General features: G+C 40.0%; 2 protein-coding genes across 2 annotated transcripts; one reads left to right on the top strand and one right to left on the bottom strand.

Annotated features, from left to right (window-relative positions):
• Positions 1–52,233: 52,233 nt before the first annotated feature.
• On the top strand, positions 52,234–53,637 carry S1PR3 (sphingosine-1-phosphate receptor 3). The gene has a single exon (XM_010227956.2). The coding sequence runs from the start codon at positions 52,409–52,411 to the stop codon at positions 53,552–53,554; it is 1,146 nt and encodes a 381-aa protein (XP_010226258.1). The 5' UTR covers positions 52,234–52,408; the 3' UTR covers positions 53,555–53,637.
• Positions 53,638–63,956: 10,319 nt separating this feature from the next.
• Positions 63,957–118,236, bottom strand: SHC3 (SHC adaptor protein 3). The gene is made up of 12 exons (XM_010227957.2): positions 117,571–118,236; positions 98,350–98,420; positions 87,071–87,134; positions 84,015–84,134; positions 80,927–80,980; positions 77,881–77,932; positions 74,001–74,127; positions 72,700–72,853; positions 71,666–71,762; positions 70,567–70,761; positions 68,051–68,346; positions 63,957–64,724 (listed from the first exon to the last, which is right to left on the bottom strand). Exons 1-12 carry the CDS (start codon positions 118,108–118,110, stop codon positions 64,596–64,598), a joined length of 1,899 nt encoding a protein of 632 aa, XP_010226259.2. The 5' UTR covers positions 118,111–118,236; the 3' UTR covers positions 63,957–64,595.
• Between the last annotated feature and the right edge of the window lie 25,943 nt (positions 118,237–144,179).

The following is a 144,179-nucleotide window of genomic DNA, read 5'->3' as shown; positions in this document are numbered from 1 at the left end:
TGTGTGCCTGGTGGCAAGCAGCATGGATGGAGGTCACTGCTGTGAAGAATTACGTTTGGAGCTCTGGGCAGGCTGCAGTAGAAGCTGGGTGTCGGGATTGGGGCACCATGCTGTGTCATTTCTTGCCTCCCTCCTAGACGGCTAGTCCCACTCTCATGAGTACCTACTTTACTGACATTTACCTGCCTACCTAACCATTTCTTATCTGCACGCCCAACAGCTGCCCAAAGTGATGTCCAAAGTGAGGTCTGGCAGGGCACACATGCCAGGGACAAGGGGGACAGGGCCAGGAGGGGAGCCATAGCAATCTGGCTGTGTCTGGCTGCTCTTGACATTCTGCCTTAACTTGGGTTGACGCTTTTTTCTTTGAGAAGAAGAAGCAAGTGTTTCTTTGTTTGAGAAACACAGCCGAGCGTGCTCGCCGGGGGATGTGTTGCAGAGCAGGGCGAGTTCAGCGCTCTCGGAGGGGCCAAGTGCGTCATCCCCATGACGCACACTTCCTGCGGAGCCCGCGCTTCCGCCAAGCATCCTTCCAGGGAGCCTGTGTGAACTCCACCAACACAGGCAGGGGGCTGCCAAAAAAAGCCACTTACTTCTCACTTTGGGACAGAAACAGCATCTGCTGAGTGTTTCCCTGAGTCTGAGCACTGCAGCGTCTGCAGTTTTTCAACAACTGTTTTATTAGAGGAGGGGAAAAGTCGCAAAATCTTTTGGGAAATCTCCGGACAACTATTTCCATTAATATTTTTTGAGGAAGTCTTGAATCCCTCATTGACTAGGATAACATTCCCATAACATGTTCCAACTTCTGCAAAAGCCATTAATAAAGACTTCTTTGAGCTACACAGCTCTCTTGGCTAGAGTACAACATATGCCTTGCAGGGCATCTAATTGGCTCCATACAGTTTGAATAATTATACTACAGAAGATTTGGAAGATTTAGAAGAGAACTGAGATCTCTTACCATACCCTGCTTTAGCTTTAGACATGAGATTGATGTGGGATCTGTCTGAAATATAAAAGACTGCTATTCTATACATACCTCAGGTGCTATAGACCAAGCCAAATTAAAACTGAGAAGAAAATTTTATGTATTCCTCACATCACAACAGCAAGTGGATCCTATGCCATTCGAGCTTGGTTACAAAGCTGTCAAGTACACAGGGTTGTAGACAGACAATACACAGGTTTTCAAATGCTCTGAGCAAGTTTTCCAAGAGGAGCTGTAAGCTGGTGGTACATATTCTCAGCTTTCCATGGATCTCTCCTAAAAAGCATTCAGACACCGAGGTGCCCAACATCCGCGGAACAAAAATTGAGGGGGTTGGTCTGTATTTGAAGTTATCATGGTATTAGCTGAAGAGAGAAAGGGATGATGGGATGTCTCTGACCACCTCCACACGCTCGTGTGTGGACAGGAAAGGCAGCGGAATAACACACAAGGGAGCCATGAGAATATATGAGCAACTGCTATTCTCAACGGGCCCTGTCAAAGGGAAGCAAACACAAATATACATGCTTCTATTTATAGGCACACTATAAATGTTGCAATTGTTAAGAACTTTCCCTTATGACAATTAAGCATTGCCTTTGAAAATACTTTATGCTACCTTAGTTACATTGGTTGTTTCTGAAATTCAGTGAGATTTTTTGGATTCCTGCCAAAGCAGCATACAGCTTGCTGAGCAGCATATAGACTTGCTGAGAGAATCTATAAAAAGTGCTGGTCTAGAGTTTCCTCATGTCTATGCCCCTCACCTGAAATTACCATCCCTACAGCAAAAGAAACCTTATGCTGCAACATGCAATATAACAATAGCAAACTACAAAAAGGAGTCACTTAATGATGAGAATTACAATAGAAGCTGCTCGTTAGGTCTTCAATAAGACCTTGTCAATCAAATATATATTGTAGAATGGTGGTGCACACTTCCATTTATGGATGATGGCATTTACCTGTTATCTACATATGGAGACTGAGTACCTCAAAACTCATTCTTGATGATGGAAAATTAACAGTGTTCTTATATCTGTTCTTAAATTCATCACACTGAAACCGAATGTGCTGTTGCATGCATAACTTCATTCATTCCACTTGTGTAATACCTCTATTCACATGCATTTTTTAAAAACCAATTAACTCAAAGAAACTCAATGAAAAGAGCAGATAAATGAAACTCAATGAAAAGAGCACTGAAGTGTTATCTGCTACCCCGGTTGCTTTTCTAATACAAGTGTACTATTAAGAAAGAAAATTCAAATCAGAAACAGCTGCTGAGGACATTTCTGGATTCATTTAAGAGCAATAGAAAATAAAAATATAACCAATAGTGGCACAAATTATACTTGTTTTTTCCTGTTTCTTAATGACAAGTTGAAAGGTGCATTAAAGGGAATGAATAAGTCTGAGCTTCACGTGTAAATCCAGGAAAGTTTTACTAAAGTCAAAGAATAAATTGCATTTAAAGTTCTTTCACCATTATGCTTTAGAATTGAACTGACTCCTTACTTACTTACAAAATAAGCTTGCTTGTCATCTACTAAAGTAAGTTCTTTCTTTCACACCAATTTGGATAATTTGTGGAGTTTTTCTTAGAGGACATATTAAGCTCTCACAGAAATTCATTTAGTCATGAAACAATGAACTGGATGTCCAGTATTCTCCACCAGACTGCAAGCGGATTGCATTTTCATTATGGGACTGTATGTGGTGATTAAACTTTCCACAAGTTATACTTTCAGGAGTAGTAATTTTCTAATTTTAGGGTAATGTAATATGCGATCAGCATTATACCCACTTTAATTAGCCCTACTTCAGCCTATTGCTCATCTCTGCTTATTTTCTGCCCAAACTGCTGGCAGTATAATGATATATGCCCCTCTGCACTGCCATGGGTTTTCCACTTGTAAAGTTTCTTACGTTGTCGCAGGACGGGGAGGTACAAGCAGTGAATCAGTATATCACTCAGGATCGCTTCACAGCACGTCTCCTAAAAGATTGTAATTGCAGAAAAGACTCAGTTTATATGAAAAAATCTATTGAAACCTCATTTGATTATTCTGTCTCAGTTTTAATTAAATCCTTTTGCCTCAGCTCTGAACTGTTTCCTCATAGGTGGTCTTGGTCTTTGTTCTTCTCAGCTTCAGCAGCTCGCTTGGTGGGTGGTACAGCAGGCATGAGTAGACAGGAGAGATGGTCAAGTGAGCCGACCAGCTGAGCAAAAGAACAAATCACCCAGAAAGGGCCAAGTTGAACCAGGAGATTTTGGAAGCTATTTGCATGGCTGCTTTCCCCACAGTCACTGGAAAAAGAGGCAGGAGCACCTACTCAAGGCACCTTCCCTTCACTGCCTTCAGGGAGAATCGCTCTCTCCACACATTAGGCTCCCAAGATAATTTAAAAGGATTAATCTCCTATTTTCAGCATCCAAATTAGATAGAGACTTGAGCAGAGAAGGTAATGTTTTCCCGAAAGAGCGGAAGAAAGAAAGCAGGGCTTCAGAAGGAGATCAGGCATGTGATCCAATTAATGTTATGTTTAATCTGATAGCTGAGTATCAAGGAAGATATGTCAGATAGAGAGACTGAAATGGAGGGATAAGACCAAGGGGTACAAAAAAAGGGGTACAAAAGAAAAGAAAAAAAAGGGAAAGACTTGTGAGTCACTGATACATGCTCAGTGGTTAATTATTTGAGGAAAGCAAGTGGTTCAGTGGAAAGAGGAAGAGGCAATGCATGGATGTTAATAGGAAAAAAATGTTAAAGAGAGGCCAGATTATAAAATAGAGGTATTTTTTAGTTATTGTCTAACAGAAGTAGGGAAACTCTAGAGAAGATACCTGCTTAGAGTCAAAAGTGTTTTTCATAGAATTTGAGGACCATCTATCATAGCACCCCTTACAAAAAACACACACAGCTCCATCATGAAAACATACATCTTTCTGCTTCATTTCTCTTGTGCAGTTTCCCAAAATTACAGAAAACTGTGTTTGCTTGCAGCCCTACAGTATTCAATAGGAGTAGATTTTTTATGGCATATTCACAGGTGGCTGAACACCACTGATGTGGTGTACCCACAGAAAAGCACCCATCACCTGAGGAAGGGCAGTCCTGTCAAGGTGTAGGAGTATTAAAGTCTCAGGTAGGCTAGGTCATTAGTACATTATTACATGACTGAATTATACTACTGAATTTTTCAAGCTCTGGAAATCAAGATGAGCTTCTGACTTGAAGAGACTTCAGCTTGCGCCTTGGTTTCACTGTTACGAATGCAGCAGCTGGAAAACATAAGGAAACTCCTGTAAATTTTCAGGATTTCCAAATCTGCTTGCATGAAAATGAGGGGATTTACTTGGTACGCTGAAATGTTATGTGCATTGAATGATTTGTAAGCATGATACGATGTCAAGGCTGACAGCATGTCCTCGTTTACCAGTACAATAATTAAAAATGGGTTGCAGCATTATTTGAATTCTCTTAACTACGAGTTCATGCTTTCATTTCTAAACATGCCCTGCATTTTTGAGAAGTTGTTCAACTTTAAATGGGAATGTATTCTTTCTCACCTAATTATGATGATAGAGAAGTATTTTTCTTTAGTTTTGTTTGCTTCTGGATGCTTTCCTACACAGTTTAATATTAATGATCTAAATATTGCCACTTTTTCCATTCTTTCCAAAGATGTTAGTGAAATGTTCATTTCCTAGGTCATGTACTGTGCAGTGTATTTGTGCAAGTCATTCTCTGCTTGCTTATCCTACCCCAGCTAGTACCTAAATCTTGACAAATTAAATTCCAACCCACACAATATGAGAAGCAGTATATTCCAGCTTCCACACATTTAGAAATGAGCTGTGCCATCATTAAAGGAAAAAGGAAAACCTGCCTCATGGAGAATTTTTTACTCTATCTAATGTCTAGTACATAGGTCTATTGCCTGTGGGGAAAATAGTAATAATACAGAAGCTTATATCTTCTAGGGCTCATTGGTGACACTTTGACTAAAACACAAAATATTGCTTCACGTAAAGGTTGAACCACATACCTTGACTCTCTGGTTTTGTGTTTCAGTGTTGTGTGCATTTCTCATAGAAAGTTTTAGTACTGAGTGGCCCCTAATGAGGAGGCAACTTCTGGAAAGAGGAGGTGACGGGAGGTAGGCACCTTCCAGGCACAGTACCAGCCAGTAATGCACTGGTTGGCTTGGAGGGGCTTGGATCTGGAGTATATTTTTATACTGAAATATCCCTGGAATGATCACAAGAGCGTGCTGCCTTGAAAATCTGCTATCAGAGACTGATTCAGAGTATGGTGGCTTTCCTGAGCTCGACCTACCTGAAATTAATCTGAAATGCTCCCAGACAGCTGCTTCTTGCTCCAGCTTGTCCTGCACTGACCTGCTCTGATGTCTTCCAATCTCCAGTTGCTTTCTCTAAGGCTGCCTTGAGCCACCATCATCAACCCCCCACCACCCATTGCTACTCCTCATTATCTCCATGGTCACTTATACTGCCAACCCTTCCGCTCAGTCTTCTCACTCCCAAGAATTACTTTGTCTGAAGTGCTACACAAGACTTTCAGACTTTGGCATCTGGAAGGATAATTTTGTAGAAAAAAGAATCATTATTTCACTTCAAGCTCATTTCTCCAGAAGACTTATTCTGAAATAGTTTATGGATGAAATTATTCTGGGGAGATTCCAAGAATAAGATCCTTTTTTGATCTTCCAAAATTAGTATAGTTTAGTGCAAATAGCAAAAATGTATATTAATGCAGACATTATACTATTTTTTTATGCTGGGCCTAGTATATGTTAATAATAGCCTGCATTACAGAATTAATGTTTCTAATACTGTTTAAAATGCATCCGACTGATCACCGAATGTTAAATATTCTTTCCCTCAGGTTATACCGTCTCTTAACTTCTGCCAAATACCAGAGCCATACTCATTAACTCAAACTGTAAGTCTTGTTTTTATGACTGCAAGTTTTTCACTCAGTTCTGGCATTGGCTGAGGCAGCAAACATCTCAGAAAAACATGAAAGCAACAGAAACATCAGGTACCTCATTTTTTCAGAGGGGAATCTTGTACCAAAACTTTTGATGGATGGGAGTATAGTCTGTCTGGAGAAAAAAAAATTAGGAACATCAATCCATGTAAAGGCAGCTTGGTGGTGCAATCATACCATTCCGTGCTCCTCAAACGATTTATGTGTGTTAGTAAGCTGTGGCATAGATCCCTCTTTTCCAGCAATGTACTTTGTTTCTGTACATCTGGTCAGCTGCGAGGCTTGCTGAAGTTTTCTCCATAATTCAGGGAAAATACAGTAGCTATTTTTACCTCAACCGAGTACCTCCCAAACTGTCTCCAGGCTTGTGTCTTGTTTCTGAAACTTATAAATCTCTATTTTCTCAGAAAAAAATATAGGGTGATGCTTGCTACAAACAAAAGCTGTCACATTTCCAAAGCCAGATTAAATACCATGAGTGAATTTTAATTACATCCTTTGTTAAAAAAAAAAAAAAGGCAGCCAACCAGGCCTCGCAAACAACATTTCATTTTGTCTAATGTAATCAGATGTCTTCATTTTAAGCTGGGTTGTGATTAGAAGTTATGCATGGATAAGCAAAGAAAGGATCCCAGATGACCAGAACAGCATGGATTACTCCAAGGAAACCGTGTGTAGTTGCTGGCATTATTCCTTCTTCCTGTACACTTAATAGAGAACAAACAAGCAAGAAGAGATGCCTTTTCGCAAGATTTAAAGTTGAAAAGAACCTCAGAATTACAAGCAGAAAAAGCTTTAAAAAGTCTTATTTTTAGACACTATTCCTACAAATAGGGCATATTTGCAGGGTATTTGTATACAGGCAATAATATACATCCACATGACTTGGAAAATAAGGCTCTCACGTAAGGATCAAAATACAGAGATCTAGGATATTATATACCCTTATCGCTGCTGTGCATCTGTAACAATTTTTAGCTCAAAAATATTCTTACGTAGTGCACTTTATAACAGATCACCAGATATGAGAGATCTTCTAATTCATTAATGAATGTTACAAGCACAATTTCAGCAGTGTATCTCTAAATACCCTGGTAAGTTGTGCTTTTCCATGTATGTATTAGTAGCTCATCTCAGCATTGCCGTTTTATCTAGCAGTCTTTGGTAGTAACATGTTACCAACATATTATGGTGGTAACATGCTCTCCTTAGCTTTAAAACAACTTAAAAAAAAAAAGAAAAAAAATTAACAAATCTTTATTGACGAAACTGTTTACTTAGGCAAATTATTTTTTTTCCCAAGAATAGGATAAATCTGATTTAAAAAAATCACGATAAGAAGTCCTGGAGACTTTAAATGGCAGATAGTCCAACATGATTAATGGTTGAATAAGTGCTTCTATGAATTCCACGATACGTATATGAACACAAGGCCCTTGGGTTAAAGTACAAATAAAACACATGAATTTATCCACTGCCAAGCAGCATTTGCTGTCTACTAGGCAGCAGATGTTGAAACATATGTAGACAGTAAAGACAGTGGTCAGCAATAGAGAGCATGTTTCTTGGGGATCTTGGGGATCAAATAGCTCCTCATTTACTTTTGCTGTGACAGTCTGTGCCTTGGGAAGAGAGGAGAAAAAAAAGGCTTAGCCCCTGACCTGTACGTGTAACTATTCTGAAAATGTTGTACAGTGACACAAAGTAGCTACTCTCAGGTTTTTGATCCTTCAAAATATTCAGGTTTTTTTTTTTTTTTTTTTTTGACTCCATTAGGCATGATCACTCTACTACCACTACACCCAACTGGTTAGGTCCTGTAGGGAATCCTGCACTAACCAAGGTTTCAAATGACCTGCAGCTTTAAAATTTAAAAATCCAAGTTTAAACTGAATAGTTGGATCTGAGATAAGACCAGGAAGCATAGGGCACCCTCTGTCAGACTTTTCTGATGCTTCAGAAATGCTTCTGCCAACCTTGCTCACATCAATTCTTGCTGCTTTGTGTCTCCTGCACCACAAGTGGTATGGGCGATAGACTCAAAAAATGTCATTGCATTTTGGTGTCATAACCTACATCAGTCCCTGACAAAAGCTTATTCAGGTCGGTAGCAGCTAGAGAAAGAGCTGTTGAGCTGGTGAGTATCACTTTTGAGAAAACACTGAAACCAAACCACAAAAACCCATCCACGTTAGCATCAGGGAAACATAGCCTCAATTTAAAACAAAGCAAAGAACTACTTGTGATTCCGAATAGTTCTACAGAAATGGATATGTGTTTTCTCTCTTGCTTTGACCCATATAAGAAATAAATGAACAAATAATGCCCAGCAGATGAATGACTCCTCCCTCCACATCTCCAAAGATTTTTCAGAGCCTCAGCCCCATTAAAATCAACACGATGTCTTCAGAGGCTGGAAGAGTTGTGTAACCCTGATCCACGCCTGAGGGTTTCTGGAGGACTTTTCTGGCTGGCGTTTTCTCTCAGAAGGGGCTTTTGGAAGGGACAATCCAACAGCATTTGTATTTACTGATCTCCATGGTTTTCTGTTCCCAGTGAGAAACATGAACACCCACATACATTTTCATTCATGGAAACTGTGCGGAGCTGCTTCCTGCTTCTCATTAAGCTGCAGTTCCCTATGTCTGCATTTGTTACCGCTGGCATGAGATCTACGTGTATGCATTAACGATGGGCTAGAAAAATTACCATGAGCAGGAGAGGAATTTCTCACAGAGATCTAACGGTCAAAATGTAAATTTGCCTCCTGCTGGGATGCAAATCCAAACCCTAGAGCAGCCAATATCCTGCAGGCGTTTGGCTGCTAACTGTGTTACTTTGCCTCCTCATTGCTTAACGGTCAGTAACAACACCACAATTCTACATAAATGCCAAGCGAGAGAAGGAATCATTGAGCTTTTTAGTTTAGTTTCATTTTGGAAGTTATGTATGAATACAAATTCATATGAAAAGACTAAAAGAGTTCAATATTCATAGTACGAAAATAAAGGGAGATAACTGCAGTATTTCAACTGAGGTATGAAGACTAAAAGAAATTGTTTAGTCTAAGTTATTAAAATAAAACAGAATAGACTTAGAGGGAAAGCTGGAGAAGGTCCAGAGAGAATAGTGGGAGCGATAAGAAATTAAAAAACATGTACTATGAGGAGAGGTTGAAGGAAAAAAAAAGCATTTATTTTGTCTAGGAAAAAGAAGACTTAGAAACATGATAGCAGTTGTCTAATACATAAAGGCTTGTTGTGAAGAGTCTGGCGACCTAATCTAAAATGTGACCATGAAGGAAAGGGCAGGAAGAATTAAGTCTGAATTGTTGAAACGTAGATTGAAAATAGGAGGCGTTTTTTCTTTTTCTTTTTTTCTGATGCTGTGATGCTGGAACATGGAAATGAGCCAATTAGTTCATCAGACAGACCTGGGTGCTTTCAGGGCACAATTCATGGCAATCTGTTCGTGGATATCTGCTTTATAATAAGATGAATAGTGCCCTGGAAGTACTCTTTTCTCCTTGTTGACTTCAAAGAAGGCCTGAAGTGACAAAGTCTGATGTGGCCCATCTACATTTGGTCAGATGAATCTCCATCCCAGATGTGCAGCTTGGTCTGAGAGTCCCAGAGCACAAGGGCCTTCCTGGCAAACTGACAAAATATAAGGATGTTATTATTTCCTGAAGTTTTGTCAGAACACCAAATTTTCCCTGTCTCTTCCTGTCAAGCTGCAGCCCTGAGAACTAACTCATTCCCAGCACCATAGCAAGGGAGATGTCGGGACCTCTGCGGTTCCAGATTGTGACCCACCCCAGGGTGGAGGCGTTTTCACCTGCCTTACACCCCTTTAAAAAAATAACCATTGGGTATTTTTAAGAACTGATCAGATAAATACCATTTGGGGATGGCCTAAGTATGATTCACCCTTCTTCTGTGCAGGGACTCTGACTAAGATGATTTTCTGAGATCCCATTTTTCTGTGGTGATAAAATTGCTGAGAGGAATTTGATGGAAAAGACAAGACAATATTGAGTTGCTATAGTAGAAGAAGCTTGCTAATAATGAGATCCACAAGACCTGGGTAAAAAAAAGAGATCTCAAGGGTCAGGGAGGAGTAACTCTGAATCATTTAAAGTTGGATTAGAAGCATATTAGAATATGGACTATAGGCAATACTTTTTAAGGGGCTGTTTTAGAACATTTAATAATGGTTGAAGACAGGCTTTTTGAACTCTAGCATCTACGGGTTTCTGATTACTCTGACTCAAATGATCACAGAACTCTCATGGATTAAAAAGAGAAAAAAGACCTATTCAGAACAGTACTCAACTGAGTAAAACTCTTAGAGATACTTCTCCATGTCTATTCATAAGAGAGACTTAAAATTTATGTAATAAGTAATAGCACAAATTCTCATTGATTGCTTGGCTGTCTGTGATATATTCACATGTTGAATATCTGTAGATAAGATTCTACCACCTAAAAGTTTTTAAAGCACCTTCTGCTCTACATATCAAAAGCATTGAACCTACCTTAAAGACCCAGCTTTATTTTACTCATTTTTTCAGGGTATCTGGTATGAATTGGATTGTTAGGGTCCTACAGTTTCCCAGAACATGGGCAAGCAGTTGAAGAACTGCAGTCTAAAACAGTGCAGGACAAGGAGGACTCTGGTCTGAATGAAGGGAAATTGTGTGAAAAAGTTACTTCTTCTCCTTTCCTCCTGTTACCTCATTTAAGGCCCTTTCTCCAGAGTTTGCTCCTTCCATAGCTAAGATTAGATGTCTTTGCTTCCCAGACTGATCTTGATCAGTTCCCAAACTGATCAGCCTGTTTTGATAGGTACTGAGGTACATTCTTCAGGGCTAAACTATTAGAGTAGTAAGGCGAACCATAGAATCATAGAACGGTTAAGGTTGGAAGGGACCTCTAGAGGTCATCTAGTCCAACCCCCCTGCACACGCAGGGTCACCTAGAGCACGTGGCACAGGACTGCGTCCAAGCGGGTTTGGAAGATCTCCAGAGAAGGAGACTCCACAACCTCTCTGGGCAGCCTGTTCCAATGCTCTGTCACCCTCACTGTTAAGATAAGTTCCTGTAGAACTTTTGATGCTTTATTTTCGGCCGTTTCTCCTAGTTCTATCAGCGGCCACCACTGAAAAGAGGCCAGCACCATCCTCCTCACTGCCTCCCTTGAGGTACTTATATACACTGATTAGATCCCCTCTCAGCCTTCTCTTCTCCAGGCTGAACAGGCCCAGCTCCCTCAGCCTCTCCTCATAGGGCGGATGTTCCAGGCCCCTGATCATCCTTGTGGCCCTGCCCTGGACTCTCTCCAGCAGCTCCACATCCCTCTTGTACTGTGGAGCCCAGAACTGGACACAATACTCCAGATGTGGCCTCACCAGGGCTGAGTAGAGGGGCAGGATCACCTCCCTCGACCTGCTGGAGATGCTCTTCTTAATGCAGCCCAGGATCCCATTGGCCTTCTTGGCCACGAGGGCACACTGCTGCCTCATGGTCAACTTATCATCCACCATGACACCCAGGTCCCTCTCCGCAGAGCTGCTCTCCAGAAGGTCAGTCCCCAGCCTGTACTGGTGTCTAGGGTTATTCCTCCCCAGGTACAGGACCTTGCACTTGGCCTTGTTGAATTGCATGAGGTTTTTCTCCACCCAGTTGTCCAATCTGTCCAGGTCCCTCTGGATGGCAGCGCAGCCCTACAGGCTATCGGATACTCCTCCCATTTTGGTATCATCAGCAAACTTGCTGAGGCAGCACTCCGTCTCTTCATCCACATCATTGATGAATAAATGGAAGAGGACTGGACCGAGGACTGACCCCTGGGGGACACCGCTAGCTACAGGCCTCCAGCTAGACTCTGCACCACTGATCACTACCCTCTGAGCTCTGCCATCCAGCCAGTTCCTAATCCACCCCACTGTGCACTCATCTATCCCATACTTCCGGAGCTTGCCCAGGAGGATGTTGTGAGGGACAGTCTTGGTGAAGTCGAGATAGACGACATCCACCGCTCTCCCCTCATCTATCCAGCTGGTCATTCCATCATAGAAGGCTATCAGGTTAGTCAAGCAAGATTTCCCCTTGGTGAATCCATGCTGACTACTCTTGACCACCTTCTTGTCCTCCACGTGCTTGGAGACAACAGCCAGTATGAGCCGTTCCATCACTTTTCCGGGAACGGAGGTGAGGCTCACTGGTCTGTAGTTGCCTGAGTCCTCCTCCTTGCCTTTTTTGAAGATTGGCATGACGTTGGCATTCTTGCAGTCCACCAGCACCTCCCCCATTCTCCAGGATCTTTCTAAGATGATGGAGAGCGGCTTAGCTACGACCTCCGCCAGCTCCCACAGCACTCTGGGGTGCATCCCATCAGGGCCCATGGATTTGTGGGTATCGAGGTTCCTTAGGTGCTCTCTGACCCAATCTTCCTCTACCCAGGGCAAGTTTTCCCTCTCCAGGCTTCTTCTCTTGTCCCTAGGGCCTGGGGCTCTAAAGGGTTGCCCTTGGTAAACACCGAAGCAAAGAAGGCATTCAGCAACTCTGCTTTTTCTGTGTTATTCATAAGCTGGGTGCCCGTGGGTCACCAGCAGACCCACGTTTTCCCTGATCTTCCTTTTGCTGTTAATATATTTGAAGAAGTTTTTCCTGTTATTTTTAACGTCCCTTGCCAGATTGCGTTCCAACCATGCCTTAGCTTTCCTTGTCGCAGCTCTGCATTCCCTGACTACGTTCTTGTATTTCTCCCAGGGCACCTGTCCTTTTTTCCACATTCTGTATACCGCTGCCTTCTGCTTGAGCATTGCCACAAGCTCCTTGCTCATCCACGCAGGTCTCCTGCCCCCTCTGCCTGACTTCTTACACACAGGGCTGCACTGTTGCTGGGTGTGGAGGAAGTGCCGCTTGAAAACTAACCAGCTCTCTTGGGCCCCCCTTCCTTCTAGAGCTCTAGCCCATGGGATTCTTGCAAGGAGGTCTCTGAAGAGGCTAAAGTTGGCCCTCCTGAAGTCCATGGTTGCAAGGCTACTTACAGCCCTGCCTCCTCCTCGTTGGATCCTCAACTCCACCAACTCATGGTCACTGCAGCCGAGGCTACCCCCACCTTCACATCTCCTACTAGGCCCTCTCTATTTGTTACTACGAGGTCTAGTAGCCCACCTCTCCTCGTCGGCTCCTCCACAACCTGCGTCAAAAAGTTATCATCAATGCACTGTAGGAACCTCCAGGACTGTTTGTGCCTGGCTGTGTTGTCCTCCCAGTTGATGACAGGGTAGTTGAAGTCCCCCATGAGAACCAGGGCCTGTGACCATGAGGCAACACAATACTGCTTTTGATTGATTTTTCAGAAATGTTCCCATGTTCTCCTCAGGAAAGGATCTGGTGGCACAAAAGAGCAGTGCTACCTTGTTATTCAGAGATCTCACTGCACTGATTCACATGCCCCTAGATGAGTATGAGTTTAAGTGGGCTGGTGGATTAAAGCCAGGTTGCTCAGCAAAATCCCAAGTGAATGAGGAGTCTACAAAGGAGATTGAAAAGGTAGATGGAAAATCCATCAAACATTTATACACATTTCACTTATGTATGATCCTGCTCAGTGTATTAAGGATATATTCTCATTTCTCAAGTAGCAAAGTCATTCTGCTTTTCAGAATCACAAAGGACCCCAGGCCATCAGTGAAAGTCTTCAGTGAGCATTAGATAGAGGTATACCATCAGACAGAGTTGTGAGAATGAGTACAGAATTGAGTGTATTGGATTTGTGTAAGAACTCACAAAAGGGCTTGGCAAAGGGATGAAAGAGCCAGCTCCAGTCATGACTCATGTAAATAAATGCCAAATGACAGTCACAGTGTTTGCATTTGGGATCTAAACACTTCAGTAAAGTAGTAGTTAATGCACGCAGGACAACAACTTAAAGAAAAGTTTCAATGAAAACAGCAGTAGCACTTTATAATAAGATATATACCTACTCACCACTAAAGCTTTTTCTTTGCTTTGTCTTGACCTTGGATGCTTAAGCACTTTCCTGTGGCCTTTCTCAGATACTTTGCCTAATGCTACATTCACATGCCTTTTTTTTTTTTAAACAGCACTCTTTAGCAGGACCTTCATAGCAATTCTGTGCAACTGAAAAAAATTGCCTAGATTTTATTGAACGTTTATTCCATCAGAGTTTTATTTCCATAGTCCCAGTCTTCAGTTGCATTAATAGTTATCCATGTAGCTTCATTCATATGATAAAATTTCATGAATTCAAATGATAAAATGATAGAATTGATGCTTCTGCAGCCCTTGACATCCACCCAGACTTGGGAATATTTCACAAATCTCCAGGCGAGAAACAGATAGATGAACACTTTTGAAATTTTTTGCTGCAGGAGAAATAGAAGTAGAAATGCGTACAGCAACACAGAGCAATATTTGGAGTAAAGTGCTCTCACCTTGTGCCAAGGTACATTTCTTTAATTCCAAGCACGACTGAACTGAGAACCTAGGAAACTTCAGCCTTTTCTTTACCCACTAAATAAAGCTGCCTGCATCATCTTTGAAAAGGGTAGTTTTATTAAAGCTGGAGAAGAAAGAATCCGCATGGAAATGGGAGATGTTAATCCCTGAGAATGTGTCAAAGGCAACCCGGGGGCACAGAGCTGAAAAGGTAGCAGCAAGCATGTTTAACACTCAGAAAGCAAGAAGCAGACATTCCTGAGATTTCTCATTGCCTCTGAACAGGGGGCAATAGAAGAGATGTAATGAAAGAAGCCTGATCAAGGTGCACTTTTCTCCATGCACCTAAGTGCAGAGTCGGTAAGAAAGGCAGAGAAGGGAGGGAAAGCTGAAGTTGGGCCATGTTCCTGGTTCAAGACAGACTTCTGCGCTGCTCCATCCTTCCACGTGCATTTCCGTCATACCTTGGATGACCTAATGCACAGGCCTAACAAGAAGAATAACTTGGAGAGGGACTGTGTGTAAGCGAGTGCAGCAACAGCAGTACATTATTCCCTTATCCTGATCCCTGCTTCTCATATATCACATGTGCTGGCAGATGTGATGGGTTGGGTGAGTGATTGAGAAAGGAAAAGGCATAAAATGCAGTTCTTCCCTGCAAGGAAAGGAATGTTTGTGTTTTTTTTTTTTTTTTTTTTTGCCTTTTAGTCAGAGAGATACTTATCTTATAGTTACATTTGCTTTTCTTTTCTAAGTAAGTGAAGCAATAAATCCTGAATCTGTGCAGACTGGGTCCCAGACTCTCCCAGACTCTGTCCACGATGAGCTAACAGCATAACCAGAGATGAAGCAAAAAGGGCAGCCTTTGAGTGAGGCCTTGTCAGTTTATAGCTTCCTTAGAGCTGGTGTTCATCCCTGATGTCAATCTGGCAATGGATTTTCTGAACTGTAGCATTTAAATAAATCCCCAACATCTTTTTCTGAAGTTTCATAGGACTGTCAAATCTATGAACTGGCATCAGATTAAAAAAAACCTTGAGCAAGTCCCAGCCGATGTGTGGTTTTTGTTCTCTTGCATGTACCACATTTGAGGGGAAGTCTGGGCTTGGGGATGCATATGCACATAGGGAGTTTTGCCACAGCTTTTCAAAGAAAAATAAAACAAAAAAGAAAACCGTTCTCCTCATCGCTCCTCACTGCCTCCAGAGCAAAATGAATAGTACTGGGGGACCGGTATAAATCAAAGATCAAGCTTCACTATATGAATATTTTACTGGCCACTATGTCGGGCCTTATTAAGAAATTAATGCTTTTGTATAACTTTTCACTTTTCTGCCTTGCAGCAACAGCGAGCTACAAATGAAAGACATAAACTGATAGAGACTGTAAGCAGAGGATGTGTCTCACACTGAAATGCTAGCTTTTATAGGCTGTAAAAAAAGTTACAGCTCTTTTAAAGGGTGATAAGGTTTGGCATCCCCAAGTCTGAGAAAGAATAAGCTCATAAAGCTAAACAAAGAAAAAGAAAATGGCCTCAAGAAACAGTAAGTCTTCTCAGTAGCGGTCAGAGAAGTTTTTCTGTAAGTATGAGGTGGAGGAGGCCAGAAGTCCTTACAAAAGCACTAACTACAACTAACTACAAGCAGACAATATTCCCAAGCTGCACTGAACTGAGCAGGGTGACATTACTGCGCAATGATCATCGCAGTGCGACCCCCCTTCGCACAGCCCCAGGCATGAGCCTTTGCAAAGCCCACAAAGCAGTAATTTAGACCAGCTGCGTACCAGGCATCCCATTAAGATTTTACATTGTTGGCATTTGGCGTGGGAGAGAAAATAAAGAGGTGCTAGCGGTGCAGGAGAGAAGAGGACATCAGAGGGATGTGCCAGGTGATCAAAATGTGCATTAATGTTATTTTGGAGGAAGGGTTAGATTAAAATGGATAAAATGAAGAACATTCCTAAAATCTAGGCAAAAGGGGAGCTCCGGAAACACTGTTGTGAACAAGGCCAGCACAAACTGCATTGTGTCAACAGCCTAAGCTGGGCTGTATTGGTTGACTGCGGTAAAAGACAGGGTGTCTAATTAAGATCTGTGTCAAGACACTGTGTGCACCACTCTGGCTGTCTCTGTAGGAACCAAAAAGGAAAAAGCAAAGAACTACATCCTTACTATCGGAGGCAAAAGGGGTAATTGGGCGGAGCAGGAGATAGGAGAAAAAGGGGAAGAAAAAAAAAAGAAGGGATTAGCTGTCTTTCTCCATCCTTTAAGCAAGAATGAAGAGAAATGCTTCTAGCTGTTTAGAAAAGGTGCCAGTTACAAGTATGTCATTTCTGCGGAAGGCATTTGATGATTTTGAATACATAGGATGCCTGACTAAAGGATAGTAGGAGAATCTGTCAAAACTGCTTTTCAAGGAAAATCTTCCAGTAGGGCTAAACTTTGCAAGAAGTAAGGAATCATCAACATTCATTATCTGCAGGGAGACCTATGAATCCCACATTTCACATATCTCAAAATGATGCCCCCATTCCATATGTTTTCCAGTCTGTGGATATTTATGTCTCCACTGCTAGGCAAATATTTTGTAAAATGTTGAAGAATACCCTTCCACTTTTAATTTTAATGGTTTTGTTCATGTTTACCACTTGAGATACACTCCCTTTTGCACAAGGTTTACTTACGGATTTTATAGACATTTTCAACTGAGCTGCTGGAAATAAAAGTTCCAATCACCAGTTTAGATCAAATACTTCTCAATGGTATTGGTTTCTTTAAATGTGAAATTGGAGATTTATCATGGCAGACTAGCTGTTATCGCCTCCATTAAATATTCTATATTTCTTAAAGATCCCTTCACTGTTGCTTTAGCTAAATTTTTGGATCTCAGACAAAATAAGCTTGGCTGTTATGTGTCGTACATTCACTTCACAGATCCTTCTTGGTATTAGAATTACAACTTTCTCTCACATTCAGTGAGTATCATAGAATCATAGAATAAATGCAGATCACAGCACAGCTTTTCCACTGAGCACATTTTCAGGTCCACATTAGTGGGTATATAAAGGAAAGGTAAAGATTAAGCTCAGGGAAGTCCCTGGAAAAGACTGTGTCTGCCTCTCTGCCTTGGGAGAGATGTTTGTTTATTCTTCATGGGATTTCGCAATTGGGTTATACTTTTGGATGCACAAATGATCTTAGATACTCAGGCAGCAAGAAAGATCAGGATAAGGGATTTTCTTTTTTTGGCTGTGTCTGACACTGTGGCCATTTCACTTGACCCATGCTTCAGTCAGAGATTAGGTTACTGCAGGGCACCCTAGATTAGCCTATGCCTTAAATCAGTTAAGGCATAACTTAGTTTATGACTGTAGTTTATATGTGATGGAGAGACTTATTATTATTGTAGTGCTTCACCCAGTAAGGGCCTGGTTTTGGGGCTCTTTCACTACACAAGAACAATACCACACATTCAGGATTGAGTTGATGTTCAATCAGAGAAAGGCTAATCCATCGCTGAGGGAATATTTGAATTTGTATCACAGCTTAATCCAATATCTGCTGGGGATCAGTGCAGTTTAGGCCTATTAACTGATATGTGCTCCTTTATTAAATCATGGGTTTAGGTACAGGCTGCCATTGCTTCAGAAAAAAATATTGCAAGGAATATGTATTGCCAGTGGCTGGCCAGATCACTAGCAACAAAGCAGATCTTCATTGTTTGAAAAAAGTTCACCTCTGTTTCTTGTTTCTTTTTCTGCCCATCTGTTTTTTACAAAGCAGGCTTACATTTGACATGGCAATTCTCCAGCCTTTCCATGAGGTGATCTGTGGTGTTCCACAGGGACCCTGCTCCAACTTGCTGCAGCTCCCAGAGCTTGGCTCTCAGGGCCAAAATGCTCCCAAGTGCTGCAAGGGTTTCTCCAACCACTGGTGATCTGTTGGTGAACACATGTAGCTAGCTGATTTTTTTAACTAAAATCCCACCAAATATTTCTCATTGAGCATCTGCAATGTGGCACAAAAACACAGAGACAAAACCCTGTGATGTGGAGCACATCCAAGCCACCAGCCCCAGGGCAATTCAGGAACTGCCACACTCTTACAGTTTTTCATATAAGGATTATTAACAAGATCTGAAAGAGGGAGAGGGAGAAAAATCACTGTAGTTTGAGTAGGATGTTTTCTCTGTCTACTTGCAAATGACCATGACTACCCAGTATACAGTTTGGCTTTAAAAACATTCTGATCTCCACTGCTATTGATTTCTTATATTTTTTGCACTGGGTACTCTACAGCTAGGAGCATCATTTTTTATATGCCAATATTTTGAGGTGATCTGTTCTCTTTTTTTTTTTTTATGTAGAGCCAAGGTTTCACATTCACCAAAGGGTCTAGCCCCTGAAGGCTAGTTTCAAACACCTGGATCTCCTAGTTATAGTCCTTTTTGGAGATTCAGTAAAGCATGCTGTGTCTCCTAGAAGCCTCTAATACATGATAGCAATGTTACTTGCTCAGGCTGACAATATTCAGGCATCAAAGAAGCTCCTAGGAAAAAGGTTTATGTTTTGCTGCATTTCAGAGGAAAATGGAGATATAGGTTCCAACAACAAGGAAAAATCCAGGTTTTCAAGCCTCTTGGCCCCCCCTCCTTGCACTATTCTGATGCTGAACAGCTGTTTGCTGCGCAACTGACGGGCTTTGTAACAAAAGTTGCTTTAATCTTGCAACTACATGGTACAGTCAGGAGCAAATGCATTTTAAGTAGATGCTATTAAAAGAATGTAAGCCACCAGCAGCCATACCCATGGGGGTGTATATACATATATGGACATTTAAAAGCAAACTTGATCAAAAAAAAAAGGAAAAGAAAACAAAAACTAATTTATTTTTTACATTCTTCCTCTTCATGTGAACTGTAGTCAGTGGTGTTTACCATAGCGGTTAGTAGTGGCTTTGCTCTTAGAGAGTGCCGCATAGGGCTGCTGTGAAACAGTGAGGAAGCAAAACTGGGAAAGCAAAAGATGGGAAAAACTGGAGACCTGCTTAACTGCGCTGCATATGTACTGCAAGTGTTTCCTACTGCCCTTTGACCAGGCGCAGGCAGTAGGTAGCTCTGCCTGAGGTACAGTTGACACCTATCTGGTGGCACAACATGCTGAACACTGTGTTCTTGCCAGTGCCAGCCCCGTAAAAAACATGTTGAAAACACCTAATGGAGGCCTATGCTTGTTATTTGGAGTACATTTCATACCAGCTGCTGACTCAAGACTTATTTTAACATTTTAACATTTTATTGTTTAATATGAATACATCAGTCCTGCTTGCAGAGCTAGCTCCTGAGCAGGGGAGGCTACTCATCAGAAGCCTTAAAGCACAACTTCAAAAACAGGCAGGTGCTCAAGATGCAGGAATACAAAGTGGGACACTATCTTATGGAATATTGGTGCTAAAATTTTTCAGTTCCCTCACTTCCATGGCACGTGAGCTGCCGTGGGCACAGCAGACAGCAGATGCAGTTACTAATTACTACTAATTGCTGCTGTCTAGACACCATGTGAAGATTAAACTACTGGCTTTGTTTACAAATCAGCAAATACCTGAATACTCTTCTGGTATTATTTGGGGTCATTGTGTGCTAAGTCACCAGTGCTGAGTTTGCATACAATAATGCCAGTGAGAATAATAACGGTTCACATCATTTTTGCACTGATTTTGATGCAATGCACCAAGCAAAGAGAACTAGAGAGTCAGCCCCATTTTTGCTAAAAGCATTTGTTTTCCTTCATTTAACCCTGTTTGTGTTTTTATTAGCTTTGTAAAACAGATGCAAATAGTTTCCTGCATTAAAGTTTGTCAGATATTTATGAATGAGATATGCTTGCAAAGACAGATTCCACCAAATGAAAAGCTCACTTTTTTTTTTTTTTTTTTTTTTGTCACAAAGCATTTTATTTAATCTTTTTTAAAAGGGAACCTGAGCAGGCAGGTTCATTTTGGTTCTTTTCAATTGATACCAGGTTAAATAGAAGATGTCAGTATCTGACATCCTGTTGTAAAAAGAAAACCTTTTTCTGTTTGCTTCCAGGGAGGAAGGAACACAACCAAGACTTTTTTCAAAGTTGAAATATTTCTGTCATTTCATCTGGGGAGTAATTTTGGCTACTCAGTGTTAGGCCTTCCTTCCTGTGAGAATCATATAAGGATGCCATAGCATGAGGAAAAAGCAATATCAGATAGTTTAAACTAGGTGTATATCAGAATGTTATGTGCAAGCAAGTAGAGAAGACAGATGATTTTTGACTTTTTTCCATTCTTAAATAGGAGAAAAGCTGTTACAAAAAACTCTACTAGGATCCAAAGTGAGCCTGCATTTAAATTACAGTGATTGAGACCAAGGTCTTTTTAAAGTGCCACTTTTTCTTTTATGGTCAATCATTATAATCACACTATTAATGTTTCCATTTCTCTAGACTATGCTGCAAGGAGATACTAAGGCCTGGCGACCAGTTCACAATTTTGACGGTCTTGAAGAGAGATGTGAACTGAATTTACTGATCCTAGACTAAAATGACTTCAGAGTCAGCACAGGTCAAAGCAACCCACACCCAGCAACCAGACAGGTGAGCCCGGATAAACTCTGCTTCAGCAAACGGACAAAGCTGAAACATAGGTTTTCAAGCAGTTCCTTTTCAAATCACCCCAGTGAGTCAGGTGAAGTAGCAAACTGATATAACAAGTAACCAGCCATTTGGTATCTTCCTTTCTCCAAGTCCCTTAGACCAAATAGCCTCCAAACAGGTACCGGGCTGGCACATTGCCTCCCTCTGCATATGCAGGAGATAATGAGAGAAAGTGTGCAGCATATAAGTCCATGTAAACCTTTTACCTCTCACCTTTCATGGCACCTTTCCCCTCTCTTAATTGCAATACAAACATTGTGAAATATTAATGATACCTCCCTTGACTTCACTGGCTAGGTCCATACTTGAGAGGACGAAACTTACTTGAGTTAGAAACAGAAATTGCTGATAGGACATGGACATTTTGGATAAAAGATGTATATACAAAAATGAATGAATTCCTGCTTTCTGGGTCACACAAGGGACCCAACATGCAGGAACAGCTTTCCAACCAATCGCTCCCTGCCCTCTTCAGAGAAGCCAGAACCAAGACTTCTCTGTCAAGGCTTTGTTTAGTGCCAGACTGTTGCTTTTTTCCAGTGGTTTAATTTTAATCTCTCCTGCCAAAAACCGTCCAAATTTGTTAGAAGCGTCTTATCTGGATAGCCATATCTATTTTATTGTCTCTTACATTTCTCTGAAATTTAGAACACAAAGAGAAAACTAGCACTTGAGGAGAAATTCAGCTCACTCTCGTTCTTGAGACTCTTCTACTTTGGACAAAAGTGCATTTTCTCTTGTGTTTTCAAGCCTTAGCCCACGTTCCCTTGAAAAACAAACAAACAAACAACAACAAAAAAAACCCTAATACGGGCTGATGTTCAAGTTCACACAGTCCTTCTGTCCACAGCTGGCCCCTCTTCAACTCTCACAAGTCCCAAGACGCATCTAAGTTATTCTTAATGTTTCCAGTGAGGTCAGGTGGCTGCTCTCTCCTCCCATGTACCTCCTTGGGAGAAATGGGCTTTCTAATACATACTCACGTCCCTCCAAAGCAAGATTGTTTTTCACTAGAGATCATAAGGAGCAATAATTATAAAAAAAGTGAATGACAAGCTGTATCCAGGGTCAGAAGGATGAAGAAGATGTTTTTATGCAAGACAGAAAAATGCCTTCAAGCCAAATGTATATGGTCATTTAATAATAGCTGATCCTTGTCTATTGACAGAAAGATTTTGTGTGTTTTAGTAAAACTCAGTATTCCACCATATGCTCAAAGAAGCATATGATGGAATATTAACTGCTCTATAAATCTTGAGGTAACGTGGCTGGTGGCTGAAGCACCCCTGAGTGTTTTGCTAATAATGAGACAGAAGAGATTATGGGGTATTTGGGAGGAAAGTATATATATGTATAATGGAAGTCTCCTAAGGAACTTCCTAGAGTGCCTGAGGCTACTCGACCAAAGGTTATATGTTTTTTCTGCCTCTGTCTTAGTCACTAAGAAAAATGACACTTGATTGCTTTTTGCTTGCCATGAGTGGAGAGCATATACAGCTTTCTGAAGGCCTTTATGTGGGAGAATTAACAGCAAAAGCCAACTAGTTCTGCAGGAGCAGAGAGCAGAAACACAGTGATGACAGAAAGTCCTAAGGACGGGCAAGTGGGCACCTGCCTGGGAGTCAGACTCATCTCTGTGAGCATTCGCTGAACCTGAATTTCCAGCCAAACATGTGGAGATGTTTTCTCATGCCCTGAAACGCGACCACAAACCCTCTGCGATCATAACTGTAGGATTCACAGCCCCAGGGCTTCAGCAGCTGCTGTTTCTGGAGGTACTGTGGCCAGGGGTCTGTGCAGGGACAGGGTCGGGGCTGCCACAGGGCCCCTCACTGTGCCACCACCAGCCTGTGCCCAAAGGGAATCTCCTGCTCAGTGCCACAATTCACCTGTGTGCCAGGACCTGCCTGATTTCCATTACAAATGGAGATAATTTGTAGTTTTTAAAGCTGTTTTTAGCTTAACTTTAGCTGTTTTTATGCTGAAGATTGTAAACTTGGATCAGATTCTTTCACTGAGAGTTTTCTCCAATCTTTTCTTCAAATCATGCAGAAAGTGAGAGCGATTATGCTAGCGATATGGTTTCTGTTTTTCTGCAGAAGAGAAAGCCAATAGTGTTGTGGGAGATGGCTGAAACATTTCTTGTTAGCAGCCCTGTTAGGTTTGCTCAGACAGTAGCCTGCTCAAGCAGAAAATAAGAGTTTCTCAAGAGATTGGGGCTCCCTTCTCTGCTTGAAATACCCAGGGCCTGCTGCTGTAGGCACCAGAGGACCTCTATATCCCCTGAGTCCACAGAGACTCAGGATCTCTGTCCTCAGCATCGCAAAGGGAGACGAGCCCTTCATACCTCCTAGTGGTCTCAATAGGCAGTGGAACTCCCACCTCTCTCCGCTGTCTGGCTTGTGAAATTTCACCCTTATTTAGGGCCTGAGACGTGGCATCTGCAGATAGGCCTCTCTGCTAAGGTAATTGCACAGGACGCAGTAGATCTCACTGTGATCCTGCAGGATGCATCATGAGGCTGTGTTTTTCACCAGCCTCACCTTTGCCGAGCAGATGTAAAGTGTTTTGACTGAGGCTGGGTGCCCACCAGTCCGTGCAGAACTGCAGAGCGCCTCGTCCCTTCCTCCAGGCAGTGTGCAGAGCCGGCTTTAATCAGGGATCAGACTCCTGAGTCCAGCAGATGTTAGTGTTTATGGAGGAAATTTTTCTTGGCAGAAGCTACTTCCAAGAGACAGTCCCAAAAGCTTAAGCAGCAACATTTTACCCAGGAAAATCAAACTGCTTTACTCCCTCGAAGAAGAGGGGAGCAGGCCGGCAAAGTGAAGCTGTGGAGGCTGGAAGCGTCGGTGCCATATTTCCATACCCAGCAGTCCTCGGTCTGCAGCTCCCTGTCCAGAGTTCTGCTGAAGTTGCTGCTGGCTGAAAGCAGCTGGGCTTCTCACAGTTAGCCAAGCATGAGCCCCAAACAGATGGACACATATCACCTCAGGAAAGCTGCTAACCCTGGGGAAGAAGTGTTCCCGGGTGTGGAACAAGATCTCCCCGAGACCATGGATGTCTCCAGGCTCCTCTGCTGTGTAGGAGGGATAACACAAACCTCTTCCATTACAGATGTTTGGTGTAAAATACTACATTAGAAGGAAGGAGATACCTTTCCCTCTTAATTTTCCCCTGGCCCCTGTGTGCTACCTAGGACAAGACGTGTCAGGCGAGCACATGGACTCCAGCACGCGAGCGCAGTGACATCCTGTGCCCTCGGCATGGCTCAGTCACGGCCAGGGGAAGCTCTGTTCCCACCATGATTTTATCCAGCTGGCCCAGGCTCTGCTCTGGTGTGGATACATGGATTCAGAGCAAGCAGTAAATCAGGATGTGCTGTTGCTGACCCCTGACATACAAAAATCATGAGTCATGCCCTGAATAACCCAGAGATTAGCCTTAAAACTCATGGGTTTAAAAAAACATAGGAAATGTGCTGCTTTTATTTGCCTGCTATTTTTGAACCTAAACTTGACTGGTCCCCAGGTAGCCACACAAGATAAAAATGTGATCTTGGGACTGTGAGAATACCTTAAAAATCCTGAATGCATGGGCTGAGACTTTAATAAATAAAAGTGCTTTAAACAGTGAGAATTTCAGATCATTGCAAAACTTAGTAGCAGTGGAGACACCTGCAAGCTTTTGCCTAATGGAGACCATGACAGGAGCAGGCTCGCTGTCTTGGTGTCAGGGTAAACATCCATAGACCAGTCATTAGGGTACAGCTATCTTTCTGCAGAGCAGCGACTTCTCATGCATCAACAGCTTGAAAACATGTTTCTCCTCCAGACAGCCTTTACCCCTTTATCTTAAAATGGGGCTGGGTGTTTCTGGCTTTTTAGGAAATATTAGCCTGGGCTTTTTAATCTCTCTCCCTGTTTCAAGTCTCCTAATTGTTGTAGCGACAAAAATAAAACATATGCTTTTAGCTTGTGACTCCAAATGTTGGGTTTTTGTTAGCTTTTTAGGCTGGAGCTCTGTGCCTGGAGAAGCTGAGTCTTGGACAAATATCCATATATTTTCTATGCTTTAACTCCACTGAAGAAATCTGGATACCACGAAAAACTGGACAACCTTTAAACTATTGTGGCACTAGTACAGCAAAACAAAATGCAGTAGCCCATTTGCTTGAGGCAGCCATAAAATAACTGGCGTCCTGGCCATTTGTGGTCCAGCATAATGGGGCTTCTGGTTTAGCCGCTCCAGCCAAACCAGCCCCTTTCTAAATTTCCCATGTTTTAATATTTAAACAAAGCCCATCTCTCCCAGACTCTGTGTGGAGTGGCAGATCTGGTGGTCTACACTTTCTATTTGCATTTAGAGGTTGGGAGGCATTGCTCAATTTTCCTCCTCCACCACCTATGCTTTCCTTCACTTACTTTGCAGTGCTGGCTGCCTCAGTTGTTGATCCCACAGAAACTTCCTCTGTGAATGCTCTTAGGATTAGGAGCCACTCGTAGCCAAACTGGTAGTAATGTTGTGGTTGCATGCATGTTTGCAAAGTTTGTTTTGTACAGATATAATTGGAGGCAAAACGGCTGGGTGGAATTTTCTGCTACTTGGGGCCCTGTACAGATGTCTTCCTTGAAGTCTCCTAACCTTTGCCTGTGAATCTTGACTCACATGACCTTCTGTTCTGAATCAAATTCATATTCACAAATAATACGTCTCCTTTCGGAAGAAAGAGTTAAGTCACTTCTAAACTTTCCAGATTCTGCAAAACTGCCCGGTATTTTGGAAATGTAGCAGAAGTGCATGGAACAGCCCCATGCCTCAGCAAGACCTGGACAGCAGGGCTATGTGTAGTTATAGCTGGGTTAGAAGAGTAAAAATGAAATGTTGCTGTGTCTTTATCTCCCCACTGCCCAGTCTTGTTATTTTTAGTAAAACACTCTGGTAGCGCAATTGATTCTTCTTTGTAAATAAGGAAAATTAATTAGCTGCACAGCAAGGAGTTCATTTTAACTTTCCAATGTGTCCAGATGAGAGCTTAAAATAGCCTTTTGCTAGTGAGCCCTCAAATTTGAACTTGGCCCTTTGATACCAGCCAGTAAAATCTGGATGCAAGGTTATATTTGTAAAGATGCAGCTAGTGTCCATGAGCTTTGATTGTTTCCAACTACTGCTTGGTTAGCAGACTGTTCTTAAATTTTATCCGTTATGACACATGGTGATAAACTACTTGGTAGTTTTCCTACAGATATCATATTTTAGGTTTATGTTCTTTTTTCATATCTTTGTTCTTGCTGATTTAAGCAAAGCTTCCAGTTCTGTAATTTTTCTGCTGGAGCATACAGTACCTGTTTCAGGGACTTCTGGTGCTTTCTGATGTGTTCTGATTGAAGGGAAGCAACAACTTCTTGTTGTGGTGAGGGTCCATGTATGGAGGAATTTCCTCTCATGTTGGCTTCAATGAGTTGCAATGGTGCTTTCCATGGCTATTTATGAGGCTTGTGAGGCTATTTTAATCTCTCATGAGAAACAGCATCACATCTGTGTAGGTGTTCACCTACATGTTCCCCTGAGATTGGAAATTATTTAAATTCAGATATTTAAAGAGATTGAGGCAATTCCACAGTAATTGCTTTGACCTCCTCTAAAATGGATTCTAATTTAACAGGTTGCATAGCATTTCTAAGTATTTGTCAGTTTATCTTTCCTCCTAGGTGTGTGCTCCTTACATACCTGCTACTATATCTGGGCATACATATTTGACGTTTATCTATAGGAAATTACAGTCCTGTAAATATTTTAGGCCATTCTGGACTGTACCACAGCTGGAGGGTAATGCAAAATATAGTTTATTGTAATTTGCTTACCTTTGCCTATGAGTTCTCCTGTCTTACTGCCTTTATCAGCAACGCTGAAGCTGAAATCCCAGAAGTCTGGTATTTTCTGTAACATGAAAAAGAGCAAATGAAAACTGGTTCACCAGCCTTTCAGGACAAAGGCTGGACCTTTTTTTTCCCTAGTGCTATGACATCCTCAATGTGCTTGGAGTCTCTGGGCATTACTGCAACATAAACACAAGTAATGATAAGAATACAACAGGAAAATAAAAAAAAGAACCACATAAAATAATTTCTTCCCTCCACACCAAAGGCAGTTAATACTCACTGGTGAAACACTGTGAGAAAGGCATTTTCCCAAAGAGAGGCTCCACAGGAAATAAGAAAAATCATCAACTTTTGGACATGATTTTTGGATTGAACTATTTCTCTTTGTATGGGAATTTACAGAGTATTAAAAGCATTTCAAGTCGCTAGTGTGCAACAGATGAAACTGAGACCTTAGTGACCAGCCCTCAGAGCAAAAATATTTGCAAACATTAAGGCAGAAAATGAGGTGATGTATAAATGGAGGCATTCTGCGAAGTCTCTTTAAACTATCCAACTTCCCAAGCTCACAGGCTGACAATTGGCTTGAACTATCCGTAGACTTCTCTTTTCTTCCATGCCTGGACTTTCTGGGAAGGCTAAGGGTCCTCACATTCCCCTTCACTGACTGCAGACCCTGTTGACCCCGTGGCCCTGGCAGTCTGATCTAAGCGCAAAGATCTGAGTTCCTGAAAGTGACCATGAGGAGGAGGATTGAATGTGCAGAGCTGTGGCTTTGGGGTGTTCCTGTCACCCAAAGACACTCATAGAGCACAGGGTCTCTGCCCTACCAGCTCAGTGAGAGAATTCTGTATTTCTTCCTACACCTAAAAGTCACAGAGAGGCACTGGGCAGCATTCAGGTGCCCCTCATGTCCAGGCTTTAGATGTATCACCCTGCAGGGGTGGACTGGTGGCATTCCTCACCTAGCAATCAGCATTAACATGGACCTCAGTGGAAGTGTAAAATAAGAAATGCGTTTGCCCCGTCCAAATATAGACAACAGCTACACAGTCTGAAGAGGTCAGTAAAATAAATAAATAAATAAATAAAGGCATTACTATCTGTATGTTTCAGATCAGCAACAATTTCCTGTGTTATGTTCCAGCCTTCTAAGACGTTTACCTGGCCTTTGGGCTCTTTTCATGTAGACTTTTATTCTCTGTGCCTTTAAAGAGAGGAGTCAGACCCAAGGAACATTTAATTTTTATGCAAGCTCCGTCCACGCTGCGTTCACCCTAATGTCTGCCCTTCTGACCCCTGCAGCATCTCTATGAATGTAGCTCGGTCAAGGGGTTGATTTTAACCTCGGGCTTCCATGTGAACCTCCTGCTCTAACTGTAACATTGCCAACCAGGGGAAACCAAACCAGACTTCAGCCCTTGGGCCGCGGGGGACTGAGTGCCTTCAAAGTAACTCTGTTTTTGCCACCTTCTTTTTAAGCAAAGTGATTTCCCCAGTGGGTGGAACCACAGAAATGCTATGGGAAACACTGCCCCAGCTTGGACACACGGGTGTTCTCATGGCTGACTTTCTTCACTGTCACCCAGCTATAATTTCAGTAAATCAGTGAAGCCAAAAAGTTGCAGTCTGGAAAGAGGCATAAGCTGTATCACAAACAAAAACCTCAGAAAACATGTCCAGAAAGGATGTGGTAAACATCTCTCTGCCTGCATCCCTTTAAAAAATACCCAGGGGAAATACGCGCCAATACTGACTGTGCATATTTACCACATGCTTAACCTTTTCATTTAATAATTGAATATCCTTTATATTCTGAACCGGATGCATGGGTTAGAAGAGTTGTTGTGGGGATTAGGCGGCTTGTAAATAATTCTGGCATCAGCCCACTTTGTGCTCCTCTTTAGAAAAAAAATAAAAATCCATCAATGAAAGAAGATCTCTCCAGAGGGACTAGTTTCAGCGTAGTAGTTTATATACCCTTTTACACTGCTTTAGGAATTGTGAAATCATTCAGGAAAAGAAAAAAATAAATAGCTCCCAATGAGTAAGAGATTCGCCCTACATTTATTTCTGGAGATTTTGGAGCAACCTAGTAGTCTTTTCTTGGCTCTAGAGTGTGTGTAGTTTGTAATAAAAATGGACAGTCATTAAAATCACAGATTAAGCATTATTACCTGAACAGTGTATAGTTTACCTACACCATAGTATTAAGGTTGCCTGGATTTCTAGTAAGTTGAATATTAACTAGAGACTTCCTACCTGTATATAACTTTGTTGTTTAACAGTTACAACACTCCTGCAATATATATATCACCCTAAATTGTGTGTGTACAAATTCTCCGTCTAGACCCCATTTTAACATCGTTTTCATTGGAGAACTGAATGAGGCTGTGTGCCAAGAGGACAAAGGGACACATCACTGGATGCCTATAAAACCCAACATAGTAGCTGTGTCTCTCAGGGCCTATTTGGCCTGGAACAAGGCTGCTTTTAAAGTCATCTTTGGCACTATCACCAAATGAAGTCATTTTGGGGAAGGGGAGAGGAAACTACTGCCCAACACCTAAAACATACTTTGCATTTTCTGCAATTTAGCTGAGGTTTCTCCAGTCCTTGGAAGAAAACTACTTTTTGCATTTGATAGGTTAAAAGGGCAGAGAAAAGGGCAGATAGGTTAAAAGGGCAGTGTGACCCAGCTCATTTTTGACATTTAACATCTTATCAGAGATGCATCACCATTTGAGGCTGTCCCACTAGAGCTTGTGGAGAGAAAAGTGCCTCCCAAGCAGAAGCTGGCTGAGCAGCTTCCTAGATGCTTGTGTGTATGCGTGCACATGTGTGCATGCATACGTGTAAGTGCATACGTGTGAGTCCCTCTTTCCCCTGCTAGCCCCACCAGAGCAACCACCCAAGTGCCTGTGGTGACAGAGATTAATTTAGCAGTGAGCTAGCAGAGGCCTTCCTGCCACAGCAGGGCAGGTTTTACATATGCGCCTATGGCTTTGGTTTAAATGCAGATATAAATATATATATATGCAGTAACCACTATGAGTCTGCAGCAGAATTAAGACACGGGTTAGAGTTCTGTGCTCTTATTTATGTATTTCTCTGCAACACTGAGGAGTTATGACCTCTGTTTATAATCAAATGAACCTTCACAGCCCTCATGACTTTGAAAATGGCACAAGATCAGTGAGACTTGAGATGACAATTTGCCTGGACAACTGTAAGCATAGCAAAACCTTTCCCTTAGTTATGCTTTTAGCAATATGGAGTGAGATGAAAGATGAGCCTTCTTCTTCCAGTCAGGTATCCTGGCCTACATACCAAACTGCCAGAGGCTTCTGCACAACCATTGCCTGCAGGAGAAGACTTGATCCTTTGCAAAATCAGCAGTCAAAATCTAATCATTAGGATGTGCCTATCTATCTGTGTTGTTTCCCAAAGCAGGTAAAGAAACTACATGGGCACACTCAGTGGGAAGTGGAAGTGGCTGCTTGCTGCATCTGATCAAGGACAGTCACAATACTGGAAGGAGGAACTAGACTGTGTATGGCAGGGCGCTGCTAAAACTTGTTGCTTTTGTGGTGTACTGCTAGCATGAGCTGTCTAACTCTGCTCCACCCAGGGACATAATCCTTCCACGTCAAATGATAGCAGGGAATTATGCAAACAGACAACTGTGATTTTATTGCCTGTCTGTTGTAATTTCATAAAATGATAATGACCTAAATTTTATAGAAGTGGGAGGATAATAGATATTTAATGCCACCAGTTTTGTTCCTGTGTCTCTTTTGGCAAAGCAATATGTAGTAAACCTCTTGAAGTCTCAGCTCTCAGCTGAGCAAACCCTGAGCTGCAGCACCAGCACGCAGGAACAAATGGTTTACTCACATTGCACAGCTGAAATGCTCATGCTCGAAAAGACCTGAAACTGGAAGCCATGTAACCACATCAGGGCTGCTGCTCAGCAAGGCTGATTAGCTGAGAAATATTTATTAGCAGCATATTTTTCCTAATGTCACCATATTCTGCATTAAGAGAGACAGATATTTGTCATTATGATTTGTATCTTTTATCGGTTATAAGACCTCTGTTCCTATATTATTTAATTGCTTTTAAATGCTGTCCTTTGTTTCCAATTTCCCTACTTTTGAACCTGGACTGAAAATTTAAAATAGATGTAATTTCTTTTTTCTGCCATATTGCTCTTCATTTATTCATGACTATATAATATATTATGTATATTAGCACAAAATAATATGAACATGCTTTGGAGAGTTTATATATGCCATGTGGCTTGGCAAAGTAATTCAAGAACAGTGGATTAAAAATAGAAAGTGCATTACATAGACATCTATTTCATACTCCTGCCCAGGACCCAGCATTTATTTGAAGCATTTTGCCTAACCATTTTCATTTCAGATGCAACAAACCAAGTGACAGCTATGGACTTTTTCAGGTTTCTGAATCTTAACAGCCAATGAAGAAAATAAAAATAAATCAAAAACCAAAAAACAACAGACGTTCTCAGAGAAATCTGGACAATGCTTTGCATCTGGAAAGGACAGAACATTTTCTTTTTCAATCAATTAATGTAAATTGCTCAGAAAACGACTCCAGTTTCTGATGACGCCCTACTCAATGAGTCACAATTAGGAAAACAGGCAAGCAACAGAGTTAAGTTTGGAGTGTTTTGCTGCTAGTTGCCTTGTTTCTGACCCCAAGCCCTGCTCCTTGTACTTGCGGACATCTCTTCACTGCTCCAAATGCAGAGCTCATTTTATCAAAACAGAGATTTAATCTTGCAAAGATTAAAGTAAAAGAGAGAAAAGAGAGAAAGAGAAAAACATAGGAACAAAAAATGTTTCTGGAAAAATTGCCTGCAGGACCTTCTGCACAGGGCTGGTTAGCTTAAGCTCAGTGGCATGCCCAAAGATATGCATGGCCTTTGGCCAGCCCAGCATGAATATGCTACACAGGCAGCCCAAAACACGGGTCTGGATGAATTAGATGACATACGGGTGATTTGTGAACTACATTGCCTAGCCTCATTGCAAGCATGTCTCAAGCTAACGGTGCCCTGGCACAAGCCAGCACTTCTCCACGGTGCTCCTAAGGCTGTGAGGCAATGGCTGCATACATAACAGTTTTAGAGCAAATTAAATGCAGATCTTCCCAGTGGAATGCCCAAAATGAGAAGGAAAGAAGCCTCCTGGGGGCTGCATTGATGTGTGAGCCAGGTCAGCTTACAAAAATATGAAAGGAAATTCTTCTTGCCAGGGCTCTGTCGAAGGAGCTGTTGGGGTTTCCTGTTAAATATTTGCTTGCTAGCAGTGCAGCACACTTCAGCCAGGATTTATGTTATGTCAGGGATTGGTACTCCTTTTTAGCATTCATTTCAGTCCTCTGACACTTGAAGCTCTTTTGTGGGTTATTCCAACCTCTTTCTGTCCAGAGCTTGTTCTAAGGCAAAAAGTAAGTTTGTAACATCTGTGATTCATTCTGAAATCAAATTCCTTAAATATTTATTTCAAGCACATTCCCAGGAAACAGGAGACTTGGTTATAATTGAAGTTAAATTTATTATCAGTTGGCACTTCAAGTAGGTTTTTTAATGCCTAAGTTCTGGGTTCACATAGGAAGAGACAACATTTCAAGTCGTATTTCACACGCTCAATAAAATTTATTTCTCAAATAAATAACAAGGATATTTTACAACACAAAACTGTATATCAGGGAAACTAAAGCAAATCCATTAAACTTTCCTGTTGAAGGACCCTGACTGTTAGTAATTTTTTGTTTCGTGTTCAAGCTTTGTAAAAATGGTGATCGAATGATCATCAAGATTTGATGATCTGGACAAGTCTTGCTAATGAAAGCCATTAAGTCAAAAGTCATAAAAAAGGGTCACTGCAATGAAGAGAGCAGCATCGTTGTGTGACAGCACAGGCGTCCCCACCGTCCTCAGTGCCCACCAGCAGCGAGCAGAATTGAAGTGAGCTCAGTGTGTGGAAGAGACAGTGAGAACAAGCCTTCACACAGATTTGCCTGGTTGACCGGTTTTCCACCGTTCACACCTTTTATGTGGGCTAGCTTGTCACATTTTGTACCTGTTGGACCGTATCTGAAGGTGCCGCTGGGCTACCACAGTAGCTCCCTTCATCCTGCCTGCAGAAATGCCATGGGATGGGCAGATCAGTGGGTATTGCTGAGTACCTCCTCCCAGGACGGACGAGACATTTCTGGCTATGCTATCACTATGTTATTCCACCCTCAAAACCCTGGGGTATAAAGTTACCCTTTAGCCATCCTTGCAATTCCCTCTTGCAATCCTGGCAGGACAAAATGGTCTCAAAGAACAAAAAATTGCCCTCTCCTAGGGCAGCAAACAGCACTCCCACACAGGCATGGGGCCAGGTCAGCAACTGTACTGTGCTTAATTCTACTTATTTTTTCAGGACTTCTTGTAATTGTGAAGAACGCTTTAGATGTTTACCCTGTACTGTGGTGGTTTGATGTTGTTTGTTTAAATCTATGCTATGAGAGCTAAGGTAAATCGATTTTTCATGTTCCATTGTAATGAAAACTTCTGTTGTTTCACCTCAGCCAGCTTGGATACTAATGCATTGGTCATTTGTTTAAAATAAAACTAAAAAGGCTCTGTGGAAGTGCCTATGCTTTTATTTTAGACAACAGAAATCTAATGGTCATGTAGGAATTCACAGAGAGAAAATAAAATATCTTGCAAATAGAAACACCTCAGAACCTTCTAATGGTTTAACACAGTTTACAAGATACATCAAGTGAATAAAATGCTAGTGTGTAAAATTCTCAGCTAATTTTGCTTCCAGAATAAACAGGAAGCAGCCCTGATTCACTATAGACATGCAATAATTTAAACAGCTTTTAGAGTGAGGTCTTATTCACACTTTGCTGCCATGTCAGTTGGAGATGTTTTGCATAAATGTGTTTTTTCTGTCCCCCCTCCCCCCAAATCATCTTGTGTTTTAATGCATGATGTTAAACCCACATTGGAGCCATATTTCCACATAGCAAGAACGGTGCAGCTTTCTGCACAGTGCCATCACTGTGATGCCTGTGGCAGACGTACGTGGTGCCAGCAGCCACCTCTCCACCACTGTGCACCAGGAAGTCCACCCGCAACCCTCTCTGTGCCACCTAGGCTCAAGGCAACTCCACAAGTCCTGGCTTTCAGCAAACCCATTGCACCCACGGCACCCTTCGGGGTCCCCACTGCAAAACCTGTCTGCTTAAGACACTGACACAGACCCAAGTTTAGGGAGGAGAAAAAAGATTCCAACCACTTAAATCCAAGCAGTGATCCTGCCTTCTCAAACTATCTTTTTTAAGCCTTTACCCTTTTCATTCACCAAAATGGCAGCGATGACAGAAATTACAGAAAGCTGGTCTTTTCTTACCATCCCCAAATACATCAAGCTGTAACAAACAGCGAAGATTGCTACAGTACTCATCCACTTTCTTCTCTCTGATTAACCAGCCACAAGCCAGGTAGCAAGGAAAAGGATTTGAAATAAATTTTCCTGTGAAATGCAAAACACAAAAAACACAAGATTATATTCCTAGATCATAGTTTGATGGGACCTCAGTTTTTCATAGAATCATAGAATCATAGAATGGTTAAGGTTGGAAGGGACCTCTAGAGGTCATCTAGTCCAACCCCCCTGGACACGCAGGGACACCTAGAGCACGTGGCACAGGACTGCGTCCAAGCGGGTTTGGAAGATCTCCAGAGAAGGAGACTCCACAACCTCTCTGGGCAGCCTGTTCCAGGGCTCTGTCACCCTCACTGTTAAGAAATTTTTCCTTAAGTTCATGCGGAACTTTTGGTGCTTCAGTTTGTGGCCATTTCCTCTAGTTCTGTCAGTGGCCACCACTGAAAAGAGGCCAGCACCATCCTCCTCACTGCCTCCCTTGAGGTACTTATAGACACTGATTGTCCAATGCTTGATACATACACAGGCATGAAAGAGAACTTTCATCAAAGATGCTACTGAAACCTTACACGTGTGCTACCCACATAGCCTGTCCACACAGCGGGGGAATCGCTTTCACTTCCACAGTCCTCTGTTAACAAAAAAGCGGTCTATTTTTCTGTTTTTTTCAGTTTCTTAAATAAAAGTATTCTCTGCCTTTGGGCAATCATCTTCACAGCACTATCCTTCAAACAGAGCACTTTCCTCCTTTATTATTCATTACATTTACCTTGAAGTATTTTTCAATATTTATTTTAAAATCTTTAAAGGCAGTCTTCCATTCATGGTTTTGTATCTTGAAGAAATCATTAAACCTTCCACTTTCAGCAGCCATGGTCCATGGTAGAACTCCATGAGTAACACATCGAAATCCTCCCCAAAAAAAAGGTTTTTTTTTTGTATGGGGCATACACAGTGATCACGACAAAAGCCTGATAAGTAGAGACCTATACCTTGTTCACAGGTATCTTCTGTGTGGGAGGAAAGGCACAAAGCACCAGGGAGCCTGTGTGAAGGAGCTATCACAGCATTTCACAGGCGACTTCAGTCTGACTGCTGGAAGTACTCAGCACTCACCCACCCCTTCCTGCCACACACCCATAATACAGTTTTCCTTGCTGCTGAAAAAGTTTTGCAATCTATGGCCACCACTCTCGTAGCAGGCAGATCATTCTCAGAATCGTCCATCTTCTAAATGCACATTTTTTTCTGCAGATGTCCTTACTCAAAAGGGCATTAACAGCTCTTCTCTCCCACGCCAGTGCCTAGCAAAAAGATTCATAAGCTGCAGAAATATAATAATGTCCCACTGTCCAAGAGCAAAGGAAGGACTCTCAATGACATCAGTATTTCTGAGCTCAGAACTTCTACTTGTGATCACAAAAAACAGTCCAGACCTTTTAAAATTCCTAGGATCACCGACCATTCAGGCTAGACATCATGGGAGAGGACATCTCCCGTGGCAATCAAATAGATCTTAAAATAGGAAAGGAAATAACCTTTTTCTGTACATAAGCAGATAATTTTCTGCAAAGAATAGTCATATGTTTTCTATCAATAGTCTCCATATTACTCAGTAATTCCCACTGTGAAAACCTATTAACATTCCCCAGTGAAAGGCTAGCTCTGCTATACAGGACAATAGTAATGCATACATCTAGTTGCATAGTTACTATAGCATAGATTTACTAACACCATGCTAATTAGTAACTAATGAATTCCAGAAAACATTGGCTGCACATTCCTCTGCAGCAAGCAGGACTCCTGTGAACACAGGTGTTTATTACAGGCAGTGCTGGGAGCAGATCTGCAGGGCACTAATAAAGCAGCATCCTAAAACTGACCTGGTACTGCTTGCCATGCCAGCAGCTCAGCATAAAATTCAACAAATCTCCAGGAGAAGAACAGCAGAGATGACGGTGTACCCCATAGAAAAGGAAATTAAACTTTCCAGAGAGCTTTCCTATCAATGAGCTCCTTCTGAGATTTGTTTCTTAGAGACACAAAGGTCAAAAGTCTTCTTGAGGCAATGTACCCACAAAAAAACTGACTACTTTGCCTACACACACACATGCACCTACCCTCCCTCCTGCAATTATGCCACAGCTGTCCTATTAAAATAGCTACTTTATATATATGTATTTATATGTATGTATATATTTATATACTTATTTATTTATAATACTTGGATTATTTCTTCACTCTTTTGTGGGTGATAATTCCCCACAAACCCTGTGATTATTCATTAAAAACTACAAATAAGCAGCTGAGTGGGTCCATATTCTTCCCTTCCCTTCCCATCCCCTGAAACATGTCCAATCTCCTCAGATACCCAGGTTCCCATCTTCTGAGTGAGAGCTTTTTCCCTGTTAGAAGAAGATACTTCAGAGGCCATTCCTAAAGGCTGATAAAATGCAATTAGGGGAGGTGCATTTCTCCAGCTCCCGTGGGGAACCATATGGAACACTTGTAAAAGAACAGCACAGTGCTCCTGTATCTTTCAGCCTCAGACGACCCACAGCACTGCATTGGCTGGAAAAGCTTCTCAGGCTCCATTATCTCTAACCAGTGGCCAAATGGATAAACCTGGAGCCGTTCCACAGTAAACAGAGACTTTTAAAACACTGTATCATTTCTCCTCCTTCTGTGCTAGGGAATCGTGTTTGATTGTCCACTCTTGGAATTCCTATCAAGCAACCTATTTTAAGCCACGCTATTTTAAGATGCCCATGCATTTTGGGACCTTAATGGGTAGGGAAAAAAAAAAAAAAAACAAGACGACGAGACGCAACACAAAACTTAGCAAACAAACCTTAAAAAAAAAAGAGAGAGAGAAACCAAGCCCTGCCAGCCTACACATTAGTTATGAGTGGCAATATGGATCACACAAACTCTCCAAAGTGAAATTATGGGGAACTTGAGTGCTTACAGTGGAGGCTACATATGCCTCATCTCATATGCTTCTGCTCTCTGTCATTATAGCCCACTTTCTTCTCATATACCTGTCGCTTGCAGACTGCAGGAGCACACTGAACCTTTTCTGTGAGCCAAAGGCACAAGTTACATGCTCAAAACAAGCAGAACATTTTTTTCTTTTTTGTTTTTAAATGCCTGGAAAAAAGCCATGTATGTGACGACCCATTCAAGTAAATAAATACACTCAGAGAAGTACTTCACATTGGTTAGCACTATCAGACTTTTTAAAGGCAGTCTATTGATTAACCAGCAGAAATAGAAACTGAGAGAGGGAGATGTAGAAGGGATGAGACATACACGTAAAAAATCAAGAAGGGGTCTCTTTTTGCTGAGATTACAAAATCAACCCTTGTGAAAATATGGCCACAGAGCACATTCCAAAATCACAAAACATTAGTCAAAATAATACAGATTTTGCTTCCAAAATTCCCAGAAACTGTTGCACAAATACATTAGTGAGGGGATTTCTAACAAGGAGATGCTCTTCCGACAACAGTTCTGCTTGCTCAGATTTTTGGAAACCTCTTTGGTGTTAAAGACAGACATCAAAAAGAGCACTGCACCCTTATTTCAGTCTTTTTATAACTTTCTTTGGCCTTCAAAGACTCATGATTCATTAAATATCAGGCTGATGCCATGATTGACAAAACTTCATTTTCATATGCCTCAATAAACTTTAAAGAGAAGCAAATAAAATACCTCTATGTTTTACTGAAGCAGTGGCTGTGGCAGGGCAACACAGCTGGGTGTGAAAGCCAGAGTGGTGATAAAAACACCAGGCTGTGGACCTCAGTAGACAGCAAAATGCCTACCGGTTTGACACATCCTGGCTTGCCCAGCTCTGTAGCTCTGCGTGAGCAAATTAATTTAAAATTAAAATTAAATTAAAAGTGCACATTGGTTTAAAAATGCATATGCACATGCATAAAAATGACAGGTCTCATTTCTTAAACAAATCTCTAAAGTCTGCAAATACAAAGGACTCATGTAAATTATTTTCCTGCTACTATCATGTGTTATTTCTTTGTATTCCAGGACAAGGAGAACTATGTCTGGAGGCAGTACAAGACAGTGACCTATAAGAAAAGGAATGGATATAAACGATCATTTACAGACACAAGCATAGCTGGTGTAGACACAGCTATAGTTGTGTGCAAGGTTAGCCACATGGCCATAATCCCCTTAACTATATATTAGGATATGTGCACACATATAGTTCCCACCAGAATTAACAGTGGACAGAGACTCCAATTGAAAACAGAAAACCAGAAAACAATGAAAAACCTTCAGTTTTAACAGCTCTGTCTCTTTGTGTCTTACGTAGGAATTCTGTGTCTTTGTAACACCAAAAATTGCACTATCGGACAAATGTTACAGGACAAAATATCATGATGAATACTGATACTGTGTTAGTGGTATAACATTTCAGCTGTGCATACACCCTCATGCCATCTCCACAAGCCATCATCTGCTCTTTGGTCACTAACCTGTATTGCTCGAGCTCCTGGGAGTAGCATAATATCAAACACCGCCACCTTTCTTTAGGGGCAACTTATCCAAAATCCGCTGGAAATGGTTACTAAGAAAAACAGATAGATCGGAAAGTGATGTAGAGGTAAAAATGTGATGTGCTAATTGTTTTTTGCCGATACAGTAGAACAGTGGTGGATGTCTGTAAAAATACATTTGCACTTCCCATTGAGTAAATACCACAAATGCCAAATAAATCTCAGAATAAGATACTTGCAAAACATTATCCTACATATTACTTAGGAAACTTTCTTTAGGAAACTTAGGAGGAAATGCCTGCATCAGTAAGATTCATAAAGTTTTCCACAACTCCAGGAGAAGTTGCAAGTGCATCTAAAAAAAATACAGAGAAATATAGCTGATTTTAAACTTTAAATAAGGCCTGTTACGCTGAACTGTTTTGCAGGCTTATCTGAAAGCTAACCACATCCCCTGAAGGATCTGAGCTGCTTGAGCCCAAAGTCTAAGTGTGGGAGGTATCGTCTGCCTTGGAGCTTGTTCCCTGTCAGAAAGTCCTGGACTCAAAGACATGTATTTGTATCTTTTACCTTTCTGTATTATTGTAATTTGCACCATAATCGTAACAAAAGTGATGGTGACAGTAACAGCATCTGTCTCTGCTTTTCACCACCCTCTCCACTGCACAAACGCTGATCCAGGACAAAATGGGAAGGAGGCTGCTTGTAACTGCTTGGTGTCTACATGCACTACATGGCCATCAACAGAGAAGCAAAGGGAGGATTTGCTGTTCCGGAAACACAGAACTCTGTGTTTAAGCTAAAAAAGGCCTTGATTATGCCTTTTATTCCTAGACTGGACCAAAGGGTGGGGCACATAAAACACTATTCCAAAAGCAGCCCGGAAAATACCGTGCCTTGGGGACATATACTGGATATGCATATACTGCAATGGATTAGCAGTAATAATTTGCCTCTGATCACATATATACATTACCCTTCACATCAGCCATGAACTACATCCAGCCAGAGACTCAGGTATCATCTGGAGAAGAAGACAAACTGTGGTTGTTACCACCATGCTTAGGCAAGTAGTTGCTGCTCCAGCAGACACTTGGGAGCCTATAAACTGTAACACAATAAATCTGACAATAAATTGTTAGATTTTAGTAATAGTGATGCTTTAAATATTGCTGGCCCAGGGATGCTTTAAAGACTTTCAGCATAGAGATGAACAGCTAAGAAAAAAGAAATGAATATACAGAAGAAGAAGATATGTATAGTTTGAATACTGACATGAAGATCCATGTCATAGATTTCAAAATGAAAAGACAAAAGTAAAGTAAATAGTTTGGGAAAAGGAGTTTTAAAAGAAAAAGCAATATCTGAGAAATCTGAGTTTCAGGGAATGGTGAGCTATATGGAAAAAAAACAGAACAGAAAGGAGAAACTACAGTTAAAAAAAAAAAAAACGGTTTAGGAATAAGAAATAGGAAGAACACCAATTCTGTTAGTAGCTATGGGGATTTTCCTGTGGGTTTAAAAAGCACCAGTATGTTGCCCTGCTTGTAGTGATAGGTGGTATATGGAAGAAGATGAGGTGGACAACTGACCTCAACCACAGTTTAATGGCAGATGCCCTTTGCTAATAGAGTTCATCCAGGGAACTTATTTCCATCATTAGAGCAAAAAGAACTGGAAATGTCAAAGGCATATGTTAGCATAGGTCAGCTGAAATAGCAGCGTCAGAAAAGGCCCTCACACAGAAGAACAACATAGGTGTGTAGGAGGCAGTAAGGACACAGTTTCTCCATGGCTCCAAGAAATGTGACACTCATCTGAGCTGTACTGAAAGCTGTGCGTTACTTACACAGACCCTTATCATGACACTTTGCTGCTCATGCTCCGTAAAAGAGCAACAAACTCTCCATTCGTCCCTAGGAAGCTTTTAAAGTCTGCTTCACAGAAGTGGCACATATTGCTTCTGGGGAACTTCTTGTTTCAGAGAGCAATAACAGTTCTGAAGAATGCTATGTGGTATGGGAGGAATTTATCTCCTGTATAAAGGAAAACAGATGTCGAAGGGAGCAGGACATGAGATCATTAAAGGGTTGTTGTGAGAGGTCAAGGGTTCTTTTCTGAACAGGGCTTGTTCTATGCTTTTCTTAATCATAACGTTGAGTCATTATTATAAAGTCAGTGCAGATGTCTGATTTTTAACACTTCTGAGCACTGTCAACCCCGTTAGCCATGGTGGGAATCAGAATTTCTCAATAGCATTGAAAATCAGGACTGTGGATTTTTAATTTATCTTCTCTCTCCCTCCTCCATCACTATTTTTCTTCCTTATACCAAATCTCAGCATATAAATCACTCGTGGCAGAGATAACTAACATTTCAGTGCCTGTTTAGATGTGAGTGCCTGTGAGTCCAGGTGCAGGTTTTTTGCTGACTACTAGCCTACCATAATATATATAACTAATGGCCTGTGTTTTAGCTGCTCTTCACTCCTGCTGTGGTCATGCCATACGGACAGTGTGAAACAGCCCAGCTGGCTGAAGAGGGAATGGATCCTTCCTATAAGATCCTGCTGTTCCCGTGCAAGGTCATAGAGGGTATGCTGGCAGCCTTAACTTAGGACTGCAGTTAGGACATGAACAAATTACTGTGGATGTGAAGAATGTCAGTCCTTTCTTTCCAGCCCACGGTTGCCTAGAAGGTTCAGATCTAGCCAAGATGTCTTTACTGGTGCAGTTATGAGAATAGTTGTGAGTTTTACACAACTGAGACCGAAATTTCCTACCAAAAAATTCCTTCTTACATCTTGTCATGTCTAAACACTAGTGGCTTTGTCCTAGCTGGTGGTAGTGAAGATGTAACTGGTTCCTGTACATTGTAAAGAATGATGCTCAAGAGCCTCGAAAGCAATTGGAATTGTGTATTTCGGCATAAACAGAGAGTTTGGAGGCAACTCAAGGAAAAAGAATAACATCTTCTATAAACCGAATAAACTTTCTATGTGATACGGCAGCTCTGTTTTACAGCGTTGCATATCATGGAGCCCTGACTCACTGTCCCTCATGGACCCATGCATGGCCCCAGCCTCTTGTGGGGCTCCCCTACATTGAGTTGCCATCTGCAGCTCCCTGCTTCAACAGCTATTGCAGTCCCTCATAAGGGAGATGGCAGAACTGATCCTGTATCCATTCCTAACCCACTTCTTTCCATAGCTCAGAGCATAATATAGTCACTCAATGTACCCAGCTGTAAAATGCCTTTTGGTAACTTTCAGAAAAAAAAAAAAAAAAAAAGCAGGGCCAACTTTGGGAAACTGTGGCAGGAGAAGCTTTAGCTTAATCCAGCAGGGTTGGGAAATTGGTGCCTGCAGCATCATGACACCTAAATACAGCATATCAAGCATCACCATGAAACCATTCTTTAAGCATTGCAAAAAGATTATTTAGCATCAAGCCTGGGGAAGGCTTTACCTTCTTCCACTGTGCTTCTTTGCTGGCCCAAAAGAGGCCCATTTTCAGGAAGATGTCCCAAGAGTCTAGCTGTCACTATAACTCTTCTCTTTGCTCCCAGACTTCTATTGCGGACTCCTAATCTAGACAGTTGCATCCTTCCCTGAGGTAAAGCAGCAATGCTTGAGTGCACAGAGCCTGCCATGATACGTGATGATGGATATCCGACAGGGAACCAGCTCCACTTCACCGAGGTGGAAGGAAATGTTCGTCGACCGTGACTGAAATGCAGCCGAGCAATCAAATCACGCACTGTGGGATTTGCCTGGAGGTCGGTCTGTCTCTGAAATGGAAACTACACCGTTTAGTTTGAAGCCCCCTGTCACCTGCATCAGTGTGATGGCCTTGGTAGACACTTTCTTGGTATTTATGGAAGCTTTCAGTCTGAAAGCCTCATGTTTGCCCCTTGGATTTGGTTCTTTGCTAGATCTCAAGTGAGAAGGAACTTCTTTTCCACTGGCTATAATTCTTGTAAAAATAACAAACAAAAAAATCTCAGAATGGCACTTCACTATTCTGCTATTTGGAACACAGAAGTTACTCATAGATTCTGAAAGGGTTAATTCTTCATTCTGCAATGTGCCTTTTTCAGTCAAATACGTAACTTCTACTTCAACCAACATCCTTGGCTGAGCAATGAAACCTATCCTATCTATCTATTCACCTCTATCTTCATCAAATAACATCTATTCCAATCTGCTTCCTCATATACACTCTTAATTAAAATTTGTTTCTCTTCTGTCCAAGCCATTCAGCAAACTCAAATTTATGTTGAGCTTTAATCATACAACAGCCTGTGGCTTTTCTGGAAGAAGTTCAATGAGATCACCTATAGCATTAGTCATTTTCTCTTCAAATGGAATAATTCCCACCTCTGGCCCTCTTTGTCGAGAGCTGGGCTGGTCTTTTATCCACTTCTATTGCTTGTCACAGAAAAAATAGTGTTGCAAAAGTCCCCCTGTAACTATATGGGCATCCTAAGTATTACAGTCAAAATAGGGTAGCATGGCCTGATGGCCCATGGCAGCAGGCACCGTCGTGCCTGTCACCAAGGACGAGTTTGCAGGGACTGGCTGTCACGGGTTGACGAGCACCCTGGCAGCTCCTGGAGATGTGAGGTAAGGGAGGGGGCTGCAAAGGTCAGGACTGATGGGAGCAAGGAGGGGAAGGGCAAGGCGAGAGAGGACTTATCAAAAAGTGAAGTGTACATAGTATGTGTGTTGAGTCACAGGATGCAGATGGGGAAATCCAAGGCTGGTGTCTCATTGAAGCCTTGTTTCTCCTTCTCCTTTCTTGAAATTTTGTTTTTTACATCATGTCTCGCTGAAAGGGTGGCGATAACAACTATCTTCTAACACATGCAGTCAGCACAGAGAGAGCTGCACATGGAGCTGAGTATCTCCTAAAGTAATGATAATCACAAATATATGGCCATGCTCACAGCATTGGCCCCGCTATCCCCACCGAAGGGCAGCCAGAGTAGAAGTAACCAGATTCAGGCTTAGTTAAGCACATAAATCTGGTATTTAATGCAGCTGCAATATATAATATGCACAATATGTAGTATACAGATGACATATATCAGATACTACTACTCAAAAGGCCATTGCAGTTACAAAAGGAAAAAGAAGAAAGGACATCCAAAGCTACAGACTTTGCTCAAGCTCACAATCAGCTTATCAAGCAAAGAACTTCTCTCCATTTTTACCATCCTTCCTCTGAGATGAGGAGGGATATGTGAATAGAAGACGAGTACGTTCCTGGTTGTTGTGTCTGTACATCGCTGTTAGGACAAACTCCAGAACACCATGTACTATGGCAACATTAATATTTTAAAGTGCTGTGGATCAAAACATTATTTCCAAAGATACCATTTCAAATATCCATTCCAATCATGAAATGCTGTGGTTCTAACTGTGCTGATAAAATTGGGTTAGAAATGTTCAAGCAACAGATAGGATTTTGGGGATCTTAGCCTTGAGCACTCTGGTGATGTTTGGAATTTCCAAGGGTATAGGTTGCCAGCTTTCTTCTTGAAGAAGAAAAAAAGGCAGATGATTTTAAAAGAGAGAAAGGCAAAAGAATTTGAAAAATCCATGACGATGTTATAAGTGCATGAAGATATATGCACTTAACTGCAACTGACAGATGACTTTCCTGAAGTAGTCACTAAAATATATTTTAGTAATATCTATACTGCAGTTTAGGACTCAAAAGTATTCCAATACACTTTTTTTTGTATAATATACTAAGTTAAAATATTAATTTCACTTAATTTTTATTTCTGTTTTAATGTTTCCTAAATTAAACCATGTTGCTTCCAGAATCAGCTTAAAATTGAATTGCAGACAGATAAATGAGCCCTAAGAAGCAGTTAAAAATGAAAACATGCTGCAGCACTCCATTACCTAGAAATAAAAATGCAAAGTATATCTCATTAACAGGAAAAAGATATATATAAATTCAGCAGCACTGGAAAAAGCAGAGAGCTAAAATATGTTAAAAAATAATTACATAAAGTTAATGCTATTTTGAACTGTAGTTTTAAATCACCCTGTTAATGTTTGGTATGTATACAATGCCAGGAGCTCTTTTCTGAATGATGGGACACTTGCTCAGAAACAGGAAATTAAATCAACGACAAACTGCTAAACTGCTAAAACATTGGTTTTCCATCAGGACAAGGAAAATGATAACTAAGACATTAATAAAATATAGCATGCATTCTTTTTTAATCCAGATAGAGTAAAATGACCACAGTTCCATCAGGCCCTACACAGTTAACTAGAAAAGGAGTGTTTTTGAAGAGTTAATTTTAGCTACTGTATTAAAAATATATTCTTGTCGCACAATCTAGGAAACCACAATAGAAACCACATATCTGCAAAGAAACCACAATATCTGCTGTCTGAGAGTAACTTCACCTTCCCTATCCTTTATCATATATGTATTTTTTGTAACTACACAATATTGATAAGTAAATCCATTTGAACCCTTCTTAACTTTAAGCATGCACTAAAAACCCATTTATATCAATGGCATCCATCTTCCACTGCATTTGCGGGCACAGATGCCACATGTGAAAGTCAACATATTTCTTAACCAGCAAACACCAGGACATGGGGAATTAGTGTCATGTTTTTCTACATTTTCACTTGGCGCATGGAAATTAAGTGCCTGTTTTACCAGCAGATCTCTGAAAGTCCTTGAGGTCTTTGCTGCTTCTAACTATCAGTTTTTGTCTCCCTTTTGAGTAGCCTCAATAACAGCTCTGATCTGTTGTTATTCACTCTGTCTGCACAGTTCCTCATGAAACTTCAGATCAGTCAGGCTCCATACCCCTGTGGAGCTCAGTTCATGACCTCCTATGCTAAAAAAAAAAAAAAAAATCTTTATTCCTAGCCTTTGTTTTCTGTTATTTACTTCTCTATTAATCTTTTTATTGCAAGATAAAAGGGATGCAACTACAGGGGCTGCAGGAGGCTGCTAAAAGCTGCAGCTCACTGACCTGTAGAAATGTTTGCAGGCTCTCTCAAGGCTGAGATCTGTTTCTGATGATGGAGACACCAGCATCTCACTGGGACATGCTGGTGGGACTGCATTGTTCTGGGTACTTCACAGTAGAGGAAGGGCTTTGGATGGCCAAGACTACCTTCAGAGGTCCATGAAGAGGATGTCTGTCCTACTGAATGGCCTTGTAGGAATGGGCTGCTACCAGGTAGCATGGAGTCAGACTGAAGAAGGCAAATGAGATTCATGGCTGGCCTTGTCTTGTGCCCTTTCCTAGTACAGTCTGATGAGGGTGACTATTTCTGGCTCCTTTCTTGACAGTGCAAGAAAGTAGCAAAGGAAAAACAAGGAAGCAGAGAAAGGAAGGAGGGCCTTATGGCACCTGGGACTTGGAAGCTTGCAGCAAGTGGCTTCCATGAGGACTATAGAGCTTCTGCGACTTCTGGGAACGGAGGTTTGCAAGGAAGCTGTCGGACACTTCTTTGTGCAAGGAGAGAGCTCAGTTCAGAGGCCAGAAGTCCCCTTTGCTGGAAAATTTGGTGTGTGTTTTCATCTGGCATGGAAGAAGTTTTCTACTTCTCCCTTCTGCCATAGAATAAAGCAGCTTGCATGAAGTGCAGATGATCAGAGTGCAGGAGAAAGGATGCTGGCACCACCACTACTTGCCAGTGCAGTGGCCACTGTGCTCACCAGCTTCCAAGGGTCCTTGTGCCTTGTCCCCTGCACAGTCCCTACTGGGGACTACCAAAGTCCTATGTCAAGAGTGTTTTCTCTCTCACTTTCAGTAGATTAAAAGCAGTCACCAAACCAGACCACTCCTTCTGGGACTTGGACTGTGTTTAAACTTGCAGCTTTGTAAAGACTATCTCCACTTTCTTCCGGGACTTTTCTCTGCCATGGAACAGAAGCACAGGCAGCGCGACAGCTGAGCTCCTGGCACGAGTGCCAGCGTGACGATGCTCCGCTCCAGACGGGAGGCTCCCAAGAACAACACTGACTGCAGTGAGACGACTGGGCAACCCTCCGCACAGGGCAGCTGCTGTGCTCTGTCTGGCGAGCTGCTTCCGATGGAAAGCTCTGTTGTGGCCCCAAGCACCTTCCAAGTATGTCTAACTGAGAGATTCTTAGATTTGAACTTAATTTTGTTGCTTTCATCCAGCGTGCAGTATATATAGCCCCACTGACGGGGCTATTGGGGTGTTCACCGCTAGCCTGGGGCCACGTTCATCGGCTCCACACACCCGAGAGAAGCACAGGGCCGGGAAGCGCAGGGCTGGGAAGTAAAAGGTAGGGAAACGCGGGGCAGGGAAGTGCAGAGCCAGGAGGCAGCGGGTCGGGAAGCGCGGGGCCGGGAAGCGCAGATTGGGAAGCGCGGGGCCGGGAAGCGCAGATTGGGAAGCGCGGGGCCGGGAAGCGCGGATTGGGAAGCACAGGGCCGGGAAGCGCGGGTCGGGAAGCGCCGCCAGCCGCGCTCGGCGAGGGCGCCCGCCGCGGGGCTCCCGGCGGGGAGGCGCGGGCGAGGGGCCGGGCGGAGGGGCCGGGCCGGGGCGGGGCGGCGGGGCCGGGACCGGGGCGAGAGGAGCCCGCGGGCCGCGCCGGGCCCCGCCGAGCAGCCGCCGCCGCCAGAGCAGCAGCGGCAGCGGCAGCGGCAGGAGGTAGCGGGCGCCGCCGGCTTTCGGGCTTGATCCCCCACGTCGAGGCGGCTGGGAAGTCGCGGGAAGAAGGGGCGAGGTGAGGATGCACACGAAGGCGCGGGAGCGGGGCTGGTCCGGGACAGATCCTGTGAGCGAAGCGGAGATTTTTGCTGGGAGCCGTCGGGGGGTGGATGTGCAGCCCGAATGGCTCGGGCAGCCCGGAAAGCTCCGCAGCAAGGGCGGTTTGAAAACCCAATGCTCGGTTTTGCCGGTGGGGGAAAAGGATGAGGAGCGCTGGGAGCCGTAAGAGGAAAGGGGTGATGAATGTGTCCTCCTTTAACGTGCTTAAAAGTGCAGGAGAAAATCAGCCAGGGACTCCTGTGTGGGGTGTATGCATGTGCGCTCCTCAGGGTTGCAAAATGCAAGCCGATGTTGTCCAAAATCCACAAGCTAAAAAAAAAAAAAGAAGTCACTTATTAAAGGCTTTTCCTAGGCCGTAAGTTGCCAGCACATTCATTAAAAATAAATAAATAAAAGTTTATTTAAGTTGTCCGAGACATTGTTTCACAGCAGCTGTTTGTTGTCTGAACTCTGTTTGCTTCCACCACAGCTTGGTTTCGGGCTGGAAATGCACACTGATTTGAACTGTTGTTCTCCAAAGCCCTTTCTGTTCTTAAATCTAACACTGCAAAGGTGGACCTGAAAAATTTTGCATATTTACTTTTCATTGGGAAAGGCTTTGGAAAGAAAGGCAACATACACAAGCTTGACTTTGAAGAATGTGTGTTCTTGTCCCCTCCGCTTTGCTTTTCTTAAAGTTTTCATTAGTGGCTGCAGCTTAGGATTGTTGGTGGAGAAGCGAGAACAGGAATGTGTGTGCACTGCGGGGAGGCTCAGTGGCCTCGGTTGGGTCTTTCCATTGATGCTTGGGAGGGAGGAAAATACAGTTTGCAACTGCTTTATAGTTAAGTTGCAGCAGAGTGTGCTGCATTTATGGTGTAACATGGCCTGACGTGGACAGAAAGTAAGAGATGATAAATTCAATCCTGTTCTCTCATCCTTCAGATTGCTTTGACTTCAGTGAGAGGGAAAGTTGAGAGCAGTTTGGCTTTAGAAACAAGTTCCTCTGAGCTTTACATACTGGAAAGCTCCAGGTGCCTGTGGTGAGAGGGTCAGAGAAGTCCTCGGTTCCCTACGGGGCCTCTACTGGGGCTCCAGAGGGAGGTTTGCTGGGCAAGGGGGTCAGTGTTAGTGTCCCAGCTGGGCACTGGGAAGCGCACGTTCTGGGAGGGCAGCTGTGGGCTGGCTCGGCCGCCTGCCCTCTCTGCAGTGTTGGGTGGCCATCCTGTGGAAGGGTGGGTGCCCCAGCACCCCCAGAGTCCCCAGCAGCTGCAGGGACCACGAAACCACTGGTGGGGATAGGAGGATTCCCAGAACCCATGAATGGCCTCACTCCGCTGGCTCTGTCCTGACTGCAGGGAGCGCTGGGGTCAGACAAATCGTGCTGGGAGAGGGTTGAGTTGCCCCTCACGTGGCCACAGCTTCCTTTATTCCTTGAGTGATTTGGTGACTACCTGTTTGGCGATAGCAACCGTGAGGAAGCATAGGCAGCTCCCTCCTCTGCTTCATACCCTGTGGTACCCAGGGGAGCAGAGGTAGGGATGCTCCCACTCTAGAGCAAATAGAGTTGGTTTCCAGTAATGTCGAGGGCTTGGGCTTCTGAGATACCTAACCAAGGCAATGCTCAACACACAATGGTCCACATCCATGCTTTTTAGACACTTTTTTAGGAGGACAGGTTGAGGTTGCAAATAGTGACCAGTCCTTTGCATGTGACCGGCACAAAGACATTTTGAGGAATAAGCTGTAGAGCAGTCAGGAAACAGTGACACAAATATGCTGGAGCTTGCTAATAGGTGTCTTATTATAGTACACAGCCAAATTTAATTTTGATGACTATTCAAAATGTGTGGTTGTCTTAAGCTGCTGGTCACATAGCAGGAAAATTGAAAGCATTGTTTAAAAAATGATGTGGCAGAAAAATACTACCTTAAAATACTATTGGTGGAGAAGACTAAATTGCATATTATTATTACACTACTATTTATATTAACTTTCCCCTGACCTGCCAGAGAGACCCACTCTCCTAGAGTCCTGATGGGTGATGCTGCTTCTTGCAGATGGTGGGCAGCAGGGACCATGTAGAGCTGTTTTGATCACCGCTACCTTGCCACAAGGCTGTCCAAGGCAGATATACTTTTATTGTGATCCTAATCACACTGCACATTGCTGCAATACTGCTAACAGAAGTCATTAGAATCATGGGGCAAGAGATCTGGTGTCGCTGTGCCTTCAGCTGCGGGAGCTGGTCTAGTGCCATTGTCATTAGTGCAGCAATGATAGTTTTAGCTGCTGAGTGATGACTGATAAAGTCCAATGCCTGGAATATTGTTTTCTTCACAGAAAGAAAAATCTTTTCCCCTTGATCTAGCAATTGGCTGACTCAGCTTGGGAGAAGCCTTTCTGAAGTAGATATGTTGTTGCATGTGCTGCTCTTAAATGACACTGCAGATGACTAGGTTATGCAGCCGTCAACTAGTCTGATGAATGCAGCTTTTTTAGCCACAAGTACTTTCCTGGTCAAATATAATTGTTTACTGTACAAGGGGAAGCACTTGCAATTCATAGAGTTACACTGACATTTTGTTATAAACCAATACAATGAGAGGCTGTGATCGTTTCTGTGATAACAATGGGCAGATTGTGACTGGGTTACAACTGCGCTGAACTTCAGCTGAGGTGAAGCCACCATTCTGCTGAAGAACTACAGAAATGTTTCATAAAAAGCATCAGCGAAGGCATTGTCTCATGGCCAGGGAGACAATCTGGGACACCAAACTTCAGTTGCGTTTATTGGACCATACAGACCTCATCTTGGGGGTATCTTCACTGCAGTAGCTAGGGCCTGACACCTAGAATGGGCAAAATATAATAATAGGTAAATTAGGTAAAAAGGTAAATAGGTAATTTAGGTAAAATTAGGTAAGTAGGTAAAAACTGTCTCAGGAAATAATTTTAAAACTTCTTGAATGTATTCATGAATTCAAGGCAAGTCACCATAGGCTTTTGTCAGGTTATTTCTTTGCTGAAGGAGAGAATGCTGGAAAAGGAAGGGCAGGAAAATGTCCTGTGGATCACCCTCTCTGCCCCCTTACGATTCATACGGGTTGTGGTGTGCTCTTCCCCTCTTTCCAGAAGGCAATCTGGACAATGCATCTCCCACTTTCCAAGGGTCCAGATCAGGATGCTAGACTAGCATTTTTTGTTTTCATGATCTCATGATTATGATTTTTCCTATGATCTTCAGAAAACTCTATTTTCCAGTGAAAGTACCACTTATGTGGTAAATTTAAGCCTGGGGACAGTAAGCTTGCTTCTCTGTATTACCTAGGGTAACTCAGAGATTCTTTGGGTTTGGGGTCTAGAGATTAAACACTGTTGTTGTGCTGGACCCCGGGGGGTGCTGAGGCATCCCAATTTCTCCTATCAATACTCTTCCTTTGAAGGTACATGCGTTCACATTCTTGCAAAATGCCGGTCACCCCAGTGCAAATGGCAAGCTGAGATCAAGAGTTTTAGCTCTTAAAGAGTTCCCCAAAACAAGCTCTTAGTTTTGGACCAACAAAAAGCATTCATCCCCCCATTCAGCACAACTTTTTATTTTTGTTTTTTTTTTGTTGTTGTTGTTGTTGTTGTTTTTTCCCAGAAAACCAATTTTCATCCCTATTCTAGTTTGATTTTCCTATCTGGAAATTTCGCTGTCCGTTCATTCTCGCTGTTTGGGGAATGAGCATTGATTCTTTTTGGAGTGTGCAGCATCTAAACTGTAACACTTCTTGTAAGATTTTAAGTGTTTTTGACATAGCATTATATTTTTGCTAAGCTGTGCAGATCTCTTCCAATATTTATATGTGGCAATGGTAAAAAAAGACAACTAGGAGAAGCTGCTGGGAAAATGAAATATATCAAAGTCCATGGGAAAACTTTGCGGTTAGACTGAGACATAATTTAAAGAAAAACAAAAGTAAACCAAAAAGGACAATCAGAGATGTTATAACATGCTCCTTTTTTAAATATTAAATAGACATCTTGTATACAAAAGCAAAGGGGAAAAATTAAGTTGACCAAAAAGCCCAGTGTTATGAAATTACTTTATATCTGGGTGGTACTTCCCAAGATGTGACTTAATGTGCTTATCTGAGCAATGGCCAGAGAAAGCCACCTCATTTCAGTAGGAAGTGGGATCAGTTTTGTGGTGACTGCCCTTCAGAGCATCTCCTTAATTACAAACAGCCTGATTTTGTACTGCTAAGCAGTTTCCCATGTAAACCATGATGGAAGGCCTGCCCGGGGCCACCTCGATGGATGTGCAAGTCCGTGTCCCCCTCGCTGTGGCAGCAGCGCCCTCGCGGGTTGCAGTGACATCAGATGCCAGCGAGACTGATGTGTCCATCTGCTGTTTTTATTTGCAGGGCCTGTTTTGAGAGCTGCCGTCCCGAATTACCATGCAAGGAGGGCTGGAACCTGGGGTCCCAGCCGCCTGCCCGGAGGAGTGCTTGGAGAAGCGTGACTTGATCTCCCTCTTGTGGAAAATTGCTGGAACTGAGTTTGTGCCGTATTAAAAGAGGCAAAGAGCTGCATCGACTGACAAATGATGGCAGATGTCACCATGACACCTGCCGCTCTTGGTGGCTCCCAAGGAGGCGAGGAGATGGACTCCCTGATCGTACTGCATTACAATTACACAGGAAAGCTTATTCTAAGAGAAAAGGCAACTGATAAGATGGACCTGCCAACTATTGCATTTCTCGTCTTATGTAGCTTTATCGTCCTGGAAAACTTGATGGTGTTGATCGCCATTTGGAAAAACAATAAATTTCACAACCGCATGTACTTTTTTATCGGCAATCTAGCTCTCTGTGATCTTCTAGCTGGGATCGTTTACAAAGTAAACATACTAATGTCTGGGAAGAAAACTCTGAGCTTGTCCTCCACAATCTGGTTCATTAGGGAAGGCAGCATGTTTGTTGCCCTAGGAGCTTCCACTTTCAGCTTATTAGCAATAGCTATTGAGCGGCATTTGACTATGATCAAAATGAGGCCTTACGATGCAAACAAGAAATACCGAGTGTTCCTGCTCATTGGAACATGCTGGCTGATCTCAGTCTCCTTGGGTGCTTTGCCCATCCTTGGCTGGAACTGTATAAACAACTTATCAGATTGCTCAACAATTTTGCCTCTTTACTCCAAGAAGTATGTTGTGTTCTGCATAAGTATCTTCATAGCCATTTTGGTAGCTATTGTTATCCTTTATGCACGTATCTACATCCTGGTGAAGTCAAGCAGCCGCAATGTCACTAACCACAATAACTCCGAGCGCTCCATGGCTCTCCTTAGGACGGTCGTGATCGTCGTTGGTGTCTTCATTGCTTGTTGGTCGCCTCTCTTTATTCTGTTTCTTATCGATGTGGCCTGCAGGGTCAAGGAATGCTCTGTCTTGTACAAAGCCAACTGGTTTATTGCTTTGGCTGTCATCAATTCTGCAATGAATCCTATCATCTATACCTTGGCCAGTAAGGAAATGCGTCGGGCTTTTTTTCGCCTTGTTTGTGGATGCCTGGTGAAATCCCAAGTGGCCAGATCTTTGCCTATTCAGCCCACACCAGATCAAAGTCGAAGTAAATCCAGCAGCAGTAATACCCAGAAACCAAAGGACGATTTCCCACAGATGAATGTTCCCTCATGTATCATTGAGAAAAATGAATCTTCATTTCAGAACGGAAACTTCTGTAAATAAGACTCCTCAAGACATGGACTTTTCTGTGTTTTTTAGGATTAAACTACAATAGAGTTCCAATGTTCATGCACTTAAATCATAGGGGGAAACACTAATGACTTATTTAACTTTGAGGACTTATTTATCAGCAATCATTTGCGTTGGATATTCATTCAACAACGCCTCTGACTGAGGAAAACTTTTTGTGCTACTCACGTAGCAGTGGGGATAAAGTCCATGCATGTCCAGTAACATTGTGCACTCTGATGGTATTGCATATGTATGGCTATATATGGCGCTGCCTGAACTTGCACGACATCTATAAAATCTATCATCGGAATCATTATCATTCACTAAGCATTGCTGATGATCAGAAAATGAGCCCAATTATTCCTGATTGTGAAAAAAGGCTCATGATATATGTTGGCAATTATCGTTCTCAATACGTATCTTGCTGTCATGTTAATGGCCTTACATGTATGTGGTATAAATAGCTGTATACTTGTACAATTCCTTATTAAAAAATTTGTTTGGCAAGAGTTTACAATATGCTAAACGTATGCAGTATACAGTGTAATATGACCAGTTGTACAAGTAGGTAGATGTGTTTCAAAGAGGGTTTTTGAACGTGTATGAAGAAGTAGCTTTATACTGACAGAGAAACTTTAATATGCCATATCAATGCAGTATTTTTATTTTTTCACTGTTACTCAAATGTTTCATGTTCAAAAAAGACAACATGACAGTTGTCACTGTGACATTTCACAACTTATAAACAAACAGTAGTAAATAACAAACAGTAGTAAATAACAAACAATAGCAAATAAAAACTGAGAAAGGATATATACAGTTTGATATTTAAAATAGCTAAAATGTGACCCAACAATACACATATATCCAGTGTATGTACTATTTCAATGCATATATTTTTACTTACTATTTTCAATGTATTTAAAAATGTATGTCAAACCCATATAAACCTGTGTACATTGTAAATGCACTACCTAAGCTGAGTTTCTTCAGTCCTGAATGGAAGAAGTATCATTTCAGAAAGCAATGAACCACAATGAGGTGTTCTTGGGGAGTTCCTAGTGTTTTCTACAGGCACTACTGTGACATGGAATCATATTACAGATTCAGTCAGGGAAGAAGATCTGCCAGCAGGAAAAAAATCCCACTGTCTGCCAGTGGGAACTTAAGCTTTTCTCTGAGCGCTTTTTCAGACACAAGGGAGAAGACACAGTACAGGGTAACAGCGAGATAAATATCTCCTTATATCTCATGACCCTGCCTTGGATCTGGAATGAGAACCTATTCAGTTTGGAAGACCTTCCACCTTCTTGGAACCCCAAACTTACTCTTTTGAGTGCCTGTTCTAGAGAAACTTCTATGCAAGCAACTCCATGGTTCACCACTGCCTTATTGGGCTCCATTAAGGATGGTGGTCCACTTCAGAGGAGGCTCCAGTGACCTTTAAGGGTCAAGACATCATAAACATTTGGGATCCGGTCCGCAGCAACATGGTCTGTGGTAATTCCATCAATAGGACTGGAGGCTTTGGTGGAGGTTGAAGGGAAATGCTCAAATGAGTTCCCGTTGTCATGTGCTAGGCATGTTATCCTCCAATCTTTTTGAGCTCTTGCGAAGATTCCTGTTTAATGTCTCAAACCACACCTTGTCTTATGCACAATCAAAAGTTGAGGGTTTTTCTTTCTAAGTTCACCCTTGTAAAAGTTGATCCTTAGCTTTATTCCTGTCTCAATCATTTAAAGCAACAGCATTAAAAGATTCTTTCAAAGTATGTACAGTGTATCAGTAGTACATCTAATGCATGTAGCAGAAGCCTTTAAAATGTAGAGGTTTGCATTGTCATTATCTTTTATGTAGTAACAGTCTACTTGTAAGTTTTATGCTATTAGAAAAGTATAAGAACAAAAACAAAGCTGCATTTAAAAGAAACAACTGCAAGATAATAATAAATATGAAATAATTTTTATCAAAAATGTTGAGAAGTGGTGCACATAGAGAAAAGGAGCAAGCTATGCTAAGCATGATGTAGGAGTGAGAACTGCAGGAATATAGGCTGGGTAATCAGTTCAATGGTTTGTTTAGAAATAGTGATTGCACTGCACTGTCATCGTTTAAGTTTTTAGATCTTAGACTGTCATTTGGCCATGTTTCAGTTCTCCCCTGCAATGGTTTCCCTGAAAACTGCCTGCTTAAATGCCTGCATGTTGCTAAATGTCAGCTTGAGAGGTGGTAGCGCACAGCAGCATCTCATACTGCAATGAATGAGGAGGGCCTTAGCAGCACAGCCCACCCAGCACCCAGTTAAGGATCTTTTGCATAACTCTGCATATTTAGATGAGAAATGAAAACAAAAAAGTGTAATAGACAGTATCCAAGGAGATGGCAGTAAAAGTGAGTTTTAACAGTAGGCTCCTAGCCCTGGCTGTCGTTAGAGTTGATCCAAGGGTGCAAGCACAGCAAGCAGCTGTGTTGTTTGAAGCCATGTGCCCTTTGGCTAACACAAAAACCTTTCCGCTGCCTTGATTTCTACCACATAACATGTAAATAACAGGTATTTTATACCTGTATTTTTTGGGCAGTTCACTACCATGCATACTTGACAACAGGCTCCTTATGCTCACAGGTTCACATACAAAGATGATATAATACACAAAGTACTTCCAAGTGAAGAGAAAAAAAATCTATTGGGGATGTGCTTTCCAGTGGGTATATCCTGCTAAGACCTACTAGGTGAAAGTCAGATTTTAGAAAGATTTCAAAGTAAAATATCAGAGAAGGCCAAGCCAGGGGCTTAACAGTAGTGGACCATAAAGAACAAGAAGGATATTCTAATATTAAAACTGGAGAAAGCTGGAGGAGCAGCTTGTGAAGAAACATTTTTTCCCCCTATAAAGTATTAAAAATTCCTCAAAATACAACAGAATCCAAATTGTTCATCATCTGCACTGATCTGATCATACAGGAAATCTGAAGTGGTTTTCCCTTAAGTAACTGGTTTGCTTTATGTGGAACAAAAGCTACAAAGCAGGCAAACATTTCCTTCATATTATTTAATGGATTGGAATGTTTATTTTTGTTCTAGATTACAAAAGAAATGCAAAAGCAACCACCTAAGGAAGAAAAAAAGCTTTCACAAGAGGCTTTATTGCAAACAGTCTTACAGAATATTTTTCAATTCATAGGTACCATAAATATTTTAAAACTTTCATTTAAATTTCAAACCTTTGAACCAAAGTGGTCATGTAGCAGTAGCTTTTCACAGAAATGCAAGAAGGTTTTGGCCTTCTGTAGAAAGTAGACCGGTGTTACAGGTGTCTCAAAGTGCCTCAAAGCACTGTCTGCAAGAATGTTATGTCAACTGCATACAGTAGGTCGGCTCTGAGTCTGCCGCAGCTGAAATCAAAGGTAGGTTTTGGCTCTGATTTCCTGGGTGCAGGCTGAGACCCTAGACTTACCTGCTCCACAAGCAGCAATGCACATAGCTATTTCTAGGAAAGGCACATTTTTACAAAAAGCAACTCCAATGGAGGATGCAGTGGTGCCTACTAATTTTGTCATTCCAAAATACTCCAGTAAGGTAAAAGAAGGAAAACAAAACAAAACAAACACAACAACACACACACAAAAAAAAAGGCCACTAATATAAGAGTTAAAAAAAGCATGGGACCCTGAGAGCAGCTGATCAATCCCCACTGAGTGTTGCTAGCATCAGCATTTAACTGGCTTTGCTGGTGCCATTTAACTCAGAATTTCCACCAATATAATTAACAGCACTAGCTCAGCTGTTGATTCCACCAGGAGCTGCAGATCCAGCTCCTGCCTGGAGCTCCTGCTCATGGTAAAGCTCAGGAGGGGCACAGCAGTAGTGCTCAGGGGATTTCTGCTCTGCCCCAGCCCCGAAGGAGACCAGAGGTGCCCACAGGGTGACTTGGGAGGGAGACGATTTGGAGGCATCAACTCATTTGAGCTCCCCAGCAGGGCAAAGCAGCTCCCAGCTCCTCAGTACAGCAGCCCTTGCCCAGCACTGCCCATGCCACCAGCCACCGAGCAGAGGCCCCCCAGTCAGCCACCCACTCCGTGCAGCAGGACACCTGGGAGAGCCACCTTTCCAGGTCAGGCTGGCCCCTGGAAGCAATTATTTGCTCCGGAAAATGGCATTTTGGCAAAGTGGAACTCTTGGAAAGGAAAATACCTCTGCCAAAGTCATCAAGGGCTCTTCTAGTACAAAATCAGTGCAACTGAGGTCAGGCACATCATATTTTATTTGGTCCTTTTTTGTTTTTGCTCCCTTTTTCAAATGAGATGAGAAGTTAATTGACTTAGTTACTGGCCAACTAAGCCCTGCTCTGCTTTAAAGAAGCCATTGCTCCAATCAAATATGAAGGGGAAAAAAAAAAAGTAGGCTGTTATGAAACCTGGGTGCAGGAGAACAGAAGCAAGCCCATTTTTTGTACATTTAGATTCAGTAGTAGTATCAATTATTTTATTACTTCTGTTACTCAAATACAGATGGAAAAAAAAATCAAAAACAGTTCCATGACATGTATACTTCAAATAGTGTTGCTCAAGGGCTTGTTCGAAGACAAAATTTGCCTCTACAATCAAAATACCACAATCAGCAAACTGGCAAAAACTTGAGATTTAGTGAAGTATTTCGCAACACATTTCAAGTCCCGAGTCACAAAAGTTGTTGGGAATATAAATAATCACAATATTTCTACACACACTTTTTCCTGTAATTTGCTGTTTCAAATGTTCTTCAAGTAATAAATGCTAATAAATACCAAATGTACAGCCAAAATTTCTTTTACAGTAAAATAGTCACTTGTTTGCTTTTGCGGTCTACATGGTGCAAAGAAAACACATTCACCTCAAAAGAAGAAACCTGACTTTTTTAGGTTCAGCTCTGCAATACTTGACTTAGAAGCAGCTATCACACCAATCCAGCCACAAAGGACACAAATATACATTTTCTACCAGTTACAATCTTCACATCTTCATATGAATGAATCGTGTTATCTCATGATTTTTTTTTCTTTTTTTGAAGGAATATTTATATGAGTGTTTTTTTGTGGATTCTGCCCCTCCGGAGAAAAAGGAAAGACCTGTCATACTTAAATTCCATGATAACTATATAAGCTGTAAATCTTAATCTTGAAACTTAAAGCTACCACTATTACTTGAGTCATCTTTCTCCCAGAAAGTACGGCAACAGAACAAATCACTTTTAACTTCAGCTATTTCTCTGGTTACCATGGTCTCTTCTATTAGTCAAACAAGTTAAATTGTCTTTATATTTTCCTTAGAACTACATAGCTCTGAATTTTTCTCTTTCTTACTGAGGAAAATAAAAAAAAAAAGAAAGAAAAAAGCTTTTTCTCAGTGGAAGCCATGCAAGATGCTCATGTTGAAGGACGCAGAAGAACATATCAAGGCTTAGGAATTTATATATTTCAAAAACAGATGAACAAGAAGCCTTGCCTGGGCTTTTTGCAATTGTCTTCATAGGTTCTGCTCTACCATACCCAAGCAACTGACATGGTTATAATCCACCAGCAGCTCTCTACCGTCATGAGCAGCTTGTATGTTCATCAACGCATGCCTCCAGACTTCATGACTCTTACATCTGAAGTTTTCTCTTTCAAGAGAGCATTTCAGCCCCTATTTGAGCCTCTGCTTAACTTGCCCACTGCGTGGCTCAGACCTGCCCTGCTTCTAGCTGCACCTGGTGAGCAGGGTTCACAGGTGCTGTGCAAGTGGATTGACCCATATCCTGAGAGCTTGGAGCACAAATGGTACAAGCATAGATTTGACCATGCAAACCTAGACGGTTTTGATGGTAGACTAAGGTAAATCTGAATGTGACTTTTATTTTAAAAAAAGAATATATAAAAAAGAAAAACAACAACAACAACAACAACATCTGGAAGCTAAATATGGAAGTGTGTCCGTTGTTACTTCAGCACAGATTTGGTTTATGCAAATATGTTTTGCTTAATATACACTCATAGTGTATATTAACACCCCATACCACTTACTTAATGTAGACATTGGCTGCTAAGAATAAAGGCTTGAAAGCTGGATTTGTAACCTGATGGGGAAACATTCACTAGTTGCAAATTTCTGCAAATTTCCCAGAGGCTACAAAACAGTGCTGGCTTTCAAATGGAGCATTTATTACAGATATATAAATATGCATAGATTCTGTTATGAATACATTGTAGCTGGCATCTGGCACTTAATGTGCCAGCAACAATAGCACTGTGATATAAATTTTATGAATTCTCCTCTTGCTATGGCACAACATGATGCTTGGGGACCATGATGAGCGTGTTATTCTACAGAGAGAGAAAAAAAAATAAAGATCCCCAGATACAGAAAATTTAGGGCTGGCAGTTGACACCTACCAGTTTGTTAGTCGTAAACATCTACATTTTCATGTACATGTTCTGTACTCAAATTCTGGTCCCAGGCCTACATTCTTCATTCAAGCTTTTACTGAACAAGCACAAGGTGCAGAGAAGTTTCTGGCAGAATGAGTGGGAACTCACAGTGGGAATCCTGACAGGCTGGAAATGTGGGACAGCTCCTGTATAACCCTATATCCTAACTCATGTGCAACCCCCCAGGCAGTAAGCCATGGAAACTGGATCTCCGTCTTCACCCACACATCTGAATGCCAATCTGAATGTTCTCTTTTTGCATTAGTGAAAGGAATTTAAGGGTCCTGATGCTGCCCAAACTCCCAATGAAGTCCAAATCAAATTCAGCTTTTCACATTTCAGCAATTCACATTTTCTATTTTTGAGGTTTCCATTGCTTGTGAAATGACTGAAATGACTGAATATTTGGAACAGCAGCTGCTGGAGATTATCAGATCTGCCACTGCCAACTTCACTGGAAAATTCTGTTTTAACCATTGCTATATGTCTGCAATGAATCAGAAGCATCTATTTCATTTTCAAAGTGTTTAAAGGATCCAATGCATTTTCAATGCGTGTGATTCACATAGTTGCAACACAACTGGAAACAATGGGAATCGAATTTTATCTCCCTTCATGTTAGACTTGAATTTAGACAGTCTTGCAAGACATTGGGAGTTTCCTAGCCAGTTCTGTCTTCTCAGCTATCTGTTATGGTATCAACGCATGTAGTAGTTTTGAAAATAGAATGATTGTTCAGTACCATGACTCTAGAAGATGGGATTTCATTGAAAAAGTAAGTGTACAAGACTCAGTAAAAATCACTAAAATTAGTCACTATTACGATATCCTATGTAACCATTCCAGCCACATGCCAACTGGGGAAGAAAGCAGCTTAAAATACACAAATTTTCTTGGGAGGCAGAGCTTCTAAAGCGTACTTTGGAGAATGGGCCCCACAGTACAAGAGGGATGTGGAGCTGCTGGAGAGAGTCCAGCACAGGGCTACAAGGATGATCAGGGGCCTGGAACATCTGCCCTATGAGGAGAGGCTGAGGGAGCTGGGCCTGTTCAGCCTGGAGAAGAGAAGGCTGAGAGGGGACCTGATCAGTGTCTGTAAGTACCTCAAGGGAGGCAGTGAGGAGGATGGTGCTGGCCTCTTTTCACTGGTGGCCACTGACAGAGCTAGAGGTAATGACCACAAACTGAAACACCAAAAGTTCCACATGAACTTAAGGAAAAAATTCTTAACAGTGAGGGTGACAGAGCACTGGAACAGGCTGCCCAGAGCACAATGTTTTAAGTACCAAAAAGGCCTTCTTTTATAGTTAGCAATATCACTTTGACAACTTCCCAGGCCACGGCTGTAGACAGGCGGGGATATGGCATGAAAAGTGTGTTATATGAGGAAAAAGGTGGGAGCCGAAAGGTTCCAAACTGCAGCATGATGATACATGGATACTCTTTAAATAAACTGTATCAAGCATGTTATAATTTCCAGGTGGTCAATCTGTATTAAACATGAATCATTAGATGCATAATAACATACTATTATTACTCAGTTGTTTTAATGGAGAATCTGTGTTTTTGCCAAGCTAATAAGGCAAGTTTTATTATTAACATAACTGAAAGATACTTAGGCATAGACCTCACATACTTATATCCACATATGTTTAATTTTTAGAATTAGGCTCACCTTGTGACATAGCAAATACCAAAGAAAAGTGCTAAAAAAAGACAGCACTTTTGGGGCTTTGAATTTAAATGCTGCAGTATATTTCAATAGATTCTAGCATGCATCAGAATAGAAAGATGAAACCTCAAAACAATTCCTGAAGCAGTAAAATTCTCTAATATGTAGAATCTCCAATGTGGACTCAAGGCATTTTTTTCATATTTAACATACCACCACTTTTAAATTAGGTATTTTCTCTTCAAAATGTTTAGTTTCAACATGCAAACCCAAAACAAAAATTATCACATGGGTTCTTCAAGCAGATGTGAACTATTTTTTTTTCCCCACAAAAATATATTAATATTTCTGAAGTCCCACTTTCTAACAGAAAACAAACATGCTCAATTTCTTGAGCCTTTTACTTCAGATTTTTTTCCTGCTGATGATAACAAAAGCATCTGGCCTAACTTCTCAGTTTCCCAGATCTGAGGTTAGAAAGTGTAGCTTGAATTACAAAATAAAAATAAAATAAAATAAAGAGAGAGAGAGAGGAGAGAAAATTTGAAAATTTTGAAAAAAGAAAAAAAAGAAAGAATTTGTCAGTATCAGCATAATAGATGAAAGCATGGATCTCTGAACAATAGCATGTACATGCCAAAGTCCTCAGTTTATACAATGAAATAGAGAAATCAGAATCCTCTTGGTTTTATTAAATACTGAAATTCTGGCCTTCACAGATGAAAAGTAAATCAGGAGAAAAAAGATTCAACTACAGCCAGTGATCAAGGCCTAACAGCAAGTTGCCTGTCTTAGTGGAGTCACTTTTCATGGTGTAAGCACACTCAGTACAATAAAATATCTTCCTTCCTACCATCATGGCCATAACAGTTGGACATCTACAGCTTTGGGGTAAAAAAATCTCCTCACTTTCCCTTTCCATTTCCAAACTAATAAGCAATTGAAACAACTTTTTGAAAATATCCATTTATCTCACTGCCTTACTAACTGGGGTTGCAATGCAACATTTATTTTCTTTCCTTCACTCTCAGTGCCCACCTAAACCTAGAAATATCTAGTAATAAAATGTAATCTGTAATAAAATGAATCATAACCATCTAGATCATTGAATATCCTAGTTTGACTTCTGAATGTTTTGAGCACAGAAGTAAATGTATTTTTATTGCATGAGTCACATGATTAATCTTAATTGCCTTACCCATTTTTGTTTGAGAGATCAACCAAGAAAAAATTTCCAAATCTGCTCTATTTCAAAGGAGAAAGTACAAGAAAATTAGTTTAGAAATTCATCACAACAATCCGATCTGAATTCTTAAGAGAATTCTTAAAGTGGATCTTAACCAAATTCTTAAAAGTGATTCTAAAACCCAAATCTAACTTTACATTGCACTGGTGACTTCTTGAAGGTCACCAAGACTCCTCCTGCTAAGTCGCAGCCTTTCTGGATCAAATATGAAGATTTGATTTGAGCTATTTGTGCCAGAGAAGACCTAAGCACACACACAAAAAAAAAAAAAAAAAAAAAGGATGATGGTTACTCTGACATAGACTCTGTCTTTACAGAAAATTGTTCATCAAACTGTAAATTGAGTTTGGCTCTTTATAAAACTACATAAATAAGAAGTAAAGTACATAAATAAGAAGTAAGATTCATACAATAGGGAAGTAATAGTTTCGTACATAGGTTTGTACAATAGGGAAGTAAAATCATGCAGTGCTTGTTCTTGAACAGCACAAACGTTAAGGAAAACACTTCCCACTACCAAAAGCCAAGGATATTTATGCTAAAAATATTTTTCCAACTTGATATTTAGAGATAATCAGTACATTTGTAATACCTAGCATGTACTCAAGGCCAATTTCAAATGGCACTGTGGGAAGAAGCATCCAGCAACTAAATAAATCCAAGTGATATCATTTGCAAAACTGATCACTACGTTATGACAGTTTTCACTGTTTATATGAAAAGAAGATTTTTCAACTATGTCTTTGACCAACCATGTATATCCTGTATTAAATCTATTAAACACAAGTCATTTGAACTGATGTAATCAGAATATAACATCTCATTGTAGACTGGTAGTCAAGGACATCTAAACTTTCACCATAAGAAGAGAACTACTTGTAAATACTCTCAGCACTCTGATTAATAAATTAAAGTTGCAGAATATTAAGTTATATAATTGTTAGAAAAAATTCAAATGCACACACCTCATACACAGAGAGATCACAAGTCATTGTTAAAGCAAGTTACAAATGTTTTGAATAGCGTCATATAAGAATTCAAACTTGACATCAGAAAGATAAAATGCTTTTGAAATTAGTGACACTGAATAACGCTTTTAAAAACCATTTTATGCTATATTTCCACATTGGAATACTGCTGAATTCAATCTCCTTGGTATTTAACCAATGTACTCTGCTCTATGTCCTCCCCAATATTGTGCTTTTTAGATAAAATTATAAATAATATTCCCAATATTTAGTTTCTCAAGGAACTGAGACTGCTGAATTTTATTTTCATCTGAACAATCAAAACTGGCATGTTTCTTCTGTTAAAAACACTTGGCACAGAAGATTAGTTCCATACCTTCAAGAGACTGACTTGAAAAATATAAATATATACTGTATCTATATATAATGTGTATATATACACTATCTATATTCACATTAGAGAATCAGAACAATTTTATTGAAATTACTTTTTAAGAAAGCCTTCTGTTGTGACTTCATGTCCACATAAAGCAACAAGAATTTTCAAGGGTACCGTGTTAAATGGGGGTTACCAAACCTAAAGAAAACATACTGGTGAAATATACATGAATATGCTTTTTTTTTTTTTAATGTACATGTTTTCAGATCTGCAGTTTCCACTAGTGATAGCTTGCAAATTACAAAAGCTAAAAATCAGCTTGAGTCAGTGTTTCCTCTCAGCAGGCTGCTGCAGGCAGAGTTCACTCCCCGAAGAAACTATTGGCAAATTATTTTCAAGATGATAGTTGATGAGATGACTTATGCTGTCAAAAACACGATCTTTTGTACGAACCTTTAAAGAAAGGATGTAAGAGAAAACATTAAAGAAAGAGCAAAATACTTTTTCCCCTCTAGTCTGCATTAAAGTTCTTTAAGAATAAGTTAATCATTACTCTGTTTTTTTATCCCCAGTTTTAAGAGATTGATCCCATCAAAATCTGCAGGAGTTTGGCTGCTTTTGCTCTTGTTTCAGCAGCAAACTCTTCAGGCCTGCCTGAAAACTTTCTGAGCAACATTTTATTTCACTAAAAGGTGGTATTTTAGATCCACTTTTCTTCCTCCAGAAATGACCTGCTTCTTTCAAGTATTTTCACTTCTTGTTTTTTCTCATGAGAAAAAGTCATCCCTTCAAAAAGACCCTAATTCTTCTCACCATGCCCAAGCAACTTCGTGTTTTTCCTTCCAAGACCTTCTTCTTGAGATGCTGAAAGACGTGCTTCACTTCTGCTTGAAAACTCCCTTCCTCCAGAAGTGATCCAGCCATCACTTCTGTCTGGCCTACTGCTGTTTGCTCTGTGCTGCAGAGCACCCACTTGGGCTTTTGAAATTCAAACACTTTGGATAAGAGAACAGCATTTTTCCATCATATTTACCAGCACTCTGCACTAGTATCCTGCTAAGTAAATTATTACATCCATGAAAACATAACACTGATATTGCAAAGTCAAGCAGTCAAAGGTTAGGGCAGGACAAAAACTAATTTAGAATAAAAAACAAACTTGAATAGTATAAATCACGCATCTCCACAAAAAATTGCTTCCTATGCTTAGAGTGAGTCAAGGAAGGAATACAGTGTCCAGAAGGAGTATAGTGTCTCACACTAATGTCATGCCACAATAAAGGTTCACACTGGGAAGGTTCTAGGAGTTCCCAGAAAAAAGCACATGAATACTTCTATAAAATGGGGGATATCATCATTTCTCCTCAGACTTTTATCAAAAGGAGGTAACAACTTCTGTTAAAATTTTCCAAAATCAATTTACGCCACAGCAGACACATTTCCTGAAATATGTCCCCACAATTAAATTCTGGAAAAACTATTAGCAACTTAGCGCAGGCTGGCATAGAAAAAAATAAACAACAAACAACTTTGACACCAAATGATACTATTAGCTTGGCAGACTTTAGCAGTGTCATAGAAGAAAATCATCAGGTTCTCATGGTTTCTGAAACATGCCTATGAAACATCAGTGCCTATATTTACTTGAACTCATATTTTTAAAATTAAAGGATATCTCTAAATTACCATCTTTATTCACATGAACACTTTTAAAGTCAGTTCAGTTCAATTGCGAGTGTCCTCACTGCTCTGCCATTTCTGAAGTTCAAGATCTCATTCTAATTCCAGCAGCAAGCCTGAACTCTTCAGTTTGAAGCATCACTTACCTTGAACGAGAGGCCCTTTTTTGTGAGCTGGATCAGGGTAGATGCAACAAGAGTGTTAACTCTGCTCTGAAAACAAGGTTTGTTTTGTGTTGTAACACATCACTAGCTATTTTTTGTGTGTTAATGAATGGTCAGCACTCTTTTTACGCCCGAGTTTTATAAATAATTATGCCAAGGCCACATGGAAGAAATGGAAGTCACTTACACACTGCTCAAGCTTGCTGAGCTTTGCATTTTACTAACTATGCTCTGCTCTGGTAAGTCACAAACCAAGCTGCTCAACAGTGCATGGATCCTATAAATCCCATCTAGAAGCACAGCTGACCTAGACACTGCCATAGGAACCTGGGTCTTTTCAAGTCGTGCCTCCTTACATGGACTCCTGTGAGAGCAGGCTCTTTGGAGCTCCCACAAACTGGCAGAAACTGCTGTGCCAAGATCCTGCAAGATGCTGCACAGACCACATCTTCCTGATCGTCACCTCAAGGACATGAACAACCTGCTAGCAGGAAGAACTACTCAAGTCTGGAAAGTACTTCTTTATTTAGTTCTAGTTTAAGGGGCTGCCCTGGAGGGAGACAAGGGATTCATCCTGATGGTGTTATATGCCTGTCATATTCTCTGCCAGTCCTGCTGAGTGGTGGCAGCAGGCAGAAGTGTCTTGCTGGCAAGCCTTTCCTCCAGGAAAGATCCTGGGACACGATGGGTCACCACAAGGCTGACGGATGGTGAGATGCAAACAAGAAGCAGGTACCTAGGTAGGAATGGGAGCACAATAGTGCTGCCCTTAAAAGCGATGGAAAAAAAAATGAGGGTCTCTATCCTTCACCTACACCAGTAAAATGCCCCGTGATTCACAGGGCCTTGGTACTCCACACCTGTAAGGACAGCAGCAGGCGTATATACCCTCTGCCTTTTCAGAGTACCCTGGAACAGCTATTTCAAGCACTTGTTTTGAAGGGAGATTTAACAGGCCCTACTGAAAAAGTCACGAAATAGCTGGCAAAATTTTAGCAAATGAGGTTCTTCTCCAAGAGGCTTGCTTGGCACCTGCTTTCTCAGGCTGGTGTCTCAGTAAAGCCTAGCACCAGGCAGTTGTTAAATAAAGTACTAAAACCAGCATTTGACTGCCCTCTTGTGGCAAATATAATTACAACAAGTGCCATGGCCCTTTTCTCATTACAGCATTTAGACTCTGCTGCATCGACATAATTCTGCAGGTTTTCTGAAAGCCTCCCAGCTGAAGTGGATGCCAGCAGGTCAGCTCCCTTCCTGGAGCTCCTCAGTTGCCCTGGGACCTGTCCTATACAAATAAGAGGAGTTGCCAGCTGTCTGCTACCAGGGGCCAAGAATATAATTCGTGCCTATGCTTTAGGCTGTCTCAGACCAGGATAAGCATCCGCAGAAGCAAAGCAGGAGAGCTACAGAAGCTGGAGTTTCTTTGCCCACAAAATTCTGCAGACAGGTAGCTCCCTTCCCCACCTAAGGGAGACCTTGTGCTGCCAAGAGATAAGGAGTTCTTCTCCTATCTGCCTCCCAGGCTAAGGGCAGGGAAAACTGAATGGCCTAGATGTAATGGTCTGTATTCTGGCTGACAGAGAATGTGTTGAAATTTCAGACACAGAGGCTGTCCTATCAGTGATTCCATCAGCAGCTTCTCAGTTAGAAGGTTCAAAAGTGACTTAGCTACATTTTAAGGCCAAGACTGTATTGCAGTGACAAAGCTTGGCCTTGATAGGAACACGCCTCCTAATGTTCCCTGCAACCTGCAGAAATCAGATCTGCAGAACTGCTAAACATTGGAGAAAGAATTTGAGATGTGATGTCACCTTAGATGAGGCTGTGATTATGGCCGGGTATGAATAAGCTATAAGCAAGATTAAACAGATATATATAAACAAAATATGTCAAGTCAGAAATCTGCCACAGTATTATTTGAGGATCAGCACTTACAGTTCCTTCTGGATCCACCAAAAGAAGATGCTTGGCTTGTCCATTATGCATGCCAGTCAACACATACGAGCCAGGGTTCGTGGTACTTTTCCTCACAAGGAAGTCTCCACATTTCTTGAGCAGTTGTTCTGCTTCTTTCCTACTCATCTCTCCTTGATACCAAGGCTCTATATTCAGCTTCTCCATCGCAGTCCGGTCTGCTGCTCTGGATAAAAGAGGACTGGTGCATTCAGTGGAGGTGACCTTATTCAGCATCGGCTCGGATGTTTGGTTCTTGAGAGCATCTTCAAACGGTTCTGGTTATGGACACAAAAACAAGTGCAAGATCATTCACAGATAAATATATTACATTGCAAGATGGTGATATTCCAGTTGTTTTTAACTGGATTTATTTTGTATAATAGCCACTTTCTTTTATCCATATGAAAAACTAAGGAAAGATGTGCCACTAGGCCTACCAATTTATGGAATTTATTAAGAGCAAGGAATGCAATATGTTAAAATACACAGTATCCACAGAAAAATGCTGCTAAAAATCAAAGCCAATCTGGATACAAGCTTCTGAAAGGTACTCATGAAAGATACTGATGAAAAATACTGATTCTGTTTCAGTAATGGCAAAAGACATCATCAACAGTTGTATTTATACGCACTGGTACAGGGCAGAATTCTCCTTTTGTCTTGCCAGTTTCATCAGACAATTTAATTTCAAATAAATTGCATAATGTGGATAGTCAAAGTTGTTAGGCTCATATCTGGCCACTTGTCAAAAAACATGTTCATTTAGCAATTATGCATTAGCGAGTCTCCGGCCTAAGGCAATGTCTACAAGGGATCAGTAGACCTTACTGCTCACCTTACTCCTCTTCCTGACAGACACAGGCTTTACTGTGATTTAGCTAACTGAAATCATCCTTGAGGAAGCATCTTTTAAACCTCAGCTGACTCCTGAACTCAATATTACTTTCTCCAGATTGAAATGGAAAAGTGTGTCATTAAATTTCCCAACAATCTTACAGGTACAGGTCAGTGTATGCTTCATCATGTGTTGCACTGACCTATCAAGAACTGTTTTCGCTTTCAGACTTTCACAATCAGACTTTCATCTGATTAGCTAATATTAAAAAAAGACAGTTTTACATCCATTAGACTTGCCACAGGACATCTACAGAGCCGGACCAAGAAGAAATTAACCAGCTCTAAATAGGCTACTGAAGGGCTAAGAGTATATAATGGTTGTGTGGGGCCACGTAAGTGTTAATTTAGCTCAGGGAATGAGGGTATACACTATGTTGTCCCAGCTTGTCGGAACTTCAGCTGATTGTTTAAATCAGCTCTCTACTACACTGCTGTCTGTGCAAAGCCCAACACCTTTAATTTGACAAACCCCATTAAACCGACACATTTTCTAGTGCCATTTTTCTCTTTCAAACTCATGATTAAAAAAGATTAAGGAAGAGAAGATTAAGGAAGAAAAGATTAAGGAAGATTCAGGAAGAGAAGAAATTATTTTTCCTTATTTTTAGGAGAAGAATGTTTATAAAGTGGAGGCAAGCATGTGTATGTTTTAAGTATGTGGAATGTCGAATTCAAAGTTAACACCCTTCTTCTCATAGACAAAATTTTTCTCATTGCAGATCACTCTTCACAGGAAGGCACCCTCCCTCTCACTAGAAAGCACTGCTAGGCACATCTCTGAAATACATTCCCAGAAGACAGTATTAGCATACTGAAATAACAGAAACACATAACACATAACACATGCCTTTACACATATAGGCACCAACTGTTTTGTTTCACTGCCTTTTAGTTATGTGAACTGAATTAAAATCAATTAACTAAATAATGTGTCAGCAACAGATATGAGGTACGAAAAGTGAAACAACTGGGCAAGTTTTCTGCTTTCCCTATCTTTTCTGCTAAATATGATTTGTTCACGGCTGAGAACAGTTTAGTACCAAAATTAAGATAGGACTGATGCTTAAAACATTCTAAGGTTACAGCTATGATACTGATTTCGTAACAGCTAACTTCAAAGTTAAAACAGATAGCTAAGTGGGACTGTAGGTCTGCTTTGGAATGGGATAAAGTGTTTTTATAAATTCTCTTCCAGATTCTTTGTTACACTAAGTCTCTACCACATGGATTTGCTACCTGGCAGCATACCGGCAAGGCCGGCATGGGGTTAATTCCCCAGACACTCAGTCCTTCAGTCCAGTTCAAGAGGAGGCTCCTGATCTTATTTCCTTGACAGGAAATGTCATGTTGTCAGGCTGCAACTCAGCTTATCACACAAATAATACAAACTAGTTTCAAATCTTTGACCACCCTTATTTTGAACTAAGTCAGAGATGAGTAAGCACCACAAATTCCAAAATTCACCGTATCATGAATCCCCCACGATTTCCCCCAGAAAATTCCTCTGGGTGAGATTCTGAATTCCTTAACGACAAAATAAATCTGCAAAAATACTGGATCTTTTTTATAAGAATGGATTGAACAGGGAGGGAACTCACTCATATCAAAGAGGTCCTTTTCTGGGCTGCTCTCTTTGGCATTATCTGTTGTTCCACTGAAGGCACCTTCAGCATCTGCTTGAAGTGCCAGTAGAGCCTCCATATTTATATGCTGAGTGTTCACGTAGGTTGGTACCTCTGCTGTCGGATTTAGTTCTGATTTCCCTTCTGGCATGTTATAAATATCCAAAGAGCCTAGAAAATTCAAAAGATTTTTTTTTTCTTTTTCTATATTCAATAGAAGGTTGTTTTTAAAATGCCCAGAAAACATCACACATCATCACAGTTTTAAAATTCCCTGGAATGGAATATCAAAAGACAATAACTGCTGGGCCTAGCTGAAAAAAAAATATTGATGAATGAAGAACTCTGTCTCATACAAGTTTTTTTTTTTTTTTCCATGAGGGAAGTGAATGTTAAAAAATACAGATTGTGAATTTTAAAGCTGATGTCATGGTGGAGTTGTGAGAGAAAGACAGAGAATAAAATCCCCAGATTCATGCAGATCAGCAAAAGAGAACAAATTCTGGCACTTGGAAAGAAAGTGACCCAGAAACACAGCAACACCACCAAGTAAATGTGGAATGGGTGAAATTTAATGGAGATGTTTTGACTGACATGATTTGCTCAGACTTCATAGACAACGACAACCAGAAAAATATGTGTGGTTTGGTACTTAAAAGTCATTTGTAGAACACGGTGCAAACATACATGCACTTTTCTAAATTTTTGGAACGGTTAAAATTAAACTTCCATAATGGTTGAAATTTCCAGAATGGACTGAATAGTCTCCCTTTAAATACCATGAGCTGTTAAGATATGGCAAGCTGGAAAAGGGTCAGAGAAAGCTGAAGGTTGGGGGCTACAAAATTATGAACCTTTCTGCAAAATGTAAGTTTTTATGAAAGTATGCATTAAAAAAAATGTCCAGAGTGAAAACTAGCTAATAGTTTTCACTGAAACTAATGAGAAATTTCACGACAAAGGAAACATAACAAAATACAGTGCATTGCCTAAAGATGTTGAAGCATCAGGCTTTCCTGCCCTTGTCCACCCAAGACCACCTCCATTATGAGCACTTACAAGTAGTGAAACTCACCTTGTTTAACAGGCCCATGCTGCCAGTCTCCACCAAACTTGTCTCCCAGGTGTCGACTCTGATAATAGGTTTGCTCTCTTCCCACTCCTGCTGCAGACTAGAATGGACACACACAAAGAAATATTCAATTATCTTTAAAACACTGTGATATATTATGAGTGGTTTTGATGACTTCCTTCATTGTATTCTGTGTACACCCACTCTTCATTTCTGATTCATCGTGGTGTCAGAATATATATTTCATGAATGCATTTGTGTAGGAGTAAGGTAATGCTGGTTACCTTCATATAAACTTCCCTCCTTCCTGCTTTTACTAACCCCTGCAATCCAAAATGACACATCATTTCCTTTAGCACAGTTGTCTTCACATAGAGAGACTTGACCAACCACACCTGACACAAGTGCTCCACAGAAACGAGATGCAGGATCAGAAGATGTCCCAAGCATCCCCCAGAAGGATAGAAGAGCTTCAAAGCCCCATAAGTAATAACACAAATTAGTAGATGTTAACCAATGACTCCTTCCACCTAGCAAACCTGTCTAGGGGTTGCGGGAGCCTTCAATTCTCCCAGTTCCTGCCTACCCCGCCATTGCTGATTCCACTTACACAGAATAAAAGATCACTTTTCTTCTTTTTATTCTTTTCTTTTTCTAGCTCAATATCCTTTTTCCCAGAGCAGCAAAAATAAATGAAAGAGGAGGGCAAAGATATATGAAGGATCTCCCATATATTCTCCCCGACATCATTTGAAACTCACTGAGCAAACTGATATGAAGGTAGCAAGCCTCAGTGGACTTCTCTTCCCTGAATCTGTGTAACCTTTTAGTGCGATGAAGAACTCATCTCCTTTTGCTTATCCCAAACCTGCCTAATTTGTCACCCCTAGATCACTGATGCTCCCTCATTCAAGAGGAAACTGGCCACACATGAAGAGCTGCAAGCTATGAATGTTCCCAGTGTGTCCATCCAAAGATACACATCTCTCTTCAATTCTGGATTAACAGCAGGAAGGCAGAGGTGCAATTGCACTGACCTGAGCTGTATCTGCAGCAGTGGGAAGCTTCGCTTTGATCCTGGCATCAATGAAGCCTCCAGGAGGGGGCATTTTATTGGGGATATTGTTGTAATAGGCATGTTCGGCTGCCTCTCCCTCTTCCTCCATCCACGGCTCATCAAAACTCTGCATCCTGTAAGAAAGGGACTGCTTTACTTTGCCCATGGCTTGCCAAGTGCTCACAAGAGCTTGAAGCATGTTAGGACTGTCTGTCAGGAGGTCACTATTATACATTATTTTGACAATTCAGCCACACTTAAAAGTCAGGAAGGAATGATAGATCAGACAGCAGACCCTCTGTGTTTAGACAAACTAGGCTCTCTTTTGCAACAGATTTATTTCTTTATGCTGACTAAAGGATGTTTTCATTCAGCCTTAATAAATGCCATTAAAAACTGAATTAACAAACTATTGTATTTAACCTTACTGCAGCCTTTGTAATATTGTTACTTGATTGACTGATTAAATTCTAAAACATTCCCTTTAATTATGGCTGCTCTAACACATTGGTAGTTTTGGAAGAACTCCATGAAGTTGAGAGATCAGATTTGCAGTTTCACTCTATGTTTAACCCATTTACACCAGCCTAAAGTGAGTACAGGATGTTTCCAGGTGAAAATAAGTAGCATTTTATATATGCTATGCTTTCAGGTAAGAAATGTTTATTCTCAGGTAAGAAATAACATAGGGTGCCAGCTCATTGGATTTAGTGAGCATATACCAAGGCATTTAAAAACCACAACTCACTAAAGAAAAGAAAATGTTATTTTCTTTTACACACTTTTACACACACATACATAAGCAGATAGCTTTTGTATCCTCCAGAGAAGACTGGAGATGAAGTCTGTCTACAATACACTATATTCCTAAAAATTTCACCCTGGCTAATAACAGGAATATTTAAACATCACTAGACATCTTGAAAGCTCAGTAAATCCAGTTTACTGCATCTAAATTGAGAGAATTGCTGTGACAATAACAACAAGGTCTGAGTGACACACAAAGCATCCATTCCTGGCCATCTGACACTTTCTACTAAACACAACAGAAAATGCATGAAATGCCAATAAGTTCACTGTCAAAACATATTTAAACATTCTTTTAAAGTGACTGTACTCTTTTCATATTCATTAGGCAATCCCTAATCTACTTTGCCAATTCAGCAGAAAGTTCTTGCTGAAGTTTTTAATTCCTGCCCTTCTCCAGCACTTTGTCCACAGTGCATTTTGCTAAGTAAATGAAAATCTAAAGCCATTTCTCTAGCAGTCTTCTGTACTCACCTGTCCTGGAAAGCAGGCATCTTAGAGGGATATCGTAAATATTGCTTAAATCGGAGCTCAAAGGCTTGCCCAATGGTGCTGATGACGTCCTGTGCCAGGCCATCGCAGCACTCCAGGATATGGCAAGCTAAACGGGAAAGATGGGTGCATGCAAATCATTGCTTATGTTACAGCTGGGTGCACTAACCTACGGCAAAAGACCGTCAAGTATAGCTGTACTATTCACAGTGTGCACATTTCAATAAAACTCAAATCAGCTACAGCAAATTCCAGACAACAGTGCCTTTAAAGGTTAGATAGGATTGCTGCTACCTGCAGTAGCTGAGACCAGTAATCAGTTCCACAATTTTGACAGGTATATGAAGACAGGAAACCTCATAAAATTGCACTCATTATTCCCTGAATACAATAGGTTATATGAGATTTTGGAGCTTTAAATTGAGCTTATAAAGATATTAGTCAATAATGCCAAAAAATTCCAACTACCCAAAATTTCTTTGCTTTCCTCAATTTTACTCCCACATTAGTTTTAAAAGCTAATCATCCCAAGTTTGCAAGGCCTTCACTTCCTCTGAGTTTCCCAAAACCTCCCCAAATATAAGCTCAACTAGGATGCATAACTCAGATACTCATGCAGGCTTCACCTGGAAGTGTATGAACGTACATGGTTGTTAAGAGATGGAAGGTAAAGGGTGAATTACTGCCTCAGTAATATAAAGAAAAGCCCAAGTGAGTTCATATTCTATATTAACCACTGGACAAGAATATGGCCTGCTGACTAAAGCCAGCCTCACCAAGGAGAATCTGGTTGTTCTCTAAGCCCTACCATAGTACAATGGGATCTTATTCAAAGTTATCAACCTCTGTCTCCCCCGACCATTTTACTAGTTTGAATATAGGTACTTCATTTAATATTCAGTTGCCAGTTCACTTGAATCAAGAGCTTTGGATGCTAATGTCCTACACATAGAGGTTGCACCTATGTGATTCTGTCAGTTAAAGCCATACAGGAGGTGAGGAGATTTAGCAATGGTCCTCAGAGGCTGGTCTGCTGGATGGACTTCCAAAGAGGCCAGAATTAATGGTCAAGAAGTGTGCAGCTATGCTGGCAGAGAGCGACGAAGACACCAAGCTGTCACTCCCTCATCAGCAGTGTCAGAGACAGCATTAGATGGCACCAGGCACATCGCTGCTTGCTACACAGATCCAGAGATACTCTCACCTTCAAGCATCTGCTGTGCCCAGCAGCAGGATGAGGCAGGATGATTTTGGAGAAATGTCCCTGACTGCAGATTGAAAGTGGATTTAAAGGCTGACATTGCTGGCTAGCTATTTGCTGCTTGCCTTCCTTGCGCTGCCATTGGTACAGCGCTGTACAATCCGCCCCCGGATAAGGCACAGACAAATCTTCATGAATGCGGATTCAAAGAAGTTAGGTCAGAACCATGATTTTTTTTCTGCCCTGTAACAGCAGTGGATATTTAAAGAACCTACATTGCTCGCTACTAAACCTGCCTGGAGCTGAAATGAAGCATGAGTCATTTTTTTTTAAAGTAGTTTCAGTAGGTGATATAATGAATAACTTGTTTCCTTGGATACGTGAATGGAATTTCGGCAGGTAAGAGATGTGCTTCTTGTAAAAGGACAAGAAGGTCTGGCTCACTTGTAGATGCTTCCTTGTGTATATGTTACAGAGGAAGACAGACAGTCTTTAGCTTGCTTTAGATGCAGAATAGAAAGCTCTAAGAAAGGAACTTTCCCACCGGTGGGAGAGCATTGCAAGTTCTCTTACAGCACGGGTCTTGGCATTAATAATAGCAGCAGTAATATCTTCAGCAGATGTGGAAGCAAATTTGAACTATTTAAACTCACTTCTAACATGTTGTGCAGGTAACACCAAGACTAACCAAATGGCCAGTGATGGTACAAAAGGCAGTAAGAATCCCTTGGTAAGCTAAGCTCCTCAAAAAAACAAAATACATTTTAATACCAGACATATGAAAAGTCACAGGTCTGCACATCACTGGTGTATACACTCATGGGAAAAAATCTATCATGTAAAGCTCTAACTCTGAAGGATTAAGGATGGGAACACAGGAGAATTTCACGCGAGAATGAATGTGCCACTAGGCTGCAGCACAAAGAGGTAATTAAAAAACTGGCTAACAAAGCGCACAAAAGTGAGTAAGGACAGGAAGGTGCAATCTCTATCCCAGACTGGTGAGTCAAATACTAGATTATTGCAAACATAACTAACATTGATCTGCATTTTTAAAACAATGCAGAATTTTTTAAGACGGTGGAACAAAAATGATTGGAGAGATGGAGGACAGGTGCTACAACTGGAGTCCTAGAAAATTCACCAATAACCTTTTGTAAAGGAAACTGAGGGGCAACCTGATCACAGCATATAAATGCATCCATGGAAAGAAAGTATGAGGTGCTTAAACTTTGACTCTTTGGTCTAGTATAGAGCTTAATAACAAGAAAAAGTGGCAGGAAGCTAAGGCTGCACAAATTCAAATTAGCTATAAGGAATGCAGTCCACAAAGCAGTTTTTAGTAAAAGCTTGTGCACACAGGAACAGCAGACAGAACACAGAGCTCCTCTAGACTCTACAGTGCGCATGTCTGGTCTGTGATGCTGGCTCTCTAGGTTGCTACTGAGAGATTTCTTGGTGTGACTAAATTAATCTCATGTTTTGGAGAATGGTACAGCTGAAGAAAAGGGCTTTAGAGTAGCTATACACAGGACAGTCTACTGTCTGGTGCCTGAGCCTTTTTAACAAAAGACTCAGGAAGCTGACCACACAGGTGTGGTGAGGAATTGGACCATCTCCCCATCTTCATTCCCTCATAAGTTTCCTAATCATTTGACTTACATTCAACATGTTAGTATGTTTAGTGCAGTTATTCTCCATCAGCTAAAAGTGCTGAGACTGGGCATTTCTGTACACAGATGCAACAGTTTGTTGAATTACCCAAGTAATTAAAGGTCGCAGAACGTGGAAGCTATTGAGCTGGTCATGCCTATGGTTAGGCAGCAGCTAGCAATTCACTGACTTGAGATTTTAGAGTTAAACTGTCTAGGTTCTGTTGAAATCCCACTGGAAGAGCTTGAGTCTTTTTTTTGGAGCTAGTCTCTTTATTTTTCCATGAATCCATGAATAATAAACAGATTCTCAGGTACATTATACAATAATCAGCACCTTGAATCAAGACATACTGATTTTTTTTTGCATTTCAAGCAGAGAATGTTTTATGTATCTATTATTTCAGTCTATACACTTTTATAATTTGCCTTTATTTTGGGGAACATGAACAGGATCTCAGTCTTTGAAAGCAATCAACAAGAGATGCCTTATTCGTGACTGCTGTCATGAAAATAATAGAACTAGGCATCTCCTTGAATAAAACTTTACTGAGAAACAGGACAGCCTCCAGCAAGTTGTCTAGAAAGCTCACGATATGATAAGGAATCTGGTGCTGTCAGAAAGAATTAGGCATATGCTGAGAAGACCTAACAGATCCAGCCTCTTAATCAGAGGACTTAATCAGGAGACTGCTTAGTTTTTGCATCTTGATTGAGTTTAGGTATGAGATAGCTGTTGCCTAGAAGGTCACATTGCCATGACTAACAAGCTCTTGAGTTAGGACATGAAGAGAGTCTAAATGACATTTGGAAATGAACCATAGCCAAGAACCAAGGTGTATATGACTGTTCCTTATTGCCACACTCTGTTTAATGATTCTACGGAAGGCAATCTTTATATTGGGCTGGGCTTATTTTTTTCTGAAAAGGAAAAGAAAAGAGTAAATTATACTATGAATAATTCATGTTTTTCAAAGGGAAAAAAGAAAGACAGACATTTCTAACTTACCTCGACGATTAACAGGGTCCTTAGCTACATATGCAACATAGTCAGTTGTATCCTGTCAAAAAATTAAGATATCTATAGTGAATGCAAAAACATGTTTGAACTGATCATTGGAAAAGTCCACAGTGTACATATTCTTGTGGGTAGGATAACAATATGGTATGTCTACCACTACAGTTATCTACTGCTTGGAAGCCTGCAACTTCTCATTTACTGAAAAAAAAAAAGTTTCATGAGTTTGGCTATGGATCCCATCACTTTGCTTTCCTCAGAATGTGAAACTATTCCAGCATAATCTCTTCCACTGCCTTTGAAAATCCATTTAAAAAATTTGTTAGGATTTGGATTGGGCCTCATTCAGAAAGGAGTAGAACTTCCAAGTCATTTTTCAGAATGTGCCCAGAGATTTTGGTTCAAAATATAAAGTAATTGACTGATTGTCTGGCAGAGAGAGCGAGACTAACAGCTACGCTCCTCTGAAATAAGAAGAGCTGGTTTTATTGATGAGTGAAAAGCAAGTGCTTGGCACACAGTGTCATGAGCCACGGCTCAGCTGGGCTGTGAGAGGCAGCCTCCCCAGGACACTGTCCCTAGCCCAAGGGCTGCTCCCGTTCCCACAGGCCAGGTGAGCTTCCTGGAAAGCACAGGCTCACGTCTCCTCTGGTGATTTCTTGCTCCCACTCCTCTGCACAACCAAGGCAAAGTTCTTTCATCCTGCAGATGAAATGGCAAAGCCAATGCTCTTGAGAAATGCCAGGTTTACTGGGACAACAGGAAGGAGGGAAGGAAGGGAGAAGGGGAGGAAGGGAGGAAGGGAGGAAGGGAGGGGGTCTTGTTTAGCAGCCTGGAAACAGTCATTTGAAATGACTGTGGATGAAAAATGTTTGGTGTAGGGAGGCTGCAAAGAACTAGAGCAAATCAAAACACTGTCTTGGAAGTGAACTAAAAACGATTCTGAAATGGCACATAAAAGGTTTTGGAGGAGCCATTTTAAGCTTGTATGTAGTGACAAAGCCTGAAACTATCTGACTCATTGCAAAGGGGAGTATTGCAAAAATATACGTGGTACTCAAGCTGTTCTCCAGGATTGTGGAACGCTTCTCCAGTGGATATATTTTGAATGATGAAGGTAATTAATGCTTAGGGAGTGAGAGGAAAGTTGCAAAGCTAATTGCTGGTACCAGTGTGTGGCAGACCAGAAATCTGGATGTGGCAAGGAATGAAGGGAGTCTAGGCTTCCAAATAAACCAGGCCTCAAAATCTAATGTAAGAGAAGTCCCTCTCCACAAAATCTAGGAACTGATCTGGGTTTCCCATGTCTACAGCTTTTCTTCTTCTACTTTAAATCTGAAATAAGGGAATGAGCTGGAGCCCAACTGTGTGATAAACAGGGATACTTTCAATGATAAACTTTGGGGAATAAGGTGTCTGTGATGGTAGTCCACCTCTAAATGGAAATAACTTAGGGTTGGTGAAAGTCATGTCTGCCTAGCCCACAGAAGGTTAATGAAGCTGCAACTTAAATCATGTCCCTTGCACCCTCTTCTTTCCTGTGCACTAGTGTCAAAGGACACCTGCTTTATGAACAAGTTCCTTTTGATTTAAGCTGTGCCAAATACAAGCCTGCTGAGACAAGCCTGTAGAGAGCCATCAGATACTCACATCCACCCTCTCCACCCCTGGGATGAGATCACCCTGCAGTGGTCCCGCTGGGAACTCTGCTTTATCGTCACTGTCTCTTTTACCAGCTCCTTTCCATGATGTAGTTTGATTTCTCTGGTAGCTCACTGACTCAGTAGTATGATTTTTATCTCTCTAAGACATTTGGAAGAGCTTGTTTACTCCAAATCCAATTGCTACTGCTGCTGCTCCTCTTCCCTGGTAAACCACTCTATCAGTGGGCAGCATGCAATGGTGATTCCAGGACTCAGCATTTGGGATGGCAGATGGGGAGTGAAGAATCTTCTTACGGAGGCAGGGAACTGTGCTAATCACTCCTCTGCCCACTTCAGGAATTGTTCATTTACAGCATCCTGTGGCAATCTGTTGTATTTCAAAGCTGCTGCTGATCCATTTTTTTTTTCTCCAAATTATTGTCATGTGATGTTTTTTTTTCCCTTTCTAGACCTCCACTGACTTCAGCTGAGTTATACCAGGACTGAACTTTGCCCTTATGTTTGCTGAGGGTAGTAAAATGAAGGGAGAAGTTGCAAAGGATCTTCAACCTAATGGAATGAAGCTGAGAAAAATAACTCACAGGGCAGGCTAGAAATTACTGTACTTGTACTACATGACTGATAAATGACAGATAATTATATGACTGATGAAAATGCAGATTCTTTCAATTAAGCTCGATTTAAAAACTTATCAAAACTCTAGGGTATTAGTTGAGCATTGTCCATATTTTAAAATTTTACCATTTCTTCCTGGGTGAGAAATACTTTTGGAGCCCATTTAATATGACTTTAGATAGACTTCTCATAAAAATATTCAAGTCAAGGTCTGCCCTTTGCTGGGTGTGAAAGAAACATGTAGATATTTGACAAAATTGGAAAGAAAATTCTGGGTTTCAGATCTGGGTTTGTTCTCAAAGCTTGTCTTCATCTGTGTGTGTGTTATGAATGTATCTGAAAGCAGTACTTAGTACATTTTTCTCAATGCACAGTTAAAGAGGAAAAGAAAAAAAAAACAAATAATTGTAACATGTCTATTGCAAAAAGGACAAAAAAGAAAACAGCCGAAATGAAAATTCACTGGATATACCTATCTGACATTGCTCTGAAAAACAGAGCTTCTTATCAGTTATTATTTGAATGCTCGCAGTCCTTTGATACTTTTCATTTCAGCCGTTCAAGGAGAAGGATTTATGATTGCTTGTCAGTGGTGTCCTCAAGAAAAGCTTGATGGCAACAGTCAAGAAGAATTTATGAAACAAGAAGCAGAAACTATTGTGTTTATATTTTCCTTTCAGTAAGCTATGCAATAAATTTTGACAAACAGCCCTCATAAAGCCGTATCTGTGTTGGGGGAAGCTTTAAGAAATGCTTACCGGATCACCTCCAGATGCAAAGGAAATAGATTGCATATGGTGATTTGCTATGATCTGTGTGGATCAGAAAAAAAATAAGAACAAGTTAGTAGGTTTTCTCATACAGTTTACTCTTTTCATTTCTTTTTTTTTGGCTTGTGTGGGGGTGAAAATCCAAAACTAAGATGAAAATAACTCCTTCATTTCACCTACGAAGAGTGTAAAGAGTGGCATGATAATATAAACAAACTTAAGGATGAACGTTTTTAATCTGCGGTTCCTTGAAACCTAGCAGGAGATTGCTAAATGGGCTCAGAACTCCAGTAAATCATATAGCTCTGTCATACAGTATCTTTGGAGAAATTTTAATCTGCTAAGGCTCACTTTCTTTATTACAGCTAGTGATGAATGGAGGAAAGGGTCCTATTCATCAAAACCCTTTTCTGCTGATGCCACCTGGGTGGAATCAATGAAATTGTGCCAACCTGCACACCCGCTTCAGATCCTACCATTGCTTCCAGCACTTACTGTGCCATTTTATGCTTGAGATGTTAAACATACACATGTTTGCAATATGCAAATTGAATTTTGAATCTAGCTGCAAATCTAGGTTTACAGTCACAATATCAGGCACACCCGAGGGCATTCGAAATGCCAAAATTCAATTTGCTTATGTAGAGTTTTAACCAACACAATATTTCTCTGAGAAGAGAAAAGTTGTCAGGAATCTCTAATACAAGGGGAATAGCTCTGCTCTATTCCTATTTTGAGACTTAACTTACAAAGTCTTTTAATAATAAAATCATGTAACAAGCAAGCATGAAAAGGTCACTCTAAAGAAAAGTTTGCTTCATCATTTGAGTCACAGGAATGCTACTAAATAATTCACTCGCTATAGGAGAGGGTCCTTATTTAGAAAATCTGGAGTATGTGACACTAATCATTAGGATAATAATTGTTTCCTTTGAAAAAGATAACGTGTACCATAAAAAACTTGATTTAGGGAAAAAAAAAACAGTTATAAAACATATTCTCTGCCCTCTTCTCCTGTCCTGCATCTTAAAGTTCTGAAATACCAACTATTTTCCCTGAAGGAAAAAAAAATTCTTACATGAATTTCTCTGGCTTTTGCCATTTCATGCAATCAGAAAAAAATAGACAGAGATAAAAAATCTTTCATGTAAAGTTCCTTATTAATGCTGTTTCTTATCTCACAGCAATCTCAGAAGATATGGTTAATTTTTAAATGCTCAGTAGATGACCATTATTCCCTTAGGCCTCAATGGGGATTTCCCTCATTTTTTTTCTTATAAAGAATAAGTGATCTTAATGTCAAAAATGAGCTAATGTGGATTTGTTGCACATCCAGTGTCATTTCTATCTAAAGCTGCACAAATAATCTAATCTTTCTATTTAGCAGTATAAAGAATAATTGAAATTATTTCAGATTATTTTAAAAATTAATTTTCCAAATGTTAAGGCAACCAAAAGATTTTTTGAACTATCAGTTCAAGTTGAGCACTTTTTTTATACAACCCCAGAGGCAGGGGTATGCACACTAAAAGCCTGTTCATCCATCCCTACTATGGTCCCAAAGCTTCTGTGAGGGATGCAAGCGATGGCTCGCCCAGTGCTCAAGGACCCACAGCCCAGTCTTGTCCCTCCTTCCACCTCCACTGGCAACAAGGGGCTATTGCAGAAGTCCAGGCTGTCTTTCCTGGATGGGCCTTGAATGACAAGAGTTGTTGGGACCTTGAGACCCAGCTTGGAGGGTAAGGGAATGTTTGGCAGGAAAAAAGAAACAGGGGAGATCAGGGCCAGACTGGGGATCTCCAAGGAACCAGATGTTCCCCAGTCCTCCAGCACGCAGATGCAGTCTGTCTCAGAAAGAATGGTGTGAGAGAAACAGTCTCTGGTATTTCAGTTCACTGGAAATTACTTCACCTCTCCACAAAAAAAAAAAACAAAGCATTTAGGGGAGGATCCTTCCCTGGGATAAATCAGTTTTAACTCCATTTCTACCCAGTTGAAGACATGGCCACTTTCAGGGTTTGGCACTTCTCTAACAGACCTTGTTCCCACCTAGCTCCTGCGCTGCTGACTGGGGCAGGCGTCCCTGCAAAAAGCCCTGCTGTGCGGATGCCTTAACATCCCCCCACACCAGCACCGCCAGCCATTCTGCTGCCCTCACAGTCTCTGTGCTTTCCCTCCAGAAGATTACAACATTTTCTAAATGAGAACAAAATTGATGAAAAGATATATTGGTAAAAAAATCACTATAAACAAAAAGCTTTTAAATACATTTGGTGTGTAGCCTTTCTTATCCTTTCATCCTGAGGCTTCTGAGGACAGCAGGATTTTTTTTTCTTTCATCCTTTCTTTCTTTTTTTTTCCTTGCTAGCTGTATCTGGGCAGAAAGTTGCGTGCCTTAACGCAGTATGTAGCTCACAGCAAATAGCACAGCAGTGACTACGCAAGTCTGCCTGCTCTCTCTTTATATATACCCTGAGCAAGGATTCTTTTTTTTTCTCACATCTCATACATCATTCACAATCCACTGCAGTGATTCCCCAAAGTCGGTATGTACCTTCAGCACAAAGAAGAAGGAGAAATGGGCTGTTTGAGAAAGGCTGCCTTGTATTTCTAAAAGACAGGGCATTTCACTGCACTGAAAAATCCCTGTGGCTGTATTTTTAGCAGCGCCCTAAGAACAGATTGCCCTTTAAAACTCTAAAGGGGAAGAATGAACGACAAATTGGAGATGTGCGTTCATTTCTTCAGTCACCTGCTCCATCCTGAGCCCTATAAAAGTTTGTAACTGCAGCCGAACAAGAATTCCTGCCACCAGAAAATGCCATTTTCTGTTGCAGGTCTGCTTACAGAAAAAGAGCTACTTGAAACACGGACAAAAGAAAATAATTCATCCAAGCTATTCTGAATACTTAAACAACAGTGCTGACTCCTACTATGTTTTATATTCTCTTTTCATTTACTCCATAAGTGTTATTGAGCAATAGTATTTTAAGCAATTGACTCTTTTGGCAAGCAGAAAGTAACTGTTCAGCAGGCTATTCATCAAAAGCTTTACTATTATGGCAGTTCAACTCACCTGTTTCGTATCAGGCGTCATTAGATTTAAGCTGGTGGTGGAGATATTCAGCATTATGCTCATTCCTGCAAACTGAAGATTGCTCTTTCCCAAGATGCTGGAAAGAACTTTACTTGGAGGCTGTGAGGGGGAAAAGGAAAAGCACATTTTTGTTCTCTATACGCTTGGAATGAACATTTATCCCATGCAGAGTTAGCTGAATTATTAAAGGCTCCTATAAAGTTGCTGACTTTTCAAAGATCATTTCACTGGGACTGCTGTATTCCCTTTGCAGATCATTCTTTTTTAAATAATAGTAATAATAATAAAGATAATGAATAAGTAGGTATGCATCAACATTTGGCCTCAGTAGGTATTATCTGAATGAAATAACAGAGTGTTAGCTTCATGGGAGCCAAACAAGCAGACCAAGATAAATGTCTTAAGTCAGTATCTTAAAACTAGGTGTTCTTACCCTGGAAAAATACATTCAGCTCCTTAGAAAAAAAATCTGTTGCTTTCTCTGCATTTATCGACTGCTCTATCTCTTCTCCACATGGAAAGTGGGACTCCTGTGATGGGGATATTGATGGGACAGTCACAAATAGTTAAACACAGTGTCACTACACTTGTCACCTTCTCAGCAGTCAGTATTAGCAAATACTTGTGTATATGGGTCCCCTACACAGCTAATAATTACTCCTAAATGGGAGTAAGTACAAAGCGTAGGAAACCAGAGAGGTTGCAATTGAACTAGTAACTTTTGCAGGCCTTTCACTGCATTTGTATTGGTGACAAGCTGCCCACAACTTTAGAAAGATTTGTTCCCATTAACAAGTTGGACATATATGTGTCACTTTACCCTTTCCAGCTCACATATATGCAGCTCCAGATTCTTTTCTTTCTGTTTATTAAAAATACACTACCTAAATACTTCTTGTATGTAGATGCAGAAATGCAACATATGTGCTGCACTAATATTATATCATCATCCTACAGAGCTAGCATTTTCCTTAACCTTTCTTTAATGCAAACCCTTTTCAACAATGCTGTTTCTCTGGAGCCTCCTCCTTAATTCACCTCAGTCCTGCACTCCTGTCTGAAGATCACCTCTACCCAGTGTGGGAAACAAGCTGTGCAAAAACTAGCCCACAGAAGTACATTTCACTTTAATCACATTCATAAACTAGAAGCAGCAAGGAAAAAAAAAAAAAAAACAGGGAGTGATGAAAGTGCAAAAGCCACCTGTCTGTAAGATTTAGCTGTAATCCTGTTGCTGGGCAAAATTTCTCAGCAAACAGTAGGCTTGTTATGAGAAGCCCCAGACAAGAATGCACCCAAGGACATAATTTTCGCTGCTGTTGCTAGTACATCATGAGAGAGTATGGACAAATCAGCAGCTGCTGCTGGAACATCATGAGAGAGTACAGACAAAACAGCAAACACCGGTCAATGACAAAGATAAGTGCCACCATATCCTCAAGGAACGAGCTGAAACTGGGCAATGGGGGCAAAATAGGTGTCCCTGAGACCATATGAGAGAGACCATATATGGAAGTGAGCTCCCAGAGTTCATTGGAAGGACCCCGAAAGACGAGCACTAGGGGGATCACCGAAGGGACAGAGGACACACACACGCAAAGGTGGGGTATGCTGTAATTAGTTCTAGGAAGTTGATGGAATATGTATGATCATTCTGGGAAACTTTATGCATATGTAGATAACTGAGAAATATAAGGTTTGGTTAACACAGCTTACAGCACGCATGATACAAGGAGATATCCCCCATGTATTCAGCACCATACTAAAGAGAATGACTGCTTCTTAATGCTACATTGGCGTTAGGTTTATTCCTGATTTCAGTGACAGGCTTATTTTAAAAACGGCATACCTTTTCTGCAACGGATAAGCAGGATAAGCAGTCCCACTTCTAAAAGTAATCTGGCAAGGTGCCTCTTTAGGCAGTTGGGACTCTGTTTTAACCTACTTTTGCAGTCATATTTTGTGTCATTTTTGCTTTTCAAGGAAAACAAAATTTTCACCTTTATTGTCAGGTTTAAAAATCAAAACCAAGCAAAGAACCTAAAAATGCCATGGGATATATTTGCAGGGAGGGAGACTCCCTGTAATTTCTGAGATGGTTTCCATTACACAGTAACATATATGTTGCTCCATCACCTTATTTTGCCAGGAGCCAGGTTGCCCACTGCACAAGCCAGATGCCTGTCTCACCTTTCATGATAGAATCCTGCCTAAATAACCAGGCAGGTGGGAAAGCAAGCAGGAATTTTCCTTCACCTACTTAGTCTCCTTCTGAACCCAACAGCTATTACACAGCAGCTAACAGCTGTGTAGCTAATATAGCAGCTACAATTAATTGCATTCTACACTCCTCCCCTTAAACTCGCTCCAAAGCAAGTTCTGGCTTTGCCAATGGCCTCGTGAAGTACAGGCAGTCGGCAATGGCTCTGGGAGAAGAAAACGAGCCTGATGTGGCCAAGGCAAAGTGGGAGCTGTGGGCACAGCTAGGCTGGCAGCAGATGTTTGTGCAAATAGTATCAGAAATCACCTCATTTCACCTGAGAATCACCTGGTACCTTCTCTCCATTTCCAGAAACCAGCAGCTCAGGTGATAATCATCACCAGTAGGGCTATCCACCATGCTCTGAGCTAACCACTTGCAAAACTATTTATATTTTTGGCATCTGCAAAAGCTTCCAGAATCATTTTCCATGATTTACTCATGCACTGTATGAAAAAGCATCCCCTTTAGATGGTTTTGAGCCTTTTACCAACAGCCTACACAGGCAAGCAGGGATTTTCTGCAGGAGGCAACACGAAGGCAAGCCACAATCACTTCCTAGATGCACTCATAGTTCTAGTCGCCTATAAAGGAAGATCCTGACCAAAAGGGTGACAGGCTACATACAGCAGGTGAAAAAAGCCTATACTTCAAATGATTAATGATCTACAATTCTCAAAGCTACTTTTAAACTCACCTGCCTGCTGCACCCAGTCTCCTCTGGGTTGAACTAAAAAAAACATGGTCAACTGCACTAAAACAAAAATAAGAATACCTTTCGTTTCTTGAAGGCTCCTTTGGCACCAGGTACAGCTTCACAAACACGACTGATTGCTTCCCTGAAGAGACAGGAAAAAAAAAAAAAAAAAAAAAAAAAACACTTTATAGCAGATGGATGTGTGGATGGGTTTCTTCATTTTACTGCTGAACTACACTGGAAGAGAGTAGCTCCAGACATATTTGCATGCACAATTGAGGACAGACAGTGGATCATTTAGGTCTTCTCTCACTACTAACACGTCATTCACATTTAGATTACTTCAGTCTAATGTAGAACAGTTAATGGTCACTGTAAGTGTAAGGGACAGCATCGTGAGATGATAATATCCAAAAGAACTTTCAAACTGTAAATTGGAGTATTTATTTTTAATACCTTCTTCCAACTCTCATTTTTGTATCTACAAAACGACAGATAGATTTTGCACCCAAAAAATTAGAGTGGAAAAAGGTATTAAAGTCATGGGGAATCTGACAGTAAGAGATATCTTTAAGAAGCATTGCTTTAGACCTTTTTGTAATGTAAAAAAATGTATTTTTTTCTACTTACTGTACACCTGTACAAACAGAGCAAAACCTCCTGTCTTGACATAATACCAGAACCCTAAAATGTTCCTGATAAAATGCATGTTATATGTGATACATTTGACATGTTTTGTCACAAAACTTTTTAACCGATATTTGTTCACTGTGATTCACTCCCATGACATATTTGACATATACCCAAAAGTATATTTGCATTTGTGGTCATAATTTTACATGGTTAAGAAAACGAATGCCATTAACATGTTCCTTCAGTTTTTCTAATCTTGCTTCACTCTTTCTGTCATGCTAATAGCCTGAGTGAAGAAATTCACATTGAAAATGAATTTGAATTAGGAAAATAGCTACATATGGCGCAAACTTTTCCAATCCTTCAACTACAAACAAATCTTTTAGATTGTTTCAGGACATAAATAGTGATCAGCTTAGCTACTTGGCTAAATCTCTTTTTATCACAGAATGCTTAAGGTTGGAAGATGACCAACAAACAAACAAACAAACAACAGAATGCAAGACCATGAACTGCATGCCCATGAAGAGCTGTCAAAATATTCCAAATCTTGAAAAGGCACCTTGATAAAAATAATAAAAAAAAAATTACTTGAATTTAATGCCATGAGAGGGATGGTATATTATCTACACTCTAGGTGAATACACGGGAGCATCAAAGGAGTCAGGAAGGTCATATGTACTGAATTAACTTATAGCGGCTCAACAAATGATGTTATGGATTCATCAGTAGTCGCAACATAGTTAAGTTTTAGGTGCTTTTACCTAGGGCCAAATCCAAAGTTCAAATCACCACAATGCCTCTTTAAATTCAAACTAGTGTGTAGTAAAAGTAGTCACCAACTTTTCTTGCACAGCAGGTTTAAAATTCTTTGGTTTAAAGAAGAAGTCCTGATAAATCTTAGAAAAATGGGAGGGCAAACAACACACCTGCTTATCAATATGATACTTGGACATTTGTCTCTTTGTCCTCTGTGTCTCCTCCTCTCATGCCTTTACCTCTGTTCCCACCAACGCTCTGCTTAGTGTATTAAGATCGCCTCCAGGTTTTGCCTTTCACAAAGAGTATATCTGTTTCAGAAACATGAACTGTGTTTGACAGATATATTTGCTTGCAATTTCCTTTTTCTTCCAACTTGCCTCCACCATTTTCTATTTGCAGCAGCAAGGCGAGTTTCCTTGTTTTCCTGACAAATAGAGCTTAGGAGCTCGTCATATTTCTAGTGCGTGGCCGGTGCTTGCAATGTTCCCTCCACTCCTATGCCTTCTGTCTGTAGGATTCTGCTGATTACCAGGATTACAAAGCTCATTAGAACCATCTCATTCAGGGACCTTGCAGATAAAGGTCAGCTGAGGCCAGGACAGTAAAGGCACAGCAGGTTGAAGCCCATTGCCCAGTTAGCCAGGCACCTTGGCTGCCATTACAGAATCACAGAATGGTTGAGGTTGGAAGGGACCTCTGGAGGTCACCTAGTCCAACCCCCTGCACAGTCACCCAGAGCATGTTGCATAGGGTTGCATCAAGGCGGGTTTTGAAGATCTCCAAAGAAGGAGACTCCACACTACTGTACACTGCATCTCAGAGGAGCTAGGTGAGCAGTAAGCAACTCACAGCCATGATACGTGACCTTGCACTCCATACAAAGTGTGAAGTACAGATTTTCCAACTCTGGGTGTCCCCACACCACAATTTAACCAAACTCAGCACTAAAAAAGCGTGCATGAGCACTGGAAATGGAGGAAAGACCTGACAAAGGTGACAGCTCATTGTAATGCTATTCAGATAAGGCACACTGGACAATTGCTTTGTTTCTGGAAATTCTGTGAGCAATAAATGTACTCAGACAACTTCTCCTGCAAATGCCAGCAACTTCAGAAAAGATATTTTGAAAGCAAGAGTGTCCATGTGAGATGGGAGTAACCTGCCAAGCCAGGAGATGGCTTTCTCAGCACCAATCCTGCACGTACCCACGGAAGAAAACACCCTAAAGCTTATTTCTAGTTTGGATTGCTAGGCAGGAAAGAGCTGACATCTCTTTTTGCAGGAAGTCAAATTTGCAGCATAAATACCTAAGCCTCAAAATCAGACCCAGAAATAGCTGCTAGGTCAAGAGTGCAGTTATCTGACTCGTACATGCAAATGCTTATTTAAGAAATCAATGCAAAAACAGAAATCTTGGACATACTTGCATGGCCAAACAGTGGCATAGACTTTGGAAAAGTTGGATGTGTGTAAGTTTTTTCCTTTCCGAGAAGGAAGTTATTTGACATAGATGCCTGCCACACTTTTCTAAGCTACATGCCATTTCATTGGCTAGGCAGTGATTGCAGAGAAATACCAGTGCAAAGTTATCTAGATTTCTTGTAAAATTAGCTAGTGTGCAGTCTGCAGCAGGGACCACATGCTGAGTTCCAAATCTGTCCAAGAGTATTTTCTGCTTTGCAGATGGTCATGCTGTGGAGTCATTTTCTTGGCACAAAACACATTGTATATTTGAATATAGATTTCAGCACGCAAACGTATCCAGTGAAGAATTACCAAAATGCATTTTCCCAAGCAGACCTATTCTGCTTTAAAGTGACTTGACATCTCTCTGAGACAAAAGAAGAGGTACTTTAGATTGGCATTCTGTTCTATTAAAAAGGCTAATGCCCTGATACTTTCAATAACTTGATTATATTTTATTCTGGATGTTATATAAAGTAGCCCACTCAGGAAGCTGAAATCTGTTCATTTATGAAACACCATCACATGAAAATACCCTCTCTTCTTGTGGTTTCAGTGATTTCTTGGCTGTGATCGGGGTTTGTTGTTGCTGTTTTTAATTGCAACCATTTAATTGATTAAGAACACAGAAATCTGGAACCAGTGTTTCAGGGCAATCACATATATAGACTAACTGCACAGAACCTTATCGACATATTGGAAAAAGAATAGCCATCTCTGACAGTAAGACTAGCAACCATGACAAGCTGTTGTTCAGAAATGTTTTGTATGACAACACCAAAAAACATCAACATTCTCTTCTTAGCATCTTCTAGTATACTACAGTTCCCAAGTTTACCTTTGCCACCCTCAAAGGTAGGGGCTTCACAAACAGATATCAAAAATGTTCACAAAATAGCCATGAAAATATAGATTTTATTAATGAAAGAATGACATATCCAGAATAATTGTATATAATATCTTCAGTAGTTATTTAAAAGAATTAAACCCTCGCCTTTTTTTTTATAGTTTATAACTGCATACTGCATTTGTATCTTCTGAGGAGAAACAAAGTCTACACCGAAGCTAAAAAAAAAAATACTTCTGAAAAAAAAAAACAGGGACCAAAAAGAGCCTTTTAGAAAACCATTTAATAAGTGAAATATCATTTGTTCATTTACAAAACGGGCAAAACAAACATGTGCTTTCTGAGGAAGCAAAGGAGACATTCAAAACCTGGAGGACCGGGGCAACACATTGCTGTTAACAAAACTTAAGACACCATGAGGCACATTGACAATGGCTGTAAGGTATGAGACTAAAAAAAAAGCTAATGAAAATATATTAGCAAATAAGGAAATAAAGGGCATAAGCATGGCTGTGAGAAGCAATTAGGCCCAATGCTTCCAATTTAAACTGCAGGTTTGCAGGAGGGACCACTGAAAAGGTGTCAGAGGGACCTCGTGATGCCATTTCTTCACAGCAGACTCCCAGAACTGGAGTCTGTCCTGCTGTATGTGTGATGGGAAGCCAGGAAGAAAAGGCTTGTGGAACAAGGCGACCTTGGCAGATGCGTCGACTATTGTCGACTTGTGGAGCAAGTAGAAGACAGTTCCTCCTGGTCCTCATTTTGTTTCTCTGTACATGTAGAAAATCTATAAGCAAAAAAAAAAAACAAAAGGAAGCTGACCAATTTTGTTTTTGGTGTATTTAATAGCTTTTACACAGTTGTAAAGCTATCTTTGGCAACTGTTAGACAGAAAGAGTGCTTTTCCACTGGTGATTCTAGCAGGACAACCTAGTTGTTATTTTTACTGTCGTAAGTCTTCACTGCAGGACTTGCACTAAATTGCTAACAGAAGTCAATATACTCAAGAAGCATCTTTAGCTTTCACTGCCAAAGAAATTTTTCATCTATCGGTATGCCTAATGAGGGCTCTGTTCCCACTATGTATAGATAATGCAACTTTAGGTGATATCTGAGGCAATCTGAGTTCAGTCTGTATCTTCTTTTCTAACACAAAAGTTTAGAAACTCTCTCTGTTTTATTCTTCACTACAGGGATCTGTCTGCTCATGGTCAGAACCATGTTCTGATTTCAGAAAAGTGGACAGAAACTGTGCATCCAAGAGCACACCTTATTTAGATATGCAACCATTCACTTTATGTACACAGTTTTGCACTTGGCAAAACTGCAGTTAACACATCTTTTTTTTCACAGCAAATGTGCATGACCAAAGATGCATAAAACTGTATGAATCCTCTGCAGAGAACAGAGTTTTATACATCTGATTAACCATTACTTAGGCTCTGAAAATCATAGTCTAAAACTAAACAAACCTTTCAAAGAGAAAAGCTCTTAAAATATTGCTTGCAGCTTTTGTGAAGATAAGTTGAAAGCTGAATGTGAACCTACAAAAATCTTCCTTCTGCACAACCCTGCATCTGTGAAAAATAAGGTCACTGATGCCAACAAACTAAATAAAAATGTACTTGGAGGTCTAGATCTGGCAAGGGGATATCTATTCCTTTAATCTCTTCTTTGAGCTTTCTGCATCTAGGTGTTTAGTCAAGTAGTGGTCAGGGAAATGGATGGAGAGGAATAAAAGCTGTTTTCTGTTGCTAAATCAGGATCATAGCCTCCAAATTTGGTCCAGGTATAATATTCTCTCTCTCTGAAAGTAGCATATAATAGCTATTTCAGAGGAAAACATGGGAAAACTCACAGAAGGTAAAATTTAAAAAGCATTGTCCAAGGAATATTTTTCTCTAAACTACTAAAGGCCTTCAAAGTGTGACTTTGGAGATAGGTATCTCTAAACTTTTTTTTTTTTTTCTATTAGAGGATTAAAGCTCTAACACTGACCTTCCATATTGCCCTGTAAGATATATGGCATTTTATAAAAATACAAGCCATCTTTCCCAAGGACTGTTGAGTGACAACGAACTGTCTGGTGTGATTAGACATACTGCCCAAAAGACAAATAAATTGCCTGTGTTTCTATCTGTAATCAAACTCTCGGCACAATCAACAGAAGAATTGCAAAGTGTCTCTGTTGTCAAGGACTTTGTGTTAGGATTTTGTATTGTGACTTTGTGTTAAGATTTGTATTTAAAACACATTAAGACTCCTCTTCTTTGGACTTCTGCTTCTGTAGAGCTACATGGATTCAGCAGGTTTCTGAAAACCCAGGGTAGGGCTATACCTGTATCTGCTTCAGCCACTATTTGGCTTTCAGATCTTCACTTTCCTCTTCCCCTGGGAGACCCTCTGCTTTCTCACAAAGGCAAGTGGAATGGGGCAGCTCAGTTAATTATTCTCACTCAGGTATTGCATTACCATATATTAGTCAAATTAATCCAAATACTAGTTAACATTTTCTCCATTAATAATACATTGAAAATGAAAGATTTAAATGTTAAGCACGCAAAAGCCTGTTTATTCTAACCCATTTCTGTGCCACTGAGTCAGAGCTAAACAAGCAAATGTACATTATTCCCTGATAGCATCAGTCACTCTTCCTTCCATTGCCCTACTTAGTGGGGCAATGCTGTAGGGCTTAAAAGCTTGACTCATCCACTTTTTGGAATCCCCTTCCTGGGGGAGCAGCAGCCAGCACCCCTTGCTTGCCTGAAGAAACTGTGCAAAAATAAAGCAGATTCTTGGTCGGTGCAGCCTGGGTTTATATGTTCTGCAGGGCCTCAAGCACCAGCCCTAAGGTGCCTCCCCAAGTCATGTAGCAGAATGAAGAGGTGAATCACACTCACCTTCCAGGATGATGTATATGTTACGGAAGAGGTTGAGCAAACATATGGAATTCATTGCAGGTAACATATGTCACCTGTCTTCATAACTCAAAGAGAGCCATTATTCCCTTCCAGTGTTCTCCCTCCCTTCTCCCTGAAAGTGAATTTCTGCAAAGAATACAGATATGGCTGAAGGAAACACTGTAATAAATTAATTTCATTCATGCTGTTTAGTGATGGACTTGAACCAAGCTTTGGGATTTATATTCTCTCTCCTCCAAAATATCTGGATTTGCATTATATTCCCTCCAAATAGCTTAAGACAATGGTACAAAAAAGGGAGTTGATTTCTCACTTTTGATAAAAACAGGTGCAGTCCCCAAACTGGGAGAGGAATCTTGCTTCAACTTGTTCATCCCAACAAAGTTCTGGGAGAAAATTAGGACCATGGCTTGGATTCTGACCCATCACTAAAATAAAGTATTTCAGCCCTTGGATCTACTTGTTATCAACACAGCATGCAATATAATATTCTGCTTAGTATGGGGAGGTGTGGCTTTCTGGAGTTGCATGCAGCAAACTAATAATGCATTCAATGAGAGAACAACAGAGAACATGTAGCCCTACAGTCCAGACACTGCTGTATGATAAGCACTGCATGCAACATCATGCTTCATCAAAGACAAGTGCAAGGTCCTGCACTTAAGGAGGAATAACCCCAGACACCAGTACAGGTTGGGGACCGACGTTCTGGAGAGCAGCTCTGCAGAGAAAGACCTGGGTGTCATGGTGCATGACAAGTCGACCATGAGGCAGCAGTGTGCCCTCGTGGCCAAGAAGGCCAATGGGATCCTGGGGTGCATTAAGAAGAGCGTCTCCAGCAGGTCGAGGGAGGTGATCCTGCCCCTCTACTCAGCCCTGGTGAGGCCACATCTGGAGTGTTGTGTCCAGTTCTGGGCTCCACAGTACAAGAGGGATGTGGAGCTGCTGGAGAGAGTCCAGCGCAGGGCCACAAGGATGATCAGGGGCCTGGAACATCTGCCCTATGAGGAGAGGCTGAGGGAGCTGGGCCTGTTCAGAAGAGAAGCTGAGAGGGACCTGGTCAGTGTATATAAATATCTCAAGGGAGGGAGTGAGGAGGATGGTGCTGGCCTCTTTTCAGTGGTGGCCACTGATAAGACAGAAACAGTCACAGACTGAAGCATCGAAGACAGAAACAGTCACAGACTGAAGCATCAAAAGTTCCACAGGAACTTAAGGAAAAATTTCTTAACACTGAGGGTGACAGAGCCCTGGAACGGGCTGCCCAGAGAGGTTGTGGAGTCTCCTTCTCCGGAGATCTTCAAAACCCACTTGGATGCAGTCCTGTGCCACGTGCTCTAGGTGACCCTGCATGGGCAGGGGGGTTGGACTAGATGATCTCTAGAGGTTCCTTCCAACCTTAATCCAACCTATGATTCTACGATTCTAGTTCAAAGCAATGTATAGCTACGCACAGGCATGCAACATGGTGGTGAAGTCTAATCATGCTATAACAGAATCTGCAATAAGCATACAAACACGCTAGATGAGCTGCAAGCATTGTACATGCTGCAAAAACATTTTACCTGATTTTTTTTCATATATAAAAAGTCTGAGGGCCCAAATGGCCTGGCCAAACAACCTTGGGAGTGGCCTCTTTCTGTGATGGTAACAGCAGTTTTCAGATAAACTTAGGAACATTTGCCAGCTGCAGTTAACTCCCAAGTCTGGCCTGCTAGTCTTCCTGCTCCTCTTCTATGTTGAAAACGAAACGCTTCTGTACATCTTGCTGCCCTAACAAGTTATCTTGATCCAAAGATAACAAGATCATACTTGTGATCCAAAAATTGTCACTTGATAATTAATGATGCAACATGAGGATTCACCGGGCTTTTATTTATCATTATCCATATCTGCTGACCCTTGGCTTGCACATCCACTTATTTGCTCACAGATTCACACAACACAACATTCATTACAAAAAGAATAGTATGTACATTACGGCTGATAAATACAACACTAGATCTCCTATTTCTCCTGTAGTGAAATAATCTTAAAACTTAAATATACATTGAAAAAGGAAAAATATTCTTACAAATTATCCATATCTGTTCATTCTTGCTCGACTCACACCCCAAATTGGGATAACAATACCTTTCTGTCAGGCACCAACAAGGTTGTTAAGTATGGCAAGTGAAAGTTCTTGCTCATTCCTTTCATCTAAAGATGAAATCCTTGCTAGATGCTTTAATAATTACATTTATAAAAAGTGGAAAAGCAAAACAAAAACAAGTCACATGTACGGTACAGAAGCATTAAATGGCACAGCCTGAGAGCAGCTGTAATTTTTACATGCCTGTGACAAGAAAGGAAAGATCCCTGACCAGACTGTTTACACTGGGGCTTCATTCCAGTTCTTGGAGTTGCAGCAACAGTTTTTCAGTTGTCAGACTGCACATGCACACACTTTCCTAATGTATTAATTATAATGGCTGGCACTTTCAAAGTCATTCAAGAGTCAAGGCAATTTTTCCCACTGATTTCTCTACATGAGAATTTGGTTATGTGTCAAGTACTAAGTGTGCCTATTAGGAAGAGCCATATCCCAACTTCCATGATGAATCAGATAACTTGGCTCCTCTTTCCTAAGAGGAAAGTTCTTTGCAGTACTTAGGAAATACTGCATAATACCAGAAGTAATATTGGCCCAATACGTACCAGTCGCTTCTTCTGTGCCTGGATGCATAAAGGAAGCCCTAGACAGAATGGGATTGACTTAAGCAAGAGTAACAGGTACATTCAAATTACAAAGTTATGGGTGGGTCTGCCTAGTTGTCTGTTTCTCCAGTTATGGGAAACAGTATAGCCAAATCTACATAGCTCCAGATATAAAATAAACTTTTACTGCAGCTTTTATCTATGGATCTAGATTCTTCAGCATGGAGAGTTACAGCTAATATTTCTAGAACTACAGACCTGAGTCTCAGTTGCACTCAATCATGAGCAGCCAGGTTATAAGGATATGTGTTTTTCTTACTGCTAGTGGGCTGCAGCAGTGGAAATTCCTTATCCAGCAGGTCTGCTTTTAAAGGACACAGAGGCCCAACTTACCTAAACAAGAAAACTGATAAAGGGGATTTAGCACAGATATAGACAAACTGTGAAACAATTATCACCCTCAAGTAAATGTAACTCTTAGACACTTCAGTTTATATGTAATTTAAGCACTAGCTGCTGCCAGGTGTCTTCTTGTGAGGGAACTGGTGCTGTAATATGAGACCATCAGCCTTATTAATTTTGTACATACCTCAAGGCTTATGTTATGCTTCTTAATGCATATGAGCAAACTTCAGACATACATTTCTAGAGACAGATGAATTAATGAATAATAATTAAGATATCACATTCTGATTGAAAATTCACCTGAAACTTCAGAACTAACTAACTTCAGAGAAGTTTTAGACCAGGAACTACATGATGATAATGAGAAGCCAACATTTGTAATTCTTTTATGATAAACAGAAAATGTCAAATGCGAAGTTATCAACAAACAGGAAAATATGGCTTCCTGTTTGAAAAAAATATATTGTGCCCTAGATGTGGTTGAAGGAAGATGAGCCCAAAAAATACGGAGCATGTAGTCAAATATAACTTCAGCAGAAAAAAAAAATCCAGGTCTGTTTCACAGCAAAATACTGTTGTGCCTCTAAGCTAGTTAAGGAGAAAAAAAAAAAAAAGCTATCCCAGTGAAGGCATACAATGAAAAAGACTGTGGTACAGAATACAAAACTAGCAATTACCACACTTGTTTTATAAGCCAGCATCATTTACCTTCCAAATGTCAAAAACAGATGAGCCACCTGCATTGGAACTACAAATCTGCCTAGACATGAAATCATTCTTAAAGGTCACTGTTACAAATACCACATACATGTACATTCTAAGTTCAAAATAGCACAGTAGAAAAAATTTCAAATACCTCCATAGACCTCCATAATCTAGATTGTCTGAAAGGAAAACTCAAAATCCTATCATTTTGTAGCCCTCATGAACCATCCTGTCAAAATAATAATTAACTTTTTGTGAGGATTCACAGGGTCCAGTTCAAAGCTGATGTGGCAAATATAACTCAAACAACGCAAAGGTATTCACATGCAACAATTCTGCACAGAGATTGTAAGAATAACATCTAAATGTAGCAACAATTATCCTCCTTTAATGCCAGAAATAATCAGCTGTATCATTGATATTGCAATGGTTCAGGATAGATGACCAGCAAACAGAAGAGGTGAAATTCACTGACTGTTAAATTCAGAAGACAAGTATTATATCCATCTTATACTTGTTCCTTCAAAAGGCACTGTTTCGATACTTTGCTGTCAGAATTTGATTATGATAATTTGAAACTTTGATCTACAGTTGTTAGAAAATGTCAACACCAGAGTCCTCTAAAACTAACGAGCAATGCCTGCAAAACACTATTTGCCATAATTCTCAGAATGTATCTTTTAGACATAAAATGATTAACAGATATTCCTTAACCCAACACAGTATTTATGTGCTTTTTTTAGAACAGTACAGTGACATATATCTCTATTAATATCAGGTGAAAGATTTACCTGTAAAAGCAAAATAAAAAGTAGACTTAAGGTATCTGAAAACTATTTACTCTATGTTTTGCCATTTTCCTGGCTTCTCTTTGGAGACACAGTTCAGAAGTTACTTGAAAAGGTGTTTGTACAAATTCTTACCTTGTAATTTGCGTTCTAGTATTGAAGTCAAGAGATCTCATTGAGCGTAAGACTTCTATACATCCCAAGTACTGCAGGGAAAAATAAACATTTATAAACATTAGTATAATTTTTGTGTAGTTCTAGGAGGAAATACAAGTAATCATCAAAAGGCATTACATGGTCCTTGTTTTTACATCTGATTTATCCTAAGTATAAGCCAAATTTCTATTATCATATTCTTGTATGTCACAGATTTGCTTCATAAACATTTTACTTCATTTAAGTCTCAAGTTTGCTTCAACATATATTTTGATTTCTAATGTAATCACTGCAATACACCTAAAACATAATGATGGGTTGATGTGCTTGTTAGTTTTGATCTATCGCAATTGATCCATTTTAAAGTTACTCAAAATAAAACTTAAATCAATATAAAATGAAGTGTGGTAAAGGAAATCCATCAAGGACAGATTAATTAAAAAATATTATATAAAGGGGAGAAATAAGGCTTAGTGCAAGAAAGGTAAATTATGGTAGGGAAATCTGAAAAGAGCAGCAGCAATACAAAAAGTTTTCCTTAAAGATACTGGGAGATACTTAGGGACTGATATGATTTAATATCTTCATTAATGACACTAGTATATAGATACAGGAAGATGTTAATCGAATATGTTAATAACACAAGCTGGGAGATGGCTTCAACAGAGCCATTCAAGACAGTAATGACATAACAGGTTGACCAATGTTAGGAAAAGACTAAGAAAGTCTCTTTCTGATCTGCATTCCAGTGAAAATGTGGGAAAATTAGTTAAGATATAACGAAGTCCATCATAGGATTAAGAAAAACTCAGGTGCATTTTATGCATCTAACCTCCAAAAGCAGGCATGGTTTGCATGTGAGAAAGTCTACATGCAATTATAGATCTCATCAGATATTTGTGTAGTGGCTAGTACCGTAATTTATCCTTTGTATAAACCAGCTCACGGTTGGCCTATCCCATGATAGAAGCTTTGTACATGTATTAAGTATTCAACTTCTCACCTGATTTTTGGAAGTCAGGGGGAATAGGGATTAGTCTGATAATGGACTGATACTATACTAGGCTTTTAGATCAGTGTAGTATCTATTTGTTGCATAACTTAATCTATTGGGGTGTAAAGCTGGTGTAAAAAATTGTGAGGTCATTTTGTTTTGTTTTGTTTTGCTTTTTTTAACAGTGTTTTGATTAGGGAATTATTGCATTGCCAGCTATGCTAGCTAGAATTTCAATGATGTTTTTTTCTAAAGAGATCTATCTGTCACAGGCTGTTCACAAGTTGAGGGAGTTTCTTCTTTGCTTTCACATGTATATTATTAATTAATTTATTCCTATTGAATGCCATGAAGTCTTTAGAACACTGAATAAAATAAACCAGAAGATTGAGTGACTCCTATTAGTTAAATTGTTCAGATTTGGATTATAGTAGCCTGCAGTTTTGGGAAGGTTTTTAGATTCATTTCCTATATTTTTAAAATTTCCTTGCATCTTTTTTTTTTTTTCCGAAGTTTCCAAAATTGACATGGAGCATTTTTTATGTAAAGATCTTGGCACAGGGAACTCTCGAGCTAAGGGTCATAGCCTCAACTTCTTTAGATCATCAACACTCTCCTATTGGTGCAAGTTATGTATTTAGTAACCCCTTGTATCTTAATACAAATAGATGCCTTTCTTACAATGCTTATTCTCACTGAGTACTTAAAGCATCCAGAACAACACTTTCATGCTCTGATGCAGGAAGTTAAACCATTACCTCATTTTCTAAGTATCTGAGGAGGTGGGTTTGATTTTCTTGAAGTTCATTAAACATCATTTGAAGCAACTGGCTGAACTCAGTGAAGTTATGCTGATATACAGCAATGGAAAATGTTTTCCTATATCCTTTGCATCACTTTGCTTTAGCTCTATGATCTTTTAATTAATAAATTTTCTCAAACATTTATTTCATTTCAAATATTTTCGTAATTTAATTATGTTCTAAATTTGTCTAACTATTCAAATATTGATTCTTACGGAAATATTTGGTTTGGGTTTGTTTACTTCTTCAACCTGTTCACTTAGACCACTCAATACTCAAAAATTCTTGGATTCTACTTCTTCCCTCCCCTATCTGTATTTGCCACAAGTTTGATAAATAATCAAACGATTTTGAAAAACTGGTCCAACATTTTAGAAGCAAACTCTGAAGGATAATCTGACAAGTACATGCAGGCGTGCAAATAAATACACAAACATATGTGCACACAAAGCATTACTGAAATAAACACACAAATAATCAGACAAATATCATAAACATACTTAGAAGGCGTGCATTTAGACTCCTTTGAGTCACACTACCTGGTCTGTATTAACAAAAATAGAGACAAAACCAGACTGGAGGAAGGTCAGATGGAAAAATTATCCTGTACTTGCTTTATGTGTAGCATGGAGACAGCTGAACATGACATAGTAGGGCTGCAGTGTTCCTGACTGCTCAAGGCAAAGATGGCAACTGATTTATTGGGATAAAAGATGTGAACACTCAACCACCACGGCATGTTTTCAAATAACAAAATTACTATAAATACTGACATTCAAAAGGTCCAAAGGCCAACTACAGGGACATATAACTCACCTACTGCTATGCTTCAATTATTCCCCAAGACCAACATTGATCTCTAAAAATATCCATTTGAAGTACATCCTGACAAGGATCCACAGAAAGAAGACATACAACCAAGATAGCAAGTAAATAAATTATTCATTTATTTCAACAAATAAATATACTGATAAAAAAAAAACTATCTTTTGCTTTAGGCATTCCATGAAATTTTTAAAATACAGTTATAAAACAGACTATTTCTAAAACAGGCCCTCTTCCCCCAAAACTTAAATGTATATGCTAAACAATCAGCTACGGTGCACTGTGATATTTTTGAGCTCCCACTGGCAAGCCCCTTCTCATTGCTCAGGAAGCAAATAGACCAAGATGCAGCCCACTCTGAAGCAGGAAAATGCGGGACTATTGGTTCCAAACTCTGCTAGGTAATGTTTCTGTCCACTTTCTTATGTTTGATTCCACCTTGTGTTAATTTTGCTGCATGGTATTATGTCCTGAGGAACAGTCTCCCAGATCAATGAATGGGTTCCTGTTTAGAGATTTTGGATTTGTAGCTAATACTTTTCATTCCAAATAGCCCCTTGTAGAGAGATGATGTAAATTTAGAAGCACAGTGTCCTGTAGCCCTGGAATCAAACGGTTATTGCATGAGCTTCCAGTATTTTTACTAGCATAATTTCTCTAGCTAAATGTAAGAGAAGGCCATATATTTTTCCCAGAAGTGAAGAATTCTTCCATATTCCCTAAGGTATCTCTGTCTTCTGTGCAATTTCATTGAAAAATTCTTGTGAAACAACCACATATTTTAGTATAACCCGTGTAAGAAAGGATATTGAGTTTTAACAGTGTTTATTGGAAACAGGCAGTTGAACAAATCAGTGTTGAGCGTGTTCATGTGTTTGTAGGGATGGGAAAAGGCAAATGAGAGTTGCCTTTTGATCCACAAACATGAACAGCCTTGTTCAGTGTTTCGTAACAAGCTCATTGAGAACACCAAGTTCCTGGAAGAAATTTGCACAATTTGAGTCAGAAGCTGGCAGCAGTAACAAAAGTTTTATAAAAACGTAGCAAGATGTAGTCACATACAGCACAGCAATAGCTCAGCTTGGGGCAGGCGATATCTTATATATCTATTATATTTAAGAGCAGATGAGTGTACACCCTGAATATGGGTAGTGCTAATTACTTAACCTGAGAGCAACTGATGGTTATTTAAGATTCCTAATCTCTGAATCTGAGCTACTAGAATTCATTAGATCACCAAACAATACGGCAATTCTTAGTGAACTAAGATAGACTGTTTTTAATCCACGTAACTCAGTGACTGTCATCAACGCTGGGTGGCTGAAAATACTGTGAATTTTGCTCAAATGGACCGGGTCTTTTGCAAATTAGGTAAGAGAGAGCATGGTTGTATCAGCAAACAGATATACACCTGGCACAGCTTTGCCATAAATTAGCCATGCTTACGAATACTAATGCATCTGAAGCCTTCCCTGGCATTGCACAATGGCTGATAATAGCTTGGGGGCTCAAAAATAGCTTCAGCATCCTGGGATTCTGGGTGGTATATATACAAATCTAATTTTTGAAAACTGAAAGCACTGAAGTATATTGCAAAGCTGTAATAAGTTGGTCAATGCAACCCAAGTTCTTAACCCTGAGGCTTAAACTGTGTTTCTATTTGCAAAGCATGCAAAAGTGAGCATCTTCTCACCTGCCACATCTGTTCCTCATGTGTATTTAGAGTTATATTTCTACATTTTCATGATTCATTTTCTTCTGCATTTTACTCTTATTGGAAAAAAGCCCATCCAAAAATCAAAGTATATCATGAAAGTAAATTGCCAGATAGTATGAACTGATATTGCTAATAACTGTAGAGTTAATTAGAGTTGAGGAATTATTTCAAAATACGAGCTTGTTTTTCATATTCAGATTAACCTGCTTCTACTGCAACATGCATTTATATATGCATCAAAATGACAGGTCATTCCAATCTCAGGTGTCACCATTAATGGGCTAAGGGCAAGAGATTTGTGCAAACAGCACTAAGACATGTTCTACAATACTTGAGCTCTTCAAAACCAAATTTTCAATGCCCACTTTTTAAATCACTGCAGTGAGAAAAGAAAAAGAAAAGAACAAGGAACTGCAATCAGAATGTTATAATAAAATAAAAATACAATATTTAAATAAAATAACAAAAGGCCACAATTCTTGGTAATTTATTTAATCTTGCTTTAACTGAACATTTATTACCTCGAATATGTAATTCGACTGAGACATGCATTACACATTACTTACGTAATTAGCAGGAAAAGATCACAAAAGGAGAAGCTAGCTTATCACAATATACATTTCCTTATTCACTTCATAAGGATATCATAGCTTAGCTATACATATTTAATAGACTACACAGTACCCTTTAGCAACAGATCTAATAATTCTGTGAAGACACTGGAACCTCAGCAGCATTATAATTCATAAAAGCATTAAAGTTTAGAAGACAAAAAGTGAGAAACCCCCCTTGCTAAACTATAACCTAACCCTCTGACTAGCTGCTGACAATCACTTTATAGCATCCATCCATTACAATGACAATAAAGTCTTTGTTTTTTTAAAGTAAACAGAATAGAGTTCTACCTAAAATCTGGCATACTTAAAGAGTTATCCTTGCTGTCATCCATAGCAAAACACCGCAAAAATAGACTATCCTCTTACTTCAAAAGAATGCTGTAAAGATATTGGTATATGGCAGGAGGACTTTTCCTTCAAAATCTTAAGGAGGAAAGGCGACATTTTGCAGACTTTTGCTTTACATTTTTGCAAACCAACTTTGCTATCCTTATTGAGGCAGTTTTTATGAGGAAGATATAATGCATTCGCACATGCAGTTTTGCTACTTTGCTTTTTGAGTTTTACACAGTTTTCATACCCCTGCATCAGACTAGCTCATCTGATCCACGTGGGAGGCACAGAAGGCCTGGAGGCATGGCTCTGCATCCGGATAACTAAAGGAATTCTCTTTCTAATAGGAACAGTGGCTCCACATCCCGTGCAGTGAATGGACTCTACACAGATAACCAGGCTTTTTCTTTACCTAATATTGTGAATCCCAAACCACCCAGTCTCTAGTTAGGAATGAAAAACAGGAAGAGGGGAGAGAGAGGAGAGGGAGAGGGGAGAGAGAGTTTAGTCTTTAGTGAGAGCTCATATTGACCTGTGTTTATGGTTCTCATGTGTTTGCATTGTATCATTTTCTATAGGAATGAAACAAAATTTGATGTGCTTATACAACATTTATAAAGCATAAATGCTTTAGCCAGGCTAAATAACGAGGCAGCCTCTGTTCTGAATTCACACTGAATAAAAAATATTGTTTTAGAAGAAGTGGCATCCTCACGACATTTCTGCATTGCAAAGGCTCAAGCTATGTCATATACCCTCCATCAGCACAGGAGACAAGAGTTAAGATGTGAATTTATGTCACAACCCACTATGTCACATAACATTATGTGATGTCACAACCCTTCTAAGCTAACATGTTTATATGGAAACAGAGTTTGTATCTCTGCATATACTCTGACACTTGCATGCAAGTCATTGACTTAAGTATGGGGCTTGGATACAGGACTGGAACCTAGACCTTGATGGGAGTTCAGCAAAGGTTTCTGGATTCAAGAGTGAGTTACTGCAGAGGAAAGTAGCAACCACTCTGAAGCCAAATCAGAACATAACAGCTGTATAGTGACGTAATTCTCTGTATTTCTAAATATATGCAGTGTTTTCTTAGCATGTGTCAAACTTTTTTTTTTTTTAAACTTCAATGCCTGTCAAGAGTTTTTGCCAAACCCCAAGTAAACCTCTTCCTCATGTTGTCCTGCTATTGCTATTGCAAATATCCCACCCAAGTTCTGGCACCACAGAGGTCTGCAAGGATGCACTTTATGTGTTGCTGGTGTTACTGGTAACACAAAGTGTTTATCAGGAAAAAAAAATGTGCCTCCAGCAAAGAGTAGCCAGGATTCTCTTTGCACTGACCATAAAGCAGCAGTCTACAAATATACTTACTTATATACATACACAGAGGGAAGAAGGCCTAACAGTTGAGCAACTGTTCAGATTTGTGTGAGAATAGGTAGATATTTAAGAAGAAGCATGCAGCAGAAGACTATTTCCCCAACATTTCTAAAGTAGGGTGAGTTGTAATATTAGAAAAAGCTGTGGGACGAAAGAAGCCTGGGTATTCAGAGAGAAGTAAATTTGTATGAACAGTAGTCACACAGCTTTAAGTCAGCTGGTAGAGATTTCAGTTTCTGTGGTAGCTTAGGATATAAATATTTGCCTTCGAATGCTTCATTTATCTAGCAAGTAACATGATATTGAATTCTTCCCTCATAGGAATGTTATTCTATACCTGCACACTCTAAAGCAACATAAAACATTTCTGTACTCAGTTCCTTGAAAATTTGTTAATCTTCCATGTAAAGTAACACATGCACTCATGGCTACATAGCGAAACACGCACATTTTTCAGAGCTCTCGTTATGCATGCACACATCCAGAAAATCCAGACTAATATTCACAGTTATCCTCTGCAACATAGCAACTGCGCCAGCTCGGAGGACCAGCAGGCTGGTGTAGCCGAGAGAGGGGCTCCTTAAGAGACTGCAGCGTATTCTCCTAGTCATGCCACATCCTCAGGATTGTCTCTTCCCGCGGGACACCACGGACTCAGGCCATGGTCCAGACTCTTGGAAGAAGAAGTCCTCCAAGGGAGTCTCATGACCGCACTCCAACAGCGCACGCAGAGGGAGATAAACGTTCTGCACTGCTGCCACGCTTCCCGCGGCACCGGCACCGTGACACACCTGCTCTAGCACTCAGCAGTACTGGATGAAAGAAACGTTGGCAGCTTTGCTCTGAATGAGGAGAAAGCCCTATATTTAGATGCTGTCAGAATCTAACACTAAAAATGTGTCATAAACATATGCTACTGCAAAAAACAGAAAGGCACTCTTCCATGCTTTCATACTTTTACTGTTGGTAATTTTTCTATCAGTAAGTAATCATGTATAAAGCTTTATAGAGAATCAATATTTCCCCCAAAGGGTTTTTTCCTCATTAAAGAATCTGTGTTCTAATCCAGACAGAAAACTCTAAGTAAGCATTGATTGAATGGAAATGAAACAGAAAAATCTAAAAACATGTCTACGTTAGGGTTCATCTACAAATAAGCCTTGACCCTTTGGCTGCATATTTATCACCACAAATTGCTCTAACAGACAAGTGAACTAATAGACCTTCTAAATTAGTAGAAATCATCATAGATATGACTGTCAATATGTTTGCATTGTCTTAAACATAGTTAACTTTTTCAGTAATGGGTGAGAGGAAAACACACTATTCCCAAAAGGTACTTCCAATATTGAGCAAAAACTAGATTTTCTTTTTGTTTCGTACTTCTGTAGTATAAAAATACTTTTTAAATGTCCCCTATACATGCAGACTTTAATAATTCTTAACTATTGACTGTTAATCTATTTTTTCCAATGAGCTGTCATATCCTATTTGAATTCAAGGCTGTTTTGCACAGCTCTAACAATAAAGGTAGGTAGGAGGCATGTATTATGAAAATAAATACATGCACTTTCTGTATGAGCTCAGAATCTCCTGGAAATCACTTCTATATATTTACATACTCCTATTGGTTAATTAAAATATGATTTTAGCACAATTCAATACTGTTTTGGCAAAGCGCGATTTTGTAATATATTCCTTCTCTATTTTGTTCCTTGAACTGAATGCTTAGCTTTTCACTAACAGGAATGCTGCTGAAACGATGCTATTACAGTCTCTTGGAAAAAGAGGAAAGCTTCACAAGCTCTTGATTTAATTATTAGAGTTATGCATACTCTATTTTCATAAGAAACTACAGGGAAATGAGACTTGCTCTGTATATCAGTGCTTTTTTTTTTTTCCGATTCACTGCACCAAACAGTAACAGTGTTTGTTTAGCATCCAGAGTATAAAATTGAAAAAAGATAGGTCATATTTTAAAATTTTCACTGCATGACTGTGAGTCACTGCAGCTTTGCTAGATGCCTAGCTTTTAATCATTTAAATCCTTTCACTGTGCATTTCCTACAGATTTTCATATAGGTTTTTTCAGCCATAACTAAAGGGAGATTGACTTCCAGAAGGATTCTGGCATCAGTTGAAAAGCAAACTGTCTGGCATTGACTAATCTATACTGAAAGACTAGGAAACTTTTTCAGATAACTTACTTTACTTTTGTCGAACCCATTGATAGTGGAAAAAAAAAATCAGGTTCTGCACAAAGGAAGGTAGCTATTTTGTTCTACTTCACAATTTTTTCTTACATCAAATTATTTAAATGATAAAGAAGAATCAATATTAACTTTTCTTTATACATCCATATAAATACATAGACTTGGAAGTGCTATATACTGTCTTCATGCATATACAAATACACAGTGTCACTGCTCTTAAGAAAACTTATCAAGATTCATAAAAGGGTAACAAAGCTTTTTTTTCTCCTCTCATTTCTGAAATGCAGAATATAAATAATTATGCCTATTTTAATGTTTTAATAGGCAGCCACATATCTCTATTAATAAACTGACATGCATGTTTATGTATAACAACATAACAAGATTTGCCAACACACTTACCAAGCTCTATATTGCCTTTTTCTTTTCTTGCCCTCTATTGCTAGAATGTATTTTCATCTGGTCTTGCTGAAAGAAACTAGAATTTAAAGCCTGACATACCTTTCTTGTATTGGAGTTACACACAAGAGTAGTTGTGGACATCTTCAGATGGCATAAAAACAGGGGACATCTTATCAACAAGAAAAAAAAAAGTCTATCCCATAAATATCATGAAGAAAAGAAGTTTTCGTTGAGCAGCATTTGTCTACAATTCTCAATCTCTTAGAAAGTAATAGTGATGTTAGTTGTTAAATATTTGTCCCCTACAAAAACGCTCTAGCAAAATTTCAGAACCAACTCTAACAGTAATCATTAAGGAGACCTTAAAAATAAATAAATAAATAAAGGCCATGGGGAGATGATTATTTTTTATCTTATTCTGAAAAGCAATTTCCTTAAGTCAACTCTGAGGTCTGTATTCCTTGGTAGTATGGGAAGGGATGCTACTGGGAAGTAAATTTTGCTTCTGACAATTTTCTAGCCTTCATCACAAATGGAGCTGAAAACAATTCATCTTTAAAATAAAGCCCTATTTCTCATTTCTTACTCCTGTGTGCACAAATTAAGATTGCCAACACCAAGCTCAAAAACATTCACACAGTACAGATGCTTAATACATGTGGCTTTCACAAGACTCCAATAGAGTAGATTTTCACCTCCAATATTTCTTATGTTCTTACTATACTTTACACATGCATGTGCTTGCATGCAGAAACTGAGAAATGCTAGAATCAGAAGTGCATATTTTGAACAGCCATTTACCCTAGTATTATATATTCAACCGCATTTTGCATTTTTTTGAACAGGCAAACATTTTAGGCAAAGAACAGATTCTACCTGCAAAAACTTTAATTCAGTATTACTTAGGTGTAATTTTCCGGGTGTGTAATGCAGGGTGAATGCCATTATTACAGTGTGGTATCAATCAAAGTGAAGTTATTTACAGCATGCATTCCTGTATCTTAAATGAATTGCTTCATCTTCACTGGTACATACTTTAATACAGAGAACACTTTCCAGGCTGTTTTGATTCCTACCTAGAATATTCAATAAGATGCATCGATTTTTTAAAGCACCATGCAGATTAGTTCTAGCAGCTTATGCTCCACATTGGAATTCCTTGAACACAAACATGCAAAGGCATCCGCAAACAAAATATTTTGCTTCAATACTGGGAAATCATAATGAGATATTCAAAACCATAAATATGGGCATCGTAGGTGGAATTCTTTATTATATTATTTGTGTTACCTTAGACATCAAATAGAACTGCTTGACGATGAGAATTAGCAAAGCGCAGAGCCCAAGACTCCTGTTGGGTTCTAACAGGTACTTTTCCACTAAGCTGAATACAAGCCTTTGTTTGCTAAGTCCCTGAGATGCTCTACCAACATGCTTTCAAACTTGTACATTCGAAGATATGAATTAGGAAAGACACGGTCAGTGTTACTACTGAATATTTAAAATATAGGAGAAGGGAGAGAGAGATTCCTTTTCTCTATGTCAGTGCTACATGTACCTCTGTTCCTCATTACAAGAGTCCAGCAATTAGAGCACATCTTTTTCCTGGATCTTTATCAACCTAGTAAATGAAAGAGGCTCTCTCTTTCTTATGCTTAAGTAGCCATTTCCTGTGAGAGCACTCAAAATATCACCTGCAAAGCAAAGGCAGAAAAAGTAAGGAGAGGAAGAGACCATGGGCTCAATTTAAAGCATGAAATGTGTGTCCTCATGTCACTGAGGCCATGAAGACTGCTAGGAAACAGCACCCAAGCCAATGGGGCCCCAGCAGGTCTCACTGGCGGTGGCCACATCACCTGGGACCCCTGGCCCCCCTACAACAACTGGAATGGTCGCCCTCAGATCCAGCATGTGACCCCTCATGCACTGGCCACCTCCTGCTGCTCCCCAACAAAAATAAATATATGGCAAGATGAGGCCAACTTAATCTTGCCGTTCACTTAGTGCCTTTCTACTTATTTTTCGACTGTAAAATTAATTTACAAAAGGTCCAATATGGCAGAAAGATACATCTTCAGCAGTCAGTGTTGCAAGTTTTCTCTTCCAGTGTGTGCCTGTTTCATGTGCAGGTCACATATCCCGTGTAACTACTGCCTTAAAAATAAAATGAACACAGCATAGTGTGAAATCAAGGGATAAACTATTCTATACAAAAACACAGGATTGTAAATGGTCTCAACCTTGTTTCAACTTCAATAATCTGTCAAACCAAACTCCACAGGGTTAGCATCAACTCTAGTCCCAGAGCATCTCCCTTAACTTACTAGAGAATGGCACCTGTGTCTAACATTAAGCAACTCGAATTGCTATTCACAACACTGATCTAAAAAAACAGAGTCATAAATATAGCTAACCATAACCTAACAAAATGCACCGGACCAAATCTCTAACACAGAAATTACTCATTCTTTCTCACGTATCCATGATATTCTTCACAACTCTCATCCAGCAAAGCATCCATATATGATACTGGCTTTGAGCTTGTGAACAATTTACTGCAAAGTAAATCTTTATTCTTATTTCATATGTTATAATAGAATATAATAATAATATATTAATACTACTATTATTAATCCTAAATCAGAGTAGGACAGGCTTCATAATCTTCTTAATATTGCTAAAGTGCTCTAAGAGAGACAGGTTCAACAAAGCTGGTAGTACAGTTTGATTTCATACTACGTCTTTGGTGAAAAATCATCCATACTGATGACTTTTAGCATTTCTGAATCAATTACAATAGCAATCATCTAGGAACAGGACCATACTGGAAAGTACCATCATCGTTTCTGACCCCAGAAAAGACTTTGTGTAGAATCAAAATATTCAACTAATATTTTCAACAGTTTATTGTGATGTTTGTAGTTCAGCTTCACACTTAGTTATTTTTGTTCAGAAAAGACTTTTCATAGTTTATCTGCCTGGCATTTTGCTTAGACCTTAGAGGAGGAAATATATATATATATATATGTATATATACACATATATATACACACACACATATATATATGTGTATATATATTATGAAAATGGATAAAACTGTATCATCAGCACTCAGCAAGCAGTAATAAAACATGGCACTCGCCTTTGGTGCAGAGACAGGGATTTCAGAAACACCGTCTCCTCTACGAAGGCTAAGGGCAGGAGACACACTGAAAATTGTCTGTGGTTAATTAAAGACACTTGGCTGTAAGAGAAGAGACAGCTCTTGTTTCTTACAACTGCTTTATCAGAGCTACATAGTGTCAAATGTTAGTGAGGATGCTGCCTTCCAATAAAACAAGTACTCCCTTGTGCTGTTTCTATACTAAGAAAAGCCAAAAACAGGAATAAAGGCATATTAGTGTAACAGTTTATCTCCAGGAAGGCAATGGTGCTATGCAGTCCCCAGGATAGGAATTTCCTCTCTCATTCAGTTTTTTCCTTATTATTTCTGATATTTCATTAATTTATGCATTCATTTTCAGGAACATCTCTAAGATAATAATAAAAAAAAATCCTTGTATAAACAAACGTGCATGTGCAGGAGGGTTGGACTAGACCTCTAGAGGTCCCTTCCAACCTTAAGCATTCTATGATTCTATGAAACGTGCTACAGATGGTGCTACAGAAATAAGGTCCAGTTCATTTATTCTTTTTATCTCACATTATTTTCTTTACAAATCATCTATGATTTATTTTTATCTCCATTTTTTGCTTATCCATCTTGGATAAATTCAAAGGCGTTTTTTTTTCCAGTCCTTATAAGCATTCAGCCACAACTTGAATTTTCATAGCCAACCTTTCAAGACCGACATCCTTTCTGACCCTACAAAAAACCTTGTTTGAAAAATCTAAAGGAGTAACTACCATCTTATCAGTCTTATTAAAAAAAACATTCTAGATTACCCAATTACCTTTTTCCCTCATACTCTCTCTGAAACGCAGAATGGCTCAGATGTGGTTGGGTTGGGTCCCACCACTATCCCTATCAAAACTGGGAGGAACAGAATCTGCCTCAGAGCTATCTGAAATTGCCAAATCCAGCTCCATGTCAAATGTTATGATAAATATGTAGAATCATGTAGTATACAAATACCACATGATTGTATAGGACCACCCAAACCAAAACACTAAGCCCCTTTTCCTCTATGACTATGGGATTTGTTTCTTTGCTTGGGAGTGTATTTGACCCTGAAGAAGTGGATACATGGGAAGGCATCACTTCTCCACGACACGGTCAAACTTGCATTTATCCCATTTCAAACACCAAGAGAATTCAATACTGATACTTTGGGCATGCATTACTTCGACTTTCTGCTCTGCAATGAAGTCAGTCTATACAGCAAGTATAATTGGGGTGCTAAAGCAAACAAATGTTCTCAATAGGTTGTGCTGATAAGAGGCAAAGGAGTGCTCACGCAGAGGCAGCAAAGGCAGGCAGAGATTCTCCCAGAAAATGTTAGTCCATCCATATATTCTGCATAGTGGCAGATATTTGCTTTGGGCACATGGCATTCTTCTCATAACCAATATTTAAAGGCAAATAAAGAAACCAGTAATCCAATTTCCAAGGAAAAATATAAAATTAAATATAAAATCAAATTAAATTATAAAATAAAATAAAAATATATAAAAATAAAATAAAACAAAATGCTGAATGCAGTTTTACTTCCTAAAACTATGTGGGAATTTTGCAACTTAAAAAAAAAAAAGGCAAACTGTATCATTTTTTCCTTTAAAAAAAATACATCTGTGACTTTACCACTCAAATCAACATTAACAGCACCCAAATTATGCCACTTACTTACAAAATAACCCTACGTATGGAAATTATGTCAAAGCTTCCATGGCATTTTGCAAATCAGACACTCATGTTGAGAATTTGGTGCTTCGGCACTAAAATCACTGCTTTTTTTTTCTGAAATGCATGGAACTGTACAATAATAGCACTTGATTCACACAATCAGAATAATATTATAATTAAAGACCCTCCTGTATGATTTCTGATTTAAGTTCTGTGAGCAACTCTCTTTTAATATCAGTGGGCTGTACAACAGGTCCATGCTGTTTCAGATCGAGGGAACTCAAAAAAGAGACTGTCAACTAAACAACAAGCATCAACATCATTCATTTAGGGACCAAATGACAGTGAAAGCAAATGCGGACGATATTAAGTAATTGCAAAGGAATACAGCGTACTAGCAGGAATTAATTGCTAGAAGCAAAGATGTCTTTTTTACTCTTTTCTTCTCCTTTGCCTAAGCAAAGGCATGCAGGCAGTTTTAAAAGGCAAAGGGATAAGTCAGTTTTTTGATTCTCTGAGCCTTGGTTCACAGAGTTTAGGTCCTTGGTTGGGGATGGCAGAACGTGAATCAAAGGATCAACATTCGGTCCTGTTATTGCTGTATGCCCACTTCCCACACACAACCCACGTCCAAAACACGCAGACCTCAGTACAAATACCTGGGAACTGTATTAACAGTTATTTGGATCCCATGCACAAAAAACTACCGAGTAGGTTTTTTTTTTCCTCAGAATATTTAAGACTCTCAGTCTCACTAATACTAATGCAAAATGACTAATAAAAGCAGGAACTTAACAGTGAAATAACCCCCACCCATCCCCCCAAAAGTATCATTTTTTCCAAAAAGAATTAAGATAAATTTAACATCAAGCAAAACCAAAGAAAACTAGATAGTCATGCTGCAATGTAGCTAACTTAAAAAAGAAAAGGAAAAAAAAAAAAAAAAAAGCACAGCTTCTAACATTGACTTCATGTAAAGAGGTAAGAAGAAAGCAAGAAAACCTCTTGCTTTTTTTTCCAGGAAACGTTGGCTATCTTTCAAACAGGTGGGCAAAGAGTGACAGCACTAAGCCACAGAGAATCAGTGTTTTGCTCTTCCTGTAAACGTTGCAACAAGAAAGCAAATCTGGTTAGAGTAGAAGGAAAAAGGAGAAGGAGCTCCCAAGGAGGTCCGAGGTCTTCGACAGGAAGGCCGCAGATGCTGCTGCTTCTGCCACGTTAGCTCTATCTGAGGCCGTGCTTCATGGTCTGGGTTAGCCATCAGAGAAAAGGCATTTTGTAAAATCACTGTCTACTTGCAGAGATCTGCTAAAACCAGACATGTTCTGCCCGTACCTCCAAAGGGAATACCGCAATGCAAAATAATAGGAGGCAATAAGAGCGTGTAACACAGTAATTCGGTTTATCCTTAACCGATACTTAACTTTTAACATAGAAGTAGTCTTGATTTATCTCAGTCAGAATATTCCTGTAAGCAGTGTCATGCAGAAGTATTTACAGAACTGAAGCCTCCACTTTGTCATGCATTCAAACAGCTTCAAAAAATATGTCACTTTCCCTCACCAGATATAAAAAGCTGTTATTCCCCCTACAACACAAGGAAGAGTTAAAATGTTAAAGAAACAATTGCAGTTAGGCGTTATATTTTTTAGATACTTTGCTATAATCTTAACTATTTAATATGCTTTTTCATTGAAATGTTATTTGCCCAGCTTAGGGTGCTCTGTTTAAATGAACTTTTTTTTCTTCCTATTTCTCTGACATACCTGAGTTTTACCTGTATTTAATACTACATTTACAAAAGCCTTTTCTATGCCACTGTCTCGTTTTTACAAAAGGTTAGCTCTTCAGGATTTGCTGTATACAAGGTTACCAATTACACTAGGATGTTTCAAGTTTTATTTAGTTTTAACTGATGAAAGCCGAGGTTTTGAACTCATCAATCTCTGTAAGAAAACTCGAGCACAAGTTGTCTAAAGGCAGATGTGTATTTGCCTCCTATCATGAATTTTAGTAAAACCTATGCAATTATCCAGTTAAACTCTTCAGTAGATATTTATTCTTGGAAACAAATTGATTTCTCTGAAAGTTTTAACTAATGTTACATTATATATATTATCACATATATTTACATTTTTAGTTATACATATATAGGTGTTTTGCTGACAGCATGATCATTTATAATTAGTCAACAGTAGTATCAAATATAACATCGGTTTCTCTCTGTTTCATGTCTCCTTTTTTGAGCATGGCTGAAGTCTAACTTGTTATATGATTAATTTCTTGGATTTTTTAAGGAAAAAAAATCACTAAAGGAAAATAAATAAATAAATAAATCTATAGAAAAATAAAGACTACAGAAAGTGTCATTAGTTTGACAGTCGAAATTAATTGTGTCACAGCAAATCACAAAAATCTGATCACAGTTCCTGTAGATCAGAAACCTACACTCCTTTTTAGGCATTGCAATTACACTGCCTCTTTCAAAAATGGTCAATGTGAAGAAAAGATGGGGAAAGCAGTAAAGTCTAAAATGAAAACTAGCAAAGTGTCGCTTTTCCCTTTTGCAAGTTTTATTTTGTTAACCACTGTGGATTTGGGGGGGAAAAAAAGAAACTCAGAAAAATAATGTCATAAATAATTCCCTTATTACTTATATATCACCTGTAAGAACCTTTTATCTTTTACTTCAAGTTATTCCAATACAAATTATACTAACCTGTCCAGTTGCAACAGTTTACCCTGTCCCACAAATCTTTTTAAGGCTTGAATATGAATTAATGAGAAGAATAGTAGCCGGCTGCATATTTACACACAAAATTATAAAAGCTTTGCTGGTTAGCAACAAATCTGATTTTTGTCTCATTTAACTAATGGCATATGGAATGCTCTGCAAGGCATATGGTACTAATTAAATATGGTACGAGTCCCTCGGATAGTCAATATAGCCACGAGGTATCCAAGGAATGTTTCCCTTCAGTGTACATTATCTATGTATTGATTTGACGGTCTGAATGCATAAAAGCCCTGGAACTAACAATGTTTAATGATGTGGGAACCGCACTTCTATTCTTGTCTATGCGAATGCTGCAGTTGCTGAGGAAAAAAAATCACTGAGATACTTAATGAGCAGGCAAATTATGAACTAATAGGAACTGGCTTATTTTCATTCATACATTAGCCATTGATCTTGATATTTCTTTTTAACCTTTGTTTTGACATTTGCAGTATAGTTTTGTGATTATATGCCAGGGAGCAGTAAATTGAAGATATCACCCTATTTCTAACAGAAATTGTAAACAGCAAGATTCTATAAATACCAACAACATAAAAAAAGCTAAAGTCTAAAGTTGTATAATGCTAATGACCCATTTTAAAAAGTCTAACACACATCTTATATAAAAACACAGTTTCAAATATTTGACACCACATGCAGTAAGGGGTTAATTATTAACTTTAAATATAAGCCCACTTGTATTTAATTCTCTTTTCAACTCAAACTCAAAGATTTTGGCTTCCTCTAGCATACAGCAGGTCAGTGAAAAATTAACTCAAGAAAATGAGGACTGTGTTTGCTTTGCTTCATAATTATCACTTTGGGTAACACAAACAGCAGCAGTGAATTCTCACAGTCATTATTTGCCTGCTTACAGTGTCCTAAGCCACATACAGAACAAAGATGGTTGAATTTCCTGAGCTAATGAGAAAGTGGCAAGTGACCTTCTGTCAACCAGAATATTGCCATACAAAAGAAACAGTCTTGCTATCTAGCACCAGTGGCTCATTTTTTATAAAGCCACTTCTTGACCAGTTGCAGAGCAGCAGTTTGTGTTCAGGCAGCACAGATTCTTTTGTAGGTCCAGAAATTCCTGGTTGGCAAAAAAATACAGCATCTTCTATAGCTCTTTGAACTGTCCAGCTTTCTCAAGCTACCACCACTTGCAAAATCTACCATCACCACTAACAGCCAGAAATGAAAACTGCTTCCTCCCCAGTACACTGGCTGTGAAACATGCACTCTGCTTCTGATACAGAGACTTAGGAGAAATGGGTAAGTTAAGCAAGAAGGCAGTCACTCATTTTAAAGCAACCTGATATGAACTTCATCATGCTGCCACTTTTATACCAAAAGTACGATGAGAACAAGAGTAGATCTGAAATCTTATTAGTCATCTGCTACAAAACAGTTTGTCACTAAAGATACAAAAGCCACTAGGCAAATAAAACATGGTGACTTGAGAATGAATTCTGGACAGTACTTACTGCACACTATGCTGGAAAGTGTAATCAGAATCTTACCTGACTACTCCATATAGCCTGTCCTCAGAGGCTCAAATTCTACAGTTCCTTTCAAAATTCTTTTAAAGCATGCAAAAATATTACTCTGGAAACTTAAGATCTGCTGTTTTTGACATGTAGTATCAATGAACTGAAAGGAGCAGTAACATTCAAGGTAGCTGAATCCCTATTATGTAAAACAAGCTGCATTTTCCAGCTCTATCCTCAACAGTATTTCTATTTGTGGAACACGGTAAGAATTGCGCTCTGCGCCTTCCTGCTCTAAGATTTCAAAATAGAATTTCTCTTTAAAAACACACATGCCCTTAAAGATATTTTCAAACCAAAATATCGTGCATGATAAACAGGTCAGCATATACCAAGGAGTCTTTCTTTCCTCCTGTAGATTGCACCAGACATATTGAAAGCCTATGCACCCAAGATATATACAGTATACCAGGTAACACTGAAAACCTAAATTCAAAGGAGGAAGAAAAAAATAAAATCCAACAACATAAAGAAATTAGCTCTGAGCTAAAAATAATATTTTTACGTAGCTGTAAAACATTATCTGGCAGATAGTCTATTTGCAGGCTTGCTCTAATATAACAAATTAACACTGCTTTCCAACCCTGTCTTTCTGCATTTACATACCATGCATTATGCACAAAAAAAAAAAAAAAACATACAAATAGAGAGCTCTTCAGCCTGCCTAGCCTGCCACCGAAACCAGCAGAGAATTTTTCATTGATAAAAACAGAGAATGGAAGAAATCAGACCAACCTTCACAATGTACGTCACACCAGGTCCCAGGATCTTCTCACTCGAGTGCAGCCATCCTCGAGAGGGTTTATTGACAAAGCTGCTACTTTGATTCCAGTCTTCGACTGCCGGGTGCATTTCCTCTGACCGTGTTTTTTTCCCCATACTCATCTTGCTCACGTCCTGCTGAGAACACGAAGTGGCAGAGACAAGGTTACATGTGTTGTCTGAAGCTCCTGCTGCCGAGCTAGAAGCACTCGAGCTTCCCTGCAACTTGGAGACAGCAAGCTCCTTTACTGCAGAGGAGAGGTTTTTGATACCCAAAAGGCTGCCTGTGTTAGAGAGTTTCAGGTGGGACACTTTATGGATGAGGGTGCACAGGGTGGTGGGTCCATCTTCTTGGTCCTTGCGGAGAACCTCTGGCGAGACCAGGTATGGAGGTGCCGCTGAAGTCGTAGCAACTGCTGAGACCTTGCTGTTCATGGACAAATTGTGAATAAGATCATCAACTGATGTCACCGAATCATTCCTGAAGCGGTTATACTTGGTACGTTGAAGCATGCCCTTCTATCTGGTTTCCTGCATATGTTCTGGCAAATCTGATGCCAACGCAGGAGATGCCTGTGCTAACATAGCAGGCGATTCATAACAACGCGGACGGACAACAAGATTTTGGGGTAAAAAAAAAAAAAAGGCAAAGAGATGAGGAAGAACAAAAATACATATATTTTAAAGAAATTTCTTATGGTTCCACGTTAAGGTTGGTTGAAGTAATAGTTTTCTACGACAGAGATCCCAGTCCTGCTTAGAGCTGCCAACTCGCTCACAGCAAAAGCATGACTCACACAAATGAGAAGGACCCTTTTCAACAAAAGGCTCAGTGAACACTGCAAATCACTTCCTGTAGCAAAAAAAAAAAGGCAAAAAAAAAACCCCATCCACCCACTTACAGCTCACTAGCACCAATCAATTCTCAAATTTCCCTTTGCTATCTTCTCAAACAGATATTTCCTTCTAACCTTTAATTTTTCCCCCCCTCTTTTTGTACCAGAGGAAATTACCTTTAAAACTGATTAAACATCCTTTTAAAAAAACACCACACACTAATTCTTCTGCTTAAATTTTCTTCCACCTCACATATTTGCGAATCTATGAAGAAGACAAAATTACATATCAGGTATCTGGATAATATGAACACATATGCGCTCCTTCCCTCCTCCACCTGCCCCCCTTCCCTGCAGCAAAATAGATACCTTGAAGGTTTACAGAACACCTGAATGCACAGGTATTACAAAGACAGACGAGGGAAACAAAGAATATACATGTTTTCTTCCACAAAAGCAACCTCAGAGATTTAACAAGTGCTTTTGTGCCCATGCTGTTTCTCACAGACACCGTTATATCAAATGTTTGACACGGAAATAAATCCTTCTCTCCAGTTACTCCACAGCAACCTTCCTTTTTTTAATACAGGATTACATAAAGTACCTAATGTGTGAAGAAAAGTATTTTTCTGATGTCCAATCACAGGCTTAAAAGATGCTTTTTTTCTTTCACCACTGATATTCTCTCCCAAGAAAGCTGTGAAATGAATCTTCTATTCAGTGGAGTATTTGATGTACTTCTGAAAAAACTCAGAAGTACTAAGAGAATACCAAAAAGTCCATGTAGAAGCAAACTCACAACCTGCAGGAAGAAGGAAAAAAAAAAAAAAAAAAGGCACCAAGTCTTATTAGGCAAAAATGTCAGCCACAAACTTAATCTGAGGAGCAGCAGAACCTGAAAAAACTGGACAGTTCCCTTCTCTTATGTCTGGTTGGAAAAAACACAAAATGTACACAGCACTGTGAAATACACTGCCCATCACAAGCCATATGCCTCTTTTCTGTCAATTGCAAAAAATATATTTGGGATGCAGGACAACACACTGCATTGCAAACAAATTCAGGGAAGAGAAGCTGCACAGTGAAAAGTTGCTTAAAAAACAGGAAAAAAAAAGAGAGAGAGAGAGAGATTACTAGTTGCAGCACACGTTTAAAGGAAAAATCCTGCGGTATACCTTTCCCTGACCAAAGGCTGCAGCACGGCAAGCGCCAATGCACGAGCGCAGCTTAAGCGCAGCTATTTAATCGTGCCGGCAGCAGGGCGCGGGCAGCAGCGCTGCCCCCCAAGGCAGCGTCCTGGCAGCGCGCAGGCGGCCGCGCTCCGCGGAGGCGGCCTCGGCCCCCGCGCGGGGCTGCCCCCGCAGCACCCGCCGCTGCCCCCCACGCTGCCCGCACGGCGGGGACGCCCCAAACGCCCGTTCCCGGGGATATCGTGCACGAGCCGCGCGGCGCGGGGAAGCCCCGCGGCTCCCCCCGCCTCGCGGCGGCGCCGCCGCTGTGAATGGAGGCGCCTCAATGGAGGCCGCCGCGATTCTGTGAATGAACGGCCCGCGGGCGCCGCCGCGCACGCGCGCCGCGCAGCCAATCGCAGCGCGCGGCGGTGACTCATTCAGCAAAGCGCCGCGCGGCGCGGCGCCTCCCCCTCCCTCCGCGCGCTTCCCCCCGCGGCGCCGTTGCGTCCAGGAGGGGACGAGGAACGGGAACGGGAACGGGAATGGGAACGGGAATGCGAATGAGCACGAGCTCCTGCGGGATGCGGGCCTGGATGTTCGGCCTGTGCGTGATGGGCTTTGCAGCCTGGCCTGCAGGAATATATATATATATATATATACACACCATATATATATAAGTGCGAGTGCTTGCTGACTTTTAGCACAGGGTGTATTTAAGAACAGTATGATTGGCACCACAGTGAAAGGGAGACACGGGGAAACCTTTATGGTTAAAGCTTCCCAGAGCACCAGCAGAAGGGCTCACTTCGCACACTCTCTTTTCCTGGCCCTGGAAATGCTGCTGAGCATGGCTGATTTCCCCAGCTCTTCTGAAAATCCCACGGTAGCCATGAAAATAAAAAAATAATGATAAAGAAAAAACACAGAGCAGTAGCTGCAGATTTCCTGGAGGCTTGAAATCTGCTGCTCATTTCAGCATCAGATTAGAAACTGGTCTCCCTTGCACACCTGTCCCTAAGTGAAGAGATGTGGTCCTCTGAAATCTTTTCTTGCTCTTGGGACTTTTACCTTGGGAAAAGGTAAAAACATTGCCTGACAGGCCGCAGGTCCAAATCCAACTCCAGGAAGCTGGGATCACAATTAAGAGGCCTTGTAATAGGCATAATTTGCAATTAAAATTAGGATATAGTTACTTAGTCTCTAGTGCCAGAATATTTAAAGGTCTCTCTTGGAATTTCTAATAACAGTCTGATAGACTGCATGCATGCTATGGTATGCTAGCCTTAAATTACTGAGTAGTTTAAGTAAGTAAGTAAACTTACTCCTGTTTATCATAGCACCACTGATAGTAATATATCCAATCTGCCATTTCCTCCTATATCCTTCTCCTCATACTGCCCCTCACTCTGCCCTCATCCTGCCAGGTTTCTCCTCATCCATAAGCTCAGCTGCACTGCTGGAATTTCACCAGGTCAGCAAAGAAAGTGTATGTAATAAATTAGTATGTAATAAAGAGTAATAAATGGCCATGGAACAACATGTCTGTTGTTAACTGGGTAATAAAGCAGTGGGTAGAAATTCAATGTTGATAAAAGCAAAATAATACATAAGCATTGCAATTTTTCTGAGATACTAATAGTTTTTGCACCTTTGACTCTTCCCTTTTTTTGGAACTTTCCTCCAGTGTCTTCTTATGGTTTCTCCTCTTCCATGACTCTTTCAGTGTCCTCTGGGGCAGTCCTTCCCCTTTTCCCCTGAAGTTTTGTTAGCTGAAAGGGGGAGAAAAAGACAGGTATGGAGAATGTAAGAGTAGAGAAGGGAAAGGGAAAAAAATAAAACATAGGTTTCCACTGTTAGGATAAGATTTTGACAGATTTTTAAGTGTCTGATAACACCAGGATAGGAGGCACTGTCAGAACACAAGCTAAACTGGTTGCATTTCATGATCAACATGAGAAGGAACCATGGCCACTACAACAAAGATGTTTCATGATTCTTAGAAAGAAACTCTCCTGAACATGCAAATGATGGTTTCAGTGACCTGCATTTAGAGAAATACTAAGATATTATCAAAATTGGAAAACAATTCTATTAGAAAGTACATGGGAAATATGTACTTCACATGACTAAACTGCTAAAATGTGCTGTAAGGCTGGTCTTGAACTAAACTAAATTAAAAAAAAAAAGCAAGACACGAGGAATAATGCTCTGTTTCAGCAAAAGGTCTCACAATTCTCAGTGTCAAAATGTTCAATCCCTTACATAAAAAGGCATCATTTTAATAGTACAAAGGTCTCCAATATCCAGCTTGGACACATCTTCACTTGATTAGTTAATAGAGAAGGGAAAATAACAACTCTCTTTGCATGAGCTAGATATTACTGGAAATCTTTTATGCATCTATTAATCAGGCTCAATCCATCTTTATTTATGTGACGTCTGCAGCTGATATGGTTACAGCAAGCAGAAAAAACACTGCAACAGCCAAGCACCATGACATAATCTTCTGGAGAATGCGTATAGCTATTTCAAGGAAAGACCAATTTTGGAATAATTTTGATGTAGCTAATAGTCCTTGCACTTACTTGATAGATCATATGCTCACTCTCTCGGATATACCTGCACACCGTGTGCAGCTTCATGCTCCTCTTACTTCAAGGGGAAGTCATACAGTGGTTAGAAATGTTCAAAGGAACTGAAGTTTCCAACAGTGATGACAAAATGAGCTGTGGCCTTTATTTCAAAACATTTTTCAAGAAATAACCATCACATCACTTGGATTTTTCCCCATACCAAGTGTTTGAGTCAGACCTTAGTTTCTATAAAGCTAATATGGCATATTTTACCTATGGAAAAAAAAAGAAGGAGAAGAAGAATATACATATATATATATATTTTAAAAAGGTGCTTTTACATCATTTTAACAAGTTGCAGTTATTTTTATGAAAATTGCAGCAAATTCCCCTCATCTGCCTGTCGCTCTCTCCCCATCTCTCACGCGATCACAGTTTTGCTGTTTCCCTGGCAACCCCATTGCTAAGGGTGGGCCCTGCGACTCCGTGGGAGCTTCCTCTGCAGCTCCGCAAGTTACTTCCCTGGAAAACCGTGCCGGCGGAAGCACTGCTGCTTCCAAACAGGGATTACTGGTCATTAACAACTGCCTTTCAAATCTCCATTGGTGAAAATCCCAAAGACGCATATGCATTTTGGTGGAGATGCTCATATTTTAAGCCAGAAGCTGACCATGCACACAGTACTTGAAAAATGCCAAAATTATTTTGTCCAAAGACATTTTCATCCTATGAAATATGGCATTAAAAATCTGGAAGAAAATGAAACTTGTAACTCTTGGTACTCCCTTAGTTGCTCCTGTGGGCCTATTGCTAAAAGTCAACATTATATAAAAGTTCAGAGTCGAGATGGATCTGAGATAATACCCGAAACAGAGCATGACATTAAGCTTTTGCCAGGCAGGATCAGACATGGGAGAGCATTAAAATCCACAAACCGGCCCTAAATCAACTCTGTAGCATGGCACCTGCTCTTACAAAAGCCCACATTTTTACAGTAAATTCTCCCTTTCTCTACGCTAGCCCCTGCGGTGAGAAAGAAAAGTAGCAGCAATGTACAAGTGCCGTGTTTTCTAAGGACAGCTCACAGCTCTGCCATGCCTGCTCCCACCTGCCCTAGTCTTTTGCAGGTGCTCTTCCGCATCCTCATCCTCGCTGGCCCACTCCAACTTCTCGGTATTTTCTCCCTTCCTGAAAATACCTGTAAATCCTATACCCCTTTTATTACTGATTTCAAAAATACTACTTTTCTTACTGCTAGCTGAGCTCATCTCTAGGGTATCTTGCTCTCCTGTTGGTTTGTTTTCCCTCTTCTTTCTTTTTGTCAGGGCCACATGAGTTGCTGCACAGGCAGTTTACCATGCAGCTAACTTGAGCGTCTTACATGAAGTGACATATTGAGATCCACGCGCCTTCTCTGTAGTGAAGACACAAGGACTCAGCAGCATCAGGCTGATATTCCTCTTGAGTGACTGCAGGAAAACGGCTCACGTGGACACGGACTTGAAGGGCCACTTGCCCTCTGCACCAGGAGCCACAGTCCAGCTGAAGCCTCACACCGGGCAGGGCTTCTGCCTCCCCAGAAATATTTCCTAGTCCTGTTTACTTCCACTTGCACAAACTGCTGCCCAAGTGGCAAACTGTACTATCCCAGCTCCAGAAAAACAGAGCCATAATCTTCTCTCTAGCCTTGTGATGCACTCATCCTCATGGAAGTGACCGTTCTCTTCCTTTTGTATGCATTTTGTATGTAGTAATGTGCAAGTTTCTCTCTCTGCTGTAGTTGTAGGAGATGGGACAGGTGAATAAGGATGTGTGCCATGGATGAGAAGATGAAAGTTCTCATTCATCTACCATGAAATTTAGGAGCCACACAGCAAGACAGCAATTAAAATGCCACTTTATAAGATTTTTTGGTGCTAATAACAAAATTTCTCTCTGAAATGGACACAAATGAGAAATCCAGATCAATGTTTGATCTGTTCAAGGCAGAATCTTTAATTTAAAAAAAAAATCCAGGTTAAGGAAGGGAACATAAACAGCAACCCAGTTCACTGACAAATGATGCAAGGATTCTGTTTGTGGTCTGCTTACTGTTGATGAACCAGTCAATTACTTGGTAGTCAGGCCTACATCTTTTTGTTTTTAATTCATGAGATGGATTTAACAATTCAGTTGTTCTCTTTCCTACTTTGTAGTAAGGTATCTGTGTTTGATCTATTTTCATTTGTTCTCTCTTTCTTCTGTTTGTAGCTTGTTTTCCTATGAACAGTTTGAAAATTGCTTTCAGAAAGACTGTATGTGAAGTTCTGATGCCACTACTTTCCAGATGATTTAAGCAGAAGCAGAATTTCACTGCAGATTTCATAACCTAACTGAAAGTTTGGAAATTTTAATCATTTTTCTTTTTTTGTAAGATTTCCTGGGTAACTTGGGAAATAAAAAACAATGGTGTAAGTTATTAAAATAAATGACACTTTAATAGTTGTCATGCAAAAAGTATTTGTACGTTTATACAAGTCTAAATAGTACTGGCATTACCTTTTAGAAAACATGAAAAGTAGCTTATTACATATACATACAAATGCACGTTACCACCACTAGAAGATTTAATTCCAGTACCTACTCTTTCTGAGGATTGCTGCATTTTGGCAAAAACATTGAAAAGGATGACGATAATATTAGAACTATTCACATGCAGATATTGTACAGCATTGATATAGCATCCCAAGGAGCTTCTCTGTACAGGCAGACCCAGACATTTATGCAAAACTCTTACTGGCTGCATTGGAATCACATTGAGAACTGAACAGTGCTCCTGCTGCAGCTTTACAAGTTAATGCTAGTTGTACTTTGTCTTAGTAAACATTAAAAGTATTGAAGTTTCCTAAGTTCGTATGTTCCCCTCCTCTTATGGAAAGGCTAAGTCCAAAGGATGAGAACAGAAAAGCAACTGATGATAGTACAAAAGGGCATCTTTGTCTTGGGCTGCACGTGAGACCAAAATTCTCTAGGCAGGCTAGACATTTGGTGGCAACAGCAAGAACAGCTCAGCCTGCCCCTTGCTGTGGTGTCATAAAACATTCATGCCCTGGTATAGAGAACCCATCTGGATGAAAAATAACCCAGAAAAAAAATCTGAATTCTGAAAATTCCTCAGCAGATGATAAATATTAACAGTACAGGGCTATTTGCAAAAGTTTTCTTCCAAGTAAATTCGGAAGGTGACGGCCTTAAGCGTTATTTGTATGCCTTGTTGCTGTGAGTACCTGTCTGCTGCGTGTCCAGGCCAGAGCTGCTCTCCCAGAAGCGCGTGGAAACGCGCAGCAGCTGCTGGGGCCTGCTGAGAAACGAGCGTAACGCTGTGCCCAGTGCCAGTGCTGGGCCCCGGGACATGCCACGGGGAGGCACTGGGGAGGCAGAGGGAACGGAGCGCAACACCCGCGTGGGACCCGGAGGGGCCTGTTGTGGCAGTAAGCGACGCAGGTTAAGGCAGAAGGCAGAATCCAGCACGCGGCCGGGAAAGCAGACGGAGCAACAGCTCGTGGCAACTGCAGCGACGTTACCTCGAAGCTGATCCGAGGCAGGTTTCAGCGACAGCGCGGGCAGCACCCGCAGTGCTACCAGGGTTAGCATTTTGCATTGTGCAGCTGCTAATTTTCTGCTGTTATTCTTCAGTTTGACCAGGGTATGAAAGAGGTCTACATCTCTATAAGGTTATTATGTAGCACCAGAGAAATCTCTCAAGCCTGTCTTCTAACAGCGATTCCTGGCCACCATAGATAGTAATTGTCCTTAAACTAACGTTGTGTTTTAAAACTACCAGCAGCACTTTATCCCTCTCAGATGTCAAAGCAATGCCAAAGAAAGCTCTTCTGGGCTTGCTTTACCGCTATTACACAGCCGGCTTTGTCCTAGTAAAGCCAGTTGCCCATTCAAGAGCAAGAAATTATACAGATAAAAACATTAATGTTTTGCATATAATTGTGTAACACTAAGAGCCTGCTCTCGCGCAGTACCTCTCCCGATATATATGCTTGTCCAGCATGTCTTAACCAGCAGAAATACGTTTTTTAGATGACAGCATTAAGAGCGCCATGTGGCTACAACACACATACAATTAAACTGAAAATTAAGACTGCAATGTCGCTATAGCACACTTATTCACAATTACACTATAAATTCTATAGTTAATGTCAAAATAACTCTTATTGCATAAAATTCTATATCAGAGTAAATAAGCAGGTCTGTCCCCTGTGCAGTGGCTCAAATATAAATAAATGGGAATGTTAGAGTCCACCATGATCATAGTCAAATGAAAGAAAAGGAAGATGTTAGAAGGGCTTAGTGCTGTGATGTGTGGGTAGATTATAACATTAATGGACTGATTTCCTTATCTTGCCAAAAGCGTTTTTTTTTTTTTTTAGTTTTAACATTTTTGGCCCATCAAAATTAGGATGTAACGAAGTTATATTCTACTAGAAAAAAAACTTGCTATATGCAAAAACAGTATTTAACTGCTCTGTAAGGTAGCTTCTTAACCTTTTCAAGTGCACAGACATATTTATGATGTGTGCATGCACAGCCATGGCACACAACCACAAATTTAAGATACAAAATTGACACATGCCCTCTGCTGTCCGAAGAAGTGAAGGAAGCCAGAAGGAGCCTTTGCTTCCCACAGAGTACATTTTTGAAAGCAAGTGGTCTATAACATGTCGGCCAAGGATAAACCATCTTCATCAGCCTTGAGGGGACCCTTTGCAAGAGAAGCAGCATTTCCATGATGCATGGAGGGGAGGGCTGCACAGAGGGCTACATAGCATGAGAAAGGTGACACACACTGAACAGAAGAGTTAATAAAAAATAATGCATTACAATGTGTTGAGCCAACAGAAAATTCCCTGAGTAATCTCAGAGATCTTGCTGAACACAATATGAAAATATTCTTTAAGGGCTGGTAAGTGCCCTTTTAAGAAGCTTATTTATTTTCTAAATCATCATTAATTTGCTGATTATGAATAGAACTGTGGCCAAAGTAAACAAAAATTAATTGCTAGAAAGGGGTTAAAGTGCCCTTTACTTAAATAGTGACTTCGAATTCATGCCCAGCTTGCTTTAGCCTGGTTTCTATTTCTTGGTTACCTCTGTAACAGGCCCCTGACTCTCTGTCTGTGCATCATCCATCTATCAAGTTAATGAAGCTCCTGATCAACTTCAGCCAAACATAGCAAAAAATGGAAAGATTTCAAAGATATTACATAATGTCATATTCATGGCAATAAGCCATAAGGGGCAGGAGAGGGAAGAGAACTTTTACCCATGCCCCCAACAGGGACGACACTGCAGTGTGAGCCCAACTTCATCAAGTCTGATAAAAAGGAGAAATATATATATATATATATATATGTTTTTATATGGAATGTAAATGGGTTGTAGATGTCCTCATCATAGAAAGTGATCTAACTGAAGAGTGTATTTAGACATCAGCAAAAGCTATCATAGGTTTGTCCTAAAGACAGATACTTATGCAAAGTAGAATATTCTTCCAAGACCACATCTTGCATTGGTGTTTTGAAAATTCTCCTCTTAGCCATGTAATGTTTGTTTTTGATAAACATGCTTTATTGTTCCTATGGGGTATCCTATTAGCATTTCAAAACTTCATGGATTGTGTCCCAAACACCTGCATGACAGTGCAAGACAGTGGCAGTGGTTAGCTGGAGTTGTTTTGCTGTCATTATGTGGAGTGAAATGACTCTGCACTATACCATAAAGGAGTATTTACATTATGGGAGTAAGAGTGATTTTCTAACATAAATTTGGAACTTCAGACCATATTTTCTCTTCACTGAAACCCTGGGAATGTTCATATGCCCTTTCTCTGTCTCAAAAAATAGGCCAACCTACTTTTTACCCTTGTCTTCCTGAAGACTAGGATGAATCTGTCATCAGTGTTTGAAAGAATCATTTGATGGTACCTCAGTATGTCACTGTACTTCTCCACAATTATTTTTACTACGGTTATTCCAATTAATATTCCTCATGTTAACACTTAGATGTTTAAGATCTATGTTTGCCAATTTCCCTAAACCCATTAGAGGCAGTTCAGTTCATCAGCAAAAGATCCATCTCACAATGATTATGATTACTATTACTAGTACGATCACCGACTCAGGACTCCCCAGTATTTTGGCAAACCCCAACCTAATCCCAGCACTGGCAGTTCAGTTGCACATTCCTTTTAATAGCACTAAAGGTGACATTATATAAGCAGTAGTTTGCCAAGAGGCTTTAAATATGCCTAACCCTAATATTCACAACTAATAATTCCTTGAACAAAAGGCAAAAAGGAGGCACTGCTAATACCTACACTACTCTTTCACATAATGCAGGGAATACATCTTTTATGGACTAATTCCTCATTAGACCATATATACTTTTTTTTTTAAAAAAAAGGACTTTATTAAAAATTTCTAGTGATGGAGAAGCTGTCAGAATCTTGGGCAAATTGCTACCATAATTAATTACCCTGTTGTTTGTAAGCATAAACACACAATATAAAACCCCTCATTATATTTAATAGGTCTGTTCTTAGCATGCGGAGCTAGATGAGGTCAGTATCAGGTACAAATTTACTGAACAATTCTTAAAGCTTAAGTCAGTCCATTAGTAGTTTCAGTTCTGAGCTTACTCCTAAATTATGCAACTTAATTGCACAGGCATAATGTGTTTCATGCCATCCAGTCAGATCATAGCTAACGTTTTTCACCACAAGGGCAGTTTACAGGTAAAAACACACACAAATGTCTCTGAGCTATTCCAGACTTTCTAGTTCATTCATGATTATGTCAGTACTACTATGTTCCAGCATTACTTCTGATTTCTATATACAAATATGGAAGCTCTCCCTAAAGAATAAATGAAATCTGAATCCTTGCAGGGCATTATTGTCAGGGTACCTGAGGGGTGGGAAGACACAATTTCTGATTTTATAATTTTGTAGTTTTTATTTACAAAGAATAAGCTGCTGTAGCGTATCCTAGTATTGGCCTTTCTGGCACTGGTTTCTAAATATGAAGCCAACACAAAAAATCTCTTTAGTAAATGTTCATATTAAATGTTCATATTAAAAATAATTATATTGCTTTGATGATCTTGCACGCAAAAGAAGTAGACAAGAATATAGCGCATATATACGCTTACATGCATTCTCTCCCTCTCTTGTTCTCTCTACAATCAATATAAAGACAGTTCTAAGGCTATTTTCATCTGACTCCCAAGTGTATAGTTTTGGTGTAACTTGAACACAGTTTTCAAAGAGCAAACAGCAAAATTAGCAAGCATTCCCCTCTGCAATTCAATTATTTCCTCATCAATATGGAACACTATGTGATGGGTGACTATGAACATACTCTAACTTATAACTAACTTTTTTTTTTTCTCCATTACCTGACCATTATCTCCTGAAAATACATTTTCATTGCAGAGTGTCAATATCAGTCTTTGGGGCTTATTAGGCTCTCAGTCTTTAAAGATTACCTGCTAATATTAGCAAGAATATAAAATCAATTTTAATTTCATTAAAGACAGTACTAGTTTTAAAAACACATATTATTTATGCATACCTAATTTTTAATGTTAATTCAGAGTCATATTACTTCAGTATTAACATTTGATTCCCTGACACATTGAGTTCGACTTGATGTGGAACTGGGTTCTGGTATTTGTAGGGTTAATCTGCTGAGTCGTGACTACTTGCAACTGTCAAATTCTTTCCAAGGATAAATAATTAAAGCTTCAGGAAGAATAAGCACACAGGAAGTGGTGGAGATTGAATGTACGTAGGTGTTGAGGGCATTCATTTTTATCCAATCGCTGAATAAAAAGCACATTATTCATGCAATCTTGTTCATTCACTGCTACGTGACCTGCACCACAATAGAAGACTGCAGCATCCAAGGCTGATTTGAACTGCATTAGAGGCAGAGACGAAAGAACTCTAACTGTACCAGCACAGTATTTCAAACACAAGAACAAAATGCTATGCTGTAGGTGTATACATAGCCTGTGGTTAATGTTATAATGAGATGAGTTACAGCTCTTATGACTAATGCTGAAACTGCACATAAAAATATTGTTTCTCACAGATTTTTTTTCTTTGAACGCAATAAGAATAGCAAATAGTAGCCTCGAAGTGAAATGGCTCTTTCATTTTCTGTTTAGCTTAGATTGTTATGTGTGACGTTAATAATTACTTCCAGATTAGAAAGCAAAAAAGAAAAAGCACATGCAAAAAGCTTTCACTAATCAGCAAAGCAAACCAATGCAATGCATTGTAGCATTAGCATTTGTGGTACAAAACTGCTGAACAAACTATTACAATAAAGCGAACACTATCAGGCAGGAAGACCTACACTGCAAAATGTAAAATGTACAGCAAAGCACTCATAGCTCAAAAGAAAAAATGAAACAAAACAAACTGTTGTGTGCTGCTGAGGATCTTTTAAAGGACAGGAACAACTCCCAACTCCAAAATAGCTTCCTTCGCCTTCATATTCCTATTTATGTCCCATGTTTACTCACTGTGAATTCTATCTCTGGCTTGATATTTCATACCCTGTAAACTATTCCTATAAACATAACTGTTTACTTACTTGAATATTTGTAAACCACATATTCAAGGTGCAACTCAGCTTATACTGTGACAAAGAAGTTGACCAATGAACACTGAAAAATTATTTGACAGTCCCATATAAAATCCATAGTTACTGGAAAGCAAGGATCTTGCTAAAAGTGTTCATACCAACTCCCACAACTACCTGCCCACTCCAGCAATTTTAAATACCAGATTAGTTAGATCATTCTTAGCAGCAGATGTTACAGCTACATAGCTTACATCCAAGCACAGGCAGACCGATGAGCATTTTAACTCTCATTTAGAATGAGAAATAGTGATCCTATAGAAAGCCTTGAAAGCTGTAGAATTTCCTTAAAAAGAGAGAGGCAGAGGGTCTGTCAAAATGTTATCAGAATACATATTTTGTTTTAACAAGAAAGATGGAAATAAAACATCTGAAAACATTGTTCAACATGCATTTAAAGAATGTAATTAAATGGTTTCTTACCACAAATGAAAACTAACAAACAAACAAGCAAACAATAAAGGGAGGGAAATAGAGAACCAAATGTGTATGAGAAATTGCAAGTTTTGTTATTTAAATACCCTTCCTGAGAAGGACAACTAAATGCTGTATCTGCAGAATGGATACATGTGAGTAAAAGAATGAAGGGAAACATACGCCTCACAGATTAAGAGGGGGGAAAAATCAAATGCAAGCAGTCAAGGAGAAGAAGATGATGAAAGGAGAGGGAGAAGGAAAAATACCAAATCAGAAACATATTTGAGGAATTATTTAGCAACAAATTTTCCTGTCCCAAGAGACTCTGAAGAAATTTTGAAATCCAATAATGGTTGTAATATAACAAGTCTCATTTGGAAATAATTGATAAAGTTGATACCCAAGTCTTCAAAGAACAGCAGCTTTTTGCGATGGACAGGACAATTATGATTATTACCATGAACTTAAATATTCTCAAGAAGTGGGGAAAAAAATAAAAGATGCAATATACTCCTACTTAATATTTGCTACTTACACAGAAAATGTTCTCAAGTATTAAAGTGTTGGACAATTTCATAAAATGCAACTACATAAATACTGGTACCATACTTAGGGCCTGAGAAAGCTCTGATGGCTGGAACAACCTTCAAGCACTGCTATCAGAAGTAGTTTTGAAATCTATGAAAACTTAGATAATGCACCACTCTTCCTCTATCAGCCTAAACACTAAGGGGAGTTTTGAAAGAATTTGAAATAGAAAATTCAAAACTGCAAAGCTTTTTCTTTATGCCTCTCATTGGTCACCCAAGTACAAATATTCAATGATGATGATGTAGTGATCACTACCCAGTGATGTAGTATTGATCGTTATCAATGTTGTACAATGTTTGTACACATTCAAAAGGAAATCAAGCAACTAAGTAATAAATCATATTATATAACTAAGCATTATTAGGTTAGGGATCTAAGATTATATAGCTCCTAGGTAAATTCAGGTTCATGCGAAGTTAACAACACCGTATAACTTCTTTCAAGAGAAAATAGTTTTTCTAATGTCAATAAAGAATATTATATTAACTTCCCTCTACTACTCCAAAACCACAAAATGATTACCTGTAATGGAAAAATAACACAAGACAAACACTCTATTGGTCTTGGCCAGGATATCTAATGCTGAGCAAATTCCTGCTAAGTTCATTTCAGGGAGAGAAGAGAAGTTAACTGACTTGGGGAAAGGCACAGTAATTGCTTGAAGCCAGATGTCTGACTGCTTATCTGTGGAATGAAAGAAATTCTCTCAAAGTTAGTGGCACAGACAAATGGAGGAATAAAAATATTTTCAGTTAAAGAATGTTAACTAAAATTAGGTAGGCTATCCAACTCATGACTGCTGTTCATTAAATTAAAAGAAAATTAATTCCTAGATAGTAGGAGGTTGACTGATACAAGCAAGAAATAAAGATGATCATTGAGACTTATTAATATTTGAATGGGAAGTTCACACATGTTAAGGAGAACTCAAAGTGTATAAATAGCCCTAGAATAGCCCTCTCAAGTATAATTTTTGCATCTCAGCACAAATGCAACCTGAGCATAACAGCAAATTGTTACTATCTCAACCCTATACAGCACTTTTTTTTCTGACACATTAATATACACATTGCATTTAGGAGTTTCCAGATTCAAAGATAGTTTTACAATTGAGCATCATGTTATCCAAGCTCATTTTCATCCCAGCTAACTTTAGGCACTAATGGAGATGCTTGAGCTTGAAGTCTAGTCATCCTCTCTCTTCAGTCTATGGAAAGAGAGGGTAGAGGCTGATCAGATCTTAGGTTAGTTGAATTATATTCAGTGAGTGTCCTACTCAATATATCATACTGAAATTATCTGCATATTAGCAATTCAAATATTTGAATAGCATTCAGAACAAACAAATCCCGTCTAATCATCGAGTGACTTGTATGCTTCTCTCCCCTAATTCCCTCTTCTCATAAGCTATTTTTGTGCTAAATACAAAAGCAACTCAGTGGTCTTTTAATCATAAGTCCCTTCTTTATTTAGTATCTTTAAAAAGAGATCATTCTTTCTTCTCTTTCTTCCTGTTTGCTTTGGTAGCAAATGAGTAATAATCTATTTTTTTAGGCGACTAGTACAACAGAGTTAAAAAAATGCAGGTAGGTGAGTGGATTGTCCACATCTCAGCATACTTCAAAAATTTAAAGAATTCACAAATAATTCGAGTGATGCTCAAGGATCTCCTATTTCCATGACCCAAACCTCAGCTCTGTCTCACATTCTGTATAGTAGTAGAAAGTCTGGGAAAGTATCACCATTTATTGGTTTTATTCCAAAAATTAATAGGAGGGGCCTGAAAAAGCAAAATCTCAAACAAAGAACTTGTTGTAAGTTATAGTCAAGTAATTTTACAAGACACAGGATGATTTGACAAGTCTTGGGAAATGGTAATAAGGAAAAGTAAGGGCATTTGTTGCCTTTTCAGATATCTACACAATTAAGAATATAAATACTGGGAGCTAATTAGTCAATGTATAGAACATAATGATAAATTCTCTGAGCCAAAATATAATTGGCTAAATTAAGGCAAAAACATAGATTAAAAATAGCTCCAAGCAAACATACTAGTTGAGCTGCCACATCTTTAGATATAATTATCTTCTGATTGCTAAGTTACAAAAAATACCTTAAAAAAAAAAAAGAAAAAAAAAACTTATTTCCCAGGGAAAAAAAGCATATATTCATCACAGTTTCAGCTCGACATGATGTTGCAACTATTCAGGAAATTTACCTACAGCAACAATGTGCCTAAGAGATACCAGCTATTTATTCTGCGAAGCGCTCACCATACATAGCATATACTGTGCTTTTATTTAAAAAAAAAAAGCACAGAACTTCTCCTTCCTTATTAAATATTACCAGAATGTGAGCAACAACTTTTTCTGACAGAAAGAGTCTTACAAGGGATCTATTTATGCAGAGTTCCATTAGATCTACAGGTGTTTGAAGATACCATATTATAAACAGTTCAGAAGAGGCACCATATTTTCTTATTTGCATTGTGAGAGGCTTAGAAAGCCTTCTAGAACTGAAGTAACAAATTAATAAATTAATAAATAAAAACACATGTCATTCAAGCATCAGTTGATATGGCAGTTCTCCCATTAACTGTTTTACTACTTATTACTCACTAAGATAAGATTTAAGAACTTCTCTTTCTAGTACACCTAAAACAGATCAGGAGCAGATACATGCTTTTCTCATTCGTTATATTTCCCAGAAGCCAGTGAAATCAGTTAATTAATAACAAAGCTCAAATAGTACAGTTTGCTTTTTAAGGTTCATTTAAAACTCAGCAAATCAGAATCTCTAGATTCTTATCTTTTCTGTCCACCTGAACAAAGTTCATTTTTATTTCCTTTTGATGTATCTACAATTCTTTTCCCTCTTTCTTTGAGAGCAGTGGTGTTGGTGTTTGCTTCTGTAGCCGCTTCTCCTCACACTTTCCTGAACTTGTGTGGATCAAGACGGCATATTAGTTTTCCACAATTCCAACAGGCATTGAAGTTCACTGAAATATTAGAAGCAGACAAAGAGAAAAGGCTCATTTTGAAAATCAAATTAGGACCCCACTGCTACCTTTCTAGTTGTCATCATTTTCATTATTCAGATTTCTGTGACATAGGTCAGTGCTTCCAAAGGTGTCACTCTGAACACTGGAATCCCTTTCCCATCTACAGAAGAGATGAGGCACCAGCAGCACAACATGGCAGCACCTCAATAGCCAGTAGGACAAGTCACCAAGGAAAATAAAATTCAAGTGGTTATTTTTAAAAGCTGAAAAACAGAGTACTTTTGCAGTTACATTTGTAGTGTCACAAAACACCAGGCTCTTTTTTTTTTTTTTTTTTTGATCTGCCTCATGAAGCCTGGAAAGTTCTGACGAGGCCAAAATACAGGCTGAAGAACTGCTGATTTTAGACTCAGGCTATTTTCAGACTACTCCCCCTTATCTTTATTTTGGTCATTATAAAAGTGAAGCAAATGAAAGAACAAAAATAATTCGTACTGTTCCTTCCTTGCAGTGCTAAAGGAAATAAGTTCAGCACTGGTCTACTGGATTGCAAGATCCATATTGCGATTTGTATATTGTCTAAAATAAGTGTAGACTTTGAATAGTAGTTAGAGAAAACACATGGTTCCTATGTGAAGAGATGAATTGCAGCATACACATCAGTCTGTACTGATAAAACAGTATGCCTTGAACAAGCTTGCTGTAGTTATAAAAACCTAACTATGATTGACTATAATAAAGAAGGTCGTTGTCTCTTGAATTCTTTTGGTACTTTGAAAGCGTCAAAATGTATTTTAATCCTCAACACTTAACTCTTGGAGGCCTCAAGAAACAAACATCTGCTCCAAAATATAGCAAAATAATATGTTTAGACAGTTGTGAGAGACACCTAATTTGGGAAATATTTAGGGCAACTATGGATTTGGGGAAGCATCTTCATTGCTGGAGATGGTGAGACTGGATTGGTCTCACCAATGGGTTGGTGAGAAACCTTGCCCAAGAATGTCCTTTGGAAGCTGCCTTTCCCTCTCACACACATGTGCATCTCCAGGAAGGAGCCAACCGCAGAGATATACAAGCTCTAGGAAAATCTTAAATCGCCACATCCCCCTCATTTCCACATTCAGGCTAATGCATCTATTTTAATTTCACCCTTTGAGAAAGTAAAATATTTATGTGAAGTTCCTAAAAGTTTTTTTTTCCAGTCTTTCAAATATTAGGGTGAGAGCTTAAATAAGGGGGGATAGCTTCAAGTTAAGTAAAGGCTGTCATTGGTTGTTGTTTCTAATTTAGATTAATTGACTTTGCTTATGTACAGATCAGATAAATGACAGCACATATTTCACTACCAGATGATACATTATAGGACTGTTTGCTTTAATTTATCATCAATCATATGGAACATTTTTATAAGGAGTTTATTTTAGCATTATTCCATTCCAAATTTCTGCACTCGAACCTTTTTTTTTTTTTCCTTCTTGTAGCTCCATCTGCTGATTGGAAAAATGTTACAAGGTACCATGGTAACGCCTGCTGTACTGTAACACATATTGAAGAAAGTTTTTAGACTCCTCAGGCATAACTAAGACATACAAAAAAAGCACAGTAATGTCAGAAAAAAAAAGCCTCCAGAGAAATTACTTCAGGAGATTTCAGAGATTTGTTATTTATATATATTTTACATTCTAAAAATTATAATATTCAAATGGAAGAAAAAAAAATGTCCCTAATAAAGGCAATTTGGTAGTTCACAGATATAACACATTTTGCTGCTGAAAATAAAGATCGAGCATTTTCAAAGCATAAGCTAGCAATGGCTATGTCTGAACTTCGTTTCTCAGTGTCCAGCTATTCATGCCACTGGCCAATGTCATGAAAAGAAAGAGGATTCTCATAAGAACGTATTTTAAAGCAAAGTGGGTCAATTTCCCTAGACTTCCTCTCCAGTCAATAAAAAGAAAAGACTTCTAGTGTTACAAGAAAATTCAGAACACAGACTGATTTTGCCTTTGGAGAAGCCTGTCTCTATTACCTAAAAGACTCAGATGTCTTATCAACACTAAGAGCAAACTGCTCTCACGCCCTTAAAAATCAAACCAGCCCTCATCTTTGTAAGGGGTTCTTTGGCAGCGGCATGGTTTGGTAGCAGATACACTAGCAGAGTACAGAGCAGCAGATACTGCTGGTAGACTAGGAGGAAACGGAGCATGATCGAGGCAGTGCATTCATCTTGTGTGCAACCTTTCATCCCAAACCAAAACCCACACATCTACACTATACTGAGCCCTTGTTTATTTCTGCCAAGTGGAGAGTATGGAGGAAGGACTCCACCTTCTGCTTTTGGGCTGGATGATGAGTCTGAATGTGTCCATTACTATGTAATCTGCTTTTTGTTGCATCTTTAAAATTATCTCTGTAGCAGGCCAGTGTACTTTCAATCTTAATAAAGAATGGGGACTTGTTGTTTTGGATTATTTTGTCATTTGAAGCATGTGCACAAGTGATAGACCTGACAGCAAAAGGTCTCAGAAATCTGTTTCTCTAAAACATGAAATGAAATGCTTTTTATCCGTGATGGCACAACTTGAAGCGTAACACCAACTGCAGAAAGCCTAATCATTTTTGTAAGCAGTTTTTGTAACACTCACTGAACCAAGACAACTGTGGACCAGCCTGGAGTAACCATTAGTTTGCCTGGTATCCTGAGAAACAACACACTTACTCCCAGTCTTGATTCTAGAGTGTCTCGAGACATATTTCTCAGTGTAAAACCCAAAGCGCACTCTCAGAAGAAGTTCTGTGACTTGCATAGCCTTTTTAAGGACTGCCATTTCAGGTTTGCATCCCTGCCTTACTACAGCTGCAAACCAGCAGCAGGGGCAATATTTACCCACAGTTCTTCCCCAAAGACAGCTGTAGATGTGATACTAACACTGCACTACACGGGGAAGTTACACATACCAGATGCTTGATGTGAACATTTTCTTTTTAATCAGCAGATCAACCCATGGTCTTAATATCCAAATGTGTAAAGCAAGTTATCGCAGCTGAGGAATCGAGAGTAGTTCTGATCTGTTCTGGAGAAGCATTTGGAGCAGTTTGCCAGCTCCTGCCCTCAAGAGAAGCACGGGCCACGCTTAGAACTCCATTGACTGTCTGGATACCAGAAACTTCAAGTTTCTTGATATAAAAATAAAATTTCAGGATGTCAGTAAGGGCTGTTGAAAGGCCTCAAACTCCTTCAGGAACAAGCTATATCCAGTTACCTGTACACAACACTACTGATATTCTTTCACTTATTTTTCTGTCCATTTGACATGTTGCTTTTAAGAGTCAGGCTTGGCCTTTCCCATTATTGCATAGCTTAGAATATACTAAAAAAAAAAAAAAAAAAAGCAGCTATATGCAGTTGGTCCTGGCACCCACAGCCACCCCTCTTGGCATGGGGAGGATGCTCTCAGAACCCTTACACTGAGCAGAAAATATCAGAAGATATATGGCTGTGTGTGCCTGCTGCCAGTCCACGTTTTGGACTTCTGGTGCAAAGATTATGCTCAAAAATATAAGTTTTTTTTTTTAAAAAAAGGATTTTCATAAAGGCAGCCCCAGGGTCACAGGACTAGATGGTAGCTGTAACTTGTGGCACAAAAACCTTTCGGAATCCAGGATTCAAAATGCACAAAACCCCATGGTGCCAGTTAATCCTGGAATGCTACTCTTTCAGTTGCCATTGAAGTGTCACTCTATCAGCTTATACAGCTGCAAAAAAAGGACATTTTAAACATATGTACAGGATCTTGATCAGATCCAAAGGCAAAACATCCCACAGTTTTTAATATTTTTTACGAGGTTATCAGTTGATTTAAATGAATGCAATACTACCTCTCAAATTCCCTGCTAGAATTTGCCTTGTTTCTAGCCTTACCCTTATGAATACAACCATCCTGAACGTGTGAGTCAGTGTCTCTCTCCTGCAGTCATCATTGTAGGTTACCATGGGAGGAATAAGGAAATGCAGGAGCTGCACTACAAGCCTAAGCTGGCAGAAGCTTGAAGCTTGGTGTGTTCCATCACGAGAAAATGCTCACAGAATAGAGGAAACACATTCTCACTGTTCAGCAGTGGAATAAGATATTTTTTGGAAAAAAAAAAAAAGAGAGAGATAGTTATAACATGGGACATTAAATGGAACTCTACTGTTCACCTAAGTCCAAAATCTACTGAAGATGATCAGACTTTCCACTGAATTCAGTGAACCTTCAATCCAGACCATAAGCATGGTTGTCTTGAACAGTTTGGAAGGGAAAGTCACATTTTAGCACATCTGCAAACTGGCAAAAGAGGACCAGACTCAGTATCCATGACAACCTTGCTGATGTGCAACTAAAAACAAGACAAAGGCATTAACTTTTAATACCTCTACAGCCAGCTAAATCAGTTCGCCTTTGCTTCTATCCTGTAACATTGCTAAAAAAATTTTTAATGGTAAGTCTGTAAATATATGTACATAATGATGTAAGATTTGAGTATGATCAAGTCAGAGATCCATCGGGGATATCGTTTCAGTAACTAGAGAGCTGTGTTCCTTTATGTTCTTCTCACTGAGGTGGTTTAAGGCTATCAGGCAAAGTCTGTGAGGAGAGGCAGTGCCTTTAGTTAGATAGAAGAACATAGCTGGAAAATGCGGAGAAGGTTTCATGTTCTGAGTCCATTTCCAATACACAGAAGTTAAGCCATCTGATTTTCTGCATTCTGATTTGCAGCATAGTGCTACAAACTGCAAGAGAGAGGGAAAAGCAGTGCAAAGATGAGTTTGGTGAAAGTGTTTAGCCTGAGAGGCATGAAGTGAGGATTCTTGAAAGACTTAGACTTATTTCAAGGCAGAATCTTCTTCCAGTCTATGTTCCAACTGTTAAATTATTTTCTGTACAGGTACTTAATGGTAATCTAAGAGTTTAACCGGTGGATATTTTTATTGAGATGTTTTGTCTTAAAACTACCACCCAGAATGTGTGACAGAAACAAAATGATTCAAGATGAAAGACTAAAAAGCTGGTTGTTAGGAAGATGTGAGCAAAACACCATTAAGACTGCAAATACATATACTTGCATGTTATCTTTGCATGTGAACAAGGGTTTTACCTGACAAGTTCAAAGTTCTGCATATCTTCTACAACAGATGATGGCTCTAGTGTCTAAAATAAGGGTGGGAGTCACCAGGACACTGCAAGTTGATACACATAAGCAGGGATAAAAACAAAAAGACAGAGAGAATTAGCCTGCAATATGCAGGATTCAGAATCATGGGAAGCAATTAAAATGGATATTCTGTTCCAGGGAAATACTTGGAAAGAAGCAGAACTGAAAATGACCACAGCAGAACAGTAAATCAAATGAGTTTCTCTGAAATTCCAGACTCAAAAGCCTGGGATACTGCATATTCACAGGAGCAGAAAGAATGACATCACTCTGCACACTTCTGGTGACATAATGCTAGGAATGTTCTGGACGTTCTTTCCCCACAGAATAGAGATAAATACTGCTTTGAACTTAAGCAAGGAACAAAATATATTTAACACAAACAATTTAGCTGCATTTATTAAGTCTAAATTAAATCATTTCGATGACAATCTAAATATCCAAATATGATTACAGAAAAAAAAGAGCAAAGGAAAAGCTCAAGCTGATACATATGCAGGAAATAAAAAGTGCTGAAGTTTGTATGCACAACTGATTGCTCCCCAAAAAATGGAGTTCTGTTCAACTGCAACAAAACTGGGCTCAAAACACCAGGAGAAGCTGTGAGCTACTCAGCTGAAGGGGCTGCATTTGACCCCAGCTCTTGCAGGAGCTCCAAGGAGGCCACAGCCCATGCCGAGCCATGCTGCGGGCACAGTCAGAGCAGAGGCAGGAGGGGAAGGTCTGTCAGAGCTGTGGGTGGCCCCTCGACATGGGGAAACCCTGCTGCCTGACAGGATGCTTTCTTTAGAACGCTTCTCTTAGCGGGTAGGAAATCTGGTCCTTTATGTTTATTCTGTGACATCTGGATCCTCCTACCTTCCCAGTCTTTGGAAATGTACCCACACCGTGACACAGGTATTAATCACAAGAGTGTTATTCTTTGAACTGTGCTCTCTGCCTATAACTCGAAAAAAAAAAATCTGTTATCCTCTAGTCCCCAAATGTTGAGTGCATCAATTAATATTATCTTAGTCAAAAAGTAGGAGTTTTCAAAGAAAGAGCATCATTCATTTAACATGAAATCAGTGAGCCCTCCAGTGGCTATTTTAAATCTTACATTATTACAATAACTAAGAAGAACTACTTGTACATATATGGTTCATTCAGAATCTAATCAGTCTGAACTGAATTCAGTCATCTTCTCCTACTCTATTAACAACATTTTCTTGCAACCTATTAGAAGACATTATAATACTTGCTAACTTGAAACATTTTCAACTCAGGCTACTCTCCTGTTTATCTACAGAATTTACGTATGATTTTCAATATGCAAATGATTTTTCAATAATCGATAAAGAACTACTTACATAAGAAAAAACAACCTTATATTTTAGGCTCCTCCAAGTTCAAGTCCTAGTCTGTAATTGTCTAGGATATAAAACTTATCTCCGGAAGCTACAGCCATCTGGAACAACACTAAATTATTCATAGCCCTTTCCAATACAGAACAAAACAATAACAATAAAAAAAAGAAAAAAAAATGTGGCAGATTTAACACAAACAAAAGGAGATGCTTGCTTGTTCTTGCAGAGGAACTTGCTCAGGCACCAAACTCCTTGCAACAAGATCCTGTGAATTCCAGAAGCTTAAACAGGCCTAAAATGAGTGGAAAAAAATAAAGAAACAAAAACCACTCAGGCTGTTAAATGCATAGAAGTCTCTGATCATTAATCACCAGAGCCTAGCAATAATCTGAGAAGGCATCTGAGAAGGTACTTGCCCAATTCCTACAGTCTTCCCGAGGACATTTATTATGAAAAGCTGTTGGCATGTTTGACTGAAAGGACTTTTTCTTAGACCTATCACTGCCATTTTGGTTTTTAAGTAAAGCTGATATAAAACCATTTAATCACTGCATCAAAAAATGTCCATGACTGAGGAAGTCTGTAAGATTCCACCAGTGATTTTTTCCACAGGACCACTTTGAGATGCTGTCACGTAACAAAGTCTACAAGAAAAATCTGCACAGAATTGTGCCTCTTTTGACATTATACCTTATCATCCTGCATTTGTTATATGAGCTCCAGCTGCTATGGAAATCACCACCTCATGGCCAAGAAGGCCAATGGGATCCTGGGGTGCGTTAAGAAGAGCGTCTCCAGCAGGTCGAGGGAGGTGATCCTGCCCCTCTACTCAGCCCTGGTGAGGCCACATCTGGAGTATTGTGTCCAGTTCTGGGCCCCCCAGTACAAGAGGGATGTGGAGCTGCTGGAGAGAGTCCAGCGCAGGGCCACAAGGATGATCAGGGGCCTGGAACATCTGCCCTATGAGGAGAGGCTGAGGGAGCTGGGCCTGTTCAGCCTGGAGAAGAGAAGGCTGAAAGGGGACCTGATCACTGTCTGTAAGTACCTCAAGGGAGGCAGTGAGGAGGATGGTGCTGGCCTCTTTTCACTGGTGGCCAGCGACAGAACCAGAGGAAAGCGGCTGGAAACTGAAGCACTGAAAGTTCCACAGGAACTTAAGAAAAAAAACTCTTAACAGTGAGGGTGACAGAACACTGGAACAGGCTGCCCAGAGAGGTTGTGGAGTCTCCTTCTCTGGAGATCTTCCAAACCCGCTTGGACGCAGTCCTGTGCCACGTGCTCTAGGTGACCCTGCGTGTGCAGGGGTGTTGGACTAGATGATCTCTAGAGGTGCCTTCCAACCTTAAGCATTCTATGATTCTATGATCTCCTAAATTCAGTGTTATTGATTTTGTTTAAGACGGGAATACTTAAGCATGGCTTCTTTTAAAATATGATGAGGTTTTGACCACTTCTTTCCCATTAAAATCAATAGGAAGAGAGTTAAAGAGAATTAAGTATCAATGAAATGACAAAGATGGACTCCAGCCACCAAGCTGGAGGCTAAAGGTGAATGAATCTCAGGATCTCATGCTGGGATCCTCTTCTTGTTGGCTCCTTATCCTTACCCTGCAGACTGGGCTCCTGCCCAGGTGTGCCTTCAAAATGCAATCTCGGGTACTGGAAGGAGTATCCAACACATTGGCTCCATCTAGGCTAACTTCTCCATCTAGGCATATTTCTCTAGCCAGCTTTCCCTCTTCACAGATGGAAATCCCCAGTAATTCAGCTAGACTATTTCCAGTAGTTAAACTAGGTTATTTAGAGACAGCTAAACCATGAAAGTCTTTCCAAGTCTTAGTTCTCATTTGTGAACTGAAAAATAAGACAGAAAAAGTGTTTTTTTCTTCAATTAACTAAGGAAAAGTTAATTAGCACACAAACAAATCAATGCTTATGAAAATTATTTCAAATTGAAATGAGGCAATGAATCCAAATTTACACATCTGCGTTGATATAACCTGATTTTGAAGATCAAGTCTGTAGTCAAAACAAGCCAAATACTGTTAATTATACTCATCTTGCCTCATGAGTATCCTGCTATAAATCTGTAGGATCAGTGCTTTTAGGTTTAGAGGAGTTTTTAAAGTGCAAGGCAAATACCATTTAAAACTAGTACATAAAAAAACACTCAAATAAAAAGTTTATTTACAGAATATCAGAACCAATGGAGAGTTATTTTCTATTGTTTTGTGGATTTCATGTCCCAGTAGGCACCCATTCCAAATGCTGAAGGATATTTAGCATTGAGGCATTTACAAGGGCCTTATCTTGTGTGGATTCTTTGTTGTCTAGTATGGTGTAAGTTTAACAACTTCCCACATAAAACTGCTTCTGCTCTATCAAGCCACCTGTTATCATGAAACCCACAAGATTTTATATATCCACATTTCTGTCAAGTTTGACTAAAACCAACCAATATGTTCAAAAGCTACTTGAGGATCAAAAAAAAACCCACAAAGCATAGCTGCTTAAATTTTGTTTCCATAGGAAACTGATTAAAAATGCAATAGAACTGATCCCAGTTAGTTCATCAATAAATGCTCTGAATGTGATTCACACTCAAATTCTGCACCAATTACTCTGTGTAAGACTATGACTCATTAAGACAGTACAAAAGATTCCTTGACTGTGCTCCTGTTCTACTCAGGAAAATACATTCAAGTATCCTACATGAGTGTTTCTTGAGGACATGTTTGAAAACAG

This window comes from Tinamus guttatus, unplaced genomic scaffold, assembly GCF_059628265.1.
Source record: "Tinamus guttatus ecotype Peru unplaced genomic scaffold, ASM5962826v1 Tinamus_guttatus_pri_ptg000076l, whole genome shotgun sequence".
Lineage (NCBI taxonomy): Eukaryota > Metazoa > Chordata > Aves > Tinamiformes > Tinamidae > Tinamus > Tinamus guttatus.
The sequence above is the reverse complement of the archived record's forward strand: the minus strand, read 5'-3'. Positions and strand labels throughout refer to the sequence as shown.

Coding starts and splice junctions, on each gene's coding strand:
- SHC3 (XM_010227957.2), bottom strand. CDS start 118,110: ATGCTTCAACGTACCAAGTATAACCGCTTCAGGAATGATTCGGTGACA. Junction 98,421..117,570: donor GTGTGACGTACATTGTGAAG/GTTGGTCTGATT, acceptor TTTTCCCTGCAG/TACTTGGGATGTATAGAAGT. Junction 77,933..80,926: donor TTGCATCTGGAGGTGATCCG/GTAAGCATTTCT, acceptor ATTTTTTGACAG/GATACAACTGACTATGTTGC.
- S1PR3 (XM_010227956.2), top strand. CDS start 52,409: ATGATGGCAGATGTCACCATGACACCTGCCGCTCTTGGTGGCTCCCAA.